The following is a 144179-nucleotide window of genomic DNA, read 5'->3' on the forward strand; positions in this document are numbered from 1 at the left end:
GGAAATACTAGAGATAAACATAGTGCCTATCTTCTCTATACACACACATTCCCAAGTTTAAAAAGGGCACAAGTGAGGAGGGACAGAGATAGAGAGACAGAGAGACAGAGAAAGAGAGGGAGGGATGGGATTAATTATGCTCAAATTAATAGTAAAAATAATAACTACAATTTATTAAGGCTCTATGTATCAGGTATTTTATATATAATGTTTTGTTTAAAACTTACAAAAATCTTCTAAGGCAGCCATTATTATCTAGATGAAAAAAACTGAGATTTAGATCAGTTAAATGGCAAACTTATTGAGGTCATTGACTGAAATAGGATTCTGTGTGAGATCTTTCTGGCTTCAAACCCATGCGTTTCCTAATATGCCATACTACTTCACAGGGACAGGAATTACAAACAAACAAATAACAAAAACTCCCGGCTAAAATGTTAGCAATTAGAAAATAACTTATTTTAGGCATTATCTAACACAGCCACATGGTGAAAACAAGGTTAAAATACCAAAGGAATGCACTAGCCAATGGAATGTTAACTGAAAACACCACAAGAATCAAATAAGAACTTCAATGTACCCCGAAAAGTCATCTAGTAAACGTTATCCTTTATTCTTGATGAAAACGTGTTTAAAAGTTGGTTTGGAAAGTTAATTACAAAGGTTATGCAATCACTATGACGAACAACTCCCAAATGCAGTGGCTTTACATAGCTTTATCTCTTGTTCACATTACACTTGGCATAGTATGCATGCGGTGTGGTGGGAAGGGGAGAGGGCAGGGCCCTGTTCTACTTAGGCACTGGGCGGAGAGGGAAAACTTCCATCCAGTGGTACACTTTCTTTAGGGCCTCAGATTACTCCGCTGGATCTTTTGTATTTAGCCAGCTGCCAAGCCAAGGGAGAGAACGTGGAGGATCACTCTATAACTGCCCACATCCCATTGGCTGGAGTGAGTCACATGGGTCCATCCACAAGCAAGGGTGCTGGGAAATGTAGTTTAGTCATGCACCAAGGAAAAGGAAACTGATTTAGAATGTCTGTGCCATTGAGCTTCTTATTATAGTTAATAAAATATATGATACATATATTTAAAACTGAGGTCAACATTTATAGTTAATGGAGACCTGACAGAATTATTTCCTCAGGAATGGCTGCAAGAACAAATTCTATTGCTAGTCCTATTCAACCTACTATGAGACACTGATAATAGTTATTTGAGAAGAAAAAGAAATGAAAACAGAAACAAACATTTACATCTAGAGATAACATTTTTAAAATCCTTGGATAGCAAACAAAAGTATGGTAAATTGGAAATAATTCACAAATAATCTCATCATAATTCACAAATAATCTCATCATAATTTAGAGTATAAACCACATCTGTGTCACATCAAGTCTTGTGTACCTCCTCAGATGTCCTGGATGGTTTTGTTCTGATGATTATGCCACCTGCTTCCCAGCCTGTGCCGACTTTGCTGAACTCCCTAAGCTTACTAGAACCAAGTTGTAGCTCTGACTTGCCTGTGCCATACATCCATACGATGTGTCACTGCCTTTAGTCACCACGTCCACACTTGGAGGTAACACTGTATAGTGTGCATTTTAACTTGCTGGGCTCCCATCACAGGGCTGGATGACACAGCTCAGAAGTATAGGAGAATTACTTTCCTGTGGCGTAAACTTCGACCAGTTGGGAATGGGAGACTGAAGAGATCTGTGCGAGTAACTTTCTCTTTTTATCCTGCTGGGGACCATCCAGAGGTATAGTTCCTCCTTGCCTTTCTGGGAAGATCCTGAGTACTAAGCTATACCCTTTGTAGCCCATTGTGAAGTGGCTCATTGCATTGCATTGCCTCTTTCTTTGCTTTGCTTACCCTTTTTTTCTCCTCCTCCTCCTCCTCCCCTTCCTCCCCCTCCTCCTCCCCCTCCTCCTCCTCCTTCTTCTTTTTTTTTGATTTTTGCCACCCCAAATTTCAACATTTTATCCTTATTTAAGGCTCTACTTCCTAGAGGACCCTGTCAAAGTTTATATATGCTCATAAATAAATTACATTACTACATGCTAGTGACCTAACTGAAAAATAGAATGAAAAATCAATTTCTTTCAAAATAATAATTAAATACTTATTTAAAAGAAATTATGAAAACATTCTGAGAGAAATAAGTGAAGAAACAATAAATAGATATACAAGCTATGGATCTTATTTGGGACCTATTATTAAGAATTCTTTCTAAGGTAATATACATTTAATGAAACACCACTTCACAGCTTCCCATGAGATACGTTATATAGCAAGATTAACTGAGTATGAAAATCCCATTGGAAAAATGAAAAGTCAAGAATAAGTATTTATTTAAATACTGATAAAATCTATTAGATTAAAAACCACCATATCAGCATAATGATAAAATAATGTCTCATCCATTTCAGTTTCTAATGTATTTTCACATACATTTTCTCATTCATTCATCATCATAGCACTATTAGATTTATCAGAGATGAATTAGTGTTATCTGTACTTTAAAGATTATTTATTTACTTTTTGGATTTAGTTATAGATGGCCTCTTTTCAAAAAAAGACTTGAGGTGCTTTATCTTGCAGTTGAAAAGTTTGAAGTTTGGAGAGCTCCCAATTAAAGGGCTAGTAAAAGGATACTGGGACTCCCATTCTAACATTTTGCCTCCAGAGCCCATGTTTTTTCCCACTGTACTTTACTGTCTTCTGTTATGAAATGACAATGAAACAAAATACATGGATTTAAAGACAGAAGATTTCTAATGGAATAGAGTAGATTCCAGAAACAAATTAAACTGTTATAAGAATTCAGCATAGTTATTTTCATGGTCTTATGTGTTCATGTATTATAAAATTACTTCAAATTATTTTAAGGAGTGGGGAGGATATAAATGAAGAATTTTTAAAATGAATGAATGAAGTAAATGAATTAATACATTCCAAATTTGAAACAATATACTAATTAGGGGAGAATACTTGGATACATTTTGTTGGGATAATCAACCACAGTACAGTATTGAAAGTTAACTCAGTCACCCACATTTCACACTCAATATTGCAAAATTTTTCCAGGGAAGTTAAAGTATTATCTTGGTACATAGTAGGCTGTCAAGGAATATTTGTTAATTGAATGAAATCTAAAAAATAATTTAGAGGCCCAGATGGGTTCACAGGTGAATTCTACCAAACATTTAAGGAATAAATTAAACCAACTCTCTAAAATCTTTTTCAGAAGACAAAAGCAGAGGAAATAATTCCTAATGCATTCTCTGAGGCCAGCATTACCTTAATACTAAAACCAGACAAAGACATTATAATAAAAGAAAGCCAGAAACCAATATCTATCATGAATATAGATGCAAAAATTCTCAAAAAAATATTAGCAAATCGAATCCAACAATATATAAAAAGAATTATATACCATGACCAAGTGAGATTTATCCCAGGTATACAAGGCCAGTTCAATATTCAAAAATCAACTATGCAGATGTAGAGAATGGACTTGAGGACATGGGGTTGTGGGGGGGGTGGGGCAAAGGGGAAGCCGGGACGAAGTCAGAGAGTAGCATAGACATAGATACACTACCAAATGTAAAATAGATAGCTAGTGGGAAGTTGCTGTATAACAAAGGGAGATCAACTCCATTATGGGAGATGCTTTAGAGGGCCAGGACAGGGAGGGTGGGAGGGAGTTGCAGGAGGGAGAGGATATGGGGATATATGTATAAATACAGCTGATTCACTTTGGTGTACCTCAAAAACTGGTACAAGAGTGTAATGCAATTATATTCCAATAAAGAGCTTAAAAAATAAAATAACAGTAGAAAAAATCAATTAACGTAATCTATCATATCTACAGGCTAAAGGCGAAAAACCATGTGATTATATTAATAGACACAGAAAAGGCATTTGACAAAATCCAACACCCATTCATGGTTAAAAACTCTCAGTAAACTAGGGATAGAGGAGAATTTCCTCAATTTTATAAAGAATAGCTACAAAAAACCTACAGCTAATATACTCAATGGTGAGAAACTTGAAGCTTTCCCACTAAGATCAGGAACAAGGAAAGGAAATTCCTTCTTACTATTACTTTTCAACATTGTACTGGAAGTCCTACCTAATGCAATAGGACAAGAAAAGAAGAGATATACTTATTGGGAAGGAAGACATAGAACGGTCTTTGCTCTCAAATAATATGACCATCTATGTAGAAAATCTAAAGGAATTGACAAAAACACCTCCTGGAACTAATAAGCAGTTATAGCAAAGTTGCAGGATACAATGTTAACATATAAAAGTCAATTATTTTCCTATATATCAGCAATAAACTGGGGGAATTTGAAATTAAAAACACAATACTACTTACATTAGCAAAAACGAAATACTTACGTACAATTCTAACAAAGTATGTACAAGACAAATATGAGGAAAACTACAAAACTGTGATGAGAGATATCAAGGAAGAACTAAATAAATGGAGAGACAGTCCATGGTTATGGATAGGAAGAAGATTTTTAAGGCAATGAAACTACTCTAAGATTCTGTAATGGTGGATAACGTCATTATAAATTTGTTCAAACCCATAGAATGTGCAATACCAAGAGTGAATCCTTGGAATTTCCCTGGTGGTGCAGTGATTAAGAATCTGCCTGCCAATGCAGCGGACATGGGTTCAAGCCCTAGGTCCAGGGAGAATCCCATATGCCGTGGAGCAACTAAGCCAGTGTGCCACAGCTACTGAGCCTGCACTCTAGAGCCCGCAAGCCACAACTACTGAGCCCATGTGCCACAACTACTGAAGCTCATGCACCTAGAATCCCATGCTCCATAGCAAGAGAAGCCACTGCAACGAGAAGCCTGAGCACTTCAGTGAAGAGTAGCCCCTGCTCTCTGCAACTAGAGAAAGCCCGCACAGCAATGAAGACCCAACACAGCCAATAAATAAATAAATAAACAAATTTAAATTAAAAAAAAGTAAAGAGTGAATCCTAATATACACTATGGGCTTTGGGTGATAATAATGTATTGATGTAGGTTCATTAGCTATAAAAAATGTACCACGCTTTTTGGGGATGTTTGTAAAGGGGGAGGTTGTGGGTTTGGAGGCAGGGGGTATATGGGAAATCTGTGTACCTTCTGCTCAATTTTGCTGTAAACCTAAAAGTACTCTAAAACATTCAAATTAAAATTTAAAAGATAATAGTTTTAAAAATTATTAGAAGGAAAGGAAGCTATACATAAATCTCAAATGTGGAAGAGAGATTCATGGAAACTATCAGAGACAAGATAGATTTGAACATATGTGCATTTTAAACATTTGCCCAACAAAATGTCCTCAGCAGTTACTGCCCCCACCACCCCCACCTTTTACTAAATCCTCTCCAGTGGTGGAAGAGTTGCTACTCTGGTTAAATTCCAGGACAGGCACTGAGCCATGTTTACCATTAGATGACGTTACCGTGTATACCTGCAGTCATACATCTATTACTTGCTTACAGCCCTCTTTTCCTCATTTTCCTTTATATGTCACTTATGTTATAGGAAGGCCTATCTTTGCTGGACACATGAGGTACTTCTCCTCCAGCTTGCTTTATTCATATACTAAGCTTTCATTCTCATACTGCTCCCTGTTTTAAACAGACCATGGCAGAGCCTGGTCCTTAGTGACAAGACTAGCCATTTCTTTCCATCACTTCCTGCTTTTAAGATTGTATAAGGGGCATGGGCTATTTTTCCTTTTGTTGAGGAGCTGTGGCTACATGTCTTCTGCCCTTTCTTCTCCCAGGTAGAAACTAAGGCTCTGCTCTGATTGTTACGCAGCTGTGCAGACACTTATTCACACACGGATGTAGGAAGATGGGTTCTCCTTGTAGAGACTGCCTCAGCAGCCACATCTGCTCTACACAGGCCCTCTGACAACAGACCTTCTCCCTGGCCAATGGGGTGGGCACACGACTCATGCTTGAACAATTATATGCACTGGGAACTGCTCTACATGCTTTATACAAATTAACTCATTCAATCTTCACAATAACCCTATGAGATAACTACTCCTTTAAAGATAAGTATACTTTGATATACAGAGATTAAGTATCATCCCCCATGTGACACAACTAGTTAGTGAATGATTGTTTTAGGTTCAAACCCAGGCGGTTTGGTTCTCAACTCCTCCTGACCTCAGTGTTTCAAGCTGAACCATTCAGAGTCCTTTCCTAGGATTTTTCCAAGTTGTGCTGGGGCAGGTAATACTGTTACATCCCCAAGATGTTACAATGTGAATCTAAGGACATCAGCAACCATGTTCCTCACCATGTGTCTGCCATAGGAAAGAGTGAATTTGACAATTGGAGACGATCAGAATTACTTGATTTGTTGCTAGAAACATCAAAACACAACTTAAGTTGCCTTCAGCCTTTCTCAGTTTCATGAATACATGAAGTACAATTCACTTTTTTGCATATGCTTTTTCAAACTGTGTTTCTGTCCGTTGCAACCAAAAGAGTTCTGATTATGAGAGAAATTGGATCCCAGACTAACCAAGCTCATATGGCAAAGTAAGTATTCCTTAAAATAGGGAATAATGTGGGCTCAGTAGTCCCTGTTAGAGAAATCACTAAAGGAATAGCTTAGATAAGGTTAATTAATCGCACGTTTACAGAATAATTTTAACAGGTGACCCACCAAATTCTTGATTTGCATAGCCCAAAATATATCAGGTTTGGTAAACAGAGGGTTAACGTGAGCCACTGCACTATAGGGTCACATAGTGTCATCCATTTGCAGACCTGAGTAGTCTTCGAGACCTAGAAGCCTTGAATGAAGAGGAGACAGAATAAGGTAAAGTAAAAGGAAACAGGTAAGGATTCTACTATAAAACATCACGTGCCTACTATGCATCTCCTTTCCCCAAAGGGACTTGCAGTCTATGTGACTATTCGCTCAGGAAAGAAATATGCAAATTGAGGGGTGAGAGGGAGCATTATCGGATTTGGGCTTCAAACCCACAGTGGTTCATGGCTACCTACAAATACCACTGTGGGTTTTATGGGAACAGATGGTTTCACGCTGAGTTGCAATCTGAATTCACCTCATAGAAGGTCCAATGGAATCTGAACCCATTACTATGGTCATTTTCTTAGCCCCTGATCTCAAATGAATATCTCTGGCAATTCACCCCCACATTGGATCTCTGCCCCATGATATGACAGCAATCACTGGAGGAAGAGCCAAGTGGAAGATATTGGAGGTCCTCCTCTATATTAAAGTAGTAAATCAAAGCAATGTGCTTCTCATGGAGAGGTGCAGAGGATAGTGAGTGACACATTAAAAGAAAAAGCCCTTTGTCACTGGGCTGAAAGATGATTCCATGTTTTAGTTTCTCTACAATCATTCACTCATTTTCTTACTTAGATCCTGGATTTTGAAAACCACACTAATTTCTCTTCACTTATTTATGTTGTTTTAGTGTGTTACTTATGTCTGGTATTTGTTTATGTGTTAATGGTTTTAAGATTTATTCTTCTTTAAAACTATATTTAAAAGACTAAAAGCACATGATAAAATCTTCTTACTCCAACATATAAACAGAAGCTGACCAAAGAGAAAATGTTACCATCTCTAAGGGAAAATGATTGTGGTAAATATTTACTAACACAAGTCTATGGAGATAATGAGAATTGGCTCATGGGACTGAAGCAGCACAGATTTCTCATTTCTTTAGCTGTATACCAGTGAACTCTTCCTGCTAGTTATTTCCATTTTGGGGACTGTTTATAAATGAAGTCTAGAAATAGTGTTTAATAGAGAATTTGAGGAAGGAGTAAACATTGTGTCAAATGTTTCAGGTTTTGGAAAATCTTACTCATTTACTTAGATTTCTCTGCTTGACAGATAAACTAAGCATTTCAGAGATGTCATTTCCAAATAATCTTGTGGATTTTATAAAATTTTAACCAAAATTGTACTTTTAAAAAACTTATCCAAATAATTCTAGAAAAATGTCTGGGAAAACAAAGAGAAAAGAATAACTAAGCAGTTACTGAGAAAGATCACTACTGGTGGAAAATTATCCACTAACAATTAAAGTGAAATAAGTAAAAGCAGTATAGTACTGATTCAAAATAGATAGAAAATCAGTTAAACAGCTTTGGAGCCCAGAAGCCGACACAGATATATATAAAAACTTAATACGTAAAGAGTAAGGAAGTAAAGGGTTTTATAGAAATTGGATACTCTGAAAAAAACTAACATTCTTATCACATGCTACTTATTAAAATTAAATTAAACTTAAACTTAGTTTAGGTTTATTTAAAAAATCACAGAGATGGAGAGAGGTCAGGGTGGTGGCTTAGGTTGATCCATCTTCCTTCCTCCCACAGACACAACAAATCTACAGCTACATATAGAATAAGTCCCTCAGAAAGTGACCTGAAAGCTGGATGAACAGAGCCTCCACAGCAAAGGGTAAAAGGCCAGCATCCAGACAGGCAGAAGAGGCAGAAACACAGTCTCAACAAAGGAAAAACCACACTCTAGCCACAGCAATCTGCAAAAAGGAAGGATCACAAAGATATAGATTTCTTCCCTAATGGGCAATGGATTTAAGCTCCTCATTAGGCATCTCAACCCCTCGATCCTGCACAGGAGAGATGAGCCCTCAAAACACTTGGCTTTGAAAACCAAAGAGGGGAGTACGTCCAGTAATGGGGAATACATCCAGTAATCTATAGGACAGCAGGAAATTAAAAAAAAAAAAACCCTTCTTAAAGGGCTTGTGCAGATTTGTTTGACTTGAAAACCAGTGCGAAGATACCAGATTGAAAATTGTATGGACCATAGGTGAAGGGGACTCACTTACTAATTTTGAAGCATCTGCCAGAGAGGCAGAAACCAAGTGGGATGCTCCCTGGGGACTGGCAGAAGACATTTTTGAGATCTCAGGCTACCATAATACTGGTTTGGTGGGTGCCGTTTTGGAATTCTCCTGCTAACCTATTAGTGCCTGTAGGCATGCCTTATTGAGAACTCCACCCACTCCTGATCCTTGACCAAGTCTCACAGCCTGGAGCAATAGGCCAGCCACAAGTGCACGGCAGTAGTCATGGCAGGCCTCAAAGTTTGGCTGGGAGTCAGCTCCACCCACCAACACCACACAATAGCCACAGCCAAGACCTGCGGCTGATTTAGGGAATAGCCCCACCCACCGCTGCACCACAGCAGCTGTGGCCATGTTCCATAACGAGTCCAGGGGCCAGCCCTGTCTGCCAGTGCACTGCAGTAGCAGCTGCAGCCACCACAAAGGAAGGGTGAATCCAGACCACATAGGGGACACCTGTTGAGTGCCTGGCTCTAATGGTGAGGCATAATTGCACTTTTGAGTCCCATAGGGTATTTCCTAAAGAAAGCCACTCCTTTAAGACTGGGAGAGATGGCTGATTTACTCGATACATAGAAATAAACACAGAGAATTAGGTAAAATGAGGAAACAGAATATGTTCCAATCAAAAGAACAAAACAGGGGCTTCCTAGGTGGTGCAGTGGTTAAGAATCTGCCTGCCAATGCAGGGGACACGGGTTCGATCCCTGCTCCAGGAAGATCCCACATGCCGCGGAGCAACTAAGTCCGTGAGCCCCCCCCCCAAAAAAAAAAAAAGCAAATATAAAAAAAAAGAACAAAACAAAACCTCAGAAAAAGAACTAAACAAAATGGAAATAAAAAATTAACACGATAAAGAGTTTAAAGTAATTGTCATAAACATGTTCACAGAACTCAGAAGGATGGATGAACACAGTGAGAATTTCAACAAAGAGATAGAAAATATAAGAAAATATAAGAAAGTACCAAACAGAAAAATACACTAGAGGAATTTAACAGCAGACTGGATGAGGTAGAAGAATGAGTCAGTGAGCTGAAAGACAAAATAATGAAATTCTCCTGGATAGAACAGCAAAATGAAAAAAGAATTAAAAAAAAAAGAAGATACCTTATGAGACATTCGGGGCAACATCAATCAAAATAATATTCACATTATAGGTGTCCCAGAAGAAGAGAGAGAGAAAAGGCCAAAAAAATCATTTGGCCAAATAGTGGCTGAAAACTTTCCCATTCCAGGGAAGAAAACAGGCATCCAGGGCCAGGAAGCCCAGAGAGTTCCATATAAGATGAACCCAAAAGGACACATCAAGACACATTTTAATTAGAATGATAAATTTAAGGAAAAAGAGAGAATCCTAAAAGCAGTAAGAGAAAAACAACTTGTTATATACAAGGGAAACCCCATAAGGCTATCAACAGATTTTTCAGCAGAAACTTTACAGGCCAGAAGGGAGTAGCATGACACATTCAAAGCGCTGAAAGGAAAAAATTTCCGACAAAGAATTCTCTACCCAGCAAGGTTATCATTCAGACTTAAAGAAGAGATCAAGACCTTCCCAGGTAAGCAAGAGATAAAGGAGTTCATCACCACTAACCTATCCCTACAAGAAATATCAAAGGCACTTCTTTAGAGCTGAAAAGAAATGGCACTAATTAATAATATGAAAACATACAAAAGTAAAAATTCCACTGGAAAAGGTAAATATATAATAAAGGTAGTGTATTAATCATTTATAAACCAAGCATAAAGGTTAAAAGACAAAAGTAGTAAAACTTAAATTACAATAATTAGCTAAGATATGCATAAAATAAAAAGATGTGAAAAGTATTATCAAAGGATAATGGGGGGTGGGTAAGAAAAAGATAAAACTTTGGAATGTGGTCAAATTTAAGTTGCTACCAACTTAAAACAGGCTACTATTTGTATAAAATGTTATATGTGAACTTCACAGTAGTCACAAGGAAAAAACTTATAGTAAATACATAAAAGAAAATAAGAAATATAAACATAACACTAAGAAAACCATCAAAACTCAGGAAAGAGGGAAAGAGAAGAAGAAAGGAACAGAAAACTTCCAGAAAATTATTAACAGAATAGCAATAAGTACATACCTGTCAATAATTATTTTAAATGTAAATGGACTAAATTTGCCAATCAAAAGACATAGAATGGTGGACTGTTTTTTTTTTTTTTTTTTTTTCTTAAAAAGACCTATCTATATGCTGCTTACAAGAGACTGACTACAGAAGAAGGGAAACACACAGACTAAAAATTAAGGGTTGGAGATAGGTATTCTATCCAATGGAAATGGAAAGAAGGCTGGAGTAGCTATATTCATATCAGACAGAATACACTTTAAAGCAAAAAACTGTAATACATGACAAAGATGGGCATCACATAATGAAAAGGGGTCAATCCAACAAGAAGATATAACTTTCATAAATGTATATGCACCCAACAAAAGAACACCAGGATATATAAAGTGTATATTAACAGTTAAAGCAGTACAACATAGTAGAGGGCTTTAACACCCCCTCTTACACCAATGGAAAAAATTATCCAGACAAAAAATCAACTAGAAAATGTTGAAGTTAAATGACATGTTAGACCAAATGGATTAAAAGATAAATATAGAACATTCCACCTAAAAACTGCAGATTACACATTCTTCTCAAGTGCATATGGAACATTCTCCAGGAAAGACAAGATATTAGGTTGCAAAACAAGTCCTAATACATTCAAGAAGGTTGAAATATATCAAGCATTTTCTTGGACCACAGTGATATGAAACCAGCAATCAATCATGAGAAATAAATAGGGAAAACCACAAACACATGGTGATTAAACAACAGGCTACTGAACAATCAATGGGTCATCAAAGAAATTAAAGGAAAAACAAAAAATACCCAGGGACAAATGAAAACAGAAATACAACATACTAAAGTCTATGGCATGCAGCAAAAGCAGTTCTAAGAAGGAAGTTCAGAGCAATATAGGTGTACCTCAAGAAATAAGACAAATCCCAAATAAACAATAACTTTTGACTTTACACCTAAAGGAACTAGAAAAAGAAGCACAAATGAGGTCCAAAATTAGTAGAAGGAAGGAAATAATAAAGATCAGAGTGGAAATAAATGAAATAGAGACTAAAAAATGATAGAAAATACCAACAAAACTAAGAGCTGATTCTTTAAAAAGTTAAACAAAATTGATAAACTTTAAACTAGACAGGCCTGAAGAATAAAGAGAGAGGACTCAAATAAATGAAATTAGAAATGAAAGAAAAATTACAACTGATACCACAGAAATACAAAGAATCATAAGAGACTATTACAAACATATACCAACAAATTGGACAACCTAAAAAGAAAGGGTAAATTCCTTGGAACATACAATTTTCCAAAACTGAATTTTGAAAAATAAAAAAGTTGGAACAGACTGAAACAGTATTCAAAAATCTCCCAACAAAGAAAAGCCCAGTACTAGATGATTTTGCTGGTAAATTCTACAAAATATTTAAGGAAGGTTTAATACCTACCCTCACAAAACTCTTTCAAAAAATTGAAGAGGATGTAAACCTTAAAAACATACTGTATGAAGATAGCATTATCCGTACACAAAAGCCAGACAAGGACACCACAAATAAAAATTACAGGCCAATATCCTTACTGAACACAGATGCAAAAATCTTCAACAAAATATTAGCAAACTAAATTCAACAATACATTAAAAGGATCATACATCATGATCAAGTAGGATTTATCCCAGGGATGGAAGGATAGTTCATATGCAAATCTATCAACATGATATATTAACCAAATGAAGAATAAATATCATATGATAATCTCAACAGATGTAGAAAAAGCATTTGACAAAATTCAATACCTATTTATGATAAAAAAAAAAAAACTCTCAACAAAGTGGCTGCAGAGGGAATGTAACTCAACATCAGAAATATATGGGAAGTCCTAGCTGCAGCAATTAGGCAAGAAAAAAATTAAACACATCCAAATCAAAAAGGAAGAAATAAAAGTGCCATGATTTGCAAATATGATACTGTATATAGAGAATCCTAAAGACTCTATCAAGAAAGTGTTAGGACTAATAAATGAGCTCAGTAATCTTGCAGCATACAAAATCAATACACAAAAACCTGTGGCATTTCTATACACTAATAACCAACTATCTAAATGAGAAATTAAGAAAACAATCTCATTTACAGTTGCATCATAAAGAATATAATACCTAGGCATAAATTTAACCAAGGAATTTAAAGACCTGTACACTGAAAACTACAAGAAATGATGAAAGAAATTGGAGGACACAAATAAATAAAAAGATATTCCATGTTCATGGATTGGAAGAATTAATATTGTTAGAATGTCCATACTGCCTAAAGCAAATGACAGATTTAATGCAATCCCTATAAGAATTCCAATGGCATATTTTACAAAAGTAAAAGAATTCTAAAATTTGTATGGGACCACAAAATATACTGAATAACCAAAACAATCCTGAGGAAAAAGGACAAAGCTGGAGGAATCATACTCCCTGATTTCAAACCATACTACAAAACAGTAGTAATCAAACAGTATGGTACTGACACAAAAACAGGCACATAGATTAATGAAACAGAATTAAGAGCCCAGAAATATACCCACACATATATGAACAATTAATTTACCACAAGCAAGTAAAGAACATACAATAGAGAAAAAACAGTCTCCTCAATAAATGTTGGGAAAACTAGAGATCCATATGAGAAAAAAAAATTAAACTGTACCACTATCTTATACCATACACAAAAATTAACTCTAAATGGATTAAAGACTTGAATGTATGACTTGAAATAAAATTCTTAGAAGACAACACCAGTGATAACCTCATTGATATTGGTTTTAGTGGTATTTTTGTGGATCTGAATCCAAAGGAAAGGGAAACAAAGCAAAATTAAACCAATGGGACTACATCGAACTGAAAAGCCTCTGCAAAGCCGAGGAAGCCACCAACAAAATTAAAGGCGCACCTACTGAATGAGGGAAGATATTTGCAAATTGTATCTCCAATAAAGAGTTAATATCCAAACTATATAAAGAACTCATGTAACTCAACAGCAACAAAAACAAACAACCTGATTAAAAAATAGTCAGAAGTTCTGAACAGACATTTTTTAAAGAAAGCATACAGTTGGCCAACAAGCATATGAAAAGATGTTCAACATCACTAATTACTAGGAAATGCAAATTAAAACCATGAGATATCCCTCAAACCTGTTAGAATGGCTATTATTGAAAAGACAAGAAAAACATTGGAGAGGATGTGAAGAAAAGGAATGCTTGTACACTGTTGGTGGGACTGTAAATTGGTGCAGTCACTATGAAAAATACTATGGAGAGTCCTCAAAATATTAAGAATAGAACTATCATATGACACAGGTATTCTACTTCTAGGTTTTTATCCAAAGAACATGAAAACACTAATTCAAAAAGTTATATGCACCCCTGTATTCACTCCAGCATTATTTACGATAGCCAAGATATGGAAGCAAACTAAGTGTCCATTGATGGATGAATGGATAAAAAAAATGTAATATATACACAATGGAATATTACTCAGCCATAAAAAGGAACAAAATCCTGTCATCATGACAACATGGATGTATCTAGAAGGTATATGCTAAGTGAAATAAGTCAGATGGAGAAATACAAATACAGTATGATTTCACTCATATGCAGAATCATATGTCAATTATAATGATGTACACCAGAAAGTTATAAAAACCCATAAATAAAAATCCATAGGCAAATTTTAATGTATAGCTTTTTGATCTCTGAGAAAAAATAGAATATACTCAACTTAAAAACAAGGAAGAATAAAGACTGCAAAATGAAAAATTTGATATACTATTTATACTATAAAACAAAAGCAATCATAAATTTAATTAAGAAACTAATAATAAACTGGGGAGCAAATTTTCAAAGACATAATAGGTAAAAAATCAATATACATTGTTATAGAGAGCTCATAGATGCTAATGAGAAAATGCATGAGCTCCCATTTGAAAGATGGGCCAAGAACATCAATGGTAAGTTCACATACCTATATGTATACACAAGGAAAAGAAAAAAGAAAATACAATGGTTTACAGTATTAACATATTTAGTGTCATGAACTATGGCAGAAATGTCTGACTTCCAATATTTATGGTTCTTCTTTGTAGCAGATTTTTAGTTAGAAACTGCCTTTCTTAGCCACACTTTTCTCTAGGTGATCCATATGACTGATCTCTGTCAATAGAATGTGAGTGAAAAGTGATGTCTATCTCTCTTAGAGCAAGGCTTTTAAGAATTGGGTTGTGTCTTCTTCACATTCTCTATTCTTCCACCTTCTGGATGCAATTAACTATGATGTACCAGTGAATGTTTATGACAGCTGCAGTTATCTGGTATTTTCAGCTGTTATAAAATGAAGTGGTCTCTTTTCTCCTTTAAAGATTAATAAAGTAAGAAATTCTCTAAACATAGAAAGGTTTAAAAAGTGGCTATAAAACAAATAATCAATGCTACTACAAGATAGTGAAGGACTATACTCAGAAAAGCAAGGAAGAAGACACAGGATATTGGAAACTGAATCCATATGAGATAGAATTAGGTTTGCTGCATGTAACGGACCAAAAAATAAAAGTAATTTAAACAGTATAGAGTTGTATTATTTTCTCACATAAAAGAAAGGCAATGTAGAACTAATGGATATCCACACATTATCATTTTAGATCTAGGGACTTATCTTGCTGTTCCACCACCTAAGACTTTTGCTCCCACAGTCAAGGTCATATAATGATGCAAGATGGATAGTGGAATGCCAGCTGTCATAGCTATAGGCTTGAGCAAAGAGAAAATGCAGAAGGCAAAGTCAAATGCAGAGTCAGTTTCCTTAAAAAGGTTTGTGAGGAGTCCTGCACTGCACTTCTGGTTCCATCTCATTGGTCAGAACTGCCATACAGTCATACCAAACTGAGGAAGGCTGGGAAATGTGTTTTACATCAGGTGGCATATGCCCAGTTAAAACTTGGGGTTTTCTTCCAAACAGAAATGATGACAATGATAGGCAACTGGACCGTAGGACCCCTCCTACATAGTGGTGAAGAGAAGTTCTAGGATGAGCATTGCCAGAAGCTATAGGAAAAGCCAGGCCACAATAGAAGGAAGGAATTCTTAGGGACAAAGTTCTCTGGGGGAAAAACCGAGACTCCATGCTTTAGGTGATGTGATTGAGAGGGAAGGACAACTTGAGAATCTGATAAAGACTTTTTTTTTTAATGAAAGAGAAAACAATAACAATTAAAACTCCAGGAAAAACAAAGGCTGTACAATTAAATCATGTTTGCAATATGTAACAAAATAAAATAATGGTGTAAGAAAATCAAGTTCATTAAATATTTTTAATAAGTATATTCTCTTTTAAGTGGCCAGAGATCAGATAGTGACCATGTAAAGAAACATGTAATCCTAGCACACTTCTTGAACCAATGGGAGAAAAATATTTACATAAGTATAAATATGAAAATAGTATGTATTAGTGTTTAATGTTTAGAGTCAGCATCCAGACAAGATATGGATTTGTTGTTGCTGAAAATCAGTTAATGTGAAAGTGTAACTGACAGAAGATGGAAAGTGGGAGGCAGGGGAGGAACATAAAGAAAAATGTAGAACTCACTTTTCATCTTACAGAGTTGAGTCAAGATACCGACTAATATTGATAGAAAGAGAATTTTAAACATTATTCAAAGTTATAAAGATAATCAATAAAAGAAGTAAAAATAATATGTTAGAGGCTCGGCCAAGATGGTGTAGTAGGAAGATCCTGAGCTTCCCTCTTCTCTTGGCCATACCAAAATTACAACAATTTACAGAGCAACTATTAATGAGAAAGACTGGGATCTACCAGAATAGGTAGTCTACAACTAAAGATATAAAGAAGGAACCTCAACAAGCCAGGTAGGAGGGGTGGAATTGTGGTATAGTCAAGACTCATACCCCCAGTTGGGCAACCTATAATCAGGAGAATAATTACAATTGCAGAGGTTCTCCCTTAGGCACGAGGGGTCTAAGCTTCACATTGGGTTCCCCAGCATAGGGGTCTTGCACTAGGAAGACAAGCCTCCAGAATGTTTAGCTTTGAAGTCCAGTGGGGCTTACTTTTGGGAGACCCAGAGGACTGTCGGAAATAGTCCACTCTTAAAGAGCACACACACAATCTCACATGCTCTGGGACTCAGGGCAGAAGCAATAATTTGAAAAGAGCCTGGGTCAGAGCCACCTGCTGATTTTGGATAGTCTCCCAGAGAGGCAAGAGGCAACTAGAGCTCATCCTGGGGACACAGACACTGGTAGCAGCCATTTTGGAGCACTCATTCTACCATGTGGATGCTGGTGCCGGCAAGCACCACTGTGGAATCCTTCCTCTAGCTCATTAGCCTTGGGACCCAGCCCAGACCCTGCCCACCAGCCCATAGGTCCCAGGACTCAGGTGCCTCAGGCCAAGCAACTAGCTGGAAAGGGACACAGCCCCACCCATCAGCAGGCAGCCTGCCTTAAGACCCTGTGAGCCTAGACCTGTCCCTGGACATGGCCCTGTCCACCAGAAGGCTCAGGACAGGGCCTCATACACCAGTGCACAGGCATTAGAACTGGGACCCACCAGGGCCCTGCAGCCAGAGACCCTGGGACCCAGCTCCACTCCCAATGGGCAGGTACCAGCACCAGGACCACCTGGGCCATGCCCTTCCCACAAGCAGGCAGACACCAGCCGCAGGACCACTGCAGCCCCTTAGCCTGCTGTGGCAGGAAATAGCTCACCCACCAGTAGGCTGGTACCAGCTCTGCGACATGACGGGCCCCAGTCCTGCCCACCAGCAGGCCAACACCAGCTCTGAAAATCCTTGGGCCCCTCCAACCACCACGGGGTCAGGCCCCACTCACCAGGGGGACAACATAAGCTTCTTGACACCCTGGACCCCACAGCCAGCTGTGTCAGCAACTGACCCCACATACCAGTGGTCTGATAATGGCTCTGGGAACCATGGGCCCTGTAGCCAGAGATGTCAGGAATTGGCTCTGTCTGCCAGTGGGCTGGCGCTAGCCCCAGGATATGGACACAACTAGAAACATGAAAATTATGAAAGGAAAAATCACGTCAGTAAAGGCAAACATACAGTCAAGGTAGTAAATCATCTAATCTACAATAAGCAGTTAAGGGATACACAAAACAATTACATGTAAAATATGATGTCAAGACAGTAATTCTGAGGGATGGAGAGTAAAAATACAGTGTTGTTAAAATGTATTTGAAATTAAAAAGATTGAAATTTTGCTATTTGCAGCAACGTGGATGAATCTGGAGGGTATTATGCTTAGTGAAATAAGTCAGAGAGAGAAAGACAAATACTATGTGTTATCACTTGTATATGAAATCTACAAAAATGAAACAAACGAATATAATAAAACAGAAACAGATTCACAGATATAGAGAACAATCTAGTGGTTACCAGTGGGGGCAAGACAGAGGTAGGAGATTAAGAGGTACAAGCTACTATGTATAAAATAAATAAGCTACGAGGATATATTGTACATTAGAAGAAACATAGCCAACATTTTATAATAACTTTAAATGGAGTATAATCTATAAAATTGTAAATCACTATGTTGTACACCTGAAATTAGTATAATATTGTGAATCAATTATACTTCAATAAAAAATAATGATATATTGGGAGAAGGAGGGGACAGACAAAAGTATCGTGTGTTAGAAATTGCACCTTTTAAAGTAATGATTATAATGAAGTTTACATTTTTCCACAAAAATGTTTTAATTGGGAGTTAAGCATCAAATAAATCCATGATAAATATGTCAGGGAAGCAAAGAGAGAACTTTGATAAATCTATATATATTGATTCAAAAGAGTTTACTTGTAGTACAAATGGATACATTTTCATTGATGGTATTTATTATTCAATGGTTCTAATGTAATGAATGTTATTATTAGTTAAAAGTTGAACCTATATATGTCTTTTAAAAGAAACATGAATTGGACATTTTTAGCTATTAGTTTGCTTGCAGCATCTGAATTTTGAAGATATTTTAGTAGCTTTGGAAGGTTCACTCTTATTCAGAAGCTATTTCCAAAAAGATTAAGATAATGATTTTTTTTCCCTATATGAATTTTCCAACAGCAAAAGAGGATTCCAAAATAATTTTGCCAACCTTACGTCAACTCTCAATTCAAGATGATTGTTTACATTAAGAGGCTTTTCAGTCTCTAAATATTTGAGAACCCCAATATGGACTTTGTAAGATCCTGGGGCCCACAGTTCCCCTGAGGCAGACCCTATCATTTTCCTTCTCTTCATTTGTTTTTCTTCCCAGGCCCACCAATGAACATAAAAGGCAGAATTGAAGAGAAAAATAAGGCATTAAAAGATAGGGTTAGGAGCTGGTGGAAGAGGTAAGCATTGACATGGATGGACAGAGTTCGGTCCTTTTTGGGTTACAGATGAGTGGTAAGTGGAGGAGGCTGAGTTACCCTCCGGCTGATGATAAGACTCCGGATATTTTATATATCCTCCCCTAAGAGAAATTCTGTACTTTTCTGAACCAGTGTCAGGCGCTCTACTCAGCGCTGTTAAAAAGTAGAGAGAGTAATATAGACACTAATGAAATAAAATACAAGAATCCATGATTTTCCTGTACTCCAAATTTTATTTCTTTAGAAGCTATATATCCAAGTGTTAATGGTTTTTAAGTAATATGATAAAGGGTGATTTTCTTTTCTTTTTGCTTATTTGCATTTTCTGTTTTTTTTACAATAAATATGTAAGACACCTATGTAAGTGGAAAGGGGGAAAAGAATGCTGAATATAAAAATGAAAATCATTTGAACGTATTTCCTTCTTTTCTTGATCTTATTTTCTTAATCTGTTGTCATCCTTTTGATATCCTTGCCACAAGACAACCGATAAACCAATTGAGCCACAAGTCAGGATTCCAGGCTTTGTGCTAATGCTTGCTTGGCTATTTACAACTCTGAAATGAATGTAAGTAATTCAGGTTATTCTTCTTTCTCATACTGAAAAGTAAAAACCAGCTTAAATGGTCCATCAAAGAGGAGTTTATAAATAAGCTATGCCACTTGATGTTGTCACTATAAGCTGTTATATGAAGATTCTGATGAAGATTCTGTCATCAGGAAAAATGTTTAAGGTATCCACGTTACATTTTTAAAAAGCAGGATACAAATTATATGGACAGTAAACCTATGTTTAAAAGAAAAGTCACTAGAAAGAAATATACTAATGTGTAAATAATTCTTATTTTTAAGATAATGCAACTAAAAGCACTAAAGAAAGGCCAGTTAGTAGATGGTCAATCAATGTTAGTTAAATTTCAATTTGTAATCTCACTTTTAAGGAATCTCTCATATGGAGATAATCCAAAATAGGGGAGGGGGCAACTTAATATAAAATGTATTCAGCAGACGTCTGAATGAATGAGAAATTCGAAATGGACAAAATATTGAAAAATAGGCATGTGGTAATTAAACAAATTTGATTACACATATGAGTCAATCTCTGTGTGTATTCAGATTAAGGCTAATCAATAATTTACAAGAGATGAAAATAGAATTTTAATATTAAGTGGATTCTTTATGTCCCTTGCAATCTGTGAAAGCATCTACATGTATACTAATCATTTTAAAATCTTGTCATCGAAGGAACATTTATTGAAGCCATTCTAAATAAACTGAAAAATGGGTCTGTCTCGCTGTTGAGCAGTTTGTAACTACTAGATAAGTAAGGACACTTGAAAGAAATTAGTCTTCTTTTGCTCTCCAGGCTTAGAGAGATTTTCAGAGTTCCCAGGATTTCTTAGATCTTCACAAACTTCTGGAATAACCACTGAAAAATTTTAACTAGGTTTTAGTAAATTTTTTTTTAAGTTCCATTATAAGGGGTTTAATTATGAGATTTGGGCTAACTCAGGGTCTCAGTTATTGGTTCTGGATGTGGTGGCCTGTGGCAAAGACTTAGATAAAGTTTTTCCTTAAATGCATCATACTTTAAATATGTTTATCCTGTAAATTCAGAAAATATGTTGTGTATGGTGATTTCCACTTGAAAAAAAACCCAGACATTTCTATGTCTTGAGACCAAAATGGACTTAGCATTTTTTATAAGGAGCCAAAAGAAACTTATAAATAAATTTTTCTTAGTAACTGATTTAAAGATTATCTCAAGTTGGAAATATTTTTTCCACAAACATTTATATTAACTTGTTGGCAAAAAAATGCCATAAATTTTTAAAAATCCAATCATTAACATCCCTATTTTTTCTGATCCTCATAAAAAGACTTTTGTATATTTTGTAATGTAATCAGTGAATGCATTTGATTTGTGTTGTTTCATCTATTTACTCGTTTCAAATACACATTTCCATATTTGAAATTTTCTCATTTTTTAAAAATTCACATTTTTAACCATATAAAGTATTAATTCTTTTTGAGGAGTAAATGAATTGTACATTTAATTGAAAATTCACCTCTTACATCTCAAAAAATGCAGCGATAAGGCATTTATTTATATCTATTAGAAATATTTTTATAGAAAAGTCTACTTGACCAGGAGAACGTTCTCTCCCCAGGCAATCTCCTACTAATCTTGCTGCTTCAACTATAAATTCAGTAGAGATATTCACTAATCTTTCTCTGCAGCTCTGATCTCTCTTTGGAATTCTAATCATGGATCTGAAGCTGTCTCCTAGACTTGTCCATTGAGATATTCCAATACAAATTATTTTTTTTATTAATAGACAAAATAGGCTCTGTTAACAAATAAACACCTGCTTGCTCTTCAACATTTGTATTTTATATGTAACAGAAAGGGATTCTCGATTACCTTCATACCAATACATTCTCATCCCTAGAGGGGAGAAAAGAAGTCTTTTGAAGAGAGACTCTGAGCAAAACATGCCTGAAAGTAACAAGAGGAAAGGCAGTAGTATTAGGAAGAGAGAGGTTTGTTGCCTTGTGGGTACTCCCACTGGAGAATGTCAAGATCATCATCTTTCAGTTCAGAGTCAAGAATATGGTCCTTGCGATGGTGACAGGAGGTGGCAGCAAGAATAATTTGAACTTGGAATTTGAAGGGAGGATAGAAGGATAGATAAGGAAGAATAAGGAAAAGGACTTCCAGATCTTCTCTTTTTCTTACCAAATGTGATCCAATTTCTTGACATGGCATAAAAGACCCTATCTTTCCAGTCTCCTAGGACAAATCAAGGACACTGAAATAATATAGCATGTGCACTTAGGTCAGATAGACCTGAATTTGAAACCTACAAATGACACTTGCTAGCTGTGTGACCATGGGCAAATCGCTGTAGTTCGCTGAGCCTGTTTCTTCATCTGTAAAAGCAGGGATAAAAATAACCACCAGTGAGGTTTAGAGGAGAATCAAGTGAAATAATTCTTTGAGGCACAAACCTCAGTGCCTGACACACATCAGATGTTCAATAAATAAATAGCTGTTTTCTATTCTCTTCCTCTCAACAACTAAGCAACCCAAGAGGAAAATTTCTATTGATATTGACATTTGGCAGAAAAATTGTCAAATGAAGTACTAGGTCAATAATAAGAGAGCATCCAGTCTCTGTAAGTGCGGGAGAACAGAGAGGTACATGAAGGATGTCCCACTGTGACAAATATGGCTTGAGAGATTACCTGCTATGTTTGAAAATATGGAGAGAAGAAAACTTAACTCTGTCAGATAATTTAGGGTTAATTAAGAGAAATTTGGGTGCTTTTATTGAGACTCTGTACGGCCTAACTAAAAATACATTTTCATAGTCTTTATAATGAAAATATTGTCATCATTTAACCACAAATAGTGATATAACTATTTTAAAAGATGAAGGAAAAGGAAATGTATCTTCCATTCAGGTGAGAGATCTGAGGGTCTTCCATAGTAGGAAGTTAATAGGCAATATTTAAAATGGAAAAAAAAAAAAGACCAAGAAATAATAGCTCTTAAGATGTAATTTAGAAATATGGAGGTGAATACTGGAAGAAATGGCTGAAAAATTTGGAAATGGTTGCTTCTGGGGAGGGAAAATTAGGGATGAAGTGGCAGGACAGACAACCATTCTAAAATACCTGTAATATTACTTGACTTGTTAAACTATGCACTTGAATTGCTTTAATTACAAAGGAAAGAAAGAAAGAAAAAGAGGGAGAGAAATGCAGCTCTCCTTGAATCCCTTCCCTCACAGATGATATAGTATTTTTTTTTAATCATTCAGGCCTCATGATGAGTGGCAAAGTTACAAGTTCTTGAACAATCGAAGTTCAGAAAGAAAGGGGGTAAATTGCAGGGAGAATTTAACAGAGTTCCTAGAAACTAGAGATGGAAAAGTTCTAGTTTGATTTGATTACTAGAAGGTAAGTCTGGGTTGGAGGGTGTTGTTTAGATATCACTCACGTGATAGGATTTTAAAGTAACACCAGCAGAGTGATAAAGGGAAGCTGGTTTAGAACACTCAGGCTGACATCTTCTAAGCCAGCTCTCACTGGGAGCACCACTCTCACTCTGTCGTTTAAATTCACACCCTATGTTGTTTGAGGACTTTCCACTTTTTCCTTCTAGAACTAGCTGCCTTGAACTCAGGTACCAGGTTTTCCAAATATATGCATCCCCCCAAAACCTGACATAGTGTTTGGCACATGGATTGTAGCAAGAGGACATTCGGAAAACGTAGTACTACACCGATTCCTTATAAAATTTTGTAAAATCTGTTTACAAATTCTTTGTAAAATTTACTTCTTCTGTTTTCATTATATTAGCATTTTCCTTAGAAAAAGTGTGCATATTGATTACTTCACCTTCTTTTCCCATTTCGCTCTCCTTTTTCAACATGTTGAGACTTGTATTTGTTCCTTACATATTATTTGCTATGTCAGATAACTACTTTCAATACTTTTATGTAATCTCTTTAGAAATTGTTCTTTTGCTTATTCCACAAATGTTGGTTCACAATCTATACTGTGCCAGGCCCTGTGCCAGAGGCTGACAGCAGTGAACAGAAAAGAGATAGGTTCTAGCTATCTAGGAAAAGAGAGACTTTAAATAAAAAGTCATACAACTAATGTATAATTATGAAACGTGCTTAGAGAGTTTTAAGCGAGAATTAAAGGGAGTTCCTCTCTCATGTCCCCAGGTTTGGAATTCTGGATCTAATCTTTCTAGTTTAGAAAATTCAATTTCAAAAAAGCAGGTACACAGATTGGCTTTTAAAAATAAAAGCATAATAGTATCCCAGGAGGTAACAGATACCCATTATCCACATAGCTTTTTAATCTTTCCTATATTAATTCTTCTATTTATAGCCACTCAACATGGAAAATGCAGCTGCCCGTGTATTCCTCCTAGTTGTAAACAACACAGCAAAGTCTTAGCTTAATTAAAAGACTATGGGGGGGTGGGGGGGAGAAGGAAAATCCTAGCTCCTTTCCCTTTTCTTCTGCTATCAATAGGATTAGGATATTTCTCCATCCAACTTTGCCTTCAGATGCCTATCACAGACATTCTCAGAACTACCAGATAATGAGAAGTATTACTGAGTCAGGGGGAGGGAGAAAAAGGCTTATTTTCCAATTATGAATGTACTGATTCATTAACACTGACTTGAGCTTTCATTTTAGATTCAGGTTGTCATGGACTTGCATTTAAACAATAGTGGCATGTGGATCTCTGCCATCTTTCATCAATCTTGCACAGGATGCCATTTAAGAAACAGCAGAAAGGGGAGCTGAAAAGGAATAAACTATTCATGGCCAAAGTCAAAATTATATAAGCTTGCTGAGGAACCCTAATTCTTTTTACTCATCTTTGGCAAATCTCAAAATGTATTATAATAATGGTTTATTGTACATACTTTAAACTAGACATTAAGAAATCCAAAGTAGAGAGGTCATTACCTCATTCAAAACCTACCTAAAGTCATGGAAAAGTTAGCAGTAGTATTAGTTAAAGCATCAAGTTACAGGAGTTTAAATATTTACTGTTATATTTATTTTTCAATATTTATGAATGTACCCAATACTTCTATGAGACTATACCTCCTTGGTGATGCAGCACCAAAAATATAGTCAATTTTCATAGAAAGCATCATATTATTTAGTAGCTATTGTTCAAGTAACCATCTCAAACTATTTTCCTTAACCTAAATTTGCTTTGGATTTAGGAGAATATTTCATACCTTTATTTGTCATACATCAGTGGCTTAGATACTGCTTTCAAAATTTTTGTCCATTTTCAGACACCAACTTTATTTTCTTCATATTTTTGTTTAAATTGACAAATTTTATTTTAATTAACTTGATTTAAGTAATAATATGATTAAAATCAAGGGATTGGTATGATAGTTGTATTATTTCAAATAATCATTCAAATAAAGCCCAGAGTGTAGAGTCCATAATTGTTATTAGCTGGAGTGTTAGTTCAAGGCAAGCTGTAACTCTTGCTGCTTTAAAGGTACTCAAAACTGAGATTTTCTATTTTTTATCACAGAATAACTTAGCCTACCCTGAGTGATGAGGCACATAACTTTTATATTAATAGTTGTGTACCACTCTCAAATTTTGTATTCAAGCTTTCCCAATATCCTTTAGTGGCCGCAAAAGTAAAAACGCACAGTGAGAACACAAGAAGCCCAGCAAAAAGTGGCTAAGAGGAAGAAATTTGAGTAGCTGCATGGAGCTGGGGAGAGAGAGTTCAAAGTTCAAATTCTGCCAAGTTAGAAAGGTTTGGTAAACATCTCAGACTTTTCACTAAAACCTCAGAAAAGCCATGCCTTATAAGTAAGTCCAGGACTAAGGGCTCCAATCTGGAATTAAATGCAAAATGAAAATAAATCCACTATCAGAGAACTTAAAACAAGCTTCCACTTGTGATTAATGTGATTCATATGTGTGGTTACCAGAGACGGAGAGTGGGGGGAGGAGGAACTGGAGCAAGGTCATCTAAAGGTACAAATTTCCAGTAATAAGACAAATAAATACTAGAGGTGTAATGTAGAACACGATGACTATATTTAATACTGCTGTATGATACACAGGAAAGTTGTTAAGAGAAAATCCTAAGAGTTTTCATCACAAGAATTTCCCCTCCCCCCTTTCGCTGTTCTTCTTTTCTTTATATCTATATGAGATAATGGATATTAGTTTAACCTATTGTGATAATTGTTTCATAATATATGTAAATCAAACTATCATGCTGTATGCCTTAAACTTATGCAGTGATGTATGCCAATTGTTTCTCAATAAAACCAAAAAAACAAAAAAAAATTATTAATGTGATCCACCAATAGCTTCACTCTCTGTTAGCAGAAACTCAACTTTCTTTCAAAAATGCAGTATCTCTATAACATATCATCCATAGTGTCCAGGATAAAATAAAATATTACTAGAAAATTGGAGAAGCAGGAACATATAAACAAACAATCAAAGAGAAAACATAGTCAAGAGAAGAAAATCCATAGATGACTTTTACGTTAGCATTGAGACAGGGATTTTAAAACAGCTTTTATAAACATGTTAATGGATTAAAAAGAAAGATGAGGAAAATGGGTGAACAGACAGGGAATTCCAAAAAAGAAATGGAAACTATAAAATAACCAACCTGAAATTCTAGAGCTGAAAAAGTACAGTATCAAAAGAGAAAACATTACTGGATAGAATTTAAGAGATTGGCTATTGCAGAAAAAGAACCAACTTAAAGACAAGTGAGCAGAAATTATTCAAACTGAAGAATAGAGAAAAAAAAAATTGAAAAAATTAGCCACACTGCAGTGAATTGTGGGACAACAAATTGACTGACATTTGGGTAACTGGAGTAACAGAAAAAAAGGAGAGTATGGGGTACAATTTTTCTTCTTGCTTAACTTACTGGAAATACATCAACCCACAAATCCAAGTAGCTCAGAGAACTCCTAAAAAGATGAATACAAAGAACACCACTTCTAAGCAAATGATAGTCCACTGATAAGACCTGAAGATAAGAGGAAAAAGTTCAATACAGAGAAAATGCATATTATAAGAAAATATTATTTTTTATGAGAAAATAATGGAGCTAAAACAAAATAGAATGACATCTTTACAGTGTTGAAGTGAAAAACTATCTATTTAGCATTCTATATTCAGTAAAAATATCCTTCAGCAATGAAGAGGAATAGAGATTTTTCAGATAAAAGAATGATGAGATGATTTATTTTCTGCAGAAATTCATGCAAAGAAATGTTAAAAGAAATTCTTGTGTCTGAAAGAAAATGATACCAGGTGGAAATCTGGATCTATAGGAAGGACTTTGAAACAGCACAAATGGTAAATATGCAGATACATATAGATTACTATTTTTTTCTTAATTTCTCTAAGGATGATCGAATTTTTAAAGCAAAAATAATAATAGTGTATTATGAAAGTTTATAATATATGAAAGCAAAATATATAACAATAAGTGCACAAGCAATAATTGCATAGGAGGGGAAGTGAATGAGTTCATGTTGTTGTAAGGTACATTATACATAAAAAAGTCATATGAAGAGTTATAGCTAAAAAACTAATCAATAAGATAAAATAATAAGATAAAGATATTCAACCCAAAAGAAGATAGAAAAAGAGGAAAAATAAAAACAGACAGGATGAATAGAAAACAAAAAGCAAGACTGAAGTCCAACTATATCATTAATTTCATTAAATGTAAATGGATTAACATTCAAGTTATAAGATATCCTCAGTTTAGATAAAAACACAAAACTCAATACTGTTTACAAGAGAGACAGTTTAAACATAAAGACATGGATAATTTGAAAGTAAAATGGTGAAAAAATATACCATGAAAATGCTAAGCCCAAGAAAGTGGTGTGGCTATGTTAATACATGAAAAAGTAGACTTCTAAATAAGAACTACTGGCAGAGATAAAGAGAAATATATTATATAAAGATCAATTCGATTGTAAGTATGTATAACCTTGTAATGGAGATTGAAGCTATATGAAGCAAAATATGTCAGAATATAAAGAAAAGCAGATAAAAAATCATAATCATAGCTGAAGATTTTAATACCCTCCTTCTCAGTAATTGATAAAACAAGTAATAGAAAAAATCAATAAGGTTATGGTAATACAACCAACATGACTTAACTGACCAGTATATATAGCATCTGCAGTGTGTACATTCTTTTCAAGTGCACATTTACCAAGATAGACCATTTTTTCACCTGTAGAAAAAAACCTCAATAGATTTCAAAAGTTAGATATCATAGAGTATGTTGTTTGACTACAATAGAATTAAATTAGAAATTAATAATGAAAAATATCTAGACTATTCTAAGTATTTAGAAACTGGGTAAAACATTTCTAAATAAATTATGTCAAGAAAAAGTCACAGAAAATAGAAATTATTTGGAGCTAAATGATAATGAGAACACAACTTAAAAAAACTTGTGGGATACAGCTAAAGAAGTGATTAGAGAAAAAATATATAGCTTTAAATGAATATATTGAAAATGAAGACAGGTTTAAAAGCAATGATCTAAGATTTTCACACAAATATTAGGAAAAGAACAGCAAATTAAACACAAAGTATGTAGAAGAAGGAAATAAAAAAGAGTGCAAATAAGAGAGAAAATAGACAAGCAATAAAAAAATTAACAGAGCTGATAGTATTTTGAAAAGATTAACAAAATAAATAAATGCTACCAATACTAGTCAAAAAAAAAAAGAAAAAAGAACAAAAACGCAGATTGTTAATATCAAGAATGAAAAAGAAGGAATCACTTGAAATCCTATAGACATTAAAAAGAAATAAGAATACTATGAAGAGTTTTATGCTAATAAATTCAACAACTGTTAAGAAATGGACAAATTTCTTGAAAATAACCACTTACCAAAACTTACAAAAAAAAAGAAATAGAAAATCTGAAGGGTCCTATATATACTTAGAAAATGAATATGTAATAAAAACTTTCCTACAGAGAAAACTTTGGCCCAAATGGCTGTACTCCTGAACTCAATTGTGCATTTAAGGAATAAATAATATAAGTTTTACACAATTATTTCTGAGAATAGAGAGTGGTAGAACTTTTTCCAACTTATTTTATGGGGCCAGTAAATCCTAATACCAAAATCTGACAAAGAGAGTACTAAAATAGAAAATAAAGATTAATATTCTTCATGCACAGTAGATGCAAAAATCCTTTGCAAGATATTAACGAATGAACCCTTGCAATATATAAAAAGGATAATACATGATGACCAAGGGGGTTGATCCCAAGGAATGCAAGGTTGGTTTCACACTTAAAAACCAGTTATTGTGGGACTTCTCTGGTGGTGCAATGGTTAAGAATCTGCCTGCCAATGCCTGGGACATGGGTTCTATCCCTGGTCCAGGAAGATTCCACATGTTGCAGAGCAACTAAGCCTGTGCGCCACAGCTACTGAGCCTGTGCTTTAAAACCTGTGAGCCACAACTACTAATCCTGTGCACCAGAGCCCATGCTCTGCAACAAGAGAAGCCACCACAATGAGTAGCCCCCACTCACCACAACTGAAGAAAGCCCATGCACAGCAATGAAGACCCAATACAGTCTAACTAAATAAATAAAATTTAAAAAACCCAGTTATTGTGATTCACCACATTACTTAAATAAAAGATGAAAATAATATAATCATCTTTCTAGATGCAGAAAAAACATTTGAAAAAATTCACCATCTTTTCTTATGAGTCTCAGCAAAGTAGGACTATAAGGGAACTTCCTCAATCTAATACAGTACATCTCTAAAAGAGTTCAGAATTTCTAAGGAATTGTTGAAAAATAATTATACCAGATATCACTATCTATTAGAAAACCATAGTAAGTAATTAAAGCAGTATGATAGTGATGCAAGGAGAGATAACTGACCAATAGAACAGAACAGAGTCCATAAACAGACCCACACATATGTGGTATGTAGTACCTAGTTATATAACAAATGCAGCACTGCAGGGGAAAAGTATTTTTCTGCATAAACAGTATTGAGTGAATTGGAGATTTACATGAAAACATTTTTTTAACTTATCTGTACCCAACACTATACATTGGGCTATGTTAAAATTAATAACACCTGTTCATCAAAATATCTTAAGAGAGTAAAAATGCAACCCAGATTGAGAGAAGACATTCACAATACATCTATCTGACAAAGGACTCATACCAAACCTACATTATGAACTCCTACAAAGTAATAAAAAAAAGAGAAGAAATCCATTTAGGAAAAAAAGGGCAAAAACTTCAATAGTCACCTCATAAAGGAGGGTAGAGAAATGGGCAATAAACATATGAAAGAGTGCTCAATTTTCTGAGACTATAGGAAAAGGCAAATTAAAACCACCATGAAACAACACTGTTCCTACCTGAATGGCTGAAATAAAAAAGGTAGGAAAATTCTAAGTGTTGACATGATTGTGGAGTAACAGAGCTCATATACACTGGAGGTGCAAGTGAAGACTGATACAATCATTTTTGCATTATCTACTCTAGCTAAATGTATGCGTAGTCTATGCACCAGCAATTCCACTTCTGGGTGTATAATCAGAAATAAAGACATATTAGAACATTTATAACAAGACTATTTAAATGCCCATCTGCACAAATATGGATAAAGTGTGGTATCGTCACACAAAGGGATACTATACAGTAATGAAAATAAAAGATCTGTGACAACACAGAACAACGTGGATGAATCCCACAGACAAAACGTTGACCAAAAGAAGCCACAAAAGAGCACACAGCATCTTACAGTGCATGATTCCATTTACCTAAAGTACAAAAAGCCAAAACTCATCTAGGTGGTTAGAAATCAGGACAGTGGTTACCTTGGGGGAGGGGTAGTGAATGAAAGGGAGCCCAAGGGGGTTTTCTGGGGTGTTAGATCTTGATCTGGGTTCTGGGTACGTGGATATGCTCAACTTATGAAAATGTATCAAGCTATACACTTATGACAGGTGCACATTCTGAAGCATATTTTAATAAAAAGTTCAAAAATAACATTTTTCTTCCCTTATGTCCTCAGCTAGACGAACTATAACTGCTTTATTGAAAGAACTGTCACTAGATAGATGCAACCAGACAGCAATGTTTTTCTTTTTCTCCTGTTGCTTGGTTTAAACCCTCCCTAGGTGAAATATTGGGCAGGTCCCATGGCTCTTCCAGTCATGCTTAGATAATGAGTAAATAGTCCCTTTGTTTTGGCATTAAAAAGTCCACTCGAGCCTCGTAATCACATAACTTCAGGCTGGTCCAGGGTAACCATCAAAACTTCAAACTTTTATCCAATATAAAGCTTTTCCCTTCCTGCAGCGGGGTCCTGACCTGAGCCTGGAAGCCCACAGAGGAGGCGGAATGTTCCTGTTTGGCTTCTTCATTGGTTCCCAGCCCATCCTTCTGTTCACTCACTGCCAGCTTATCTAAGCCCTTAGAGCTGGGCCAAGGCAGAGGGGATTAGGGGAAATGGCACTGGTTCATATGGCCGGAGCAGCGGCGGCCATCTATTGGTTCCCCCTGGATGCTGGCTCTCATGCAGTGCTTTTGTGGGTTTTCTGGAGAGTGTCCCAGTGAGACCTCGGATGGCAGTCTCCCCAGTGTACACAGTGCTTGTCCTCTGGCAGCTGTTGAGGAGCTGATTCCAGGCCTGGGCTTTCAGACACCCTGCACAGACCCTTTCCGTTAGGATCCTTTCACCCTGATGGGGAAACATCCTGAGTATGCTCTGTTTTGAGAAGACTCCAGATCTGCTCCTTCTCATGGAATCTACATCTTTCCTTTCAGGAACACACGAACCTTTGTCCTGCTGTTTGTGGAACTGCAGCTTGTTCCCAATACATTCTCCTCTCTTCAGTCAGCTGATGGTAGCTGTTCGCCTTTAAATGACCAGATTAGGTTAAGATACAAGTCCTCACGTTCCCTGAACTTCTGATGTGCCCTTAGAACACCCTCACTTGGCTTGAGATGAAGGACAGCAACTCCTTTGTTCCCCAACTCCTTCTCTTCCACCTGGAGGGCCAGTGAGAGGGGAATGCATAGAACACTGATCATTCTCTCCAAAGAAATCCCCTGGTCTGGCCTCTGGTACATCACCCCTTCCATGCCTTGAGGTGGGTCTCCCAGCATCCCGTGTGTAAATGGTCCAGCAGCTTGTTCTAGGGCAGTGGAGGCACTGTGAGGGACCTGGCACCTATCGGCTTCTCAGAGTGAGACAGCAAAGTCTCACTGTAACATCCTCTTACATAATTAATCTCCTTCCTCTTCTCATGTATCATAGTTTTTCTCTGTGGGCTTTTGTCACTTTCAACCTTGTGTGCCCGTTATTGACGTGCATATCAAATTCCCCCTTCCAGACTACAGGTTTCTGGAGAATAGGGGTCAAGTCTGATATAACTTTGTATCTCCCACAAAACCTAGTGGAGTGCTGGTACAGAGTTGGGATTTAACCCATTTCAAGGGAATGAACAGGTGAACAATTGGAGCCTCCCTCTGCAGGACTGGTCACTCAGGGCAGGCATCAACCGGACCTTTTGTTAAATACTCCAGGATTTCCTGATTCTGTAGCCCATGCTTAAAACTCAACCATTTGCAATTCACTCAAATAATATTTTTTGAGAATTTATTATATGCCAGGCACTGGGTAAATGATTGGAAAGAAAGCAGACATAGCCTCTATGCTTTTGGAGTTTAGAATTGAACTGATGTGAGTTTGACATTGAGAGATGAGTAAACTTTGGCTAGGTAGATAGGAAGAAGAAGAGCCAATCCCTGCAGGGAAATGACTGCCAAGTACTCTTGACTCAGAAGTGAGAATGTGTGGATGTTTCGAGAGAGAGAGAGAGAGAAGATGAGCCAAGCTGTAGCAGAGCAGCCTGGAACAAGCACATGGTCCAGGCTTGAAGATTAGTGTTCTTTTGGAGGGTGAAGTGATTCTAAGGAATAGATACTGACAGGCTTGGGCGGACAAGAAGAAGTGTCCTTGAGGGCAGCTCTGGAATCTGGTTTACTTCAGCATCTGAAATCATATTCCTTAAAAATATGATTAACAACATCCTCTAAATCTTTTGTAAAGATACTCATCCCAGTTAATGAAAATAAGCACTGATGTATCTTTTTGAAGTTTGTGATGGTACCTGCCTCTCAATTGGTAATCTTGTCAATTTTCTAAGACATTTAAATGTTCTTGTCCCATGATGTCACTGAAAGAGGGACTTGTTATCTCCTCTCGGCTCTCCCTACCACATTCTCTCTCCCTCTCTCTCTCTCCCCCTCTCTCTTTCTCTCTCTCGCGTGCACACACACACACACTCATGTGCACACTCATAATACACTTGCCCCAAGAAACTGACACTATTTAGCTACTCTGCAGTCAGGTGCTTATTTACCTTTCCTTAAACTGATTGATAAGGAATTTGAAAAGTGACCTTGAGAAAAGAATATGGGTTATCCCAGCTGAACCTTTAACAAAACCATGCCAAGTTTGCCTGAGGGAACAAAAGAGTTCTGCAAAATAGGCTGAGCTGCGCACATTTTCTCACCATGAGAATATCACACACAGTCATCTCAGCAGCAAAACTCAAAGCCACATGAAGAACCAAGCATGTGTGGTCTGGATTAACAATGCATTTTAATTTGAAGACATTTCTGCCTGTAGGGCTTTGGGCACTTAAACAGAAAAAATAACTAAAAACAAAAGAAGATCAAGTAAAATGACAGGCCGATCATAATCTCTGGTCTATAAGCAGAGAGTCGCCACGACTCCTAACAATGTGAATAAGCAAGGTTTAAGGAGTGTTGTATGACAGATAAATGATATTTAAAAATATAGAAGGAACAATTCACCATAATGCCATTGGTACAAAATGACTCCACGATACCCACTGACTAATGCTATAAAACCTGCGAATCACAGCAGACTCAAAAGGACTCACACACTAATATTGCGCCTTAGCACTCAAGGTGTACCCCTTCTGCGGTGGGGTTGACCTTTTATGTGGCAAGAGAAATCCTTCCAATATTTTGTGGTCCTGGCAAGCATCAGTAGTCAATGTTACCTCCTAGCTGTGGGCAATGCTATAGGTGAGGGTCAAGGACACAGCTAGAATAAGCTTCTGTGGGGAATCTGGAAGGGACATACAGGTAAGTAGAAGCAAGAGGCCACTAGCAGCTGAGTGTAGGTGGATAGGAACAGGAGCATATTCTTAGGGGCAGGAAGTGGAGTTCTCCCAAAACACAGTGCAGGATCCAAGTCTAACGGCCAGAAAGAGAATGGATTTTTGGAAATAACAGCAGCACCAAAGACCAAAGCACAGAATCCAATGGAGATAGCAAGTCATCAAGGTTGAAAGCCAAAGGAGGCAAGTGAAGACATGAAGGGTAGAGGCCAGGAACAGGGCTGGGTTGGAGTTGTCTTGGGAAACCAAGTGGGGAAGCAGGCAGGGAGGTCTGTGATTACTCAGAGTGGTCAGACAAAAAACTTTGTAGCGAGGAACATCTCACTCAGATGGCTGTGACAGAGCTATTCCAGCTGACACATGAAAAATCAACACCAGAGGGCTCCAAAAGAGATGCTTCTCTTGTATTTGCTGTTCTTTCTACCTCAGGAGGAAGAAAGTTGAGCAATAAAGCAATGTGTATCCTCCAACAAGATTTTCAAGTCTGTTTCATGGAACACATCTTGTAAGATGCTCAACAACAAAGTGCCCTGTGGTCAAATACATTTGAAAAAATGCTACATATTATCTCCTTCTTTATGATTTACAATGTATATTAGTATATTAAAGGTTCTGAAAAGTCCTACAGTAAAGAGTCCTGTTTCACTTTATTATCCTCATTTAATGCAGTGTTTCTCAAAATTGCTTGACTGTGGAACACTTTTCTTATATTACACCTCTTAATTTCCCGAGGTACTTTCGTTCTGAGCAGCGTGCTTTGAGAAATGCTTTTCTAGAACTTTTGTTACATTTGTCCTGTGGACTCAGTTATAAAGACAAAATCTACCTCGACACAATGCCAAGGAGATCATAGAAAACACTTGCTTTCATAGAATACATGAATTATCACCAGGTGTGGACACAATATTATCCAGAGAAAGCCTTTGTTATTTATTAATTTTAAATATGTCTTTCCAAAAAAGGACTTGAAATGGTGTGTGTGTGCGCAAGCGTGTGTGTGTGCACACTGTTGTTGTTTATTGTCATCTGAGTCTGGAGAGAGATGGCTAGGACAATCATTCAGTTACACTCACTTCTGTTTTTGAAGTGGGAATGAGAAGAGCAGTCATGATAAACCAGGCAATGGGTACCAAGTACTTTAAGGATAAGCTGTGTCATTCTTCAAGTCTGGCCATTAGAAGTAGGGAAATGAAGAAACATGGTGGCTGCTCAGACAAATGTGGATAGAATTTCTAATGGTAAATCCATCAAATTCAGCATCTGAAAATAGAAATCATACTTCTGGTGTCTAGCCATCTCTGTGTTGCAAACAACTTGTGCAGAGCTTGACTGTTGTGACAGAGGCTAGGTGTGGAACCAGCAGTTCTCAAAGCCTTTTGGAGATGGAATTGACCTCAACACACAATGTTTAAGTAAATCAAAGGAGTCAGTACCGGATCTTGGCTAGGCTTTGGGTAGCCTGGCATGTATTGCATTCTGCTACAACTTTTCAATAAAAACGTTCTCTGATTGAGCAGATAACTCAGGACCACATGCCCCCTCCATCTCCTGCCTCTGCAGGGAGAAGCTCTTATTGGTGAACAAAGAATAATTTGCAATTTTGCCTGACCTACCTCTTCTTCAAAATCAACGTCATAGCCTTTGTGTGGAGGAGTAAGGGACTTTGTGTGGGTGTGCATTTTCCAGAGAGGTGCCAAGGTGGCCCTGAAGGCAAGACAACTAATGAGCTTGCTCAGGTATGACTGAAGATTGAGCTTTTGCACTGTGATAGAACAAGGTTTGGTTACTTCCTACTCCCTTTCTGGAGCTTTGTATTTCCAATTATATTTATCTAGAAGTGAATTTTTTTTTAATGCTACTGCAGGTTATAAAGAATACATTCTTTAGCATAAAAATAAGAGGAGAAGGGGATTAAGATATATGGAGGAGAGAAGTTCTAACAGTTAGAAGTTTTAACTTCTCTAACATATAGAGAAGTTCTCTAATTGGAGTTTCAGGAGGATATAATAAAGAGAATGTAGATGAAGCAATCATTTAGGACATAATGGCCAAAAAGTTCCAGAACTTAAAAAAAAACAACCAAAAAAAAAAAAAACACAAAACTGATCCTTGATTTGGAAATCCAAAAAATCCTAGGCAAAGATAAATAAAAAGAAATTCTCATTTATATGTAAATCATAATGAAACTAGAAAGCATCAAAGGCAAGAAGAAGACCTGGAAAACAGCTAGAGAATCAAGACTTTCTACAAGGCATCACAAATAGCCGGATGGAGTAATTTTTGTACAATAATGAAAACTAAAAGACAATGAGTGGTATCTTTAAAGCGCTGAGTGAAAATAATTGTCAACCAACAATGAAATACATGGTGAAATGATCTTTCAAGAGAGGAAGGAAAGAATAACATGTTCACACTAGAAGAAAACAAGATTAACAGAATTTACCTCCCACAGATTCAGGTAAAAGTAAAACCAAATGAAAAGTCTCACATGCAGAAAGGAATTACCAGCAAAGATTTCTATAAATATATAGGTAAATCTAAACAAATATTGACCATATAAAATAATAATACTTATTCATAAAATTAAAAAAAATCACGAACCAAACACTGGACAACAATAGCATATAATTTGAGAAGTTTGATTAGATATGAAGTATTAGTGTCTTTGTTTTGGGGAAGAAATAGAAAGATACTGATTAACATGTGACTTTTTAAAGTATGCATGTTAAAATATTTGGGGTAACTACTGAAAGAATGGATATGGAAAATATAACCTTAAAACTCATAGAAGACAAAAGAAAAGAGCAAAAAACTTGGGGCAGGGAAATAAGCTAGCAAGAGGTTAATCTCAGTATAAGAGGTATTTACATTTTTTAAAAAGACATTTCAAATAGAGCCCAGATCATTCTGAGGAATTCTCTGCTGTCATTTCTTTAGATCTCCTCAGGTTCCTACCTTCATCTTCCTATGTTCATCAGGAACATCCACAAGAGAAGATAACTCAGAGGCAGGACAGCAGAGGAGGCAGGATTCTGGTGCAAAGGAGCAGGCATTAAAAGGACCAACCATAAAAAAGAATGAGATAATGCCATTTGCAGCACCAGGGATGGGCTTAGAGACTGTCATACTAAGTGAAGTAAGTCAGGCAGTGAAAGACAAATATTGTATGATATAGCTTGTATGTGGAATCTAATAAAAGGGTATAGGGTTGGCCAAAAAGTTTGGTTTTTTCCCGTAAGATGGCTCTAGTAGTGCTTAGTTGTTTTTAACTTCATTGAAAACAATTTTGTTAGATTATATGTGGCAGCTCTCATATCAGCATGCATTTTTAAAAACATCAAAATTGGTGAATTTTTGTGTAGCCATTTTAATATTGAAGATGGAAGAAAAAAAGCAACATTTTTGGCATATTATGCTTTTTATTTCAAGAATGGTAAAAACATAACTGAAACACAAAAAAATGATTTGTACAGTGTATGGAGAAGGTGCTGTGACTGATTGAATGTGTCAAAAGGTTTGCAAAGTTTTCTGGTGGAAATTTCTCACTGAACAATACTCCACAGTCAGATAGTCCAGTTGAAGTTGATAGAGATCAAATTGAGACATTAATTGAGAACAAGCAACGTTATACCATGCAGGATGTAGCCAACAAACTCAAAATATCCAAATCAAGCATTGAAAATCATTTGCACCAGCTTGGTTATGTTAATCGCTTTGATGTTTGGGTTCCACATAAGTTAAGCGAAAAAAACTCTCTTGACTGTATTTCCACATGTGATTCTCTACTGAAACACAATGAAAATGTTCGTTTTTTTGAGATAAATTGTGACTGGCGATGAAAAGTGGATAACATACAATAATGTGGAATGCAAGAGATTGTGGGGCAAATGAAATGAACCACCACCAACTACACCAAAGGCTGGCCTTCATCCAAAGAAGGCGATGTTGTGTATATGGTGGGATTGGAAGGGAGTCCTCTATTATGAGCTCCTTCCAGAAAACCAAATGATTAATTCCAACAAGTACGGCTCCCAATTAGGCCAACTGAAAGCAGCACTCGACAAAAAACGTCTGGAATTAGTCAACAGAAAACTCATAAGCTTCCATCGGGGTAACGCAAGGCCTCATGTTTCTTTGATGACCAGGAAAAAACTGTTACAGCTTGGCTGGGAAGTTCTGATTCATCCACCATTTTCACCAGACACTGCACCTTCAGATTTCCATTTATTTTGCTCTTTACAAAATTCTGTTAATGGAAAAAATTTCAATTCCTTGGAAGACTTAAAAGGCACCTGGAACAGTTCTTTGCTCAAAATGATAAAAAGTTTTGGGAAGACGGAATTATGAAGTTGCCTGAAAAATGGCAAAATGTAGTGGAACAAAATGGTGAGTAAGTTGTTGAATAAAGTTCTTGGTGAAAATGAAATGTGTCTTTTATTTTTACTTAAAAACTGAAGGAAATTTATGGCCAACCCAATACAGGTCAACTTATTTATAAAACAGAAGTAGAGTCACAGATGTAGAAAACAAACTTATGGCTACCAGGCGGGAAAAGGAGGGAGGGATAAATTGGGAGATTGGGATTGACATAGATACACTACTATATATAAAATAGATAACTAATAAGGACCTACTGTATAGCATAGGGAACTCTACTCAATACTCTATAATGACCTATATGGGAATAGAATCTAAAAATGAGTGGATATATGTATGTGTATAACTGATTCACTTTGCTGTAAAACAGAAACTAACACAACTTTGTAAATCAACTATACTCTAATAAAAATCAATAACAAAACAAAGGACCAAGGAAATATGGAAAGTCTAAGGGAGGGAGGCTGAGGGAAGAGATGCAGGGAGAAGGTCTATTCTGACTAAGGGGTTGGCCATGTACTGTGATCTAAGAATACACCAGTGTGGTCAGTAGTTCAAAGCCATGGGACAAAGAGGTTTCCTAATATTGAAACTGCCTGAGAAAGTGTTTTAAGGGAAACTGGGATCTACGGCAGTGAAAGAATCAAGTCAATTCCAAAAATAGCTACCTGAGCCATTGAACAAAATAAACCCTAAGCACCAAGGAGAATCCAGGTCTGCAGAGAGGTGGCATGGAGTAGGTAGTTTTCCTTTTTATGTTTCCATTTAACACTTTGCTGTGAGAGAGCCTATTCTGTGTACAACCCCACACTAAGCATGACATCCCCGTGATCATTTGACATAGCCTCTGCTCTCTTGAGGTGAGAAGATTTAAGTACATAAAAGATAGAAGACAAGAGAGTGAAAAAAAAGGTGTTTATAGAAAAGGAAGTGGAGGTGGAAGAACCTGTGGGACAGGTATTTGGGATGGACACAACCATTGAGTGTGAGTTGCAGGTGGAGTTGATCAGCTGCAAATGTGCAAAGCTGACCACTGATGTTAGCATCTTAATGGATATTTTTTTAGTTGTGCTCTAGAAAGTTTAGTGTCAAAGATTGTAAAGATGAATTAAATACACAAACACACATTACAAAGACACAGTTGCTTGTAGGGTCATGGAACTTCTTACTTCTGTGATCACAATGCAGTAGACATTTGTCATTCTTTTTGGCCTCCTAGTGCCTGAGCCTCCTTCGTAAGTTTGGGAATTTCTCACATTGTAAGGAATCGCCCGTATGCTCCACAGACATTAAGATAGCAGACACTGGGGACTTCCTTGGTAGCCCTGGGGTTAAGAATTGAGTATCCGACTTCCAGTGCAGGGGACGTGGGTTCAGTCCCTGGTCGGGGAACTAAGATCCCACATGTCTTGGGGCAACTAAGCCCGTGTGCTGCAACTACTGAGCACATGAGCCACAACTAGAGAGAAGCCTGCACACCACAATGAAAGATTCCACATGCTGCAACTGAGACCTGATGCAGCCAAAAATAAAATTAAATAAATAAATACTTTTTAAAAAGTGCTTAAAAAAAAAAAGAAAAGACACTTTCTCCCCCAGCATCCTTCGTAGTTAGGGCCTTGATCACACGGCCTAGGCTCTGCCAAGCAGATTATTAAATTGAAGGCTGGTGATGTGAAGAAGTGGTGTCTGCCCAGAATCCATTCGGGCAGCAGCAGTGGCCTTGGTGCAGTGGGAGTGGCCATGGCAGGGTTCAGGGATGGTAACTGGGCAGTGAAGGCTCTGGAGGCAGTAGCGATGACATGGTGGAGGCAGTCATGCAGCAGGGACAGCTTTCCAGAGGCAACAGGGACAGTGGCTCTAGTGGCCCTAGCCACTAGTGTCTAGTGATGCTGGCAGTGCCAGCTGTGGCATTGGGTGCCCAGAAGTAGCAGCAGTTTTGCATTGTGATTTCAGCATTGTACCTCGCACTGTAACCTCCAAACCTGGCTCTCTGGTTTTCTGGAAGACAATGAAAGCTATTCAACATCTTTTTCTGCTTAAATTAGCTTAAATAATCCTGCCTGATATATAGAGCAAGTTCTGTGTTTTACAAAAAACGTGAGTGTATTCCCATAAGATACCACTCCTATGTACCAAGCGAATAATGCCTCAAAGTTAGTTTTTTACTCATTCACTGAATATTTATCGGCCTCTACTTTGTGCCAGACATTGTGGCAGACACTGTGGATTCAGCAGTGACCAACACAGATACTGTCCTTGTCTATGGAGCTTACAGCCTAACAGAAAATACAGATATTACATAATGATGAAAAGTGTAGTGACCGAGTTCTATAAAATGGTAACTTACAGTCATGTGCTATGGGAGGCCTGATAAATAAGGAAGCTTAACCTAGTTTCACGTTCCAGGAAAAGCAGACAGTGAGACAAGAATGATTCTTAGAAGTTAGCAGGGTAAAGGGAAGTAGAATGAGAGAAGGCATTTCAGATCTGGGAACAATGTGCTTGAAGACCCAGAGGTGAGAGATGCAGTGGGGATTTGGAGAATCTAAAAGAACTCTTGTATAGCTAGAGGAGAGAAAGTGAAGTATGGGGAAAACTGACAGAAGACATTGAAGAAATCAGTGAAAGTTTATGAATGGCTTTGTAAGCCATGCAAATTAGATTTCTGAGACCCCCATTGCAATAAATGCCATAATCCATATTCATTTGCCCCAGAGAAAAAGAGGACACAAAAGAGCCCAAAGAAAACTTAGAAGACAATTGAGTTTCTAAATAGACTATTTTGTATTGTGGCTTGAATTGTGTTCCCTCCCTCAGCACGGCACATTCATATATTAACATCTTAACCCCCAGTACATCAGAATGTGACTGTATTTGGAGACAGCACCTTTAGAGAGAATTTGGGTAAAATGAGGTCACATGGGTGGGCCCTAATCCAATATGACTGGTGTCTTTATAAGGAGAGGAGATTGGGACATAGATAACACACAGATAAGAGGAGCCCATGTGAGGACACAGCAGGAAGGTGGCTGTCCGCAAACCAAGGAGAGAGGCCTCAGGAGAAGCCAACCCTACCAACACCTTGGTCTTGGACTGCTAGCATCCAGAACTGTGAGAAAATAAACTTTTGTTATTTAAGTCACCCAGTGTGTGGTATTTTGTTAGGGCAGCCCTCACTAAAATTAACACATTTTGAAACCTAAACAGAGAATCAGTCTTAGAAATCAGAGCTTTTGATTTGTAATATCTGGGATTCTTGAAAGAGAAAAGATTTTCTACATGCTCAGAGCCTGGTTTTGAAAATCCAAAAACAAACGGTGTAAGAGTTGGAACGTAAATTTAATACTATAAATAAAGAAGTTGGATTTTTAAAGATAATAATTATCTCTAAGACAAAATAAATATGTAGGGGGCAGTATAGAATAAACAGGAGATAAACATCAGAAACTGTCTCACAGAAGGGATCCTGTGCTCCTATCCTGCTCTGGGCCAGTGGAAACCCCAGAGATATTTGAGAGTAGCTCAAAAAACAGGGGACCTAATCTTCACCTTCTAGCATGTGGTCTGAAAGAGTCAGACTAAGCACTAGAGCAGCAGTGGCTGAGTAAAGCAACTCTGCAGATGGGTCTAAGGGTCGTTTCCTAAGCACACAAGGTGAAACGTGGAATCAGCTCTGTGCCAATGAAAGGCGCGTGGATCTGTCTAAAAGGGGCCGATAGACTCAAAGGAACCTTGAGATTGGGACAAGGAGTACAAGGACCTGTCAGTTGGAGGCCATGGTAAGACAAGGGTAGTCTTACCAGATGTAGGTGGACATAAAGGAGCAAAAAATGCTGGGGAAGAGATGCACCTTATCAGACACCAGCAGAAGACAAAGGATGACTATGGACCAGATGCCTCCCCATATTAGAGCAACCATACAAATGTAAGGCCTTCCAAACAGGCAGAAAAAAGAGGGACAAAACAGAAAACCAACACTGAATTTGACTAAGAAAAAAATAATTTGATTCATAGTCATAATTTACATTGAAATATATAAAATAAAGGAAGTTTGCACAGACTCAAAAGACTATAACCACTTATTCTAAGGATGTCTTAATGGGGGTGACTTCAACTCCACATAGTTCTTCTCTCATAGAGCCAATTAATGACTCAGCAATAGCTCTTTTCCATGCAAGAAGAACATGATGTGTATTGAGTAGCCCTAGGAAAGTTTGAGAAACCGATTTGGTTGGATTAAACCATTATGTGTGACAAATACCTTGTGTTTGGAAGGACAAATACCAAAAATATTGATGCAGTAGGCTTGAAAGGTCTTGGTAGCCCTGAATTCACATTTCCAGTTTTTTCCTCACGAATATCTCATTACAAAACGATGTAGGAAGTTTTTTTTTCTGTGAGTGTCTCTCTTATTGATTCCTAGAGCACAATATTCCAGAAACAGAACTACACTGGGGAGTCTAGAAACAAAAATCCCCTCGAAACATCGGAAAATCCGAGTGTGATACATACTAAGAACTAAAAGGCGAGAAGGTAATTTAGACATTGTGATGAGTTGTTAAGTTTGGAATCGGTCAAAGTTTGCAAAGCAAGTTCAGTAAGTTGCTGATTTATAGCAAATACTAGAGGTAAATTCCATATTAATAGTTCTCCAGTGATTTCTCCAAAGTCTCTTCTCATTTTGGGGTTGTAGAATTGACATGATTTTGTTTAAAATATTACGAATGTCTAAGCTTTACTTCTGCTGTTTTCAGGCTTTCAAATAAATCTGCATCCAGAAAAAGACATCCCTTTCTTTGGACAGACATAGCCCTGCATTAGGGTGCAGGGCTCAGATCTCTCTACTGGGTTCATCGGTATGGCCAATATCCTGTACAAATTTCCATTATGACTCTGGGGAGTTTTGTTGATATATTTTGTGATTTGGTAAACTAATGAGATGAAGACCTCAGACTGATTCCTAATGGTGTGAATCACTTTCATCCTAGGAGGTTTATGAGAGACAGTCTCCAACAATCCTCAATTCCTGGTATTCATGTGCTTATGTAGTCCCTTGTTGCAGTGAATAGGGCTGACTTTGTAACCAATAGACTATCAAAGGAATAACAGACTTCTAAGTATAGGACATAAAAGACATTGCAACTTCTCTCTTGCTCTCATGGACTACTTGCTCACTCTGAGGGAGGTGAGTTGCTGTGTCACGAGGCCTCTTAAGAAGTTCTAAAAAGGGCTCCTACCAAGAGCTGTGTGAGTGAGTCATCTGAAAGCAGATCCTCTAGCTTCAGTCAAGCCTCCAGATGATTTCAGCCATGATCAACATTTTGATACATGCTCATGAGAGTTCCTAAGCCAGACCACCCAGTTAAGCCACTTCCCAAAGGCCTGACCCACGGAAACTATATGATTGATATACGTTTATTGTAAGCTGCTAAGTTTCAGAGTAATTTATTGCACAGTGATAGATAAATAATACAGTGTTTGTATTACCTTTTACCTTTAGTAAAAGTCTGAGACATACATAAGTTTGTGCTTATGGTACTTTGGGGCAACTGAGGAACTTCAGTCATTTACGTATGGGTTGAAGGAGTCTTGTGAGAGAATGACAGTGGCAGTAATGGAGGATGTTAGGAGTGGTTAATAGCGGAAAGAGGGCTGTAGTACATATTGACAGGGAGATCATGAACCCCTTGAAAAATTCAAGTAAAGGAGAACATCCCCTTTATATAGAATGGGAACTTTTGCATCTTATTTAGATTTTTAAGAGTACTGAATTACTCTTTTTATAAAAGAGCATATAAATCAGTTATTTTTGGTATGTAAGAATTAACTCCAAAACTAAGTAGCTGAAAACAAAAACAACTTATTGTGTCTCATAGGTCTGTGATTGACAAGGATGCTCTACTGTTCCTGCCTGGGCTCACTCATGCAGCTGTAGTCATCTGGCAATTCAGTTGGGTTGAGTTAGTCTAACATGGCCTCACTCACATGCCACGGGCCGCATCTAGGATGGCTGGAACAGCTAGGATTGCTGGGGCTGTGTCTTCATGTGATCTTACATCTTGGGCTTCTTCTCAGCATGCTTGTCTCAGGGTTCCAAGAGGGTAAGCATGGAAATCTCAATATATTGCTTCTGTTGAGTTCCATTGGTCAATGCCACCCAGAAGTCAAGCTCAAGTACCAGGAGGTAGAGATAGTCTCCATTTCCTCAGAAGACCAGCAAAGAATTTTAACCCACTCCAGTGATGATCACTTCTTGAGAATTCAAGCAATACAGAGGAGTAAAAGAAGAAAGCCATACATCACCTAAAATGTCATCATCTACAAATAAGTAATGTTAACATTTGATGAACACCAGTAAAAATATGTCTATATGCAAGATGATGGATGGATGGAATGATGGATGGATGAATGGTGGATAGCCAGAAAGAAATAATCTCTAAGAGGTGAGAATCATTTATTTTTATACCTACATGTTAATTTTAGACAAGATAGATTGACTACTTGTTAAGAAAGATGAGGAAATAAGCTTTCTTATAATTCATCCCCCCTCTCCTCCTTCACTTATAGACTTATTTTGATTTGGTCAACATCTATAAATTATTTATTTGCAGTCATAATCCTTTTGGTCATTTAAACATAGTTCTACATTTAAATAGATGCAATGATCACAGGTGCTCCTTTTACTGTGGCTCCTTAATTTTGGTAGGCTGTTGAATGTGTGCTATATCCAAGTTGCTAAACAAAACAACTCAAATGCTGACTAGTTAGATCAAGGTAAAGCTCTAAGGTAAGATTAAAATTGACTTTGATTTTACTTTCATCACAAGTAAAAAAGATTCACCACTGATTTTCTTGATATTCAATATAAAGTGATAAAGACTTTTTGTTGACAAGTCATTTTTCCACTGATCTTCTCATTATTCATCTGACATGTAACCCTTTAGTCCCAATGTTTGAATTGACTTCAATATTTTAAGAATGGTTTAATAATTGCATGAAGTCATAAAATATGGCTGGTGAAAAAGGTAATGATGGTTCATAAAATATTCATATTGTTAATAACTTCAGACGTAAATAAACTTGTAATGAATTCACTGTACTTTGCTCTACTTTCTCTTTTTTCAGTAGCTCTCTGGGTCTTTGTTTTCAAACACTATAATAATCATAGAATATTTTCTTGTGTTGACATAATTTAATCAGCTGATTCTCCTGGAGTAGTGGTTTATAACAAGCTTGTTAAAAGTGTTTTTGACAGTTTCTAAACCTAACCCCAGCATGATGCCCAGCTGAATCAAAACAGATGTAGTGTTTGAAGAGAGACAGAAACGTCACATAAAAGATAACTTTGATTCTTCTACAATTAAATGGTGCTATGGGTTGGATTAAACACACACTATGCTACCACCAGTTAAACTCTAGGCTGAAACTGATCTGATCTCCTGTGCTGCAAAATCAGTCAGAATCTATTATTTAAAAGAAAAGAAATACATAGATGGTATCAGTCAAGGAAGAGTTAATTTTGTGTCAACAAATAAGCTCACTGGTGCTTGAGATAACTGAGCCATGTGAAATTTGTTCTCTCACAAAATGTGTGGGTATTCTCAGAGAAATGGATTTTTAATCAGATTAAATTGTGTCTGAACAGGTACAGTCAGTGTGAATTCCCTACCCCCACCCCTTTTTCTTCCAGTAATGAAGATTTGGTGTCAGTTACCCAGGGTTTGTGTTCTTGCTAGGCAGTTGTGAGTAGTAAGATCTTGGACAAGCTACTTACCTCTTTTGAATGTTGGTGTTCTCTGTTGTGAAATGGGATGCAGTGTGAAATAAAAGGGAAATATATATATAAAATTAAAAAGCTAGAAAAAATTTGTAATATATGATTACTAATACTAGCAAGTTTTTTTTATTTCAAGTATATTTTGAAGATATAGGTAACAATTAGAATTTGTCAAGGCTGGGGCCTGCACAAATAAATAAGACACGGACCCTGCTTCAGTAAGTGTACCATCTGATAGGAGAGGGAACAGTGATGACTAACAGTTAAGAGAACATGTGACTGTCAACTATAAATACGTCAAACTTGTCTACCTGAATCAATGGCCTTCTACTCTGACTAAAAATTTCGCCTAATGGGAGGGAAGTCTGGAGGAGAATGGATACATGTACGTGGATGGCTGAGTTGCTTTGCTGTGCACCTGAAACTATCACAACATTGTTAATTGGCTATACTCCAATACAAAATAAAAAGTTAAAAAAAAGGTCTGCTGGGCTTCCTAGGTGGTGCAGTGGTTGAGAATCCACCTGCCAATGCAGGGGACACAGGTTCGATCCCTGCTCCAGGAAGATCCCACATGCCGCGGAGCAAATAAGCCCGTGTGCCACAAACTACTGAGCCTGAGCTTTAGAGCCCGTGAGCCACAAGTATTGAGCCCATGTGCTGCAACTACTGAAGCCCACATGCCTAGAGCCCGTGCTCCGCAACAAGAGAAGCCACAGCAATGAGGAGCCCGCACACCACAACGAAGAGTAGCCCCCGCTCACCGCAACTAAAAAGAAAGCCTGCGCACAGCAAAAAAGACCCAACACAGCCAATAAAATAAATAAATAAATAAATTTATATAAAAAAAAAGTCTGCCTAAATGATAAGGATTCTCTTTTCTATGAATAATTTACATGATGATAAAAGATTGCTAGAGGTGACAGAATGGTAACAGAAGAAGGTGAGTACAAAGAACAAATATGGAAGGCCTAGTGTGGTAGAAAAAGCTAAATTGTTGACATCAACTGAATGGCTCTTGACTTCACTCTTTGCAGAGTATATCTGTGAGAATTTGGGCAAATGAAATTTCTTTGGACCTCAGCTTTCTAACACAAAAAGCACTCAAGTTTTTATTGGTGCTTAGTATGTGCCACACACAGCGATAAGGGTTTTCCATACGTTAAAAAAACAAATCCTCAGAGCTGCTCTGTTTGGAAAGCATTATTATTTTCTTTATTTTACAATTGAGAAAAATGAGGCTCAGGAAGGTTAAGTAACCTGCCTGAGATCACACAGCCAGTACATAGTTTCTCTGTTATTTTCATGGAAGCAGCATGACTCCAGAATCTGTGCTCCTAATCCAAATAATATAAACTTAAAATTTTATTTCCCTCTAAATTTCATGTTTCTGAATAAGGCAATTGGCTCAAGGATTTTAAAAGCAAAGCTACTGGGAAATTTTTGTTGATTAAATTTGGGTCAACAACAGTTGGATCTAAACAGTAGAATGTTCAAATCAGAGCTCCTTCTCCTGGTTTCTGTCCTCTCTGAACTTGAAACCACATTATCATTATTATTTTTGAGTATTTATTTTTCCAGCCAGATACCACATTAACAGTTTTATAGGTATGTTTTCTCATCTAATTCTAACAAAAGTTTTATAAAGGAGATCTTATCCCTCCCACCCCCAACAGTATGGCAGGAAAACAGGACGTCTAAAGTCATGGTGGTAAGAAGTGAATACAACTCACCCTCATTTCTGTGTGCCTGCACAGCGTTTGCTCTTAACCACAATTGCATTTTATTCAGCTCTGTTACCAATGTGGTCCATACACTATACACTGGTTACATTTATCCATAAACACAGGTAGGGCATATTAAAAGAAAGATTTGTGTAACTTTTGAAATCATTCCCATTATTTTATAGTGGCACCTCATATATTAGTGATAGATACATACTGAATCCCTGAATTTCTTTCCATTATTGGAGATACTTTCAAAGAATTCAGGGAAGTATTACGAGATACATGCAATATGGAACAAAAATTTAGATATTTGATGATTGGGAAATAACTCAAATCTCCCAAGAATATTCCATCTCTTGTCTTAAAGCAACAATCCACAGTGTAGCAAAATTATGCAAAAAGTGCTCATAATGTTTAAGGAGATTTCTAGGGTAACAAGGCATGTATTTGGAATATCTATTCTAAAACATAATTAAGTTTTGTTTTGTTCTGTCTTGTTTATGTTGCTCTTTTTGGGAAAAAGAAAATTGAAGCCATAGAGGATCACAAGGAAGGGAGAACGATGGATGGGTGAGAGAAGCTTATGCGTGAGCAGGGGGAAAGTGGAAAAATATATTCTACAGTTCAAAGTCTCTGTTGAAACCACATTATTGTCAGGATGGGATCTCAGCATGGGGAACTTTGCCCTCAGGCACTTTAAACAATGCTATGTGGTAACTATTCTCATCTGTATTCTCCTGGGCACTAAATTACTCCCATAAGAAACATGTACTTTCTTTTTAAGATTATTGAATTACTCACTAGTTCCCTGGCACAAAAATGAACTGACTGGTACCCAGGTGAGTTTCCAGTCACATCTTATTATTTGGCTCACCATCAATAAAATACTTCTTCCTAGACAGCATTTCGATAATCTTCAGAAGAGTCCCATTGAGGAAGTATTAATATTGTCCTTATTCTCAAATGAGGAGACTGAGGGCCAGGGAAGCTGAGTAGCAAAGATGACTAAAGACAGCTCCTCCCCAAGGAAATATACACTTCCTGAAAATATTTGTGTTGTCACTAGACTTTCAGTCAAGGTAATTGCTTTACTGCACTCCTTCTACCATGACCCCTCACCACTGTTGCCTGTGTTCAATGGTATTAAAAGGATAGTTATATCTGTAACATCCTATTTGATATTTTTTCCGTAAAAGTGAATGAAGTATGTAAGTGATGCAAACTCCCTGATACATCTACACACAAAACAACAACAACAAAAAGGACATTTAGGTGAGGAAGTAGGGAAACTGAATTAAGAATTTAATGAGGTGGACCTTCCCTGGTGGCGCAGTGGTTAAGAATCTGCCTGCCACTGCAGGGGACAGGGGTTCAATCCCTGGGCTGGGAAGATCTCACATGGCTTGAAGCAGCTAAGCCTGTGCGCCACAACTACTGAGCCTGCGCTCTAGAGCCCTCAAACCACAACTACTGAAGCCCGTGTGCCTAGGGCCCATGCTCTGCAACAAGATAAGTCACTGCGATGAGAAACCCACACACCACAATGAAGAGTAGCCCCTGCTCGCCACAACTAGAGAAAGCGCGTGTGTAGCAACGAAGATCCAACACAGCCAAAAATAAAATAAATAAATAAATAATAAAATTTTTTTAAAAAAGAATTTAATGCGGAAAAAAAAAATAACTCAAACCATTCAACTCCCTGTAGGCCAAATAGAATAGGCAATGGGTTAAACTATTTCATTTTCGATTGGTTGTTCTGGACTTTTCATAGACAGCTAAAGTCTCATGAAAACATTAAATGAGTTTATTGCACTTTTTTTTTTTTCATTCTATCAGACTTCCTTCAGGCTCTAGGCACATGCTAATGATTGGGATAAAACTGATTTTGAATGGAGTTCCTGCTAAACGAATGGTAGAGACTGGAAAGTTACATGAAAGACAGCCAACTCTTCTGCAAAACCGCATAGCTATACACAAAGCCACAGTGGTAAAAATTGCATGCATCTGGGAGGAAGGTATAAACTAACATGTTATAGGGAAATCAAGGGGGCTGGAGAAAGGGAGGCGGGTCAGAGATTAAAAGAACTCAAAGGATGGAGACAGAACCCTTAAAGAAACCAAAGAAAAAAATAAAAGTAAATTCTAAACAGTTCCTCTTACAAATGACTTTCATATGCATGGTAAGAAGTGAACTGAAAGAAAACAAATACCAAGAGATATAATAGACACATTATGTAACAAGGATTACTAAGGAGAGGCTAAAACCAGAAACAGATTCGGAATAATTTGGAGATGGAAAGTTTATATAAGAGATAGACACAACAGGCTAGGGGGAATTATGCCAACATGGGTCAAGGAGGATATTGTGTCTGAAGGGAGAAAGAATGTCACATCATAAATAAGTTGGCAGTGGGACAAAATATATTTGGATGGAAATAAAAGATAAAAGGAATACAGAACTAATCATAGAAAATTATGACAGACCATCTGGGTCAGATAAAAAGGCAGATAAGGATGCCCAAGAAAAACAGAGTATGGTCTGGGATGTCTGTACTAGGATTGTATTACAGCAGAGTGATGTACTGGTTACATTCCTGGAGAAGACAATGGATTTGATTAGAGCCCAGTTTTTGCATGTCATTTGGAAGCCAGAAACCTAGAAAATAGCTAACAGACAAGGATCCAGAGCAATCTGGGGCAAGCTATCACCTGACAGACACCCATCCTTTCATTTGTCATGTACATGGTACCTGTGAAGACTTGGTGATCTCACCCTTCCTGTCACCCCACCACCCCAGTGACCTGCTATAATTTGACCCCTACCCCCACAAGTCTTCTCACAGTCTTCTTTTTGTGATTACACTTGCCCCTAAGCCATTCAAGTCCAGGTTCTAAATTCATGCAGCTGGGTGCCCTCATAAAAATGTAACTGGCCTATCCCAGTAGCCTCTGACCATTTGCCTGGTCAGAGGGCTTTGGCCTGGGGGCAGAAAACAGGCATCCTTGGAGAACAGAAACACAAAAAGAGCCAACAGCTGGGATTTCGGTCCACTTACCCTTGGACCCTCTAACTGCAGTTACAACAGCATCAAAGAAACTGTGTTGCTTTGTGTGCAGTGACAACCCTGTTGACTTCCTGATGACATGGCCAGAATTTTGAGGACTGAGAGATTTCCACTTCTTCCTTTAACCTTCTTTTCTGGGCTCCAAAGCCTCTTCTCTGACAGCACATATCATGCTGTATTATAGGTGAATAGGGCAGCTTCTGATAATAGACTTGAATTCCCTAAGGTCAGAGACTGAATCTCTCATCTCCCACTTGCCAGAGATTAGCACCCTGTCTAGTCATTCTGGGATGCTCAGTTATCATGCAGAATGAGTGGAATGATAAGGAGTGACTCAAAGGAATTAATTTGTAAGTAAAAGATTTTAGGCAGTTATACTGGCAGTAGGGAGGTAATTTGCCAAAGGGCTGGTTGGGTGGGAGAGGCTAAGAAAGGATGTACCTACCAGGTGTCCTTAAGTTTGTTCCTCAATCTGGAATTCTCTCCTCTACTCACATGAAGACCAGCCTTGGGCATCCCTTTCTGATCTAAGAATTAAAAGTTCAGTTTTGAACAGCTCAGTGATCCCAACACAGATGCTCCTTACATACTTTTCTCATCACTTCCACACAGATGTCAAGTTACTTACAAATCACCTCCTTTGGGTCCCCAGCAACACTCAACGGTTTTGCCTAGAATTCTGTAGACTATTTACATCATGTAGAAAATGAGTGTATATTTGTGATGATCTCAGCCTTGTTAACAACATGTTTTAGCCTAGTAGCTCCCAAAAGGTTGTATCAGGAGCACCAAGGGAATTTAAAAACTGAAAAAGAAAAAAACCCAGATTCCTGGTTCTAGGCCTGGCCTTACAGAGTCAAACTCCCTGTATAAGGGTATAAAAGAATCTGCATCTTCAATCTGCAAGCGTTTACAAAGCATAGCTTGATTTAGGAATTGCTGCTTTGACCAAATGCATTTATTAAACAAATGAAAAGCCACTTATTTGGTTTAAAAATACCCCTAGTTAACTTCAATACCATTTTCAGAGACCAAAAAATCACCAGTGATAGGTAGAGTTACTTTCAGTTTAGATCAAGATGTAATAACCTCTGCTCACTGGAACCTTCACCCTTGAAGGAATAATGAGCCTGATTAGTGACTACATTTCTTTTAAATGATAATTTTGTCTCTTATGTGAGCAATTACTGAAAAAAATTCATTAATATTTAGCTGTATCTTCATTCATCCTGTATAATGATAATGACCTATTAGTTCATTTTTCAATAGTGCCTATGGGTAGGGAGGACGTGCATAGGACAGTACGCCGAACAAATTACTCTCAATAGTAATTGTCAATTCTTTATGCTGTCTGCTTAAGGGATTTCTGGATGTGACTGGGCTGTGACTGAAGAAAGAGAGCACTAGAGACAGAGGCTTTGCATCAAGGTTCTAGGACATTCAGAAAGGAGAAGAATATGGCCAGTTTTCGAGATGGTTCTGACTGAGAACAATTGCTTGCCATTGAGTGACCTTCACTTTATTTTATGAGTAAATAATTGTAGTACAGAAAGGGGGTGGGACTCCCCTGGTGGTCCAGGGGTAAAGAATCCATCCTGCAATGCTGGGGACTCGGGTTTAATCCTCAGAACTAAGATCCCACATGCCCCCGGGCAACTAAGCCTGCATGCCACAAACTACAGAGCCCATGAGCCCTGGAGCCCACCCACCACAACTAGAGAGAGAAGCCTGCACCCTGCAGCAAAGAGCCCACGTGCTGCAACAAAGATTTCATGTGCTGCAACTAAGACCCAACACAGCCCAAAATAGAAATAAAGTTATAAGAAAGGGGAGCATAAAAAAAAAGAAGTTTTAAAAATATCCAATTTTAAGGAGGTTTCTGTTTCTTCAGGGTGATAGTTATGTAGCCATAATTTAAGGTAAAATATGATTGGTGCTATAGCAGAGGTTAAAATCAAAAGTATTCCAAAAAAGGTAAAATTAGTTTAGAACCATACAAAAAAGACTAATGACATAGACTTGCTATACCTGATATTAAAACATATTATGAAATTATACCAAGTCAGTATGTGTGGTAGAGGTGCAAAAATTAGACAGATGGAACAGAAAGAGAAAGCCCAGAAAAAGACTCTATCATCATTTAACAATGAGGGAGCTAAAGTAAATCATTGGTGAAGGGAAAGTTTATTCAACAAATAGTTCTTAAAACATTGCAAAGCAGATCTGAATCAAAAGGCATTAGATCCTTCTCTCACATCACCACTAAGATCAAATTATTAAAAATGCTAACAAGGCTGTGGTGAGATGGATACAGTTTTCACAGCTAGTAGGGGTACAAACTAGACCAACCTTTTTGGAAAGCATTTTGTAATATGAACTAACAGATTTTTAAATGTTCATAACATTCTGATTTAGTAATTCCAATTCTAGATAAACACACACACACACACACACACACACAGACGTATTATATATACACACTCATCTTTAAGAATAAAACTTTAGTTAAAACTTATTTATAAAATGTTCATGACTGTTATTTGTAATAATGAAACTGGAAAAATAGTGGATAGCTATGAGATTATTAAGTAAATTATGTTATGAATTATGTTACTTTAACATAATGAAATGCATTTTTTAAAATACATCTGTTGGAAGGTTTTTAAATTGGTATGGGAACTTGCCTTTCATATGTTAGAGGAAAAAGTAAGATGATATTCATTTCAACTATATTTAAAACACAGAAAAAGGACTGGAAATATATATTCTGAAATGTTAATTTTGTTATTTGGGGCTAATAAAAATATGGGTCTGCTCCTCCCCTTTTGTGTATTTCCTTTCCAAATTTTCTACATTTTAGAGTAGATTCTTGACATGCACAGGGGACACATCCTAAAACAGTTGCTAATCTTGAAAATGCAAAGATCTTCACTTTCTTAGACTTCTTTAGTTTCTCTTTATGGCCATCATTAGCACTATCAGTTGCCTTTCTTCTCACAAACAACGTTTCTGTTATGTCCCCAGAGTTACTATATACTTGATAATGAGAAGAGAACCAAAAAGCCACATTGAGCTCTGGATTCTGGGTGGTCTGCTTGCAGTAACAGCAGCAAGGAGTAAACTCTCTCCTCTGCTTTCTAAAAATCCCCCTTCCAAGACACCTAATTAATAACAGTAATAATAATAGGGTTCTTTGAAATGGACAATTGACATTCTCTGATTCTCACGTAAAGAGTGAATAAAAGCATCTTTAGAAAGTGTTGCTATTTTTCTTGATCAAAGGTAAGGTCATGTTGGCCAAGCAAGCTCTCCAAATAGACTGCAGCCCCTAAGCTCTTCCTAGAGTAAAATTTGGGAGCTACCACTTTGCTAGGCTTACTCACTAAGCCATTTTGATCTCATACCATCTTCAAAGCACTCATGATTAAAATTCACATCAGAGCAAAATGACCAACTACCGGGTTACAGAACTTGGGTATTTTTCTTGAGTGAATAAACCCAGGAACAATGAAGTATCAAATGCCTAGACTATATTAAAAATGGAGGGTGGGGAAAAGCCACAGAAACAAAGAGAAGGAAGAAATTAATTTGATAAGGAGTGGGGGAAGTATGATTTTCATTGAGTATTCACAGGTGCCAAATGTAATTGTCTATTTTCCTGTGACTGAAAGTAACTACGTCCTCAGTCTCCCTCATCTCCAGCCCTACAAATTCCTTCATCTGATGATAAAACTCTCAATATTACCAACACAAGGTGTGTGTTTTCTATAGCTATGTAAAAATCACCACAAATTTAGCAGCTTAAAACACCACACCTTTATTAGCTCATAGTCTCTGTGGGTCAAGAGCCTGGGCACAGTTCAGCTGAGCCCTGAGCCAGGCTGCAGTCCAGGTGTTAGGCAGGGCTTTGTTCTCATCTGCAGGCTCAATTGGTGGTGCTTCTACTTCCTAGTTTTCTGGTTGTTGGTAGAATTAATTTTCCTGTAGTTGTGAGGCTGAGAATCTCAGCTTCCTGCTAGCTCTCACTCTCAGCTTGTAGAGGTCATCCAGAGTTTCTTGCCATGTGGCCCTCTCCATAAGCTTTCTTACAACTTAGCAGCTTACTTCTTCTACTAGCAAGGCAGAGTCTTATACAAATAACATAGCCAAAGGAATGACATGCCATTGCCTTTGCCATATTCTATTGGTTATAAGAAAGTTACAGATCATTCCCAAACTCAAGGGACAAACGTTATACAAAGCCATGAATACCAGGACGTAGGGACCATAGGAGCCATGGTAAAGCTTTTTTGACACATAAGGTAACTCAATTGTGCCATTTTTAACTCAGTCTCTTGGTTAACTTTTCAGTCAAATTCAGATTCCTTCTTCTGTTCACCCAAGGGTTTTATATACACGGCACTATGGCTTGAATTGTGTCCTCCTCTTCCAGATCATATGTTGAAGTCCTACCATCCAATACCTCAAAATGTGATTTGGTTCTTTACAGAGGTAATCAAGTTAAACTGGTCATTAGGGTGGGCCCTAATCCAATGTGAACGGTGTCCTTATGAACAGCAGAAATTTGGAGATAGACATGTATGCAGAGAGAATATCATGTGAAGGTGAATGCAGAGATGAGGGTGATGCTTCCAAAAGCCAAGGAATGCCAAAGATTGCTAGCAAATCATCAGAAGGCAGGGAGGGACATGGAACAGACTCTCCTTCACAGCTCTTGGAAGGAATCAACCCTGCCAACATCGCCATCTAAGACATCTAGCTTCCCAAACTGTGAGACAACAAATTTCTCTTGTTTAAGCCATTCAATTTGTGATACTTTGCAGCCCTACCAAACTAAAACACAGAGCATAGGGGGAGGGGCATTTGGGATCATATGACATTGCTGGACTCCTTCAAGATCTGGGTTTCTTGTCTGGTCTTTGGATGTCGTCCTCTCTGCTGCATGTCCACTGTTGCTAGACTATGAGGTCCTGCCAGGTTCCCTCGATCTGGATGATCCACATATTATCTGTTGACTGGGCCTCCATGTGGTGTCTAGGAAGCCTCTTTCCTTCTCTAGTCCTCTCTGCCGCCTAGAACATGGAACAATGTGGCTGCCCACTGTACCACTCAGGAGTACCCTGGAATCTCTGAGAATGCCCAGATCTACCCTACAGCCCTTGCATGCTGGCTCAGGAACTTCTCCAAGAGGCTTGAGGCCTCTTCAGGGAGGCGAGGTACAAGCCCCCTACTCTGATATCTCCCCAGACTTATCTGTGGTTGGTGACACAGACACTGCAAGATTGATTGTCAAAAGGATGAGGGACCAGAGCCCTCTCTCACCACTAAGGTCACTTCTTTCCCCCTCTTTCTGTCTTCCATTTGCACTCCCAATCCCTAGCCCAGAAAGCATTCTTATATCCTGTCTATAATCTTAAGTCACCATACAATCTACCCATCTCTTGATTTATAAAATAAACTACATCATATGAATCCTTCAGGTTTACTTTGATATTTTGGAACTCAAAGCCAAGGTTTTAACTTTTTGTTCTTGCTCAGACAATAAATTTAGTCTAAAGGTAGAGTTTTAATAGTGAAAGTTCTGGAGAATAAAGAGGAATTACTGAGAGGACAAAAACATAAGTCAATATATCAAAATATCACCTCAATATATGTAGGGGTTGACAATGACTTACTGAAGAGTTTGTAATTTTGTTGGTGTTAAGAAGACGGGTATAATTTCAACACATTACTTAAAACCCATCACAGTCACATTTTCTCTGCTTATTCTAACTTTTTCTTCATAGGATTTATTACTGCCTGAAACTGTATTATTTCTTGATTGTCTCTCTCTCCTAATAAGGTATAATGTAGTATAGGCACCTTCTTCCAGTGCCTATAATAATGCCTGCCATATAAGTTCTCAATAAATGGACACTTAATGAATGAATAAGTGCAATGAAAGATAAAATATATTCAAAGGACAAGAAACATTATAAAGACAGATAAGTAAAACCATAGGAAGACTGGTTTAGTAAGAACTGAAATCAATGTAATTTCTTTCTCTATGTTAAACAAAACATGAATCATGTACACTTTCTAGTCCCTATGTTAGACAATCCTAAGATCAGTCAAAATAACTTAGCTACCTACTCTGGAAAATACTTGTCTCTGGAAGATAATACTGTGAACTAACTAACGTAGTCACTTTAAGGCCCTCATCTCACTGTGGACTGGTATTCAAAATTTTATATTAAAAACTCTGCCCAATCCCAACTAGTTTTCTATCTTAAAATACTTTTAAAAATCACCTCGTCCAACCCTAAAGATATATTGCTCTTTCTCTGATTTCCCCTCTGAGATATTACTAGGACTCTAGCAAGTGTTTTCTCTTCTTGTGGTAAGTCTAATAAATTTAGATTTGCTTCGTCAAAGTTGCCCAGTGATGGTCTTTTCCGAGAAGTAGCATATGACTCAGATAAGGAGGGACCAAATAGAGGGTGACTAAACCATATGACGTGAGTCAGTGTGGGAGGTAGTGTCTGATTCTAGTGGTAAGAAGGAGATAATACTGGAAAGCTTTGTTGGGGTCTGTATTAATTAGAGTCCAGGTCAAGGAAACAGAAATCTCTGTAGCTATTCCAAATACAAAGAATTTAACACAGGGAATTGGTTACGTGGGTAATGGAATGGCAGAGAAAGAGAGACAATGCAAAGGGGGTGGCTACAGTTTAAATACATACATGAAGCAACTATAATCACTATGGCTGGTGACAAAGGATGAAGATGATGTTACCAGAGCCCAGATGTGTAGAGTAGAAGGGCTCTGTGGCTGTGCTGGAACCATGGAGAAAAGGCCTCCTGGCTGATGCTGCTACTATGGAGAAGGTAGGGTTTAACAGAGGGATGCAGCCACTTCCAGAGAAGGGGCTAGAAGCAGAAAGGGAGGAGGAAGAATAACTTCTCCATTTTCTTACTTTCTATGTCCTGTCAGTGACCCTTACAAGAAGAAAAATAACAGGAAGCCCGTTGCCAAGGAATCCTGGGAAAAGTAGTATACAGACCCTCAAGTTCAGAATTTTGGAGCCGAATGGAGAAAAACAGGTGTGGGCTGAAAGATGACAGGTAAACTGAGCACAGGACCAAACCGAGAAATGTAGACAAGGAACTTGGAGTTTTAGAGAGGTTATAAGGACCTGTAATAAGTGGAATTATATGAACAAAGTCTTGGGAAGGAAGTAGGCTAGCTTTCTCCATTCTACATGAAACTACTCCATCCCATCCCACCCAACCCACAAAGCTATGAGCTTTTCTCTTTCTCTATGCACTTGTTTTGAGGAGAACTTACCTTTCTCCTACCTACCCCTATAATTCTTTCCATGGTTAGAGAAGAAATCTAGGGACTAGGAATAAGAAATTTCATCATGGCACTATTTATTGTCACTGAATGTTGGAAAGATGTGTAATGGAGTCCAGGACAGGGGTGGGAGTGGGGGAAATTGAATCATTTTTAGCTTAATAATGGCTAGGATTATTATTTCACAAGAAATAAGATCAGTATCCTTACTATTAGTAATATGAATTTCTCATGTTGGTTAGATTGTGTCATCCAAAATAAAGGAATATTTGTGGTTGGGTATTGCGTTGGTTTTAGTTTTTGGTTTTTTGGGTTTTTTTTTTTTTTTTTTTTTTGAGAAAATCAGTTGCAGCCTAGTGAAAACCCCATAATTTTGTCATTCTTCCTATGGGTTGCATTTGGGATGTACTTCTTAACTCTGCCTTGAGTGTTATTACCAAAGTTCTGGGATTGGTTGAATCTTTTCCCTTTGTCCCTGGAAGGGCAGGAAAGTATTACAATGAATCACCTTGTTGACCCTTCTGGTCTCTACCTACACTTTTTTTTTCAGAGAAATTATTTATTGTTTCTTAAGTATGTATACATATTCCAGGTGTATAGCATTATAATTTGACGTTTGCATACACTACAAAGTGATCATTACCACTAGTCTAGTTACTAGGTATCACCATACATACAGTTGACCCCTTCACTCATTTTGCCCATCCCTTATTAGATATATGACTTACAAATACCTTCTTCTATTCATTAGGCTGCCTTTTATTTTGATAATGGTTCCCTTCACTGTGCAAAACTTTTTGGTTTGATGTAGTCCCATTTGTTTATTTTTGCTTTTGTTTCCCTTGCCTTTCAATTAATATCCAAAAAATATCACTAAGACCAATGTCAATGAGGTTACTGCCTATGCTTCTAGGAATTTAATGGTTTCAGGTCTCACATTCAACTCTTTAATCCATTTTGAGTTAATTTTTTTGTGTGGTATAAGATAGTGGTCTAGTTTCATTCTTTTGTAAGAGGCTGTCCAGTTTTCCCAACACCATCTATTGAAGAGACTATCCTTTCTCACAAACAAGATTGACAAACCTCTGGCCATGCTCACCAACAAGAAAAGAGAAAGAACCCAAATAAATAAATAAATAAGAAATGAAAAAGGAGACATTTCAACTGATACCATATAAATACAAAAAACCATGAAGGAATACTATGATCAGTTATATACCAACAAATTTGACAACCTAGTAGAAATGGACAAGTTTCTAGAAACACACAACCCACCAAAATTGAATAAAGAAGAAACAGGTAATTTGAACAGACCAATCACTAGAAGTGAAATAGAATCTGTAATTTAAAAACTATAAACAAAAGTTCAGGACTAGATGGCTTCATAGGTGAAATCTACCAAACATACAAAGAAGAACTTATACCAATTCTTCTCAGACTCTTCAAAAAATTGAAGAGGAGGGAACATTCCCAAAGACATTCTATGAAGCCACTATCACCCTGATCCCAAAACAATACAAAGACACCACCAAAAAAGAAAATTACAGGCCAATATCATTGATGAATATAGGTGCAAAAATTCTCAACAAAATATTAGCAAACTGAATCCAACAACATATAAAAAAGATCATACACCATGATCAAGTGAGATTCATCCCAATTCACAAGTATGGTTCAACATATGCAAAACAATCAATGTGACACATCACATCAACATCAACAAAAGGAAAGACAAAAACCATATGATCATCTCAATAGATGCAAAAAAAGCACTGACAAATTTCAACATCCATTCATGACAAAAACTCTTACGAAAGTGGGCATAGAGGGAATATATCTCAAGACAATAAAAGCTACTTATGACAAACCCATAGTTAATATAATACTCAATGGTAAAAAGCTGAAAGACTTCCCACTAAAATATGGAACAAGACAAGGACCCTCACTCTCATATATTCTATTCAACACAGTATTGGAAGTCCTAGCCACAGCAATCAGATAAGAAAAAGAAATAAAAGCTATCTAAATTAGAAGGGAAGAGGTAAGATTGTCATTATATGCAGATGGTATGATACTACATATAGAAAACCCTAAAGTCTCCACCAAAACTACTAGAACTGATAAATGAATTCAGCAAAATAGAAGGATACAAGATTAACATACAGAAATCAGTTGCATTTCTTTATACCAACAATGAAATATCAGAAAGGGAATGTAAAAAAACAATCCCTTTTAAAATTGCACCCCAAAAGTAAAATACTCAGGAATAAACCTGACCAAGGAGGTAAAAGACATATGCTGAGAACTGTAAAACATTAATAAAGGAAATTGAAGATGATTCAAAGAACTGGAAAGATATCCCATGCTCTTGGGTTCAAATAATTAATATTGTTAAAATGGTCATACTACTCAAAGCAACCTACAGATTTAATGTGATCCCTATCAAATTACCCAGGACATTTTTCACAGAAAGAGAACAAATAATCCTAAAATACATATGGTACCATAAAAGGCCCAGAATTGCCAAAGCAATCCTGAAGAAAAAGAACAAAGCAGGAGGTATAACTATCCCAGACTTCAGACTACACTACAAAGCTATAGTAATCAAAACAGCATGGTATTGGCACAAAAACAGACATCTCAATGGAACAGAATAGAGAACCCAGAAACAAACCTCCACACCTATGTCAATTAATCTTTGACAACAGAGGCAAGAATATTCATTGAGAAAAATACAGTCATTTCATCAAGTGGTGTTGGGAAAGCTGGACAGCTGTACGTAAATCAATGAAGTTAGAACACACCCTCTCACCACATACAAAAATAAACTCAAAAAGGCTTAAAGACTTAGACATAAGAAATGACACCATATGGGCTTCCTAGGTGGCGCAGTGGTTAAGAATCCGCCTGCCAATGCAGAGGTCACGGGTTCGATCCCAGCTCCAGGAAGATCCCACATGCCGCGGTGCAACTAAGCCCGTGTGCCAAAAAAAAAAAAAAAAGAAATGACATCATAAAATTCCTAGAAGAGAACATAGGCAAAACATTCTCTGACATAAATCATACCAATGTTTTCTTAGATTGGTCTCCCAAGGCAACAGAAGTAAAAACAAAAATAAACAAACTGGACCTAATCAAACCTACAAGCTTTTGCATAGCAAAGGAAACCATAAACAAAATGAAAAGACAACCTACAGAATGGGAGAAAACATTTGCAAATGATGTGACCAACAAGGGCTTAATTTCCAAAATATACAAACAGCTCATACAACTCAATAACAAAAAAACAAACAACCCAATTCAAAAATGGGCAAAAGACCTAAATACACATTTCTCCAAAGAAGAAATATAGATGGTCAATAAGCACATGAAAAGATGCCCAACATTGCTAATTATTAGAAAAATGCAAATCAAAACTACAATGAGGTACCACCTCACACCAGTCAGAATGGACATCATTAAAAAGTACACAAATAACAAATGCTGGAGAGGGTGTGGAGAAGAGTGATCCCTCCTACACTGTTGGTGGGAATGTAAGCTGGAGCAGCCACTATGGAAAACAGTATGGAGCATCCTCAGAAAACTAAAAGTAGAATTACCATATGATCCAGCATTACCACTCCTGGGCATATATCCAGACAAAACTGTAATTCAAAAAGATACATGCACTCCAATGTTCCTAGCAGCACTATACACAATAGCCAAGACATGGAAATAACCTAAATGTTCATCAACAGATGAATGAATAAAGAAGATGTAGTATGTATGCATGTGTGTATATGTGTGCATATATATATATATATATATATATATATACACACACACACACACACATATATATATATACACCTCCACACACAATGGAATACTACTTAGCCATAAAAAAGGAGAAAATAATGCCATTTGCAGCAACATGGATGCAACTAGAGATTAGCATACTAAATGAAGTAAGTCAGAAAGAGAAAGAGAAATACCACATAATATCACTTACATGTGGAAACTAAAATATGACACAAATGAACCTATTTATGAAACAGAAAAATAATCATGGACATAGAGAACAGACTGGTGGTTGCTAAGGGGGAGGGGGTTGGGGGAGTGATGAAGTGGCAGCTTGGGTTTAGCAGATGTAAGCTTTCATATATAGAATGGATAAACAACAAGGTCCTACTGTATATCACAGAGAACTATATTCAATACCCTATGATAAACTATAATGGAAAACAATATATTTTAAAAAGAATGTATATATATGTGTAACCGAACCACTTTGCTGTACAGCTGAAATTAACACAACATTGTAAATCAACTATACTTCAATAAAAACAGTGAAGGGACTATCTTTTCTCCACTGTAAGTTCTTAGCTCTTTTTTCATAAATTAACTGTCCATATATGCATGGGATTATTTTGCGGCTCTCAGTTCTATTTCACTGATCTGTGTGTCTATTTTTGTACAGTACCTACTATTTCAATTAGGTTTGATGTTTGAAATTAGGGAGCATAATACCTCCAGTTTGTCTTATTTCCTGTGATTGTTTTAGTTGTTCCAGGTCTCTGTGTTTCCATACAAATTTTAGAATTATTTCTTCTAGTTCTGTGAAATATGCCATTGGAATTTTGATAGGGATTGCATTAAATCTGTCAATTGTCTTGGTAGTATGGACATTTTAACAATATTAATTCTTCCAATCCATGAACACAGAATATCTTTCCATTTATTTAAATCTTCATTTTCTTTCAACAGAGTCATAATTTTGAGTGTACAGGTCTTTATCTCCTCAGTTAAATTCATTCTGAGGTATTTTAATTCTGTTTGATTCTAAATGGCATCATTAATTTCTTTTCCTGATAGTTCATTATTAGTGTATAGAAAAGATAGAGGTTTCTGTGTGTTGATTTTGTAACCTCCAAATTTACCTAATTTACCTATTAGTTTCAACAGTTTTTCATGGAGTCTTTAAGTTTCTCTCCTTATAGTATCATGCCACCTACAAATAGTGGTGGCTTTACTTTTTTTAATTTCTGATTTGGATGCTTTATTTTTCTTGTCTGATTGCTGTGGCTAGGACTTCTGAGAACATGTTGGAAAAAGGGGGCTAGAGTGGGCATCCTTGTCTTGTTCCTGGTTTTAGAAGAAAAGCTTTCAGCTTTTCACCATTGACTATGATGTAAACAATGAGTTTATTATACATAACCTTTATTATGTTAAGTTACATTCCTTCTATAGCCACTTTGTTGAGCTTTTTTCTTTTCCTGGGGGGGGGGGGGCTGGTGGTGGTGCTGTGCTGTGCTGAATATGGGATCTAGTTCCCCAACCAGGGATCAAACCCACATCCCCTAAAGTGGAAGCACAGAATCTTAACCACTGGACTGCCAGGGAGGTCCCCATTGAGTATTTTTTTTTATCATAAATGGATGTTGAATTTTGTCAGATGCTTTTTCTGCATCTATTGAGATGATAATATGATTTTTATCCATCATTTGGTTAATGTGATATATCACATTGACTGATTTGCAGATGAACCATTCTTTTATCCTTGGAAGAAATCCCACTTGATCATGATGTATGATCATTTAATGTATTGTTGGATTTGGTTTGCTAACATTTTGTTGAGGATTTTTGCATCTATGTTCATTGAAGATAATTAACCTTTAATTTTCTTTCTTTGTTGTGTCCTTGTCTGGTTTTGGTATCAAGATAATGTTGGTTTTGTAAAATGTGTTTGGAAGGTTTCCCTCCTCTTCAATTTTTTTGAAAAAATTTGAAAAGAATAGGTATTAAGTCCTCTTTGAATGTTTTGTAGAATTTGGTAGTGAAGCAATCTGGTCTTCAGCTTTTGTTTGTAGGTAGATTTTGGATTACCATTTCAATCTCCTTACTAGTAATCAGTCTAGAAAGATTTACTCTTTCTTCATGATTCAGTTTTGGAAGATTTATGTTCCTAGGAATTTGTCCATTTCTTTTAGGTAGTTCAATTTGTTGACATATATTGTTCCCAGTAGTCTCTTATGATCTTTTGTATTTCTATGGTTTCAATTGCAACTTATCCTCTTTCATTTCTGGTTTTATGTATTTCAACCTTATCTTTTTTCTTGGCTAGTCTAGCTAAAGGTTTGTCAATTTTTTTCTATCTTTGTAAAGAATCAGCTCTTAGTTTCATTGATTTTTCTTTTTCTTTTTTCTCCTTTTTTGTCTCTATTTCATTTATTTCAACTCTGATGTTCATTACTTCCTTCCACCTACTAATTTGGGGCTTCATTTGTTCTTCTTTTTCTAGTTCCTTTAGATGTAAAGTCACATTGTTTATTTGGGATTTTTCTTCTTTCTCGAGACAGGCCTCTGTTGCTATGCACTTTCCTCTTAGAACTGCTTTTGCAGTATCCCATAAATTTTGGTATGTTGTATTTGTTTTCATTTGCCTCTTGATACTTTTGGATTTCTCCTTTAATTTCTTTGATGACCCACTGGTTGTTCAGCAGCATATTATTTAATCTCTACATTTCTGCATTTTTTTCTTGTGATTGATTTCTAGTTTCATATCACTGTGATCAGAGATGCTTAATATGATTTCAATCTTCTTAAATTTATTGAGGCTTGTTTTGTCACCTAACACATGATCTATCCTGGAGAATGGTCCATGTGCACTTGAGACGAATGTGTATTCTGCTGCCGTCATTGAAATGTTCTGCATATGCCTATTAAGTCGATATGGCTTAACGTGTCATTTAAGTGAAATGTTTCCTTTGATTTTCTGTCCAGATGATCTATCCATTGATGTAAGTAGGGTGTTAAAGTCCCCTACTATTATTGTATTGTTTTCACTTTCTCCCTTTAAATCCATTAATATTTGCTTTATCTTGGTGCTCCTTTGTTGGATGCATATACATTTATAAATGTTATATTTTCTTCCTGGATTGATCCCTTTATCATTATGTAATGCCCTTCTTTGTCTCTTATTACAGCCTTTGATTAAAATATATTTTAAAAGTTATTTTTATTGAAATATAGTTGATGTACAATATTATGCTAGCTGCAACTTTACAACATAGTGATTCAAAATTTATATACATTATGAAATGTTCACCATGCTAAGTCTAGTAATCACTTGTCCCCATAGAATGCTATTAGAGTACCATTGACACTATTTCCCACACTATACCACATCTCTGTAACTTTTAAATTTTATATTTGGAAGTTTTAACCTCTTAACACCCTTCACCTATTTTGCCCATCCCCCCATTGCTCCCCTATGGCAAGTACCCATTTGTTCTCTGAGTGTGTTTTTGTTTTGTTTTGTTTTGTTTCATTTTTTAGATCCCACATATAAGTGAGATTATACAATACTTGTCTTTCTTTGTCTGATATTTCAATAAGCATAGGTCCATCTGTGTTGTTGTAAATGGCAAGATTTCATTCTTTCTTATGGCTGAATAATATTCTTTTTTATATACATTTACACACACACACACACACACACACACACACAATTCCTAAAAGAAAACACAGGGGAAAAGCTTAACAATATTGGGCTTAGCAATGATTTCTTGAATATTATATCAAAAGCACAGATAATAAAAGCAAAAATAGACATATGAGACCTCATCAAACTTAAAAACTTTTGTGCATCAAAAGACACAATCAACGGAATGAAAAGGCAATCTATAGCATGGGAGAAAATATTTACAAATCATACATCTGATAAGGGGTTAATACCCAGAAAATATAAAGAGTCCCTACAACTCAACAACAACAAAAATCAAATAACCTCCAATTAAAACCTGGCAAAGGGCTTGAATAGACATTTTACCAAAGATGATACACAAATGACCAATAAACATGTGAAAAGATGCTTAACATCATTAATCATCAGAGCAATACAAATCAAAACCACAATGAGATATCACCTCACACTCCTTAGGATGGCTACTATTAAAAACAAAACAACAACAACAACAACAACAAAACCAGAAAATAACAAGTGTTGCTGAGGATGCAGAGAAATTGGAACCCTTATACACTGTTGGTGGGATTGCAAAGTGGTGCAACTGCTATGGAAACAGTATGGCAGTTTCTCAAAAAAAAAAAAAAAAAAAAAAATAGAACTATCATATGATCCAGCAAGCCTACTCCTGTATATGCCCAAAATAATTGAAAGAAGGATCTTGAAGAAATATTTTCACCTCCATGTTCATGGCAGCACTATTCACAATAGCCAAGAAGTGTAAGCAACTGAAATGTCCTTCAATGGATGAATGGATAAAGAAAATATGGTATATACACAGAGTGGAATATTTTTCAGCCTTAAAAAAGAAAGAGGTCCTCTCACAAACTGCAACATGGAGGAATCTTTGGAACATTATGTTAAGTGAAATAGACCTGACACAAAAGGACAAATACTACATGATTCCACTTACATGAGGTATTTAAAGTAGTCACATTCATGGTAACAAAGTACAGTGGTGGTTACCAGATAGGGGGAGGGGAAAAGGGGAACTGTTTAATGGATATAGAGTTTCAGATTTGCAAGATGAAAGAATTCTAGAGATCTGTTTCACAGCACTGTGAATATACTTAACACTACTGAACTGTGTACTCAAAAATGATTGACAGTAATTTTATGTATGTATTTTTTACCAAAATAATAATTTTTTTAAAAAGTGCTTTTGACTCCTCCAACACACTTAGAATAGACTGTTTTTCAAATCAGATTATAGCAAGAGGTAGTCTCAACTGTGGGACTTTATACTAAGATCTTCCTTCTCCACCTCAGAGGCCATCTAACCCAGCCTACAAGAAAATCCCTTTTTATTACTGTGGGTTAAATTGGGACTACACACATACAAAGTCTACTGCTCTGGGGCTGGCAGCTGTGGCTCCCATTTAAAAGCTCAGACTTCCAAACACATTTATGTTAACTTTACTTCAGGAGATAGAGAGGGTTATATAAAAACTGAACCTGAAAAAACTTTAGATCTCATCTGGCCCATTCCCATCATTTTACAGTCAATGACATTTAAGAGCATGAATTATTGAATTAAGGCCACATAACTAGAGACAAAGCTGGTTTGGTGTTTAGGCATCCTGAGATAATACACTAGTCTGTGAAGAAAGACAATTGAATTCTAGTCCTTGGTTTGATATGTAGGGAAGTTTACTTCTCTCTCTCAGCTTTGGTTTCCTCATCTGTTAACTGGGCAGTGAGGTGTTTGGATGGGTAGACTAGATGATTACTGTTCTTTCCAGGACTAAAAGTGGCTGGCACATAGTAAGTGCTTGAGTATTTGTTGAATGAATGAAACATAGACTTTATGGTTCTATGGCATCTAACAATTTATTATGCATTAAAATAAGCACTCTGTTCAAGTGCTCATTCTACCTCATTGTGAGATTTGTCCTGTCTGAATACTCATTTATCTGTTAACAATTAAACTTGGATGCAGTTAATTATGAAATTAGTTATTTGATTTGCTAACCAAGTAACACCAACTATGCCTTTTAGCCACCTGAAGCTTTAGGAAAGAGAATGCAAACAAATTCAACTTGATATTGATGACCATTGAGGATCACATGACCTGACACACATTTGTCCTCAACAATGTAACTTCCTTCATCAACTCCCTATTAAGGAGTAGTTTTGATTACCCAGAGATTTAAAGGAAATTTCCTTCTAAGTCCAATCAATCTGTCAGCAAGTATTTATCAAACATCTGCTCCAAGTCTCTCTAGGTGGTCTAGGAGTGACAGAAATGTTAAGACAAAGTCCCTACTCTCTTTCTGGTAAGTCAGCTTGGACTGCTGGGCTTATGAAACCAGGGACTGATCTAAGTGGTGTTTCTTCCTCAAGGAGGCTAGATTCAGTTTCTTCATATGGTGGTGGCAGAATTTCAAGAGGGCAAGTCCCAGTGTTTTCTCAATCTCTGCTAATGTCCCATTGGTCACAGCAATTCTCATGGTCAAGCCCAGAGCCTATGTCCATCCAATCCAAGGGCATGCATACTGGAGGCTTGATTCCTTGGGAGAAGGGGAGTCATTCACATAAGGGTCTAAGCTATTTGGAGAGACAGAAGAATCTGACAACATTGATTAAGCTCTTGAATTTAGTTATAACTAAGGCTAAATCTACCCCTGGGCTTCCTAGTTATGTAAATCAATAAATTCTCCATCCCTCAGTCTGCTTTTCAAAATAAGGTAGTTACAGTCTTAACTCACATGAAAGTCTTACCTACTACAAAAAGTTATAGAGAAACTAAATTAGGACCTAGGGGTCCTAATATCTGTGTATATAAAATATTAGGTTGACTCCAACATTTCATGCCTCTACTTTGGAACTAATTTAATGCCTGACAAAAGGAATCATTGCTTATTAGTGTATACCCTCTGCCAGCGGCCACCTAAGGATAGATTTATCAGTATCGCCTGGTTACAATATAAAGAAAATGGTTTCCTAAGCTGAATCATATACCCCCAAGTTTTCTCGCACATAGAACTGTTTCATTGCAGTCTAGGTACACTTCTGCATATCCACGAATAATGTGACAAATGTAAGATGCTGCCATGCAGGGAAGTGGAAGGTGGCTGTCTTTATTTGAGTTCTGCATAAGCAGATTGAGACTTAAAGATTTGTGTTTATTTGGGAGGTAATCTGAGGAAGTGCCATTAGAGGCACAAGAAAGTGAGACAGGGAAAGAAAGGAGGCTAATACAGGGTACATTATAAAACCATTAACCACTGCAGACAAATACCTTTGGAGAACCCTGGGAGACAATGCAGAACATGCTTCAGAGTTACCCATCTATTAATTTGTTACTGCAGGCAACCTAGTGTACTCTGACTAATACAGATACAAAGAACGATATTTGCTGCTTTTAAAATGCAAGTAAATGTGGCAAGAGTTCCACGTGGGCTATGAAATATTTCTGAGATTCTAATTTTAAATGGCACCGGGCCTCCATAGGCCTGCTTTAGATCAGCTGTTCCAAAATACATTCTGCTTTCAAAGTTAAGTTGGGAACTATGGGGACAGGAGGTGGACAGCTATCTTCTACAAGCTCAAGGTCATCTCCTGCCATGTGATTTCAAGTAGCTTTGCACTGGTGAATTAGTTTGAAGGAAAATCTTGCCCTGTAGGTAGTTTTTTGGGCCCCTCTAAACCTATATGGTGGGCAATAGGCTCTTAGCCACAAATCACAGAACATTCCCAAAAGACTTTTTCCCCTGAGGCTATTTCCATTTCTATAACTTTTATTCTTTTGTTACTAATCTCAAACTTTCAAATGAGGGAGATATACTAGACCAGAGATAAAAAGAAAAAAATATATATATTGGCCTATGGATCCCATCTGGATTAGTTGCCAACGTTTTTTAAAAAAATATTTATTTATTTATTTGGTTACATCAGGTCTCAGTTGTGGCAAGAAGCCTCCTTAGTTGTGGAGCACCAACTCCTTAGTTGCAGCACATAGGCTCCTTAGTCACAGCTTCAGGGCTCCTTAGTTGTGGTAGTGGGCTCCTTAGTTGCAGCTTTCCAGCTCCTTAACTGTGGCATGTGAACTCTTAGTTGCAGCAATGCATGTGGGATCTAGTTCCCCGACCAGGGATTGAACCCAGGCCCCCTGCTTTGGGAGTGTGGGGTCCTAGCCACTGCGCCACCAGGGAAGTCCCAATTGCCAACACTTAATTAGTTATCAATATTTGATTAGCTGTCCATGACTCTGCCCTGAATTAGTTGTCAACATTTGAAAGTATTTTCATCACCAAAAAAGAAAGAAAGAAATTCAAAGTCTGGATTTTCTGCTTTTCTTGAACCTTAGATCTTGTAGGGCAAAGACTGATAAGAAATGAAGAGCAACCACCTCCTTTTGACAATTCACACACTCCCTCAGTAGGCAACACTTCCCATCTGACTGTTACACTTATTTCTGTGACCAGAAAAGTCTCTGAAAAAACAAGAACACATTTCTGGGAGCATCAACACTGTGGAGTCTACGTAAGGAGAAGTTTACACATAGTCTAGCTGTGGTGGATTTAGAGCCAAAGTTTCAGGACAGACGTGGAACAGATATAAACTTATTTTTCTGTGCCAGGATTTGAATTGACAAGCAATATACCAGCAATTCAGTGGGAATAGACTGTGAAGATCGAGGCTAGCTATAACTTTGGGGGAAGAAAATTATGCCAGTCACTCTGAGATTTGTTATTAAAAAACAAACAAATGCACAAAAACTTACAGCCTGAAAAGTCAGCAGGGACAAGGAAATAGCTTCAACAAGATCAAGGAAGATTTTGTTAGGTAAACAGCAATACCGTAAAACATTTATTGAACATTTACTATGTACTAGGCAGCGTTCTAAGTGATTCATGTGAATTTGCATATTTAACACACTTAATGAGGGAGACACAATTATTGTTCCCAGTTTACATACGAAGAAACTGAAGCTCAGAGAGGTTAAGTAGCTTGCTCCACCAAGGTCACCCAAACACTACGTGCAGAGTCAAGGTTTGAATCTAGACTAGTTGGAATGCAGAGGCCACTACCTCCCTGTAAACACTCTATAGTCTTCTAACCTATTTAGCAGCTCTACCCAGCTTGGTATAATTTCTGAACTTACTTGGTGCTCTTACATTCCCCAAGACACTGATGAGATTAGCTCTTAGAATAAAGACGAGTAGAATGTGGATAAAATGTGACTGATGTTCGATGCCCCAGCTCATCGAACATTAAGATGTAATGATCAGAGCCAACCCCTGACACAAAACACGTTGCATGAGGCGCTGCAGGTGGGAGGCCAGCTCTGCTCTCACTAGCCGCACGTCCTCAGGCAAGTCAGGATCAGTTCCCTCCTCCGCAAAACAGGCATAATAATGCTTGTCTCCTGCAGTCATTTTGAGGAATAAATGAGTTAAGATATGTGGGCACCTGGTAGGCAAAGGACAGTCCAAAAATATTAACCCCTTGCACTGCCCCGACCTATTAAAAATTGTAATTTTGTTACTAAAACATGTGTTTGGTCGTATGTATGCATTTTGCTCTTGGACAAACTGCCTGATGGGTTCTGGAAGCAGTTGTCACCAAGTCTCAACCTGTCTGACCTGAATGTTTAAGGATGCCTTCTTTGGCTCCTACTAACCTCCTCTGGTACATTTCCAGTGGGTGGTGAAGATGGCAAATAATACTCCTTAATGCCTCTATTTGAGGGGCAATGCCTTGTCATGACACATTGGACTTGCCATGTGGGTACATGGAGACAGATCAGAGTGACTGAACTCTCTCTAAAACTGTAGCATCACTTCACTCCCTAAGGAATAGGGTCACGTCTGATTTGGGGCTGAATTCTGTTTTGTTCATCTGTGTTGAGAGGACAGAGTGATACACATCCCTCAGTCTTCTCAGGCCCTAGGCTGCCTAAAGATTAAACATGGGGTTTTTCTCAATGATACCAATTTTCCTGTAATTGTTTTTGTTTGTTTTTTTCTACAGGCCCAGCTCTGTAATTTCCTATGCTTTTTTCCTCTTGCAAGCAATGATCAAGCTTAAAATGGAGAGTCACCTAACTGTTCATTTGTCCTAAATCCACCTTCCACGGACAGTCTCATTAAATTGTAATTTCAGACTTAGGGAGGACTAAGTCTGAGACGCAGAGGTTAACTGCTTTGCCTCTTATCTCTCCACTAACCCGGTCTCCTGGCTTCGGTCTAGCGCTCTTTGCACTTTACCCACTACAAACAAAAAGTGTTTTGAGGAAGCTCTGCTGATGAAGAGACTGATGCACCAGCGTTCTGCTTCTGAAAGTCAAAGTAAGAGGCTGACTTCTCATTACCGCCATTGGCAACCACTGCCACCCTCAACCCTGTCATCTTGTAACTGGCCTTCCTGCATCCAGTCTTGCCTTTCCTACTAATCTTTTCTTCACACAGAAGCCAGAGGAACATATTAAAATGTCAGTCACATCATGGCACTGCTGAGTTCAAAACCCTGCTCTGACGCTCGGCTTTATTCAGGGGGAAAGCCCAAGTTCCTGAAATGACTGATGAACCCTACATGTTCTCCTCCCCATCCTCCACATACATTTTGCCCCACACATGATGGTGTCCTTGCTGTTCCTTGGACAGCGTGCTCCCAGTGCACTGAAACTCTTTCCCATATTTGCCAGCTCACTCCTGTACCTCCTATAAGCTTTACTCAGCTGTTGCCTCTGTGAGGCCTACACTGACCACCCAGTTTAAAACTGGAACCCCATCCCCAGCACTGCCCTGCTTTCTTTCTCTCTGTGGCACTTACCACCATATCTAAGTCATCTCAGGCCTGCCATAACAAAACACCATAGACTGGGGGCTTAAACAACAGAAATGTATTTTCTCACAATTCTGGAGGCTGGAAGTCATGATCAAGGTGCCAAAAAATTCTGTTTCTTTCTAGCGAGGTCCCTCTTCCTGGCTGTAGACAGATACCTCTCCCCTTTCCTGGGTGCTTGTGCAAGGAGGGGGAGGGAGGACAGAGAGCATAGAACTAATCCTATTGGATCAGGGCCCCACACTTTTAACCATGTTTAACCTTTCACTTCTTAGAGGCCCCATCTCCAAATTCAGCCACAGTGGTGATTAGGGATTCAGCATATGAATTTGCAGGGGGGCAAAACACCAAAATGAGGGCAGGGATTTTTGTCTATTCTGTTTGCTGCCTGCAATAGCTCTTGGCATATAGTAGGTGCTCAGTAAATAACTGTTCAATGAACGAATGAAATACCTAGCCCATAGGTGGTATGCAAATTCTAAACTGATTCCTGGCGCCTGGTGTTCACACCCTTGTGTAACTCCCGCCCCTTGAGTATGGGTTATGCCCAGCAATGTCCTTCTAGGGAATAACAATAGTGCAAAAAGAGGGACGGGATGTCACTTCCAAGATCAGGTTACAAAAGGACCCCGGCTCCTGGCTCTGCCCTCTCTTGCTCGTTCCCTTGCGGACTCAGGTGGAAGACAGCTGCCATGCTGTGAGCTGCCCCTTGGAGAGGTCCACACGGCTAGGAACTCAGGGAGGCCTGTAAAAAACTCAGTCCTGCTGACAACCGTGTGGTGAGCTTGTAAGCAGATCTTCCCTCGGTCAAACTTTCAGATGAGACTACAGCTCCAGGTGATACTTAGACTGCAGCCTTGTGAGAGCCCTTGAAGCAGAGGCACCCAAAGCCAGGCCCAGATTCCAGACCCACAGAACCTATGAAATAGCATTTGCCATTTTAAGCTACAAGTTACGTGGTAAATTTTTTGGTGCAGCACTGCATAACGCATACAGCTAATAACATAGGAATAATGATCATGTCTTCAGAAACAGAAATCTGAACACTTTATCTGGGAACGATCATTTAAAAGTGGGGCTGTCCTTATAATTTGGGACCATTCATTTGCTATAGACCCAGACTATGGCAATTCAGGTGCTTTCTTTATTCAAGGCTCTAAAGCAGGAGTCAGCAAACTACCTCCCACAGGCCAGCTCTCTGTTTCTGTAAATAAAAGTTCATGGAGCACAGACACACTCATTTACTTACTACATCGTCTATGGCTACTTTTGCAGAACTGACTAGTGGCAACAGGGACCATGTGGCCAGGAAGCCTCAAGTTTTTACTATCTAGCCCTTTAAGAAAAAGTTTGTTGGCTCAAGAGGCAAAAACTATTAAAGAGTTCTTGATATCTCTATCTTTAGTGCTTTCTAAGAAGTCCACCCTTTGCTGTCTCTCCACAAATCTTTAAAAGCCCAGTAAGAAGGTTGAGTACCTCCCACCTACACATGGAGGCAGGATTACTGAGTGGTTTAGAGCACTGGCCTTTAAACTTTCTTGATGCTAATCCACAGTAAGAAATCAATTTTAGGACCTTCCCTGGTGGTCCAGTGGCTACGAATCTGCCTTCCAGTGCAGGGGATGCAGGTTCGATCCCTGGTTGGGGAACTAAGATCCCACATGCTATAGGGCAACTAAGTCTAGGTACTGCAACTACGGAGCCCACATTCCACAACTACTGAGCCCACGCACTCTAGAGCCTGCTCACCATAACTAGAGAGAAGCCCGTGGACCGCAACAAAAGATCCTGCATGCTGCAACTAAGATCTGACGCAGCCAAAAACAAATAATAAAATAATTTAAAAAAAGAAATCAATTTTATATTACTACCAAGGACACCATGTAGATATATATAGAATTAAAACAAACCAATACGTACCCTTTATATAAGATGTCCTCTGCCGTTTTCTATTTTATTTCATGTTACTACAATGTCTGGCTTCTCCCACTACATCTCTCTTCCTAATGGGACTGCTGAATGGATGTGACCTGCTGGGTGACCACCCCTGGTCAGGGGCGGGTGTGGCATCAGGCTGACCTGCCTTCTAATCTCGACCCTGACTCTCACCAGCTGTGGACTCTTGGGCTTGGGGCCTGATTCTCTGAGCCTCACTCTTCTTACTGGCTAATGGGAGGATTACCTATTTTGGGGGTTGCTGTGAGGGTGAACATGAGAAAGTCCATGTAAAGCACTATGCACTTGGCTCATGGTAATACTTTCATAAAAATAACAACAAATCAACAATTGCCCTTGTCCAGTTGCATATGAAATTAGTTTCTGGTCCTTCCAACTTTGTTGAGCGGAAGAGACAACCCCCAAAGGGACTCCTAACAGAGGACTGACGAAGTCTATGGAATCATTGTTCCTTCTCTGAGATTCAGATGAGTTATGTGGGCAAACCAAAAGGATGTGTGTCAACTGGCATGAAATGCCCACAGGCCTGTAAACAACCGTCTTTTGCCAATTGGATTTAAGGAAACTCCCTTGCTTTTATGCCATCTCACAAGCCGTTATATTTGCCAATCATTGAATTCCGAGGGAAGGTGGAGCAAACCACACATATACTCTCCCAGGTAGAAGCAGTTTCTCTTTACCCACCCTCTTTTAGGAAGGAAGATCGGGTCTTACTGTTCAAAGTCTTTCCCATCTTTCTCCCCAGCTGCTTCTAACTCTCTCTGGGCGCCCCCGACGGCCGCTTGGTTTACGTCTTAAAGCCTATTTCTGTCAAGAGAGGTTTACAGGCACTTTTTCAGGAGGCAGGTAAGCCTGAATAAAAAAGAATCACATTCCAAAGTCTGCCTTTGCCCCATTGCTGCCTCCCCCCCCATTCCTTTAAATGCACCCAAGGCCTTGGTTTCAAGTCCCCGGGGGCTCCCTGAGAAAGCTTTGACACATTAATTTCCATTCATGAAATTTTCATGAATTATAGGGACCGCAAACCCCACTCGGAATTCAAAGGGCAAGGCCAGAGAAACTCAATCAGCTGTCGCTCATTTGCTGCCAAACTCACTTCACACCCTCTCTTTACCATCAGCCCTCCTGCTGTAGGGTTCCTGGAGCTGGTGCAACAGCAGCCTGGCACCTCTGCTTGCTCAGAAACAACCTAAGAGCCAGCCAGCGCCCTCATCTTGGTGACTTCCTATCCAACTCCCCAAGTCCAATCCAAGTCCCTTCCCGACAAATCATTGCATTATCACCCACTCGAGTCTCGAGAGGGAGAAGGGTTTTCTAGAAAGTGAATCCTTTCTGAAGAACTTCTAAACACTGGCTGTGGGAACCCGCGTGAGTAGGGAGGACAATGGGTACCCCTCTGGGACTGCTGCTGGTACTGGGACACTTTCTTTCTCTCCCTGCTACCTAGCGGGACAATTTCAAGAATCCCACAATTGGAAGGCTTGTGGAAGGATCTTAGTTTTCTTCTTTATGCTTTACCCTCTCACTGGAATAGGGGGAGAAACAGTGATATTTTGCTGTCTGTCCCTAGCTGTTCCCTTGGGTGCCTGTTTTCCCAGGTAGAAGTGATTCATCCTATATAGATTCTTCTGTGTCCTTGCTGGGTTCCAGGACATTGTTATTGATTCAAAGCTTACATGATACAGAATAGGGCTTCTCTGTCAGCCACTGAGTGACCTTGGGCCAGTCACCTTACCATTGTGAGCCTCAATATTCACGTAACGTGAGATGCTTGGGTTAGCTTAGGTAGGAGCTTATCGGCAACTCCCGTTACTTGGTAATGGCTGCGAGGGCACTTGTGTAGAAAACATCTGTTGGGCCACATTTAGGATCAACAATTGATTAGTGATGTTTGCTACAGATGGGAGGTGAGGGGCAGCTGTGTCACCTTTCACAGCTGCCATCTTTAAGCTAAATGGTCTAATTATTCCCAATTTTAGATTTCTTTGATTCTAGAATCTTACATAACTGCTATTGAGATCTATCTCAATTTAGTCCACATGTTTCAAGTATTTGCCTTTGTGCCGATGGGAATGAAGAGAAAGAACAGAAAAAAATTAGTCCTCCAAAAAATTGGTCCTCCTGCCCTTTGAGTAATGCAGACCCAGAAATCCGGACTACTGCTTCTCTTTGAACCAAAACATTTTGAATTAGCTGCAGAAACTGGAGAAGATGGATTCTTTTCTTAGACATAGCTCTTGTTTACCTTGTTCTAAAATGGAGAAAATAATGCTTAGCTCCATTTCATGCACCAGGCCATTATGGACAAAATTCTGACTTAAAGAATGACCTTCACATGTTAATTTAATAAAAATGAAATTAAAAAACAATGTAAAGATTCTCATTTTGAAATGAATACAATGGAAAAACTAAAGTAAGTTAAAATATATTTCTGTCCCTTTTTGAAAGAATAAAGAATAATAGTAAGACAGACCATGGAAACTTTTCAGCTCCTGTGCCTGAGGAGAGTGGTTGAGAGGGAACACCTACATAAAAATAAAATGAACACTTGCCTACCAAAAATGGTAGAAAAAAGAGTAAATAGTTTAACTGATAGTCAACATACATGTCATGCATGAATTACCAGTTTTTGAAAATTTGAAATATGAGCATATAATTGACGTGAAAACTCTTCAGAATAAAATTTAATCTGGTTCTGGTGGCTTGAATACACTCCAAGATTTTACAATGCCGCTGGACCATGGAGTCAAACACCAGTGATCCCTCCCCTCTCACAGAAGGTGGAGGTGGTCGGCCTGAATCTTTCCTGACTCCATATCTCGATATACCTCGGAGCAATAAGGGACATCTTATTCATTCTTTTTCAAAAAAGTAGCATGCAGGAAATAGAGGAAAAATTGTTACTGATTTGAAGTTTTTTAGATTCCTTATAATAAATTTACTGTACCTTTTATTAATAGAATGCCCACATTTTCAACCCATGTTTTTCAGGGACTGACCTTTAAGAAAATCTCCTATCACAGCAATTTAGAGGGGCATCACATCCAAACAAGGAGTGCACAGTACACTGCCATCATGCGAACGAGGTGTTTACCCCATTTCGCCGCACTGAAAAATGACCCACAGAGGCACGAATGTTCTTTAGCTGTGTAATACAGCCTCAGAGACTGGAGCCAAGTTAACTTTACGGGACCTGGAAGACGGGAACTCTCCCTGAGGGGCTTTTTGTCACATAATTCATTGCCTGCGTGTATTGACACCTTTAGTCGGGACCCTTCTCTGAGCTCTAGAACTTCCCATCTACTACCTGAGGATTGCACATAGTTTTATATTATTCACATTTATGAGCCTGGCACATGTCAGAAATTAGGGGTGCCAAAATAAATAAGAGAGTGGATGAGATGGACATATAATTACACAATTAAACCCGTTGTTAAGAGAGAGGTAAACACACAGTATTGGAGGGAGCACAGAGGAGGGGCAGCCAATCTATGCAGACTCCAAGGACTGTAAGTAGGTCTCAACCTGAACTCATTAACTCTGTCGCCATCCAAAGTCATACTTCAAGAAACTAAAAGCCATTGACGTGCAAACAATGGGAACTGACAAGATCTGTGAGAACCTAAGTTCCTTCAAATCCACCCTATACCATATGGTCCCTGCAGATCCCTCAGAAGGCCAGGTGACGTGGGAAAGCTATGCAATAAGTTCAGAAAAACTGTAATTTTAGTTTTGACTCTGCCTCTCATCGTACAACCTTAGCCAAGTGACTTCACCTGTTTTTCTGTAAAATGAGAACTTGGAAGGAAAAAAACGTGGAGTGGTCACCTAGGAAATAAAAGATGAGTCTCTGAGGCAGACACTGGCAGTACTCAACCACTTTTCAGAGGGGACCTTCACCAAAGGGCATCTAGGAGATAGTCCCTAGACTTGTGATACATCAGCTGACTCTAACCCCCCGTGGTTCACGGCCTGGATTGTACACTAAAATCACCTGGGCAGTTTTTGAAGCTACACCTATGTCCAGGGTGAAACCAGAACCATTAAACTCTCCCAGGCTCGAGAAACACTGCCTGATAGCAGTGAATACTGAATGCCTGACTTCTGATTTCATGTTCACCAAGCAATCTTTGGTTAATATCTGGCTACCTACAAATATTTAACAGGGAGCAAAATGTGCTGGTCAAAATGACTTTGGGTATTTTTGGTCCTGTGGCATTTATAAATCTCACTGTGAATTCATGAATTGGCCTTCTCTTTTCCTTATATCCATCTTGTGAATGGAGTTAATGTGAGTCAGCTCCTGAGAGCTGGCCTGCTGTCAGTGTGAGGACACATCACATGTCTAAGCTCGTAAGGCTGGGGCCAGAGGCTGGCTCTTGGAGATCACACGAAGCTGGTGAATGCCAAACAGTCAGGCCCCTAGGTAGGTGGGGGGCTGCTACCTGTTCCCAGGAGAAAAGTGTGTGCATCCATGAATTGCTTCATGCGTGGGCAAAGCTGGTGAATGTGCGCTGCCCTTCCCATAGCTTCAGGCAGGATTTCTCTTCTTATTCTTTTTCTTTCTTATATAAATAAACTTTTCTGTTAAAAAAGGAAGACTTGGAACATTTAATCTATAAGAGTCCCCTCTGGCAATCATCATCTATGATTGGTTTTTTAGTATTTCTAAAGCGTATTCTCACCCACTGCTATAAAGAATCTGATTTTCTGCAGAATTTCCCTGTTACTTTACGATCTTCTTCGGTAAACATGATCTTTTTAAAAAAGAAAAGAAATACGCTACCTTGTTCTCAACCTAGGCACACACTATCTTACCTAGTCACAATAAAACTCATTAAATGCAGCTGTATTTTACAAAGGCATAATTTACATAATTCTCAGGCACAGATATATCTGGGGAAATTGTGTCCAAAGATAAAATTCAAATTTCTCATTATTATCCGAATTTGTCCTGGTCCAAGAATGGCGAAAGCCTGAGCAGGTTTTCCTTCCCAAAAAACTGTGGTAAAATGGACATACCATAAATTTTAACATTTAAGTCATTTTGAAGTGTTCTGTTCCGTGGTATCAAGCACATTCACATTGTTGTGCAACTGTCACCACCATCCATCTCCAAATTTTCTCACCTTCCTAAGCTGAAACTTTGTACCCAATAAGCAATAACTTCCCCTTGCTCCTAAAGTCCCTGGCAATCACCATTCTACTTTCTGTCTTTATGAATTTTACTACTCTAGGTACCTCATATTGGTAGAATCATACTCTATTTGTCCCTTTGTGACTGGCCTATTTCACTTCACATAATGCCTTCAAAGTTCATCCCTGTTGTAACATTTGTCAGAATTTCCTTCCTTGTTAGAGCCAATTAATATTCCATTTTGTGTCCGCGTGTGCAGGTATGTGTGTAAACACGCCCCCCACATTCTGTTTATCAATTCTTTCACTGACGGACATTTGGGTTGTTCCCACCCAATTTGGTTACTGTGAGTAATGCTGTACGAACATGGGTGTACAAATACCTGTTCAAGTTCCTGCTTTCAATAATTTTGGATATATATCCAGAAGAGGAATTGCTGGACCATACAGTAATTAGATGTTCAGTTTTTTCAGGAACTCTCATAATGTTTTCCACAGTGGCTGCACCATTTTACATTCCCATCAGCAATGCATAAGGTTCAAATTTCTCCATATGCTTGCCAACAATTACTTCCTGTTTTCTGGTCATAGCCATTCTAATAGGTGTGAAGTACTACCTATTATGGTTTTGATTTGCATTTTCCCTCCTGGTTAATGACGTTGAGCATCTTTTCATATGCTTATTGGCCATTTGTATATCTTCTTTGGAGAAATGTCTATTCAAGTCCTTTGTCTCTTTTTAAATCAAGTTATTTGGTTTTTTGCTGTTAAGTTGTAGAAGTTCTTCGTATACTCTGGATATTAATCCCTTATCAGATATATGATTTGCAAATGTGTTTTCCCATTCTTATGAGTAGACTTTTCACTCTGTTGATAGTGTTCTTTGATGCATAATAGTTTCTAATTTTGATGAAATCCAATTTATCTGGTTTTTTTTCTTTTGTTGCCTATGCTTGGTTTAATATTTAACAAATCATTGCCAAATCCAATGTCATGAAGATCTTCACTTATGTTTTCTTCTTAGAATTTTATAGTTTTAGCTTTAATGTTTAGGTCTTTAATCTATTTTGAGCTAATTTTTGTATATGGCATAGGTATGGGTCCAATTTCATTTTTCACATGTGGATATTCAATTTTCCCAACACAATTTGTTGAAAAGATTGTCCTTTCCCCACTAAATGATCTTGGCATCCTTGTTAAAAATCATTGGATCATTTATGCAAGATTGTATTTCTGGATGCTCTATTCTATTCAGTTGATCTATACGTCAATCTTTATGCCTTGTCTGTCTTAACTGTTTTGATTACTGTAGCTCTGCAGTTAGTTTTGATACCAGTGGTGTGAGACCACTAATATTCTTTTTCAAGAGTATTTTGGCTCTTTGGAGCCACTTGAGAATTCATATGGATTCTTCTTTTTCTGTAAAAAAAATGTCATTGGGATTTTGATAGGGCTTGTATTAAATCTTTATATCACTTTGGGTAGTATGGACGTCTTAAGAATATTAAGTCTTCCAATCCATGAACACAGATGTCTTCATTTATTGGTGTCTTCTTTAATTTCTTTTGGTAACATTTTGTAGTTTTCAGTGTATAAGTATTTCTCCTTAATACTTAAGTTTATCCCTAAGTATTTTATTCTTAAAATATCTGCCTGGGTTAGGCCAAGAGAGCAGTCAGAGTTGGAATGGAAGAGGGCAACTACCATGACACAAACCAGGGAAACTGGGAAGAGTACTACTGTAAGCAGTAAAGAGGTAGAGGTCTTATATCAAATGGAAAGTGCTTGTTCCTAGAAAAGTCACTGGCTTCTGACTAGAATGCTCTTGACACAAAACATGACAACAGGCTGTAGGCAAACGTGTTACTGTTTGGTGCCCCTAGTGATGAAGGATGAGATAGATAATTGATCTTGGCCAGGTTTCTAGATGGTTCTTTAACTCAAAGCTTTTATTTGATATTCGTAACAATTGGTGTCCATGACTATTAGGTGGGGCCCATCCTGGAATCCAGACTTTACTCCTGCTAGATAGGAGATTACACAAGCTCTTCATGTCTGGATACCTTAGTGGGTTTTTTTTTTTTTTAGTTTTGGAGGTGTTGGATTTTTTGCTATTATGGTGCACAGGTGGTGTTGGATATTTTTGCTCTTATGATGCCAGGCCTTTCAAAGATGCCTGATTAGCTTTGCAGAGGGAAGCAGCCACTGTTATTACCTTCTCGTGTCCTGTATTTAACATGCCCCCTGTAGCACAAGCTTTCCTGCCACATATCACAGATCATAATGTGAGTTATGAGTCCCCAGTTGAAAATTGGAATGTGTAACTGCATCACGGTCCATTTCCAACCTGTAGACCCAATCTCCAAGGAGGCAACTAAAAAGTGTCCTCATGGGTTTCAATATAATATAATATTGATATTTTTTTCTTCCTATTGCTGACAGCAACTAACGATTACATTGAAACCTTAAAGGAAATGAGCAGTAAGAAACAGGCAGACAGTTCCCCAGCAGGCTTCTGACAGCACTTGGAACTTCTGATTTATTTTCATAGTGATGGTGATGTAATGGGAGGAGGGGAGAGAGAAATCATTAAGTACAGATTCAAAGAAGACCTGGGGAATGATACTGCACGTAGGTAGCTTTAAACCTGGCTTATGTCTAACACTCCATTCCTCAGTAACATTGTTACCCAGATTATAAATGATACCAATGAAATGTTAATAAATACTGGAGTGCCAGCTCACCTGGCAAAAAGGTGTCAGTTTAGTTTGGACTCATCTGCATAATGAAAACTGTAAAATGATTAACTCACATGACGTCTTTTCTGTTCCTGCTGATAAAAAATGGTTTTATTATAGCACTGACTATATTTTAAGGAGTAAGGAATGATGGATGGACTGATTAATACTGAATACTGGATTCTGTGACATAGCATCTACTGTTACAAAATGACAGCTACTTGTGTGTGTATATGTGTCTTCCCTGGTAGATTGGACTTTGAGTTTTGAACCCTTTTTTCATTCATCTTTATAAGGCAGGGCCTTGCATATAGGAAGCACAAAATAAACTTATTTATTCAGCAAGCTTTTTTTTTGAGGCCCGCTATATACCAGATGCTAATACAGAGATCTTTATCCTGGAGAAGCTCTGAGTTAGTAGGGGAGTCAAGCATCTATTACAAACCAACAATAGAGTTTTAGTCATAAATGCTAAAATAGAGAGCAGGTGGTGCTGAATATAAGTGGACTGCACAGTGGCTAACGCAGCTTAGTTTACAGTTCTTTGCGTTTGGAGGTGAGGGTGCTGGGGAGAGGTCAGATCTGTGTCCTCCCGCTGGCAAACCAAGGTAGAAACCTCACCGCAGCCTCACTCTCCCTGAAACCTCACCGCAGCCTCACTCTCTCTTCCAGGAGGAAAGGCCCAGGAAACAGTTTGGTTTTGCAGTCTGTGTGAAAGCCCTACAAGCTGTGGGAAACACTCAGGGAAGTCTAATCTTGACCTCTCAGATCTCCCCACACTTAGCTGGAAGACTGTCCCTGGCTCTAGGAGCTTGCTTTGAAAAGTTTTGCTCTCAGCTCTCCTGCCAGCTTGCAAGGCAGAGATGTCTCCTGCTAAAAATTGAAGCAGGAGAAAGAGGTTGGAAAGCAGGAGGCAGAGAGGGGGCTGAAGGGGGTGTTACTCCTAATGGAGGCAAGGGAGAAAGGAAGGGAGGGAGGAAAGCAACTCCCTTCTGTTTATGGTGTCCTTTCTTTGCGAGGAATTTCCACGTGGTGTGCTGTTACTTTGCTTAATCGCCTTGACAACATTGCGCGCTCGCCACTGTTATTTCCTATTTTACATAGCCAATAATTCATTCATTCAATAAACATTCATCCTTCTCTCTGTGAGGCCCTGTGGGAGGCCAGGAGACTGTTGAAGTTCTGATGGGGAAACGGAGGCCTGGGGAGGCAGGTGCTGTGCTCAAGGCTGCAGCTTCCCAGTGGGCTTTCCCGTGGGGCTGGTGCTGGCGCACAGGTGGTGTTGGACCCCATTCTCCCCCGGCTCTGGCTAGGGGGCCTCCAGGATGCGGAGAGTGTCAGTGCAATGAGGAAAACGCATTCACTCACACCTCCCCGGAGGCTCGCCAGGGGGAGGGCCAGGTTCCCTGGAGAGAAGAATTTCTCTCTGGCTTGTGAAATTGCTCTGATTGCAGCCACAGAGATTTACAACCTACTGAGGTCTGGCACTTGAATATCCACGGAGAGGCATATGAAAAGGAACTGAAGTCGAACAGATTCTCTGAGATTTTATGATTTCATTATCATTTCAAAGCTTTGTGAAGGGTTGGGTGGGGGAGAGGGCAGCAGTCCCCAGGAATCCCTGCCCCTCCCCCCCCAGTCCCACAGCAGGAAGTGACTGCCTCAGTGGGGGAGGGGGGGGAGGGGGAGGGGCTAGACCCAGAGAGAGCTAAGGGGGTGACTTCAAGGTTTTCTTTTAGAAACTGAATTGGAAAGACAAAACTAAACTCAACCCGACATATCTCTCCACTGCATTAGGTATTAAAAATGAGTAGGCACAGGCATAGGAAGGGTGGTAAAAAGGAATGGATAAGGGTTTATAGCTGTCGGTGAATATGCCAGTGGTTGAGTTTGATTTCAAACATGAGCCAGATCTGGCTCTGAGTCCCAGGTAGGACACTTCTAGAAAAGTTTGGGTGACTCAATTCACTTTTCTGAATCTGTTTCCCACGGCAACAAGAATAATAATACTTATCACAGAGGATGTTATATATATTTACATGTCTCTCCTTTGCTTGCCATTCTCTAAAACAAGTTAGATCGTGACACCCATGCTTCAAGCTCTCAAACATTCCTTCAACATACTCGGGATAAAAAAAAATGTTAGAAAGTTTAACAAGTCCCTGACCCTTCCAACACCAACACAGACCACACCCATTCTCAATAGTCCGCACAGCACACTCTGCCCTGTTTCTTCATAGAATCATCATTACTTGTGATTACACAGCTGTTTATTTGTTCTCTTAGTTACTGTTTTCCTCTCCTATAAACGTGCAGTCTCACAGAGAGCAGGGATTGCTACTAATTTTGTTCTTAATCCACTGTATACTCACATAATGCCTGGAAGTTAGGCTCAAGAAATATTTTTGGACAAATTAATGAATAAACGATGAATGAATAAAACGTTCCTGGTCCACAGTAAGCCGGCAATAAATGGCAGCTTTTCTTATTCCTACCATTAGTGGTAATGAGAAGTGTTTATAATTTGGGGGGAGGTGGACCCCCTACACATGAAACACTTGGAGTGCTGAGCAGCTCTACTGTCAAAAAGTGCTTTTGCAAGTGGTGTGTCACTGTCATCCTCACACCAGTCTTAAGAGAGAGGCAGCCTGGATGTCCTAACTCACATTTTACCAGCGAGGAAACTGAACTAGAATAAAGGAAAACACTCAGCTTCCAAGCCCCACAGCCCGCTAAGCAAGATCAGAGTGCAGGTGCTTGAACATTCCTGTTTGTGTGGCAGGAAGGAGCAGCAGAGCTGCCTTCAGCACAGTGCCAGGCAGAAGAATCTCCCAGCCTTCCTTCTGAAAGGATAGGGGTGGCCTTCAAGGTGACAAGGGATACTTATGACTTAAGGAAGTATCCCACTAACCACCTTCTCTGTAAAACTGTAAAAAAAAAAAATTCAAAACCACTAAAGCAGGAACTGCCGAATGCTGCCCCACATTGTTCCAACTCCAGAGCCCCTGCCTAGAGACAGCCCAGAAGGACACGTAGACACTAATGTTGTCAGTGGAGGCAGCAGGTCAGCAGAGGTAGGTGAAGACTTCCTAAGGTGCAATCGGAGTCATGAAGCAAAGCCCTCTGCCCTGCGCCTCCAAATCCTCTCAGCCCACCGGCTCTGAGCCTTTAGGGTCCCCCTCCTTCTGAAAGCAGCATCATTTGGTGGTTGTATTACTATCCTATGGCTGCTATAACAAATTAACACAAACTTGGTGACTTAAAACAACACATTTGTTCTTACACAGTTCTGGAGGGGAAAAGTCAAAATCAGTTGACATCAATGTGTCGGCAGGGCCATGCTTCCTCTGGAGGATGTAAGAGAAAATCTCTTCTTTGCCTCTTCCAGTTTCTGGAGGCTGCCTGCATTCCTTGGCTTTTGACAACATCACTTCAATCTCTGCCTCTGTGATCACATTACCTTTTCCTTTTCTGCAGTCAAATCTCCCTTTGACTCTCTCTTATAAAGACACTTGACTCCATGTAGAGCCCACCTAGATAAGCCAGGATAATCTTCACATCTCAAGATCCTTAAGTTAATTACAGCTGCAAAGTCTCTTTTGCCATAGAAGGTTGCATTCACAGATTCTAGGAATTATGGTTTTTTGATCTTTGGGGGGCATTATTCAGCCTTCCATAGTGATTAAGAACCTGGAGTCTGACGATCTGAGTCAAATCTTGGCTTTGCTCTTATCAGCCAGGGACAAGTCAGTTAACAGTCTATGACTCAGTTTCCTCATCTGTGAAATGGGTGTATGGATGATAAAGTCACAATCTCATGGGATTGTTGAGTGGGTTAAAAATTAATGCATATAGAATACTTGGCACACCTTAATACTCAATAAATGTTAACTATTATTACTTACTATTATTGAACTGAATAAATATCTAGCTTCCTTCCTGTTTTCTTATTTTCCCTTCCCTTTGTTGTCCTTCCTCGACAACCTTTGACACAGAATCCAATATATAAAACAGATCAAGGTTGAGCTGCCCTGGTTGAAGAAGTGAGAAGAGAGGGGCTGGTCTTGTCACCCCAGGGCCTTGGCCACTGCTGAGGCACCACTGAGAATCATGGGGTTCTTAGGACATAGATGCAGTTTCACAATCTGTCCAAATCAATTCATTCCGTTGAAATCTGTTTACTGCTCTGCATCAAGCCTGGGGTATAGACATTAAGAGCATGAACACCATCGGATTGCCTGAGAAGAAGCCTGCCTCTGCTCCGGCTTGTGTGGCTTTACACAGGTTATTCCATGCCTGGGACTTTCTCCTCTGTAAAATGGTAATGAAAATAAGACTTGACTCCTGAAATTGTTGCAAGGAGTAAATGATTTTCTGCCTGCAAAGTCCTTAGGATAAGGCCTGGCACGTGGCACATGGTAGCTATTTTGTTATATGCTGGGGACACTGAGAGCACTAGGTCCAACTGAGTCCTAGGGGACATAATAGGGTGCCAGGGATGGTGGGGGAGGGGCCCGGATCCAAGGCAAGGCTTCTGTGTGAACACAGGGGTGGGGGCAGTGGGCAAGGGAAGGGAAGCCTTCTGCAACGTTGAAGAGGACTGACGCTGCAGAAGCCAGGTGGCTTTGAAGGGGTGGGTGACTCTACGGTGAGGGAAGTGCTCTCGGTAGCTGGAATCAAATCAGGGAAAGGCTTGTAGATGAGAACGGCCAGTGGGCAGCTGTGGCTGAATGTAGGATTCAAGGGGGGCCATGGCATGAGATGAAGCCAGAGGAGGCAGGGACTGAGGGTCTTAGGTGATGTGGGGAAGAGTTTCCACGTCATATTGGAGGTCATACAGGGTTGAGAAGGAGGAGTTGCAAGTGAAGGGAAGACCACTTCCTTCTCCCATCTGCCTTTTTCTTGAAGACCAGGGTTCCTGGGGTTCCCTGGAGGGCTAAGAGCTCTCACTGCCTCTGGGGTGGTTTCCACTGAAAAGGCTCAGTGGGGGCCATTGGGAGAGATGGAGTCTTGTCCTCTTTCCTTTTTTCCTCCTTTTGTTAAATTATGGTCGCTTTATTGATCTTTCACTGCTCAAATCTGGGGCAATATGAGCATGAAAACAGACAATGACTGTGTCGACTGAAAAAAAATACAGCATAAGATCTGTGAGTTCAGTTTTATTTGTGGACTCACTGAGGACTACAGCCCAGGAGACAGCCTCTCAGCTCTGAGGAACGGCTCCAAAGAGATGGGGAACGGGGGCGGGGGGGCGTCAGTATGTCTATGATTTTGGCGAAGGGGTGCAGGCCATCAGGCATACATCTCAGTAGAAGGTTGCTCCTAGTCATGAGGAGGAGATGTCTCCCTTAGTGATTTTAGTGTTTTTCTAGGTATAAGATGCAAGAAATTGGGTTCATAAAATTTTCTTCTAAAAATATCTAACTATCTGAAGACCTGTTCTGCCAGTTTTTCCTAGAGCACAGAGGGCCTCGTTCCTGATCTTCACTCTGAACTCCTTTCAGTGTGTGTTAAAGGTCAGCCACTGCAGTGGCTAATGACCTAATTTTTGTAGAGCCGGATGGCAAGTGACATTCTTTAGTTGGCAATTGTGTCAGAATGTGCCCTATTGAACCATATAGGAATTTAGAAGAATATCTGTTTTCTTTTTTGAGTCCTATCCTCTTGAGGCCTACCTCTTGGGAGGTAAGACACAGGGATTCTGGGGCTGATCTCCCAGTTTCCGGGCCACCCCATGCAGGCCAAACTGACCTCAAGGTGCTCACGAGCTATGGGGACAAAGGTGGTAGCATTCTGGCTCAGGAGAACCAGTCTCCCATATGCAACTGTTGGATGAAAAGTGTGACCCTAACACAAAGAAATGTAATCATCTTTGGTTTATCAAACATAACCCAGCAGCCCATAGCTTATATGAGACCTAGAACCCTAGCGCTGGAAGAGCCCAGAGTCAGGTCGTTTTCAGACTCATTCCCCAGGGTTTTAAGGTTCCACACAGACAGCTTTGGGACTGTTTTCGGCCTAAGAGGGAGGCTAGGCAAGGAGGGCCTATGTCCATCATCACAGAACTTTTATTTACTGAAGTTCTGTATGAGATTTAGGAATAAGTGTTCTAGATTAAAGCAAAACATTGGAAATCACTTCCTTCGCCAGCCTTCTTGTTTAACAGATGAAAAAAACAGGACCAGAGAGGAGAAAGTCCAAATTCATAGCACAGGTGCAGAAAATGCTGCATTTAAGAAGCAGGGCTTTGGTATCTATCTATCTATCTATCTATCTATCTACCTACCTACCTACCTACCTACCTAGCTATTATCTATCCATCCATCCATCCATCCATCCATCTATCCATCCAATGGAATATTACTCAGCCATAAAAAAGAATGAAATATTGCCATTTGCAGCAACATGGATGAAATTAGATAAGATCATACTAAATGAAGTAAGTCAAACAGAGAAAGACAAATATTATATGATATCACTTTTACATGGAATCTAAAAAACAATACAAATGAATCTATATACAAAACAGAAACAGACTCATAGGCATAGAAAACAAACTTATGGTTATCAAAGGGGAAAGGCGGTGGGGGAGGGTTAAATTAGAAGTACGGGATTAACAGATACAAACTACTATACATAAAATAGACAAACAACAAGGATTTTCTGGATAACACAGGAAACAATATTCAATATTTTATAATAACCTATAATAGAAAATAATCAGAAGAAATATATATATACATAACTGAGTCACTTTGTTGTATACCCTGAAACTAACACAATATTGTAAATCAGCTATAATTTTTTTAAAAATTAAATAAAAAAGAAGCTGGGCTTTTCACTACATCATAAAACTGTGATTCCAGAAAAGTCACTTAAAAGGGGAGAGCTGGGAGTAGGCTGATATATACACCACATTATACATTCATTTTGGAAATCTGTTTTGTTTCTGAAGAGAGGTTGGCAATCACCACTTCCCCAGAATATTCTCTGGAACTTTCCAAAGATGAGAATATGTGTTAACCTATTTTTTTTTTCCCATGGTGGGTAATTAGTCTGGGCTCTTGAAATCCTATACAGTGCCCTACTTTGGAGAAGCTGCTGAAAGCAGCTCTACCTCAAACCTATTCTCTGACATTCACACATGTGCTTGCACACACACACATATACACACTCACACACATATATATATACATACCACCAGCATGGCCGGGGGCTGTCCTATGTTCCCTATAGTTTCCCTTCCTGTGGGCATGAAGGTGAGGGCCTCACACCTGTCGGTCTGGGAGCTGCTGCAGAGCAGAGACGAGCCCGGGCCATGGACTATTTCAACTGTCTCTCATCTCAGGACCCAAGTGCTTTGGTTTGGAGCCAGGACCTTCCCATTTCATGTTTCTCTCCCTGTCACTGTGACCCCACATCTTCCCCTTTCCCTTTTAATTTATTTACTTGTTTGATTTTTAAAATTTATTTTTAATTAATTTTTATTGGATATGGTTGATTTACAATGTTGTGTTAGTTTCTGCTGTATAGCAAAATGCATCAGTTATCCATGTACACATATCCTCTCTTTTTTAGATTCTTTTCCCATATAGGTCATTCCCTTTTTATTTATTAAAGGTTTTCCTGACAAGTAGACAGAGCACTGCACGCTTCAAAGTCCCTATCCATCTCCAGGGCCTCATTTTCTTGCTTCCAGAGAAAATGATTGAGTCATATAGAAAGTCACTGCTGTGTGTGCAAACAGAGCCCACCGGTTGGGAGGCAGCCAGGAGGGAGGGAAAGTAGACCACCTGCACACACACCCCCTCCCAATACAACCACAGCCACACATATATGCACAGCCCATAAACCATACCAGAAACACACTTCATACACACAGGCTTGGTGGGAACTCCTAATTCTAGAATTCAGTGGAAGAAAACGCCCTGCAGTGTCTGTCCTGTCTCTAGCATTGTCCATGTCACTGCCTTCCCCTCCCTGCCCCAAGCTGCAGAGCCAGCCAGAGGAGCAGCCCCTGTCTCAGGCATTTTGCCCAAGACCACTTCATGCTTTATTTACCCAGCCTGTCATCCTCATTTTCCTGATGTTGTATTTGGCCTCTTGATACCTGATTTTGGTCTTTCCCTGGCTTATGTCTCAGTTTGAGTTTTTCCAGAAGCAGAAGCTGAGCCAGTAGTTTATGTGGGAGATGCAGGTACCTTGGTAGGAAGGGAAGACAGACAACAAAGTGTGCCTTATAAAGTTACCCTAGAAGGCAGCTGGATCATTGTCCTGTGGGGACACTCTGGGAAAGAGTGCAAACCACATGCCTCAGAATTATCCTCCCCAAGGAGCGAGGGAGCTGGAGTATTTATACACCAGTTCCAGATAGTCTTTGGTTGAGTGCTATTTCTGGGGGCTGAGAATTCCCCAGAGCTTCTGGTCTGCCACTTACTGGCACAGGGCAGCTTTGCATAGTACTGGGAAACGAAGCTCTCAGGCACAGGGATGCAGATGCTGGCAGTTGGAAGGTGAAGGCGTTGAGAGATTTCGATGAGCGCTGACGGTGTCTGCCATAGGTTGCCACGTCTGGCTCCTTCCTCAGCTTTCTACATCTGATTCAAGGCAGGCCAGTCACACACCTTCGTTGATATTTTGGAACTTGGAAATGAAGAGGCAGAGCGAGTATCAGTTCTTTTCTGCTTATGAGGGGAACTATCCCCTACTGTTTGAATAACCCCAAGCCGCTGTGGGAGAAAACGAGGCTGACACACCAAGAGAAGTGAACATGAGTGGAGGAGAGCATTCTGTTGGGTTCTAATCATGGATTAGAACCTCAATTCCAGTAGCCTTGAGATCCAGCTAAGCCCCTCTGTCTGAGTCTTTAAGGAATTCTCCCCTTCTGCTTAAGCTATTTGAGTTGGGTTTTATTCACTTGAACTCAAATGAGTTCTGAGTAGTGAACTCCTGCATGGTTTTGGGTTGCCTCTCCCCTGCCATAATCCATAAATAATAATAAAGATAGTGATAATAATAAGTATTGCACTGCTACTATGTGTCAGATATTTTCTAGACACTTGGGTGTGAAGGGGGAAGTGATTATCTTATGAACAGAATCTTGCCTGCCCATGACCCTAGATATTCCTCCTTGGTTTTTTCTACCTTCTCTAACGGCCCTTATTTGAGCTCCAGTACTCCCCATTGGACTGTGTGTTTCATAGGCCCAGTACCGACTCAGTCCTTGGGTCTTGCTTAATGCTATCTCTTTAAGATGGATTTCTTCTCTCAGCCAGTGTGAAATAATTGGTGCCCTCCCAGTATATATCCCCATTAAAAAAATAACTTCTATAGTCTGCCTGAAATTTAAATTTCTTTTAGCAAAGAAAATAGAACTCCATTCAAAAAAAGTTGAAAAAATTGTCATGTACAGTAGTCAGGAGCCTTTCAGTTGCAAAAGGAGGATTTATTGGCTCATATAGTGAAAATTTCAAGAATAATCAGCTTCAGGTATAGTTGGACCTAGGAACTCAAGCAATGCCATTATTACTTAGTGCTGATATATCTCTCAGATCTGTTCTCCTTGGTGCTGGCTTCATTCTTCAAGTGAGCTTCAGCCACAGGGTAACCTCTCTCTTCATGCCCGGCAGCTTTAGAATGACATCCTATGAGCAAAAGTCCTAATGCTAATATTCATTAGTTCTCATTGGCCAGGTTGGGTCTTGTACCAGCCCCTTGACTTATCACTGTAGCCAAAGGCATGTGGTACTCTTATTGGCCATGTCTGCGTAATGTGTTCACATTTGAATTCAGGGGAAAGAGTGAGGTTTTGCTAACCCATGTGGCCTGGGGTTGAGGAGAAGTGGGTCTCTAATGGAATACAGAGAAACTATTTCCTAGAGAAGTTGAATTGGACACAAGGCCCACAGAAATGCTAAGCCCCTATACTATCCAAACACCTAGCTGAGAGAACACCTTTCACACGTGTGAGTTTCAGGCACATTTTCTGCCAGCCAATAACATACTGTAATATATAATCACAAATCCTTCTCTGTTCTCTGGAGAAAGAGGATGCAGAGAGCAAGAAGATAGAAGGACTTGAAGTGTGGTGAGGGTTTCCTGGTGTCAGGGAGAAAGAAGGATTTTTAAAAAGGAGCCAAATGATGCTCAGATGTGTTTCAAAGACACAAGAATTCCATCTAAACTGGTTATATTTTCCTTCAACTGGATGGGTGATATGAGTGGTATTCAAGATATTGTGTGTGTGTGTGTGTGTGTGTCTGCTGACTTTGTATAAAGGAGCTTTTCCTCTGGGGCTTTTGTGACGGGAGAGTTGGGGAGCTTAGAGAGGCACTGCATTAACCCGCTCTGACCATCAAAAAACTTGAGTGGCACTGGACAGCCACTATCATCCTGCATTTTTCAGCATTTGAAACTTTCTACATAGATTCTTGTTACTTGCCCAGAAGCACTGATACTATTGTGTTAGCTTTTTCTTTAATAATTCAATGTAATCAAAGTATGGATTATTTGTGGGAGAGAGACTAGCTGAGACTTCAAGCAAGTCATGACCCATTGAATCCTGGAGCAGATCACTATGCAGATGTCAGGTGACATTGTCTACCTGAGACCAGAAGAGTTGCTGTCCACAAAATGATGACTGGCATTTACTGAGGACTTACTAAGAGCTTACTAAATGAGTATTACCTCATTTAATCCTTATGACAGTTCTGCATGCTGCGTTCTATTAGTATCACTATTTTACAAATAAGGAAACTAAGGCTCCACAAATAAACAACTTTCCTAGGATTACAGAGCTACTAAAGTGACAGAGTTGGGATTAGAACCCAACCCGTCTGCCTCCAAAGCTCATGCCCTAATTGTTAATCTATCCTCCAGAATCAACCTTGGCTGACTTTACCTTTGGAAGGCATATGAAGCATACCTAGTTCCACCTCTCATGAGTAGAGGAATTTCTGATGGAGAAACTGCCATCCAACGTTATTACTTGATTCCCTCCAGTGATGGGGGGCTCACTACCTATCAAGGGAGTCATTTAGATTGTCAGTGAGCTATAATGATTAAGTTGCTTTTTTTTCCCCATTTACTGAGCTCCAACTATCCTCACTGTAGCTCCCATTCTTGATATGAGTGATGGTGGCCCAGTCCTGAACAAGTATTATGTGCCTGGCTCTGTGCTAAGCATTCTCTTGTTACCTTGTTTTATCTTCAAACTTTTATCTACAAATACAGGGGAAGAGACTCAGAGAGATTGGGTGATTTGTCCAACATCATGCAGAAGACAGCCGGATGAGAATCCTAGTCTGACTCCAAAATTATCCCAATTGGCAACAAATGTCTCCCAGGAGCAGAATCTTTGCCTTTGAAGTATTTCATTTCATTACAATTCAGCTTTACTTACTGAGCCACTGCCATGGCTTTGGGGGTGGGGGGATACCAGGCTTTGGGAACTCATGCAAAGATGTATATAAGACAGAGCGAGTACTTCCCAGGAGTTCTCCGCCTAAAAACACACATAGAAGAATACGTCTGCGGTCTGAGGCCCCGCCAGGATCTAACTTCACCGAGAGGAAGCCTTCGGCTGGGGGTCAGATGGAGCGGCTGGGAGAACAGTCTACTGACCACCGCCTCCGCGGGTCTCACAGGCTGATCACGGATATCTCCAGCATGTTTCCTTCTGCTTCCTGCAAAGCCCTTTTATCAGAATGCTAGCACTTTGGGAGAAGGAGCTCTCCACCTAGACCTCCTTCTGGCCTCCATGCTGAACAGAAGAAAGCACGGAGTGCACAAGCTGAAGCAAGACCTGGGAGGGGCTGGTAGCAACTGCCTGGGGCTCTGGGGAAAGCGGCCAGGAGCCAACATTTGAAGATCCTTATCGCTACTTTTCTATAATACAATCCTGTGTTCTCCACACAGAAAGCCAGGGAAATCTTCCCCGATGCCCTTGAGCAGGGGGAGTCACTTAGCATTCTGCACACACCCTCCTCTCTGACTCACTTAGGCACATTGTATTATAATTGTGTTTACATTCCGTTCTCCTTCGCTAGAATGCCAGCTCCCAGGACTACCTGCGTCCTACCTTACAAATCTCTTCACTCACCCCTTGGAGCACCACCTAGAAAGTGCTTTGCCAGGCGCTTACCACAAGCTACTATACCGTACATTTCACTTATTTATTTTGTCCATTGTCTCTCTCTCCTCCAACTGAAATGCAAGCTCCTGAGTGCAGGTATCAATGTTTTATCCGTTTTGTACAGAAACGTGTCCTCAGCACCTAGGACAGTACCCAGCATGGTGTGGGCTCTTGGTAAGTGTTTGTTAGATGATTGCCTGTCCCTGAGACTAGGGGTGGAGTGGGAGAGAGAACCAGAAAGGGGCTTGGTGCCAGGTGCTGGCTAGGAACTAGCAAGTGTCCTCTATCACTCTGGGTTAGAATGTGAGTCATCTTCATTCTTATCATCGTTTTTACAGTATCTGTTTAACAGTGACCTCTCTTTGAAACAATAACCTGCTATTCCGATGAAGCAATGAATTAGAAAATAGAACATAAATACAATGTTGAAAATTTTAAATACCACTTATTTAGAAAAAAAAATCACTTCATTGTATATGTTAACAGGATATTAAAGGAGACTGCTCCTGCTTTCTTAGAAGTTAGAGAGCCAAAAGGCCAAGAACACACACACACCCTACAGAAGCGCTAGAAAGCTGTGCCTGACTTGCTAAGAGGTTCTCCTAGCACTAGCTTATAACCCAGGTCATAGGAAGAACCATTTTAGAGAAAACTGTAGATATGTTTATTTCCTTATTTCCCTTTACCTTGAGCCATGCGGAGAGAGGTTTTGAGAGAATCATTCAGAGAGATTGGCATGTGTTCCCTGGAATTTTGAGGACCCAGTGACTCTCAAGAGAGAAATCTAAAGGCTGCTGCATGTGGCAGAGCCAAATGCAGAAAGGGCTGTCCCAACGGCTGTACCACCACCTACAGCAAGCCAAGCAGGGTGTTTCTTGTGGACCTGATAAAGGCCTCCTGGAAGGGCCAGCCTGGGGTCATCTTAAAAGGGAGTCTTTTAAGAACACTACGTTTTTTCCTCCCTGCTAGTGGGAGTACAGACATGCTGTCATCCAGCTTCAAGTGGTGGTGATATGACTTGACAGAGGGACAGACCACCCTATGGCCAATTGGAAGAGGTGATGCCTGTCCCAGGAGAACTTTAGAAAAGAGGTCTAGCAAGGAATCTCCAAGGGACCCAGTAAAGTGCCCACAGGAGAAAAAGCCAGCAATCATGCCTCTGCTGTATAAAGAAAGCCCAAAGCCAGAGCACAACTACATTAGTAATGTAAGACTGTTCTTATCCTTAACTTCTTTCTTCTTTCTTCCTGAGCCTCGAGGGGCTTGAAGCAGCCCCCAACTAGCAGGGGAGGAAGCAGAGAGAGGAGAGAGGGCAGCAGCAGATACGACCTCCAGGTCTAGGGCAGGGGACACGTTTGCAGCGGATGTGTCTGGGGTTTTGATTATACACTGCACTCGATCGGGCCGGACTTTGTATCACCTCAGAAAGAGCTGAAAAGCCATCAGATGGATGACGGTGGTTCATCCATTCCCCTTGAATCACAGCCGCACCGGACTAGTCGTCTTTCGTTGCACATGCTGTTCCTGCAGCCTGGAGCACTCTGCTCCCCATCTGAGTGACTGTGTCCTACTCATCCTTCAAGACACAGCTGGGGAGACACTTCTTCGGAGACCCCTTCCCTGGCACCCTCACACTGTAGAAGGCACCTTTCGTTTGCGTTATAGTTACATCCTCTCTTATCTGGTGGAGACGTTCGTTGCCCACAGCATCTCTTCTCTCCTTCTTCTATGACAATAAAGTGGTATCTAGACATGTGGTACCCGACATGCGGACACAAGAAACCATATGGCCGAGGCGCAGCAGTTAGGTGTGTTTATATGGCTAAGTATATGTTAAGGTGATGTCACTGATGTGTCCATTTCATTCTTGGGCCTTAAAATGTGCCACTCGTGCTCCTTCCTAATCTTTTCCTCCCTGCTAGTGGGAGTACAGACATGTTGCCGCCCAGCTTCAAGCATTCAAATGAGGACAATACCACAGGAGAGCTGTAGAATAAGAGAACGGAAGGAACCTGGATCCCTGAGTGACAGTGTGAGGCAGAAAATGCTTTCCTTCCTGGGGTCATTACATAAGAGAGAAATACACTTCTTTGTTCCTTAAGCCACTATTTTGTTGGCTTTTTGTTTGAGATATTTAGACTTTTGTCATAACTAATTCAATATATGGTTCTAAACTGTACTGTAACTGTCTGCTTACCTGTCCATCTTTCTCAGAAGACTCAGAGTTCCCTTGGGGAGTGGAACCAGGACCTATCAAATTTTGTTTCCCCAGAATCCAGGACAGTGTCTGTGCCTGGTGGATGTATAATACATACCACAAAATGAAAGCGAGCTGGTGAACTAAAAAAAAAAAAAAAAATCACAGTGTCCTATGAAATACCCAAAGGAGGCTTGGAACAACTCTCAAATGGATTGCTTTTAGACCACTGAAAGAAAATATTCTCCTATCATCTCTGCTACCATTTCACCTTGATAGAGTCCTGATGGATGGGCATGTTTCAGTCACTGAGTGATTTTTAACAGCCATGTGTAGGTAGGAAGGCTGAGGCTTCCGTTTCTCTATTTTCAGCGGTACAGACATAGAGTGTTGAGTAGTCTGCAGATTGGTGATAAATGGTTTTCGCTTGCCAAATTATTCCTAGTTCTTCTTTCACAAAAGCAAGTGCTTTGGATCTCTGGGTGGCAGGGCTGAGGAGGAGGGAGATCGTCCAACAATAAAGTTCACAGTTAATTCTGCCTGCCTGGTAGAAACTCCCCACTTAGGAACATAAAAATTCTTACTTCCTACTGGAATTACCCATTTCTTTTCACCCAAAGTTGAAAAGCATTAAGAGCACCTGCTGGGTGCTTGTATAACCCTAAACCATTACAGGCAAATAACTAACAACATGCAAGTATTCTGCATAGGCCAAACAAAGTTCATTTGTAGATCATAAAAAGTTCTGGTAGAATACAATGTTTCTCTCTTCCATTCATTCATTCAGTTATTCATTGACGAGTACTTATTGAGCAGCTACTATGTTTCCGGTGCTCTATTGAGCGTTAGCGATTCAGTACTGAGGAATGTTTTTCACATGTCCAAATTATTCCCTATTTTTCTCAGTTGCTTGGAGTCTAACGGGGAAGATCAGCAGACAACCAGTACTAACCTGAGTGCGAGGAGGGTGTTATGGACTAAATGTTTGTGTTCCCCCAAAATTCATACATTAAAGCCCTAATCCCTAATATTAATATCAATGTGATGGTTTTGGAGGTGGGGCCTTTGGGAGGTGATTAGGTTGAGATGAGGTCATGAAGGGCGGCCCCCATGATGGGATTAGGGTCCTGTAAGAAGCAAAAGAGAGACCAGAGCTTGCTTCTTTCTCTCTCTCCCTCTCCCTCTCTCTCTCTCCTTCCTCTCTCTCTCTCTTACTCTCCCTCCCTCTCTGTCTCCCCTCCTACTCCCCACCATGTGAGGACATAATGAGAAAGTGGCTGTCTGCAAGCCAAGAAGAGGACTTTCACCAGGAACTGAATGAGGCAGGACCTTGATTTTGGACTTCTCAGCTTCCAGAACTGTGAGAAATAATATCTGTTACTTAAGGCACCAGTGTATGGCATTTTTGTTACAGCAGCCCAAGCAGACTAATATAGTTTGTTAAGAAAGGGACATCAGGGGGCTTCCCTGGTGGTGCAGTAGTTAAGAATCTGCCTGCCAATGCAGGGGTTCAAGCCCTGGGCTGGGAATATCCCACATGCCTCGGAACAACTAAGCCTGTGTGCCACAACTACCGAGCCTGGGTGCTACAACTACTGAAGACTGCGTGCCTAGAGCCCACGCTCTGCAACCAGAGAAGCCACTGCAGTGAGAAGCCCTTGCACCACAACAAATAGTAGCTCCTACTCGCCACAACTAGAGGAAGCCCGCATGCAGCAACGAAGACCCAATGCAGCCAAAAATAAAAATAAATAAGTAAATTAAAAAGAAAAGTGATGTCAGGAGCTCTGGGGACATATAAAAGGGAGGCTGAATCTAACCTTAGTCATGAATGCCCTCCCTGAGAAAATGACACTTCAGTTGACACAAGTGGCTTTGGTTAGGAAAGGAGCCCCTTTAAGCATTACGGGAATAAGGGGTTTAATGTAGGAATTATAGTTCTGTGAATGTGGGAGAAGCTGGGGGAGTGAAGGTCTGGAACAGGAGGCCTCTGACTGAAGGAGCAGGTACTAATTGCTTTAGCCTGAAGCAATGGTGTGGGTGGAGAAGCTGTAGTTTGCAAGGAAATCTGAGCTGTGTCCATCTGGCTGCCAAAGTCAGACCATGAGGTGAGGAGGTCTGAGAAGACTGCCCATCCACTGCCCCTGACTAAGCTCTCTGTCTGACCATCATTAAACGGCCACCACATTTGGTTGCCATGACTTGGGGTGAATAAAGGACTGCTTCATCTCCACTTTCCTAATCTCACATGAATTCCCCTCATGCCAGCGGGAAAGGGAGCTCTATGAATGTAGTTCCTAATCTTAGCCAGACACGGCTATGCCGTTCAACAGGTGATGGGGGAGAAAGTTCTAGGCTGATGAAGCAGCATGAGCAGAGATGTGGAGGTAAGAACGGGCATGGTGTGACTGAGGAAGTGAAAGGTAGCTAGGAAACTCAGGGTGAGGTAGGAGTCCAGGTTGCAGAAAGCCTTGGGAGCTTTTTATAGATTCTTAACATTTTTACAGAGGAATGGGAAGCCAGGATAGGCTTTCAAGCAGGCCAGGACTTGAACTTATTTCCATCGTGGAGAGGTCACTTCTTTCTTCTCATGGAGAGTGGATTGGAGGGGACAGGAGTGGCGACAGGGGATGATTTAGGAGCTTATAGACACCATGCAGGTAGGAGATGGCATTGAAATAGGCTAGGATGATGGTAAAGAGGATGAAGAAAAGTGGGAGGAAACATTTTGGAGGTAGAGCCAAGGTCTTTAGCTGTAGCTTTTAAAAAACAGCTGCTTGGCTCATGCAGCTTAATACCAAAAAAGCAAATAACCCAATCCACAAATGGGCGGAAGACCTAAATAGACATTTCTTCAAAGACATACAGATGGCCAACAAATACATGAAAAGATGCTTAACATCACTAATCATCAGAGAAATGCAAGTCAAAGCCACAATGAGGTATCACCTCACACCAATCAGAATGGCCATCATCACAAAGTCTGGAAACAACAAATGTTGGAGAGGGTGTGGAGAAAAGGGAACTCTCCTGCACTGTTGGTGGGACTGCAAGTTGGTACAGCCACTATGGAAAACAATTTGGAGGTTCCTTCAAAAACTACAAATAGAACTACCATATGATCCAGTCATCCCACTCCTGGGCATATACTCAGAGAAAACCATAATCCCAAAAGAAACATGTACCATAATGTTTATTGCAGCACTATTTACAATAGCCAGGACATGGAAGCAACCTAAATGCCCATCAACAAATGAATGGATAAAGAAGATATGGCATATATATACAATGGAATATTACTCAGCTATAAAAAGGAATGAGATGGAGCTATATGTAATGAGGTGGATAGACCTAGAGTCTGTCAGAGTGAAGTAAGTCAGAAAGAGAAAGACAAATATTGTATGCTAACTCATATATACGGAATCTAAAAATGGTACTGATGAACTTAGTGACAAGACAAGAACAAGGACACAGATGCAGAGAATGGACTGGAGAACTCGAGGATTGGGGGGGTGGGGGGTGAAGGGGAAGCTGAGACGAAGTGAGAGAGTAGCATAGACATATATATACTCCCAACTGTAAAATAGATAGCCAGTGGGAAGTTGCTGTATAAGAAAAGGAGTTCAACTCGAGGATGGATGATGCCTTAGAGGACTGGGATGGGGAGAGTGGGGGGGAGTCGAGGGAGGGAGGGAATACGGTGATATGTGTATAAAAACAGATGATTGAACTTGGTGTACCCCCCAAAAATATAATAAATAAATAAATAAAATGAAAGAAAAAAAACAAAAAACAAACAAAAAACAGCTGCTTGTTGCTAATTGGCTGAACCACATGAAATTGCCATTTCATAGGTCAAATATGAGCAAATATTGGCAATTTCATACGATACAAGCTAATACTTTCTCTAAAGTTCTGTGCCAATTATGCTGCTGTGACTTCCCTTAATGGCCAGAATTGGGAGCCAGAAGGAATCTTCTACCTATGTAAATGCTTGCAAAGCAATACTCAACCTAGGAGGCCTTCAGTTGAAAGCAAGAGGAACTCTAATTCAAACCAGTTTAACCTTAAATGGTACTTAGAGGTACCGCAATCAAAAGATGTGGTATGGAAGACTTTAGGTATGGTTTGCTCAGGACTTTGGTTTCATTTCACTGCATCACTTCTCAACTCTGGACTGCTCTTCATCTTCAAGCTTCCCTCAAGGTATGAAGACGGATGGCCACATCTCCTGGAGCCACACGTTTCTTTGTCCACAGTTGGGGGGAGAGATATACTCTTACAAATATTCAAAGAAAAACCCAAGCTTCTCTGTTTGGGCCACATCTACTCCTGAATCACAGTAGCAAGGGCCATGAGATGACTGGTGCCTTGGACCCCCAGAGCTGGATGGGGTTAAGTCCATCCAAATAGCATGGCTGCCACACCATGGAGGTGTGTTTGTGTGGAATGGATACTGTGGAGGCAAACACCTGTTCGATACAGGAGGGGATTGAATCCAATCCTTCCCAGAGGCAGGTCCCTTCTGATCCAGCAATATCAAGGGAAAGTCCCCAGTGTCACGTTTTGAAATCCCTTGTCAAGCTGGAGGTACCTGTTGAGAAAGACCAAGTATACTTCCCAGTGATGTGCCCCTAAGGACATACAACCTCACAGGTTCATAAGAAAGACTATTTCCTCCCAGACTACACAAGCAGTTGGGCAGCTTTTCCCCTAAAGCTTGAAGGGTTAAAAAAAGAAGAGCCTCACTGAGGTCTAAAGAATCTCATATGGTTATTACGTCATCTAAAGGATTTCTTATGGCTAATGCTAGCCTGGTACTGCTGACACAGGGCATGTGCTCTTGGGTCCTGGGACTCTGTCACTCTAATGCTGAGGTGGCAGCAGGGAAGATTCCAGCTTGAACTCATTTCCTGAAATTTTCTTTGGCACAGAGTAAAGAAAAGAGAGTCACCTTTTCAACTTGGGGCAATAATCCATCTCATGTTAATTACATTAAGATGGTTCCTCAAATGCTGCATTCCCACCGTCTTTTTGAGATGCATTACAGATATGGGACTAGAAGAAAGTTGAGTGCTGTCTGCAAAGAGCTTGTAAAAGGTTTCTGTGGTTATAAATGTAGAAAGGAAATATGCTAGACATTAGCTTTCTGTGGCAGTCCAGCTCTTTTAAGAATGGTCTCCTTGTGAAGAGCTCTCATTCATCAGGGACCACACTTTTATACTTTCTGATTCTCTGAGAAGTTGCTACTGAACTCAATAATTGTATCTTAGGTTGATGGCTTTCCCTGGAAAATACGGCTGTCCAGGATCCATTCTTGATATTATTGAGGTGACCATACCTCCATGCATCCAGGTTTCCCCAGGACAGGTTATCCATGTTCTCATTTAGCATTTATCTCAGACAAAAACATCCTGATTTCGATAAGAAATTATATGGTCATCCTAATGGTTATCCACTTGGTTTGTGCTATAAAGCATATTGGGAGATGGAGAAAAAGAAAGAGATGGGGCCAACCTTAATATAGCACTGCAATTTCTAGTATTTACCATATGTCAGGCCCTGTACTAAGTGCTTCATGGGCTGTATCTCATTTAATCCTCATAACAATCCTTCAAGGGCAACAGCACCACTATGTTTATTTCACAGATGAGAAAACAGAAATAAAATTAAGCAAATCTCTCAAGCAACGTTGCCTAGCTATTAAATGGAAGAGATGGAACTCAAATTCAACTCAGACCCCAGAACTAGAGATTTTAACTACTATATTATATCAATGCTGAGGTTACCAACCAGAAAGCATAGTGGCCCTTCCGCTAGACACAGTCTAGGGGCCAAATGACAGTGCATAACAATACTGGTATTAGTATCTATATCACTAAACATGCTTTTATCTTTGGGCAGCAGAAAATCCAACTCAAAATGGCTTAAGCAGTATTAGCTGACAGAGGAGGAGCCCTGAGGCAGGGAGGCTTCGGGTTGGGTGGGCAAGAGGTTCAATGGCCCTGGTGAAGACCCCGTGCCTGCTCTTAGGTTCACAGTGTTGGCTTCATCCCAAGCATGGGGTCCCTCTTCCTTGTAGTGTTGTTGTCACTAGCAGTCAAGGGTACATCTTCCTTATTTTCACCCAATATGAAGGAGAGAGGTTGGCTTCCTGTGATTTTCTTGTAAGACTGAAGACATTTTTCCCAAAAACTCCCAGTAAATTTCTCCTCCTGTCTCATTGGCTCAAAATGGCTTAGACCTGTCCCTCCCTAGACCAGTCGCTGGCAAAAGGGTTACTCTTGCACACTTGGAATGTAGTAGTATGGCCTCTGGGCCTCAACTGCAGTGTCCACTCACAACCAAGTCAGAACCGGGAATCCAGTGACAGGAGATTCTGGGCAGTATTAACATTTGGAGCCTTGGTTCTGGAGTTAGAGTGATAGAGTGACATGGCCTTAACATTCCATTTTGTGACTTCCCAGCAAGGGACTTGGGCAAGTTTCTGAACCTGTCTAAACCTGTATTTTCTCCACTGTACAAATAGGATTAATAATAGTATTTGCTACATTGGATTGCTCTGAGGATTGCTTTGAACTATTTAAAATAGGTGAGAGCAGGGAACTCAATGCCTGATCCATGCAGGCTTCTGAGAAACATAAATTCCATCCCTCTTGAAGTCAGACTAGTATAAAAGACCATCTCAACTCCCACCACAATCCAAACTGTATAGTGTATACGTCTAGTATAGCTTATGTATAACGCTGATATTTCTGCATTTTATTTAGATGTGGTTTTTCTGTTGAGGACCTAGGTGACACCACCCTCTGTGGGTGCATGAGGAGGCATAGCCTATATAATTTGGGGGTAGAGACAGAGCACGGCACAGGAAATCAGGACCAAGAGGGTATGACTTTAAGCAGTTAGGGAGATAAGAAATGAGATGAGCTGATTCTCTTTAGTTCTTATTCTCCGAGATCTGGATGTCGAAGAGTTTGTTAGTTTGTTTGTTTCTTTTTCAGAGACATCAATGGTTTATTGATCTTACACGTCTGAAGCAAAGTTCTAGAGCGTGGATGTCAAAGAATTTAAAAATGGTGAGGGAGAGGTGGTTTCTGCTCCAAGAAGCATGCTGAGAGCCAGGCAGAGGTGTGCTGTATGGGTTCTTAACTGTGATGGATGGACCACGTGTTGTAAGCCAGGTTATAAGGCTATATGCCAGTTTCTGCTTTGATTCCTCCTTTGTCCTCACCAGTCATAAGGAAAAGTGTGCTTGAATGTGCCAGTCTTTGCTAGTGAGACTTAAGGGACAGCTCCTGCCTGCGCCCACATTTGAGCTGCAGTATCAAAGGGGCAGCAATACCAAGTGTGGTCAATGTGTTTATGGCCGTGGTATTTAACAGAAAAATCCCCAAAGGGGAGAAGATCAGCCAACAGTGGTTAGCCTCCTCTACCTTTATGGAGAGTCTTCTTATGTTACCAAACTTGGAGACCCCAAGATTTTATTAAGGAATCAGAGGGGTCGCCTTATTTGTGGTTAACAGTCTCTTAGTTGGAGCAGGCCCACGGCCCAAGGTTGAAGAGCTCAGTATCCAACAGGAGATGGGCTAGAGAGCAGAGCTTGAACAAATGGCCTAAAGGTCAGCATAGGACTCCAGTTCTAGGAGGCAGATGGCGAACAAACTACAAATCAGAGGGGAGAGGCACAGATCATTGGGAATGGTAGACAGGATGGGGGGCAAAGTTTCAACTCAACAGCTTCATGCAGAACATTCTAGAAAATAATTTGCCAATTCCAGACTCTACCTTCTAGTGGGAACAAGGCTGACAGCTCCCCTCCACTGTCAGTGGAAACTGCATGAGTTTCCTCCCTCCAACTCTTAATGTTCTGAGAAGCTACGTTCCAAGGGTGAAATGGGATAGTAGTTTTCTGAGACATCGAGCCCCTGGGAGCTGTGAAGATGTCTCAGAGATCAAGAATAGGTGGGGATGAAGATGGGAAGACAAATAAATAGGCAGGTTTCAGGGATTCATCACCTTGACCCCAGGAAGTTCCACTGCTTTGATCAGTGCCTTGAAGAGAGTCTGGCACAAAACAGGCAGTCAGTAAATAAATGAATCCATGATATTGCAGTTCTCCATAAGTTTTCATTTGATTAAAGGACTCCACCAATAAAATTGTCAGTATGAAAGTTACTGCTTTAGAATATTCTTGGAAGAAGACATCTATCCCATATAAGAAGGGCTAGAGCTAAGACTTATTTGGGGGAGTGGTTTCCTCCACTTAGGCTCAAAAGCCAACTTCGTTTCAAAGTTTAAAAAAAGTAATCAGAGATACAGATGGCCAATAGGCACATGGAAAGATGCTCAACATCACCAATTATTAGAGAAATGCAAATCAAAACTACAATGAGGTACCACTTCACACTGATCAGACTATCCATCATTGAAAAGTCTACAGACAACAAATGCTAGAGAGGATGTGGAGAAAAGGGAACCCTCCTACACTGTTGGTGGGAATGTAAATTGGTGCCATCACTGTGAAAAACAATATGGAGTTTCCACAGAAAACTAAAAATAGAGTTGCCATATGATCCAGCAATCTCACTCCTGGGCATATATACAGAGAAAACTCTAATTCAAAAGATACATGCACCCCAATGTTCATAGCAGCACTATTTACAATAGCCAAGACATGGAAGCAACCTAAATGTCCATCAACAGATGAATGGATAAAAAAGATGCAGTATATATACATATATATACAATGAAATACTACTCAGCCATAAAAAAGAATAAAATAATGCCATTTGCAATAACATGGATGGATTAGAGATTATCATACTAAGTGAAGTCAGAAAGAGAAAGACAAATACTATATGATATCATTTATATGTGGAATATAAAATATGACACAAATGAACATGTCTACAAAACAGAAATAGACCCACAGACATAGAGAACAGACTTGTGTTTGCCAAGGGGGAGGGAGTGGGGGAGGGATGGATTGGGAGTTTGAGATTAGCAGATGCAAACTATTACATATAGATTGGGTAAGCAATAAGGTCCTACTGCATAGCACAGGGAATTATATTCAATATCCTATAATAAGCCATAATGAAAAAAAATATGAAAAAGAACATACATATAAGAACTGAATCTCTTTGCTATATGCCCAAAACTAACAAAACATTGTAAATGTTTTGTAAACCGTCTTTAAAAAAAAATTTTTTTTTTAAGTCATCAGACACAGCTACATATTTTAACTCCTCTGTTGCCCTTTCCAGACTATGATGACAGCCAGAGAAGAGAATGTTGTCAGAGAGTGATTGGCATTCTTGGTGTATTTTTTTACTTTTCGGAGAAACACAAGCCTCTGATTCCTCCATGGTAGTGTTCTTTATTTCCACAATGGACAAGAATAAAAATAACAACTTCCATGACTACACTTGAAGTGGCTTCTATGAGCTAGGTACTTTCACACATTCTGCCATGCAATTGTACTAGAACCTTCAGAGGTGGCTCTTATTATTCTCTTTGTTTTTTAAATGAGGCACAGAAAGATAAAGTACCTTACCAATGATCACATAAGGAGGTAAACACAGGACTTGCACTCTCATCTGCCTGACTCTAGCAGGCATGCTCTTTTATAGTGGCTTTCATTGCAGCCAGAGTGATTTTGTATATATACAAGAGTAAAATCATTTTGAAGGGCTACAGAGAACTGAGATTACTAAAGCAGATTACATAATCCCCTCTCCTAATAATCTTTCATTAAATTAGTTGGACACTTAACTGCTTAAGGTGCTTAAAGGTGAAGCAGGCCTGGAGGTACAAGTAGGGATTGCTCATCTTTTGTCCCACCTATTCATTGCTAATTTTGTGGCAACGCACCTGGGTCCACACCCATGAGAAAACATCAGGAATGGGTGACAAGCAAGATTCCAATGGCATTTTTTGGAGAGGCTGAAAAAACATTCCTAAAATTTATATGGAACCACAAAAGACCCTGAATCGCCAAAGAAATCCTGAGAAAGGAAAACAAAGCAGGAGGCATCACACTTCGTAATTTCAAGCTATACTATAAAGCTGTAGTCATCAACACAGTATGATACTGGCAGAAAAGCAAATAGACCAATGGAACAGAAACAAGAGCCCAGAAATAAATCCAAGCACAGATGGTCAATTAATATTTTACAGGGGAGCCAAGAATACTCAATGAAGAAATGACAACTCTTCAATAAATAGTGCTGGGATAATTGGATATTCACATTTAAAGGAATGAAACTGGACCCCTATCTTACACCACTCACAAAAATTAAGTTGAAATTGACTAAAGACTTAAACGTAAGATCTGAAGCCATGAAACTCCTAGAAGAAAACGTAGGAATAAAGCTCTTTGACGTGGGTCTTCAAAAGGAATTTTTTGAAAATCACAACTAAAGCTCAAGCAACAAAGTAAAAAACAAACAAGTGGAACATCAAACTTTTGTACAGCCAAAGAAACCATTAACAAGGCTGGATACTATAAAATTCTTAGAGGAAAGCATAGGCAGAACACTCTTTGACATAAATTGCAGCAAGATCTTTGATCCATCACCCAGAGTAATGAAAATAAAAGCAAAAATGAAAAAATGTGACCTAATTAAACTTGAAGCATTTGCACAGCAAAGGAAACCATAAACAAAATGAAAAGACAACCCTCAGAATGGGATAAAATATTTGCAAATGAAGCAACTGACAAGGGATTAATCTTCAAAATATACAAACAGCTCAGGCAGCTCAATATCAAAAAAGAAAACAACCCAATCAAAACATGGACAGAAGATTTAAATAGACATTTCTCCAAAGAAAACATACAGATGGCCAAAACACACATGAAAAGCTGCTCAACATCACTAATTATTAGAGAAATGCAAATTAAAACTACAATGAGGTATCACCTCACACCAGCCAGAATGGCCATTATCAAAAAATCTACAAACAATAAATGCTGGAGAGGGTGTGGAGAAAAGGGAACCCTCCTACACTATTGGTGGGAACATAAATTGGTACAGTCACTGTGGAGAACAGTATGGAGGTTCCTTAAAAAACTAAAAATAGAGCTACCATGTGATCCAGCAACCCCACTCCTGGGTATATATATACAGAGAAAATCATTAATTTGAAAGGATGCATGCACCCCAATGTTCACTGCAGCACTATTTACAATAGCCAGGACATGGAAGCAACCTAAATGCCCATCGAAAGAGGAATGGATAAAGAAGACGTGGTATATATATACAATGGAATATTACTCAACCATAAAAAGGAACAAAATAAGACAATTTGCAGTGACATGGGTGGACCTAGAGATTGTCATACAGAGTGAAATAAGTCAGAAAGAGAAAGACAAATATTGTATAATATCATTTATATGTGGAATCTAGAAAAAATGGTGCAGATGAACTTATTTGCAAAGTAGAAATAGAGTCACAGATGTAGAAAAGAAACTTATGGTTACCAAGGGGGGGTGGGGGGAGGGAGGAACTGAGAGACTGGGATTGACATGTATATATACTACCTTATATAAAATGGATAACTAATGAGAACCTACCATATAGCACAGGGAACTCTACTCAGTGGTCTGTGGTGACCTAAATGGAAAGGGAATCTTAAAAAAGAGTGGATATATGTATACGTGTATATGATTCACTTTGCTATACAGCAGAAACTAACACAACATTGTAAAGCAACTATACTCCAATAAAAATTAATAAAAAAAAGAAACCATTTAACAAAGTGAAGATATTTGTAAGCCATACGTCTGATTAGGGGTTAATATACAAATATACAAAGAACTCATATAACACAATAGCAAAAAACCAAATAACCCAATTAAAAAATTGCAAGGAACAGAATAGACATTTTTCCAAAGAAGCTATACAAAAGGCTAACAGGTACATGAAAAGATGCTCAGCATCACTAGTCATCAGGAAAATGCAAACTAAAACCACAGTAAGATATCACTCCAGGCCTGTTAGAGTGGCCATCAACAAAAGGACAAGAGATAACAAACGTTGCCATAGATGTAGAGAAAAGGGAACCCTCGTGCGCTGTTGGTGAGATTGTAAATTGGTGCAGCCACTATGGAAAACAGTACAGAGGTTTCTCAAAAAATTAAAAGTAGAGCTACCATATGATCCAGCGATTGATTTCACTTCTGGGAATATATCTGAAGGAAATAAAAACACTATGTTGAAGAGATACAGAACCCCATGTTCATAGCAGCATTATTTATAATAGCCAAGACATGGAAACAACCTGTGTCCATCAATGGATGAATGGATAAAGAATTTGTAATATATATACAATGGAATATTATTCAGTCATAAAAAGGCGAGGAAATCCTACCATTTGCACCAACGTGGATAGACCTTGAAGACATTATGCTAAGTAAAGTAAGTCAGACAGAGAAAGACAAATACTGTGTGAGCTTACTTACATGTGGAAACAGAAAAAAATTAAACTCATAAAAAAAAAGAGATGAGGGACTTCCCTGGTGGCTCAGTGGTTAAGAATCCACCTGCCAACGCAGGGAACACAGGTTCAATTCCTGGTCGGAGAAGATCCCACATGCTACAAAGCAACTAAGCCCATGTGCTGCAACTACTGAACCCACGTGCTGCAACTACTGAAGCCCACACACCTAGAGCCTGTGCTCCGCAATAAGAGAAGCCACCACACTGAGAAGCCCTCACATTGCAACGAAGAGTAGCCCCTGCTCACCACAATTAGAGGAAGCCAGTGCGCAGCAACGAAGACCCAACACAGACAAACAAACAAGAGATCAGACGTGTGGTTACCAAATGTGGAGGGTGGGGAAAGAAGGAATTAGAGGAAGGTGGTCAAAAGGTACAAACTTCCAGCTATAAGGTAAATAAGTACTAGGGATGTAATTTACAATGTGATGACTATAGTTAACACTGCTATATGGTATAGTATAGGAAAGTTGTTAAGAGAGTAAATCCTAAGAGTTCTCATCATAAGAACTTTTTTTTTCTTTTCTTTTTATTATATCTACATAAGATGATGGATGTTAGCTGAGCCTATTGTGATCATTATTTCACAACATATGTAAATCAGACCTCTATGCTGTACACCTTAAACTTATACAGTGATGTATGTCAACTATTTGTTAATAAAACTGGAACAAAAAATTTCCCAGTTAGAGGAAACAGGATATTCTTGGATACTTTGTTTAAAAAGTTTCAATGAGAATTCCAGAGCATGATGTTAAACAGATGTATTATTTTCCAGATTTAACATAAGAAAGAACAGTCATTGTACATATATACAGAATACTCTGTCTTAATATTGTTTTCCCCAGCAACATGGATGGACCTAGAGATTGTCATACTGAGTGAAGTAAGTCAGGCAGAGAAAGACAAATATCATACGATATCGCTTATATGTGGAATCTAGAAAAATGGTACAGATGAACTTATTGGCAAAACAGAAACAGAGTCACAAATGTAGAAAAGAAACTTATGGTTACAAGAGGGAATAGATGGGAAGAAGGATAAATTGGGAGATTACGATTGACATATACACACTACCATACATAAAATAGATAAGTAATAAGGACCTATTGTATAGCACAGGGAATTCTACTAATGACCTATATGGGAAAAGAATCTAAAAAAGAGTTGATATATATGTGTGTATAACTGATTCACTCTGCTGTACACCTGAAACTAACACAGCATTGTAAATCAACTATACTTCAACAAAATTTTAAAAAAAAGAATATATCACAAAATATTTATCCATTTTCATAATAATTGACATTTGGGTTAGTTCAAGTGTGGGGTATTATGAGTAAATATTATTGAATATTTAAAAAATATTGTTTTCCCAATAAAAATGTAGAGATTTAAAAAAAGAGTAGGGAGGTAGGGAAACACATGGGACAGAAGGGCGAGAGCAAAGACGATGGGGCACAGCCTCTTTTCCTTTGTCAGGCAGGGGACCAGCCAGCAGCGGAAACACTGGCTTGGAGGGGCAGGGAGAGGATCTTCTGGCTTCAGAGACTCTTGGTTTCCCACGGTGAACTCAACTCCAGGGCAGGTAGAGTGGAGAGGACTGAGTTAAAATCCTAGCTCCCTTCAACCACAGATATCCTTAGGTAAATTACTTGATCTGTCCAAACATCAGTTTTATCTTTTATAAAATGGGAGCAACTTCTCTTATAATTATTATGATTATTGTGAGGTTTACATAACATAATAAATTAACATATATGGCATAAAATAGGTATTCTGTGAGTAGTTTTCTTTCTCTTTCCTTCCTTACTTTGTTCCCCTGAATGCCCCTCTCCGCCACAATCCCCACCTCAAATACTGGTTATAAGACTTCTTCTAAGCTCTGTAATTTCAGGGTTTTAATTTCTAGAAAGCTATCTACGAGGGACCTTTCTGCTTGCCCTCAGGAGTGTTCCACCATATACACAGGATGCGGTGATGGAAATTTGAGTCAACACAAACCCAGCAAAAGTGGCAGAGACTCAAACATAGAACTCCTTTAGATCAAAAAAGGAATTGTGATAGGGATGGGGCTGGGGAAGGTCTATCATAAATGATTGGTGGAAGCACTGAACAACTGACAGTAAGCACCGAGATTCATCTGGATCTCAATCAAATGCGGTCAGGACTCTTGTCCTCCATGTTTTATTTCCATTTTTCTGCATACTGAGTCATTACTTTTCCCTACAGATGGGTTTGCTTTGCTTTGCTTGGTGGAGATCCTGGCTATAGTTTCCAACTTTCATAGCTTGTGGCTTCTTTTCACCACCCAGGAAAGACTGATCCACCCTTTCTCATTGCTGTTAAGAATAAGAAACAGGGGACTCAGCTTGAGTGATTTGTTTATCCTTGGTCTATTCAACTGTGACTTGAAATGGGGTTTGCAAGAACATGGTGACATCCACTCAAAATAAGTGGATGGAGTTGGGATAAGAGGATTTCCCAGAAAAAAAGGGAATTCTGTTTCTACAATAAAACAGAAGGGTGCCTGACAGGTAAAGCAATAGATGGCTTCAATAAGAAGTATAAATTCCACCAACAGTATGCTAGACTGATCACACTCAAGCTAGAATTTCTCAAACCAGGAAATGGCTACATTCTGCAGGTAAGGTGCCTTATCTAAATATTCGTGGGCTATCCTATAGGTAAATCTAAATTCCTGGGATGCAATGTTCTAGGGATGTGTGTTATTTCCATGGAGAGTGCTAGTCTAATCCAAACGATGACTGAAGTAGATATATGTGACACAGCCTGCCTTGTGAGCCACACGGTTTTTTCTCACCAAAGCTGAATGGACCAGGGATGGTGAGCCGACCTGAGGCTGGGCAACCTGCTATCTCATCAATGATCTGTGGATTCATTCATTCATCTATCCATCAGTTCAACAAATACTTATCAAGTGACAGGCACTGTTCTAGGCACCAGGTACACAAGTATCCCTGCCTTCAGGGACCTGACATTCAAATGGGAAGACAGATAATAAATAAATAGATGCTATATCATAAGGAATGTAAAACAAGGTAAGAGACGAAAGAGTGATTTGTGTAGCCAGACTCTGGAAGAAAAGATGAGTGATCAGATTTCTGGAATTGTGCGCTGGGATGCTGACTCACTAAGCTGTGAAACCTATGGTGGCCTTAAGATCTGAAGCCCCCCAGCTTGGGCCACGTGTGGCAGAAGTAAACAGAAGAACTCTCCAGGGAAAGGATGTGGAGAAAAGCAGAAGTGAGAGGGACAAGCAGCTACCCTAGATGTGGAAGGAGAAGCCTCAGTTCCTGATTTCTCCTCCTCCAGCTCATTTCCTGGGAGGCCCGCTGGATGTCCACCAGAAGCAGCGCTGTGCTGGCACTGGCTGGTGACAGCTCTCATGTGCCTCTCTTCCCAACTCCGCATTCAGGGACGTGAGAGTGTAGCTTGGAATTTGCCACAATGGGAGTATTTACACCATGGAAATTGGCAAATGCTACAGAAGTGACCTTTGTAGCTGCATTCCCATCACCAGAGTCTGGCACACGATAGCCCTGGCAAGTATTCATATTTAGAATGTGTATATTTCATTATTGAATGATTCAGTTGTGGATTCCTCAGAGCCAACACCACAGGCTGTATGCTTATGTGCCAGGCATTGTGCTAAGCACAATGAAAATACATCAGTTAATCCTATAACAACCCTGTGAGGGACAGCTACTATCCTCATTATATAGATAAGGAAGCAGAGGCACAGAGAGTCAAATAAGTTCCTGAAGGCCATGAGCTAGTAGGTGGCAGGACAGGGATGAATGAGACAGTGAACAGTACCTTGTAGGCAATCAACAATCCGGCCCGGTGGTGAACGGTGAGGAAGGGGGTCACGGGACAGTGTGTGGCTCCAGTTCTGTGAGTGTGTATGACTCTAGCTGGGGCTGAGTTTTCCTAAATTGGCAGCCCCAGGGTGAGCCCGGTTGCCGGCACCTTGGGCTGGACCTCGGGTTGCTGGGTTTCCGAGGGGTCTGGAGCTCCTCCCACCTCCTGGAGCCCCGTCAGGTGGATGCTGTGCACTGAAAGTTGTTTTTATTTGGATGCATCTGCCGGGGCTGGCCCAAGGCCTGCCAAGGGCTTCTGTGTGGCCAGACTTGAAAGCTGAGCAAACCTCAAAAACCCAGTGGTTGGTAACCCCCTGCAACTGGCAGCCACCAAGGACCTGACAGCCAGGAAACCATCAGGCCTGGTCTGGCGCGGGGCTCTAGGCCAGCAGAAGTCAGGAGCAGAAGCTTTCACCTCCTTAACACAGTGAGTTCTCTCTCAGCAACCTGAGGCGAGAGAGAGTGCACACACCTGACCAACGCCCACACACCTGTCTTGCTTTCCCAGCTCAGTGAGAAGGCAGGCTGAGCCCGACAAGACTGCAACGCCCCCTCAGGCCCAGGCCTCTATGTGTGGACCCAGCCCATGCAGGGCCGCGCGACGGGTGGTGCTGGTGGGCAGGATGGAACTGTTCTGAGCCAGGCCAAGGGCTATGGCATCAGTCAGGCCTGAGTACAGATCTTGCTAGCTGTGGGGTTGCAGGGCCAGAATGTAAGTCTCTACGTCTCAGTCCCACTCCCCACCTTCCCGCCCTCGCAAAATGGGGAGAATCATACTTATCTCCCAGAGTGACTCTGAGAATATGTGAGATAATACTCGCGTCAGGACCACACAAGTGTTGTTACCGTAACAGATCAGTTTCCATTACAGATTAAGGCGTGGGCTCTAATTTAGGAAATCACAGTCTCCTCGAGATTTAGTATATGGTGGCATCTTAGAAATTGCCCAGCTCAGCTTTCACATTTTACGGAGAAGGAAATTGAGACCCAGAAATGTTATACAGCTTATTAGACCAGCACTGCAGCTGGAATCTAGCATCCCTGGGCTTTCTCACCGACCCGGGCATCATCCTCAACTGGTGATGCAGCCTTAGCCGGGACTGAGCATTTGCAGGCTTTGGAGAGGGTTCTGTGTTGGGGCAAAGGGTGGGGGTGTCTAGTGACCAGAACATCACCAGAGATGGAGCTCCCCACCCCTCCACATTCCTGGTGACAGTGGGGGCTCAGTTATATGTGGGTTTAATTGAATCAATAACTTTGCATGTCCCTAAGAAGATGCTCGGGTTTCAGCACTAAACACAGCAACGCTTCAAGGTCAGCCTTCCCTCTTTCTTTTTCTTGGGCATGCCCCGTGACTGAAGAAGCTATGCTCAGGCACTTAGGGTGCAAAAGCACTTCTGCTGAAGGCAGCATGGAAAAGCAGAAATGGCACTGGGCTGGGCCCAGATGATCCATGTTCAAACAGTGGCTTTGCTACTGCCTAGCTGTTGAAATTAACCAAGTCACTGACTTTCTCTGAGCACAGTTTTCTAGTCTGCAAAGTGAACAAAAATCCCTTTCTTGCCTACTTTACAGGGTAGGTCTCAAGATCCCATGAGATTCCCTCCTTCCCTCCAACATAACCAGCATGATTGGCAACCAGTATGTAGTGGAGACAAGCCTGGACAGGAGCCAGACCCCCTGGGTTCAAATCTAGTTCAAATGCTTACCTACCAGCTGCGTGATCTTGGGCGTTACTTAGTCTCTCTTGCCTCACTTTCCTCATCCATAAAATGGAATGGGGATGATATTATTACCCCATAAGATGAGGTAATAATATCAAGAATTCATGTGATACGTTTAGAACAGTGCCCAAGAGTAAGTGCTCAAATGCCAGCATTCTACGACTAGCTTAGAGAGTAAGTTTCTCCCAACTTAAATTCGCCCATGCCATTATATGCAGGAGTCTGTTGTTTCCCTCATGGGTGCTTCCTAACCTGTGCTCTCCCAGCTGACTCTCAGTCCATTGCCCAGTGAGCTCAGAATGCCCCCAGACCAGCTGTTTCCAAGTGCCCAGCAGAGACAGTAACAAGAGAGTCTGAGCCAGCCTCAGTTGCCCATGCTTCTCCCCCTCACCTCGGTGCCTGGTCTTGCACTGTCACTCAGATGCTAGTCTGCCCCAGTGATACCTTTGCTACTGGGACCCTTGCCAACACACCAGTAGTGCCCCTTCTTTTTGGCTCCAAACCTATACTCTCTTAGTTCACACTCCCATTTCTCAGATCAGAACCCACTGTTGGGAGGCTGTGTCCAGAGTCCTCCAGCCTCAAGTCCAGGGCTGCAAGGTTGAGCCCTCCTGGTGAGAACCCTCGCTGTGCACTCCTGCTGTGCTAACCTTGGTTGGGCTCTAACTTCCAACCTCCACACACGAACTGTGACTCTCAGGGATACAGATTTGGGTTTATAGCAGCTTCCTTCCTCTCAGCCCAGTAGCCAAAACCTGGCAGGGAGGGATGGCTTTGCTGTGCATTTCCCCACGGCAAGGAATGCCTGCTCCCCTTACTTCTGTGAGTTCACAAGGACCCAGTGGCTCCTGCCAGAGCAGAGGCAGCCTACTCTGAGGTCATGCCTGGCGTGGTAGGTGGAATGGTAGCCCACCCAACAAATATGCCCACCCAACATATATGTCTACCTGGGACCTGTGAATGTGTCCTCATTTAGAAAAAAAGGGTTTTTTTGTAGCTGTAATTAATTTAAGAATCTTGAAATGACATCGCCCTGGATAACCCAAGTCGACCCTAAATCAATGCCAAGTGTTTTATAGGAGACAGACAAGAAGACGACGCAGACACACGGAGGTGGTGGTCACGTGATGATGGAGGCAGAGACTGGAGTGGTGCTGCCGCAGCCAAGAAACACCTGGACCACCCAAAAGGTGGAAGACGTGAGGAGGATTCTCCTTTAGAGCTTCTGGAGAAATGGTGGCCATGTGGACACCTTAATTTCAGACTTCTGGCCTCCAGAACTGTGAGAGAATAATTTTTGTTGTTTTAAGCTACTGAGGTTGCAGTAATTTATTACAGCCACCCTGGGACGCTAATACCTGGTATCCAGCCTTACTAAGAAGAGGCCAGTGGCTTCCTGCATCCTGTCGTGTGGACATTTATTAAAAGTCTGCTCCCCGTGTGCTGCTGCTGGGCTAGGGACGCTGGAAAAGGACAAAGCATGCCTGTGAAACCCAAGGTGCTCTACATACAAATGTACAGCGTTAGCTGGTCTGATGATTGATTTTACAGAATCCAACTCTTAAAGTTGGGCTGGGATTTTAAAAGTTGTTGGAGCTTAACCTTGAATTTGCCTAGTTCAGGCCGTGATAATACTTAGCTTTAACTTAAGCCTTTGTGCCAGGCACTGGTCTCTCTGCTTTACAAGTGTTGTTTCACAGAACCCTCATAACAACCAGAGGTACCTACCACTAAGATCCTTATGTATATGATGAGGGATTCAAGTGCAGAAATCAGATAATTTGCCCCGAATTCCACAGTGAGTAAGTGCAGGAACCAGGCATCAAATTTGGGCCCCCTTAGCCTAACCATTGGGCCATCTGACCACAATGCTTCACCAATCATTTAGCAAGAGCTTAGATACCAGTAGTGGGATACGAGGTGGTGGGGCCACAGGGATGAATACAGTATAGTCCCTGCCCAGAAAATGGTGGGAGAGATAAGAGTGTAAACAAAGTTTAATGATAGGATTGTCCAAGTTCTACGTGGATTAAAGGTAAGAAATGAGTCTAGAAATTGGGAGAGACTGATGTGAGCAAGCATTAAGGAACTGAGGCAGGCAGGGCAGGGCCAGGGAAGGCTTTAGGTAGGGCTATAAGGTGCCAGAGGGAGACGCCTTCAAGGAGAGCTGGGAGGAAGGGGTGCAGAGAGAATCTTCTTTGACTCCACCTGACTTGGTTCATCAGGACGGTCAGGGGTTAATAGCTCTTGGCTCAGGACACGGAAGCAAACTAAATATCCATCAACAGAGGAATAAAGAAGATGTGGTACCTATATACAATAGAATATTACTCAGCCATAAAAAAAGGATGAAATAATGCCATTTGTAGCAACATGGATGGATGTAGAGATTGTCATACTGAGTGAAGTCAGAGACAAATATCATATGCTATCACTTATATGTGGGATCTAAAAAAGGGCTACAAATGAACTTATCTACAAAGCAGAAATAAAGTCACAGATGTAGAAAACAAACTTATGGTTACCATAGGGGAGAAGGGGGAGGGGAGGATAAATTGGGAGATTGGTATATATAGACACTACTGTATATAAAATAGATAACTAATAAGGACCTACTGTATAGCACAGGGAACTCTACTCAATACCCTGTAATGGCCTATATGGGAAAAGAACCTAAAAAAGAGTGGATATATGTATAACTGATTCACTTTGCTGTACACCTGAAACCAACACAGGGCTGTAAATCAACTACACTCAAATAAAAATTAAAAAAAGATTCGTTCCTGGTTCTTCTTCCCTGACCTGGTTGCTCACACTCCTTCACTCTGGGCCTAGGGACCCCACTGGGCTTTCTCTCTGGGGTTCTCCCAGTCTCCCAGCAAGTTCATAACTGGTCAGCTTTTCTTTTGGCCAGGCCCTGAATTCAAGTCTTTTCTCATTGACCTGGTCTCTCAAATGGCATTCTCTTTTATGATTCCCTTTATAGTTCCTTCAACCTGGACCAAATTAGCATTCTTCCCAGTCTCCCACTTCCTGTTCTCTTCTTTCTCTTGGTAACCAACTCTCCGCTGCTGTGCAGCTGCACTTAAGAAGTCGTGACACAGTTCATCGATTTTTATTGCCCACCCTTGATGTGCAGGGCTCTGAGCTAAACACCACAGAGGAAGAACAGATGCGGCTGTGTCCTCCATCGGACAAGGACCTTATCTTTTTCTTGTGTTAACGCAGTGCCTGACTTTTGGAAGATGCTCAATATTTGTCAAATGAGTGAGTGAATGAAGAACTACTTTCTGCCTTTAATGAGCTTGTCATCTAGTCAGGAAGAGAGGGACAGCAGTGTCTTTCTCATCTGATATCACTGGGGAATAAAAAATCCTGGATAAATGAATTTTCCAGATAAAGAAAGCACATGCCTTTGAATATCAAATTATATTTATCCTAAACATTTTAGATGAGAAAATTTAACTTCTTCCGTTCTTTTCTTCTTGTAGCAGGTAGGACTCCTTATGTTGTTGGTATTCTTTTTCTTTTTTTGAGCTCTTTATTGGAGTATAATTGCTTTACACTGTTGTGCCAGTTTTTGCTGTACAACAAAGTGAATCAGCTGTATTTATACATATATCCCCATATCCCCTCCCCCCCCACACAACTCCTTCCCACCCTCCCTACCCCACCCCTCTAAATCACCCATCAGGTTGATCTCCCTCTGTTATGCAGCAGCTAATTAAAATTAGCTTTAATAATAAAAAGTATCTTTTTTTAAATTTTTTTCCTCCCATTGAGTTTTCTTTTTCTTTCTTCTTTTTTATTTACTTTCTGGCTGCATTGGGTCTTTGTTTCCTCACATGGGCTTTCTCTAGTTGCTGCGAGCGGCAGCTACTCTCGATTGCGGTGTGCAGGCTTCTCACTGCAGTGGCTTCTGTTGTTGTGGAGCACAGGCTCTAGGCACTCAGGCTTCAGTAGTTGTGGCTCGCGAGCTGTAGAGTGCAGGCTCAGTAGTGGTGGCACATGGGCTTAGTTGCTCCGAGGCATGTGCGATCTTCCCAGGCCAGGGATCGAAACCGTGTCCCCTGCGTTGGCAGGTGGATTCTTAACCACTGAGCCACCAGGGAAGTCCCAAAAAGTATTTTCGTTTCTGAAAACCAGGGGTACACTTTTAGGTGTGGCTTGATCCAGGGTGCAGACAATGTGATCAGGATGTAGATTTTTGGTTTTGGTTTTGGTTTTTCCTCTCTCCATTTCTGGCCTCTGTCTCCTTAATGTTTGCTTCATTTCCAGACAGATTTTCCCTTTGAAGTACAAGAGGGTGCCAGCAGCTCCCAGGGCTATACTCTTCCTTATTCATTCATTCCTTATTCCTTACTCACATCAATCAGGAAAAGAAAAGTATCTCTGGTACCTCTCACAGAAGAAGAAGGCTTGTCTTTCCCTGAAGATTCAGAAAATGTCTCTGACTGGGTTACATTACCCACATCTGAGCCCACCTGTAGGCAGGGACTAGGGATACTGTGATTTCTTTGGGTCATCATCACACCTGACACCAGGACTGAGCACAGGGGAAGGTTATTCCCTCACAGGAAGTCAGAGAAGTGGGAAATGGGTGCTGAGGATCAACCAATCAGCATCTACTACCTTCTGCCATTCCTTCCCTTGTCTTTCTCTCTCACCTCTTTCCTTCTCTCTCCTATGGCTACAAACATGAGAACATATTCCCTGCCCTTGAGGCCCTTCAGGGCAGGGCAGGGCAGGGCGTGACACATGAGAGCAGTAATTGTAACAAGGGATGGATGCTAATAAGAGGTTGATGGGCACAAAGAGGAAGAAGGTGGACAGCATGGTTGGTCTCTGCTTCTCAGTTTCTCATCTGTAGGACGGGGATCATAGACTCTCCCTTGCAGGCTTGTTGTGGCGATTAAATGAAGTTAAACACATAACATACTCAGCACAAGGCAGGGAACTTAAAATACTTATGAAGTAGAAATTATTTGTATCCAATATTGTGTGTGTGTGTGTGTGTGTGTGTACTTGTGTATTTTATTCATCACCTGGGCAATTTGAAATTGCCATTTCCCTTGCTACCCTCACTGTTCATTTCAAAGTGACGTAAAAACTGGTGATACGTCTAAAATGTTTTACCTCTTAATTGCCACATTATAGACCACATTCGCCAAGTAGAAAATACCAAACCATCTGTGCAGGAAAATGGTGGTCCCACGATTTAAAGTCTTTCGAATCACTTCTTCACCAGGTAGTTGGTTTGCTGTCGTCATCGTGGCAGGGGGACCACATGGCAGGTGATTAAGTCATCCCATTTTAGACTCTTTTCTCGGGAACGCTCAGCATGGTCTGCATTTTGTTGGGCGCCCCTTCTAGGTGCTCATGCCATTACCAGCTGCCAGATACTTTGAACATCGACCTCCAATTCCTTCAAACCATGGCAGTACCAACCCAGTGCCCATAACAATACAGTCCCCTCTGGTGATGGCTCATGGTAGCATTTCTTTAAAAACTGCTCTTCCAGAGATGATTGCCTTAAACAAGGGGGTTCTTAAATGTACAGCACTCTTGCATAGCAAGGCTGCAATCAGCATCCTTCCTATCCTTATAGGTGCTGGCGACGATCCTTGACCAGCCTCATGTGCTCCACAGTTCACCCTGTGAATTCCGGACAATCCAGTACTCAGTCTCATCGCTGACACCCCAGCCAGCCATGGAAATAATGTGGTTTACACAGGCCTTGTCATAATACTGCCATTTACCAAACACCTCAGCACACATGACCTCCTATGACTCACCCGGTTAGGAAGGGACATGGGATAGAGAAGAGGGAAGAGCAAGAGACTGAATTCAGGAGATGGTCCAGAAGGCAATAGGGAAGCCCTAGAGACAGGAACCAGAATCAAGGGCCAGAGTGGGAGGTGGCTGGCTGGCCCCAGGGGGACTGCCTGACTGCAGCTGGTACATCCACGGTCTCGTCAACAGTCTCCCTTCAGTGGCTGTTTAAACCAGAGGATAGGGACTTCCCTGGTGGTTGCAGTGGTTAAGAATCCACCTGCCAGTGCAGCGGAAATGGATTCAATCCCTGGTCTGGGAAGATCCCACATGCCGTGGAGCAACTAAGCCCATGTGCCACAGCTATATAGCCTGCGCTCTAGAGCCCGTGAGTCACAACTACTGAGCCCACGTGCTGCAACTGCTGAAGCCCGCGCGCCTAGAGCCCGTGCTCCGCAACAAGAGAAGCCACCACACTGAGAAGCCTGTGCACCCACTCATCTCAACTGGAGAAAAGCCTGTGAACAGCAACAAAGACCCAATGCAGCCAGTAAATAAATAAAATTAATTAAAAATAAATAAATAAAAACAAAAACAAAGCAAAAAACACAAAACACCAGAGGATAGGAAATACAAGCTCTAAGCATCTATAAAGGCTCTGAATGCTGACATCTGAATGATGACCGTGGATTTAGATACTCTTTTTTGCCAAATATTAAAACAGAAAATGTAAACACTGAAACTCCTTCGGTGCCAGCTCCAGCCATGGAGGGCTCTGTGGCTCCATTTATAACTAATAGATGAAGAGCAGGGACTGCGGGCTTTGCTGGACCCATAAACTCACTCTAATTACTTGGAGAATTTTTTTAAGATTCCCAGATATTAATCATAGCTTAACTATTTCCACTGACTTTATGATGCTTCCCTTTGCTTATTCCACCAGAAACAGGTTGAGACCTTCACGGTTCGTGTCTTTCCCTTTGGGGACAGTAGCTCCATTAGGAACGTGTCAGGTAGGCTTGGAAAAGCACTGTGCTGCCCCAAGGAGAGCAGGGACTCATAGCCACACCCCTGAAAGGGCTACCTCTAGGTCATCCGCACCCCAAAGTCACCCCGTAGCATGTCCTTAATTTTTGACATGGGCCCTTGATCTTTTCTCAATCTTCTATAAAAACATTTGTAGATTTTATTTTGTTATTTCTATTAATACGTAAAACATTCGAACTCAAAGCAAAGTGTTTGTTATGCAAACAAATTTAAATCAAGTTCACAAGCACCCTTTCATAGTCAGGCTGCAACCCCTAATCCTTAATAGAAGTTGCGGAGCTGGTGCTGTTAATCACAGCTCTGCCTCTTGTTAACTCTGTACTTGAGTTCTCTTCAACTCTCTGCAAGCTCAGTTTCTTCTTCTGTAAGCATAGAACAACCACCCCTATTTCCTGGAGTTATTGTGAATATTAAATAGATCACACATAAAGTGCACAACATGGTATTGGGTGCATCACGAGTGCTCAGTAAGTAATCATAATTATCATTAACTGGTACTAGTCCCAAGGTCATAGTTAGTGAAAGGCTGTCAAGATTTGACTCCAGATAAGACTTAAAAAGCCCTCTGCCCTTTCCACTCTAGAACTCTCCCTCCCAGCTGAGTAAAAGATTCAAGATGTAGTTATTCCCTAACAGGACAGGTCGGGAGATAAATGAACCATCAAAGAGCAATGAGAGGAAGTATGTGCTAAGTGGCCAAGTAAGAGAAGAAGAAATAAGTACTAGAGGCGCATAGAGATGAAGGCAGGCGTCAACTGGGCTTAAACTGAGATTGAAAAGCAGAGGACGGAGAAGGGGTCCTCTTGTTTGCACTTATCTTCCTGGTTGACTGACAGCCCGGAGTCAGGTCTTCCTCTCAAATGAGGAGTTCAGACTTAGGTTGAAGTCCTGGCTCTACACCTATCAGCTACGTGAACTTGGGGACATCACTGTGACCTGGGTTTGGGCTCCAGTTCTGTGAAACAAGGACATGAGTCTGTAAAGCTTATCTCAAGGCCACCTTGTCCTGAGAGAACGCTCTGTTCTCAGGTGCCCAGGGCACTACGTGCAGTGACCTTGCTTTACTTTGGCTTGTTGGTTTCAAGTAAGAAAAACACAATCAAAATCAATTTAGAGGGGAGAAGGTGGGGGTGGAATTCAAGAATATTGTATTTTACCCAAGAGGACTTCACTTTTACCCAAGAGTAGGAATGCATTCAGGCCTCATATCCGGAGAGACCCAAGGGGAATTCTCTCAATCTCTCTCTCTCACCCACTCTTTTGTCTCTTTTTCTTGCTTCGCATCTGCTCCTGTCTTTTATTTCTCTGTGCAGACAAGTTCTCTGCTTGCTCTTCAGCATACAAAGCCTCCCCCTATGCAGCCCCCATCAAAACGCCTACCTTGGTTCCCAAGTTTACGGACTTCACAGGCGTAGCTCCTACAGACCAGTAACTCAATTTGTGCCCAATTCCAAAATCTTGGGAAGGAAATCTGATTGGCCCAGCTATGGTCACGTGTCCTCCTTGATCTTAGCAGCTGTGAGTAATGATCCTACAGTGGAAGCCAGTCCTTTCCTAGGAAGGGACGTGTTAAGGGCAGGATGGGAAACCCACTCATCCTTTTTGGCATTTTGTCAAATTAGTTACATCTCTTCCGCAAGACTGGGAGTTCCTTGTCCCTCTTTGCATCTCCTGTGCTGAACAAAGGATCTTAAGGATTCACAGTATTTGTTGAACTGAGATGATACACAATAAAAGCAACATCTAATGCCCATATAGATCTTTATAGTTTACACTGTAGTTTTCCCACATGTGATCTCACTTGACCCTCAGGACAACTGTGAGCAGTAAGTATTACTATTACCTCCATTTTATGGTTGAGAAAAATGAGGCTAGCCCAAGGTCACACTGCTATTAAGTGGTGGAATAGGGATTCAAATTTAAATACCCTGGCTTGAAATTGCAGCATCCAACTGACTGATTGCTAAGGATCCTTCTGGTCCTAACATTAACTAGTCCAAGGAGATTGATATCTCTATGTTTTCAAAAACTCCCATATCCCTGTGCTTCTTGGTAATTATTTCCATCCCCTTCCCAGTTTTAGCTTTGTATCATGATATGGCAAATAAGATGCTGCACTTTTAAAAAACCACAACACATAGAGTCTCATTTTATTCACTGAAAATACTTTTCATTTGAAAGCAGGAAAGGTGCAGAGGAACTAGGAATTTCACAATAAAAAGAGGAAGGCTCATAAAGTGCCGTCTGGCTGTGTTTTTAATGAGAAGCATTAGACCCTGCTCTTGAGGCCATCTGGGATGGGGTCTGAGAATCTGGCTAAGGTTTCCAGCATAACTCTAGTCACGGGCTGCCGCAGGCACCTGTATGAGCCGCCCTCTGTTGTTGAAATGTCAGGAATGCCTTTCATTTCTTTTATTGGCATAGGATATGCTTTTGGTGGACTTGCTAGTATTTGTGTACATCCTGACCTAGGCGTTCAGCTTTCATCCCTGGGGAGCCATCTCCTGGGGAACAGACATCTTTAGAGATGCCTTCTTGGAAGAACAATAATACACATACTATCACTTATAGATTACCCTACCATGCATCAGGCAGGTAGTGAACAATTTACATAATAAGATTCACTCAGTTCTCCCAGCAATCGTATGAGATAGTTAATATAATCTCCATTTTATAGCTAGGGGCACTGAAGCTCAGAAGAATAAAGCAATATCTCACAGCTGATAAATAGCAGAACTGGCATTTTCCCCAAAGTTGGGTTGCTGCAAAGTGCCTGCTCTTAATCATTGGGTTCAGGGTCTCCTAAGCCTGGGTTGGATGCTGAGTGCAGATGCTAGATATGAACCCAATTTTGCCTTATTCCAAAGCCTGTGCTTCAGGGAGAATACTCTGATTTTATATACTTTGTATATTTGAGTCGTAAGTCATACATATATTTTTTAATCTTCGATACTAAAAATATAATAACAATCATGATAACTTTGATACTCTCTCAAGTCCACTGCCATTCAGAACTTCCTCCAATTGCCTCTCACCTCCACACCCGCCCATTTCCGCTTCCTCCCGGGCATCCCGCTCGTCCACCTCCCCAGGCCCTCCTTGTGTGGCCACATGACTGAGTTCTGGCCAACATATACATTTTCTATTATTTCACATTTGGCATCACCTTAAATTAAATATTTTGGAAGTCTTAGCAAAGTCATATAGCCATATCCTTGATTTGTTCTTCTCTCTGAGCCATTTCTTACTTTGAAACTCTTTGGCCCTCTGGAGAGACTAAAACTGTGAAACTTTTATTTTCAAATCTAGCAAGTCCTGGTTTTTCTAAATTTCTTTTAAATTCTGCTTGCAAACAGAACAGGTCTTTCTTTAGCTCATCTCTTTGTTACAGCTGAAAGCACCCAACTTACACTTTCAACATCTATTTGGAGATCTCTTTAGCCAGATCCACTAATTAGTCATTTTCTATCTTTCAGGTTACTGTGGCAACTCGTGGTGAATGGTTTTGCTACGACATAACGTGGGTCATCATTTTTCCAGCCTGCTATTCTAGCTCCCGCGATGGTTTTCCAGTCTCCATTAATGATGTGCCCATCATTTTCCCAGTTTTTGCTAACAGCTTCCTCACCACATTTCCAGCTTCTCACTAGCCAGTCCCATTGCCAATGCCTTTGTTTTAGGTTTCTGTTATAGCTACATCCCACTTCCTGTACCTATTAGGCATCAGTTATGTATTATTTTGTAACAAACCCAGAAAACTTACTGACTTAAAAAAAATAATGCTTTTCAAATTTTTTCTTAAGATTTTATGGCTGGGCAGAGTGATTTTTCTAATCCGGGCTGGCAGGACTGGGGCTGGAGGATCACTAATGCCCAGTCACATATCTGTCATGAGCTAAAACAACAGGGCATCTGCCACATCCAGATGCTAGCCCAGGCCTCTTCTCATGGAAGAAGGCTTCCAAAAGCAGCAATGTCAACATCACGAACCATCAGAAAAATGCAAATCAAAACTACAGTGAGGTTTCACCTCACACCAGTCAAAATGGCCACCATCAAAAAGTCTACAAACAATTAATGCTGGAGAGGGTGTGGAGAAAAGGGAACTGTTGGTAGAAATGTAAATCGGTACAGCCATTATGGAGGACAGTATGGAGGTTCCTTAAAAAACTAAATATAGAACTACCATGTGTTCCAACAATCCCACTCCTGGGCATATATCCAGAGAAAACCATAATTAGAAAAGATACATGCACCCCAGTGTTCACTGCAGCACTATTTGCAATAGCAAAGTCATGGAAGCAATTTAAATGTCCATCGACAGGGGAATGGATAAAGAAGACATGGTACATATATACAATGGAATATTACTCAGCCATAAAAAAGAATGAATTAATGCCATTTGTAGCAACATGGATAGACCTAGAGATTATCATACTAAGTACAGTAAGTCAGACAGAGAAAGACAAATATCATATATCACTCATACATGGAATCTAATTTTAAAAAAAATGATATAAATGAACTTATTTAGAAAACAGGAACAGACTTACAGATATCAAAAACAAACTTGTGGTTACCAAAAGGGAACTGTTGGGGGGGAGGGATAAATCAGGAGCTTGGGATGAACATACACACACTACTATATATAAGACAGATAACCAAAAAGGACCTACTGTATAACACAGGGAACTTTACTCAATATTCTGTGATAACCTATATGAGAAAAAAAATCTGAAAAAGAATGAATATACGCATATGTATAACTGAGTCACTTTGCTGTACACCTGACAAAGAACATTACAAATCAACTATACTCCAATAAAGTTAAACAAAACAAAAATAAACAAGCAGCAACAGAGGGCAAGTACGTTTCCCTCATCTGTTTATAATTCATTTGTTAATTTCCAAATGGCCAAAGTAAGTCATGTGCTCAAAGCCAGATTCAAGCAGTGGAGAAATGAACTTGATGGTAAGGTCTGCAAAATATGTGGCCATTCTAAAAAATGTATAATGGAAGATAAGGATCATTTTGTGGAACTTTTATTTCTTGCATGTTTGAGGGAATGCTTGTTGTCTAGTGTGACAGATAATTTTATATGTCAGCTTGACTGGACCACAGAGTGGCCAGGTATTTGGTCAAACACTATTCTGGACATGTCTGTGAGGTTGTATCTAGAAGGGATTACCATTTGAGTGGTAAACTGAGTAAAGCAGATTGCCTTCCCTACTGTGGGTGGGCCTCGTCCAATCAGTTGAAGATTTGAATAGGAACAAAAGGCTGAAGGGCCTTCTGCCTGATTGCCCTCAGACTGGAACTTACACCACTGGCTTTGCCGGTTCTCAGGCCTTTGGATTCAGACTGGAACTACACTACCAGCTCTTCTCAGTCTCAGGCATGGCTTGGTCTCAAACTGCAGATTTGGGGACTCCTTAGCCTTCATAATTGCATAAGCCAATTCCTTATAATGAATATATCGCCTCATAAATATGAATCTATGTATGTATGCTATCGGTTCTGTTTCTCTGGAGAACCCTGATTAATGCATCCAGCGTTCCTGGAGTAGTGGGCTGGGCATAGGGAATCATCGCAAACACCGACCAAATGATTGCTATACCCCAGGCACTGTTCTAAGTGCGTCGCTTCTATTAATTCACTTCATTATCATACCAGTCCTATGAAGTACGCATTTTTAATTGTACCCATTTATAAAAAATGAATTGGAGATACAGGGAAGGTAAGTAACTTACCCAAGGACACATAGCCACCAATGACAGGACTGGATTTGCACCCAGGGCGTCTGGCTATAGAACTCGTGATCTAACGACTACACTTTATTGACTTTCTAAGAAGAAAAGGAAGTGGTAGAGGAAGAAGCAAGAGACAGAGAAGTGGCAAGAGGAAAGGCGCTAAGGGATGATGTGAGAGATGTCTGCAAGGCCCAGATCATAACGAATCTTGTGTGCTGAAGTGGGCACTTTTGGGGGTGTCTGTGCAGGTCACATAACCTCTTTAAGTGTTTCCTCCAAGCAGACATTCTGAGGAGCTCTGTGTACACGCTTCACCCCTTTTCACTGACCCCCTTGGTTGAACTAGATTCAATCTGGGCCACTCATGATCTTCCAGGAATTTGGAATTGGGAGAGAGCGATTCCAGATTGGTCTGGACTGGAAGAAGTAAACTCGAGAGCTGTGAGGCGCGAAGTCCTGCCCACCGTGTGGCCTTGAGAGACTGAGGAAAAGGATGTACAGATGCAAAGGAGAGCAGAGAAGGGGGGTGGCAGGTCTCTGTTCTCAGCCGCAGCAGCTCCCTGGACTCGAGCTCTCTGGGTCTATGAGGTTCCCCTAGTTCTACCACCTCCTGCTTATGTTGGGGCCCGTCAACGTGTGAGCCTTAGAACCCAAAGTCTGAGGAATTCCGTACACCCAGAAAAAAAGTTTAAACTTGATTTGAAGGTGATGGAAGCCCTCAGAACAACTGAAAAACAAGGAAGGTGATTGGGGGTGGGCTGGGGGGGGGGGGGCAGGGGGAGGGAGTTAAAATTGTTTCATCTGGACCAAAGTGTGGAGGTCAGAGGGAGGCCAATGTGAGCTTGGAAGAGTGGAGACTTTCCAAACATGAACACGATATAAAAACAGGACCATTTGGACCCTATATTGGGGGCTACATGGGGGGCACGAGCCCAGAGTAATCGACCACGACAGACAGACTTCAAGCTTCAGGAGGGGCAGGAGTTAGAGGAGGCGATGACTTTCTGGGGATGCTTCCACCCTGCCGTGGTGTGATTCTGGAAATCCACAGTGGGACTCTGGGCATTTATCGGGCAGGACGTTGTTTCTGGTGAGGAAGGAAAGCACCGTTGTCCCATCCGCCTGAGGGACTATTGGTTTCGGCGGGAGAGCCCCTGTGAGGAGGCAGCTGGCCTCCTAGGCCCCTGCCCTGTGAGGGCGGAGGCAGGAGCCAGGCCTTTCTTGTCTCAATAAGCAACACTTCCTCCCCCCACCTGCCACGATGGGCCGCCAGTTCCTTGGACATGTTAATAAGCTTCTCCCCAGGCATGAACCCCTCAAGGGCAGCGAAGACTCAGGCAGTGTCTGAAAGTCTGGTGACTGGCTTCTGCCGATCCACAGACCTTCGTCTGCACCTCCTTCCTCTCCCCACCCCCTCCAGGAACAGAACTGGTGTTTCAGGTTCTGAAAATAGTAATTACTTATTAATAGTAAAGAAATCCAGAAAGCCGAAAGAACATAGGAATTATTTAAAACCCTACCACTCAGAAATATCCCCCACTCACTTTTTTGGGTGAACGTCTCTCGACTCGCTCACACACATGCTATAATTTAATGATCTCACCCTTGGAGCTGTTCCGTAAGCTGCTTTTTCACTTAATCACCTCTCCTGGACATGTTTTCATGTCGATCAACACGGACAGACCTGACTAGGCCCCCTCTTCTCCCTTCCTGATGGTTTTCCTGCTTCACTTGGATTGTGTCAGCCATCCTGGCCCAGCCAGCCCGCCGGCTTCCTTCCCCAGACATCAATAATTGAACAAAAGCCTCTGCAGACTCAGGGCTGGGCACCACAGCGGTCGCCCTGACCCAGAGGCTGCTCTGCCCTCCTCGGCCACAATCTCCCTGCTGAGGCTTTGGAAGGAGCAGCTGCTGGGAAAATCACAGTGAAGGAACAGTGACAACAGAAATGTCTTTTGGTTCCTCGGCTGGCTTGTCTCTTTCCTTCTTTATCGAATTCTTGGTTTGCCCCTAATTATCTAGCACTCAGAGCTTCAGAGCAAAGCTGCGGCTGAGAGGAGGCGATGCTTCACACAATTTGTCGAGGGAGTTTCAGATCTTTGGCAAAAAAGACGCTATAGAAAAAGGAATGAATGCAGCTTAGGACACACAGACTACTGCCAGATGAGAGTTGTGGCTTCTCAGGCAACAGGGATAATGCCTGATGGGTGGACCTGCCATCAGCATCCCCACCGGAATGTTTGTTCTGATGGGGGCCTGACCCCCTCCTCAGTGGGTTATCCTAAAACAAGAATCAAAGCTTCCAAACCTAGGCTTCACGTGGGGGTTTTTGTTTCTCATCTAGTTGGAGACAATACAGAACATGGTTTCTCAACCTCTGCACTATTGACATTTGGGCTGGATAATGCTTTGCCATGAGAGGCGATTGTGTTCATGGCAGGATACTTAAAAGCATCCCTGCTGGCTACCCACTAGATGCTGGTAGCATCCCCCTGAGTTGTGACAACCAAAAATATTTCCAGATATTACCAGATGCTCCTGGAGGCAAAATTGCCCCAGATTGAGAACCACTGGTGCCGAGGTTAAAAGGGTGAGCATTGCAGCCTGGCCAAGCTGGATTCAAGTCCTGGCATTGACCTTCCTTGTCACTTTATGAAAGTTATTTTTAACATTTTTGGTCCTTGGTTTTCTCATCTTTAGCATGCAGAAAATGCATTTCTCATCTTTAGGATGTAGTATCTACTACTCGGGGTTAGTGAGATGATTACATAATATGAAAGAAATATACTTGATAGCAAAGGGCTCAGTGAATTTTTTTTCCCCACAGTTATTATTTGAGGTAGTTAATAACAATAAATCCATTCTTCAGAAAAAATTGAGACTGAGGGACGTTGGGCAACTTCCTTGATTAGTAAGTGTCCTATGCTATTAATTCCTAGAGCAAAGGAACTTCTCAGCCATGCCTGGAATAGGTTACTGATTCGCTGAGATCCCAGGTCCCTTAAACCAGGGGCAGCAAGCAGAATCTGGAGTGTTCCAACTCATGAACTAATTGCTTTGGTTTAGTACTTCATAGATGCCATTATTTTCCCTGTGTGCCAGGTTGTACGTGAAAGCCCTTTTGTAACTGCAAACCATTATACAAAGGAAAGCTGTTATTATTATACAGAACGTATCCCTGTGAGGATGTAAATGTCCAAGTGAGAAGTTTATTTACTCTGTAGGAGTTGGACCTTGTTGACCTGTTAAATCCCTTTCACTGCTGAAGATTTTAGGGAGCCCACATCTTATGAATAAAGATGCTGAGAACTAGTGTTGATGGTGATAAAAATAAGGAAGAAAGTCTGAGAGCAGCTAGAACTGAGGAGCTGGGGAGGGAATAAGACCCCAGACAAACAAGTAATCGGGGCAGATTGCACTGCATATTCAGACTAGAGGCTGATTCCTCTCTGAGGGTAGCCCTCTCCTCTGCTCCATTCTGAACTTCCAGAGTCAAGACTCAATGGTGAGTGACTAGAAGGATGAATAAATAACTGATAAACAAGTATATCAAAATGTTAATGATAGAATCTAGGTGGTGGGTGTATTGGTGTTCACTGTAAAATTATTTCACTTTGCTACATGTTTGAAATTCTTCTATAATAAAAAGTATTTCATCTCTGAAAGAATGAAAGATGGAGTAAACAAGAGATACATCCAGGCCAGAGATTCTGGCTGCAAGTATGGACAGGCTCAAGGCTTCCTTTTCTCATTCTGACCCATTGGAAGTCTCTGTTGAGCAGATGCTCCTGGGCTGTGGCCACCCCCACTTTAGCATAGCGTCTGTGGTCCTGGGGCATGGGGGTGCTCTGGATAGCGGTGCAGGAAGGATAGAGGCAAGAGTCACTGGGTCCCCCTCCCAAAGGCTGCTGTGCCATCTCATTTCTCCTTCCCTGTCTGTCTCATAGATGCAGAAATCCCCTGGAAGAAGCAGCCGCCTTTGACGTGCTCCCCTGCTCTGGGCTCTTTCTTTATCTCCTGTTTCAGCTGTGTCCTTACTGGGCTCCAGACCCTCAGAGGCCAGATTCTGGCTTCTGATGCCAACAGTGACTTACCAGAATAGCCAGATGCTAGTAGTCTATTACACCGCTGAGTGTACCTATTACTCACTTCCCAAATGTATTCACAGTTTTACCAGGAACCCAGTAGAATAGATTTCTTTCCTTTTGAATTTTAAACTTAAAAGTATCTTTAAAATTTTTTTTAAGTTTTTCTAAAAATGAAAACATTTCCCATAACTCCTTAATTGTACCTCATTATTTTCCTGTCAGAAGTGGTCACTGGTTGAGATCACAGTCTTAGAATAGGCATGGGTTTAAATCCCAGCTCTGCCAGCTATATGACCGTGGCCAGTCCCACAGCCTCTCTAAGCCTCATTCTCCTTATCTAAAATGTAACAATTCTGCTTAACAGTGTTTTGAAAGTGAGAATATAATATGTGTAAAGGTCTTTGTGTGATGCCTGGCACAGAAGATGCTCTCAATGGTAGCTATTAATATTCTTGTTATTATTACATTTCCCTATTATCTTTTAGCTCTTGTTTATAGGCATCCAAATTTTTACATAGTTGAAGGAATAGTTTACTTACATATAGAATTTTTGACCAAATTTTCGATACCAGGAGGCACTGGCTGTCTGGCTGCCAAGTATCAGGTTGGCATTATCAATCTCTCAGGAATTTATTTATATTAATCAAATTCATAGAAGGCTGAAATATAAATCCAAATGTCAATCTGTTGATTTACTGAGAGAAAAGTAACTGCCTCAATTGTTAAAAAGAAAAAAGGAGAAAATGTAGACGAAGGATCTAAGGTCTTGTTGATGAATGAAAAAGCTTACCTGATTTATATAGTGATGGGTTGGTTTAAAAAAAGACTGGATGGTGGATTTGCAATTTAAGAGAACAAATTCTCTTTCCTACAACAAACACGCTAGAGGTTAAATGAACAATAAGATATTTATAAGTTTTTGTGGTCAATCCATGTTTTACAGTTGGAAGTTACATTCCTGTGAGATTAAACGAAAATCTGAATTGAATAGTCTTAGAAGAATGTTTTAAAACCTTGAATATCACAAGAAGCTTCTTGATATTTCTCAATAACATAAGATTTTTAAACACCTGTATTTATTTAAATGTATTATTTTCTTATCTCTATTATTTATAATGTAGGTAGCAAAGGCACATGATTAAAAACTCAAAAGCATAATGGTGTAATAGTGAAGAACCTTCCCACCCACATCCCACAATCTCCCGCTTCCCCTCCTTAGGGAAAACCACTATTGTTGGTTTCTTATCCTGTTCTTTCAGAGGTATTTTATGCATATGTGAGCAAATAGGATATGTTACAGTTAAATTGCCCTTTTCCCCACCTGTCTAGATTCTTTGGTCCTTGTGCTTCTGAGGGCACAGAAATGTAAATGTTTCCAGCTTCCTTTCCTTATCTCATGAGGAAGGTAATGACTAGCCCAGTGCTTTGAAATGTCAAAGGACTTATGTCAACAAGATTATTTCCTCTCAAAGACTTCTGATTAAATACCATTGTGCTTTAAGGTTTACATTTTAATTGAATTTTAATGAAGGCTGAAACAAAGATTTTTAAGCTTATAATTTCTGTTTCCACACACTGAACAATAACAACAAAAGCATATCAGTATGGTACCAGCCACGGGAAATAAAACACTGGAGAGTATGGGTGAGAATGCTTCCAACGCGCCTGATGAGGTAGTTTCTCTCTGTAGACAGACCACCTAGTAACTCAAACATATTCTAAAGGTCCTCAGTAAGAAAGAACAAAGAAATAATAAGTAACTGTGACTAAAGAAAGATGTAAATTTCTCTATGTAAAAAACTACCCCCCGCCCCCAATGAGTAAGATCAAAAGGGAAAAGATAAATTTAGGAAAAGTCTTTGAAAAATATATGGGAGAAAAATGATTAAGATCCTAACTCTATACAATGAACATTTGCATTCACAATCATGGGTGCTGTGAAAGCAGTAGGTATGGAATAATGCTGGGGGCATAAAATAGGGATGGAAAATTGTTATGTCACTCATGATTCCAGAGGGGTTGTTGCCTGCACTTTCTTCTAACCCTTTGCTTTTCACCTGGTAATGTTGACGAGAAATAGGAATAGCAGACATCCATGATTCATTCTTCATCTTAAAAGCCTTAAATATTGTAGGGAATAGTTTTTGCTTTGTTTTGAAAATACTATCAGATTAAGGCAATTACCTTCTATTCTTCAATATATGTATACTTAATCTTGAATGGATATGAAATTTTGTCAAATGTTTTTTCTTTATTTATGGATACAATGTGATTTTCCTCCTTTACTCTGTTAATATAGTGAATTAGATTGAATGATTTTCCATGTTAAACTACCTTGTGATCCTGGAATACATCCAATTTGGTAATATTATCTTTTAAATATATTGCTAGATTTGATTTGCTAATACTTTAAGATTTTTTGTATTTATGTTCATAGGACAGATTGGCCTGAATTTTCATATCTTATACTATAATATTCTTGTTAGTTTTTTATCTCAAGGCTTTGCTAGCATTAAAGATATATATATATATATATATCTCATATATATGTATAAATATATGAGAGTTTGTGCAAGATTGGTGTATTTCTTCCTTAAATGATTAGAGAATTTACCAGTGAAATCATGTGGGCCTGAAGATTTCCTGTGGGAAGGTTTCTAATTACAAAATTTACTTCCTTATTAGGAAAAAGACTATTTGGATTTTTTATTTCCTCTTGTATCACTGTGCTAAATTGTGTGTTTCAAAGACTTTGGTCATTTTATTTAAAATTTCAAATTAATTGGCATCACATTACTGACAATATTCTATTATTATCTTTTTAATGTCTGTTCCTCAAGTCCTAGCACCTGAGTTTGGGCTGTTTTTCTTTCCAGTAAAATTTTTACCATGTGCCATATGTCTCCTAAGGTCTTTTCTGCTTTTCTCACACTTTTTGCTCTCCGTACTTCTGTCTGAATATTTTCTTCTGACCTATATTCCAAGTCACATAATTTTCTTTAGCTCTGCTAATCTGCTGTTAAATCCATCCACTGAGTTTTTGATTTCACTTATTGTATTTACCTGAACTAGAAAAGCTATTTTATTTTTTAAATGGAACATAATTTAAAAATGAAATTCTCTATCTTGTCATCAAATTTTGGGACCAAAATAATTAGCAATTTAAAAGTCTATGCCTGTGAAAAAATTATGATTGAAAACTTCTCAAACCTAGAGAAGGAAACAGATACACAGGTACAGGAAACACAGAGGGTTCCAAACAAGATGAATCTAAACAGACCTACACCAAAACATTTTAATTAAAGTGGCAAAAGTTAAAGAGAGGATTCTAAAGGCAGCAAGAGAAAAACATAGGGATTTTTTTGTTTGTTTTGTTTTTTTAGCTTTAAGGGAAACCCCATAAAGCTATCAGCTGATTTCTTTACAGAAATGTTGCAGACCAGAAGGGAGTGGCAAGATATATTCAAAGTCCTGAAAGGGAAAAACCTGCAACTTAGAGTACTCTACCCAGCAAGATTATCATTTAGAATAGAATGAGAGATAAAGTATTTCTCAGACAAGCAAAAACTAAAAGAATATAGCAATACTAAACCTATCTTAAAAGAAATATTGAAAGGCCTTCTCTAAAAGAAGCAACACTCTATAGGAAAGAGAAAATCACAATTGGAAAGTAAATCACTTAAATAAGCCATACAAAGATTCTAAAAAAAATTAAAAAATTTTATGTCAGGGCAATGATGACTACAATAAACAGCAAAAGGATAAACATAAAGATATAAAAGAGGACATCAAAATCATAAACTGTTGGGGAAATGTAAATTTTTTTTTCAGAATGTATTTGAGCCTATATGACTATCAGCCTAAAGAAAACAGATATGGTAATGGGTTAACATACTTGAAAAACAGGGTAACCATAAATCAAAAACATACAATAGATTCACAAAAACCAAAAAGAAAACACAAACATAATACAAAAGAAAACCATCAAACCACAAAAGGAAAAACAAAAAGAAAAAGAAAGGAACAAAAAAGAAATACAAAATCAAATGCAAAACAAGGTTTAAAATGGCAATAAATTCATATCTATCAATAATTACCTTAAGTGTCAATGGACTAAATGCTCCACTCAAAAGACAAAGAACAGCAGATTGGACCGAAAAACCCAAAAACCTACAATATGCTGCCTACAAGAGACTCACTTTAGGGTGAAGAACACACAGACTGAAAGTGAGGGGGAAGGAAAAAGATATTTTATCCAAACAGAAAGACAAGAAAGCGGGGGTTGCAATACTTGTATCAGACAAAATAGACTTTAAAACACAGGCCATAAAGAAAGATAAAGAAGAACACTACATAATGATAAAAAGATCAATACAACAAGAGGATATTACACTCAACATATATGCACCCAATATAGGAGCACCTAGATACATAAAACAAATACATAAAGGGAGAAATTGATGAGAATACAATAATAGTAGGAGACTAACATCTCACTCACATCAATGGACAGATCTTCCAGATGGAAAATCAATAAGGCAACAGAGATCCTAAATGATACAACAGAACAGTTACACTTCATTGATTTTTTTCAGGACAATACATCCAAAAAACCCAGAATACACATTCTTTTCAAGTTTTCATGGAACACTCTCTAGGATTGACCACATACTAGGACACAAAATAAACCTCAACAAATTCAAGAGGATAGAAATCATTTCAAGCATCTTTTCTGACCATATGGCATGAAACTGGAAATCAACCACAGAAAAAGAAATGAGGAAAAAACGATTACATTGAGACTAAACAATAGGCTACTAAAAAACCAATGGGTCAACAATGAAATCAAAGCAAAAATTTAAAAATACCTTGAGACAAATTACAATGAAAACACAACTACACAAAGTCAATGGGATATAGCAAAGCAGTTCTTAGAGGGAAGTTCATAGTGATACAAGCTTTCTTCAATGAACAAGAAATATCTCAAATAAACAATGTAACCTACCACCTAAAAGATAAAAACAAACAAACAAAACCGAAGAAGGAAGGAAATAATAAAGATCAGAGAGGAAATAAATAAAATTGAGATTAAACAAACAATAGAAAAAAAATCAATAAAACCAAGAGCTGGTTCTTTGAAAGGGTAAATAAAATCAACAAATCTCTGGCCAGGCTCACGGAGAAGAAAAGAGACAGTACCCAAATAAACAAAATAAGAAATGAAAGAGGAGAAATCACAACTGATACAGTAGAAATGCAAAGAACCATAAGAACAATTATAGGCCAACAAATTGGACAACTTAGAAGAAATGGACAAGTACCTAGAAACATACAGAAATCAGTTGCATTTCTTTACACTAACAATAAAATATCAGAAAGGGAAAGTTAAAAAAAAAATTCCTTTTAAAATTGTATCCCCCCCAAAAAACAAAAAACAACTTATGGATAAACTTGACCAAGGAAGTGAAAGACTTATATGCTGAGAAATATAAAACATTGATAAAGGAAATTGAAGATGGTTCAAAAGAACTGGAAAGATATCCCATGTTCTTGGATTGGAAGAATTAATATTGTTAAATGGCCATCTCACCCAAAGCAATCTACAGATTTAATGTGATCCCTATCAAATTACCTATGACATTTTTCACAGAACTAGAACAAATAATTCCAAAATTTACATGGGGTGATAAAAGACGAAGAATTGCCAAAGCAATCCTGAAGAAAAAGAACAAAGCTGGAGGCAAAATCCTCCCAGACTTCAGACAATACTACAAAGCTACAATAAACAAAACAGCATGGCACAAAAACAGACATATGGATCAATGGAATAGAATAGAGAGCCCAGAAATAAACCCACACACCTATGGTCAATTAATCTTTCACAACAGAGGCAAGAATATATAGTGGAGAAAAGATAGTCTCTTCAGCAAGTGGTGTTGGTAAAGATTACAGCTGCATATAAATCAATGAAATTATAATATACCCTTATATCACACACACACACACAAAACCCCAAAATGGCTTAAAGATTTAATATAAGGCATGACACCATAAAACTCCTCAAAGAGAATAGGCAAAACATTCTCTGACATAAATCATACCAATCTTTTCTTAGGTCCTAAGGTAACAGAAATAAAAGCAAAAATAAACACATGGGACCTAATCAAACTTAAAAACTTTTGCACAGCAAAGGAAACCATAAACAAAAATGAAAATGCAACTTACAGACTGGGAGGAAATATTTGCCAACAATATGACAGACAAGGAATTAATTTCCAAAATATACAAACAGCTTATACAACTCAATAACAAAAAAACAAACAACCCAATCAAAAAATGGGCAGAAGGCCTAAATAGACATTTCTCCAAAGAAGACATACGGATGGCCAACAGGCACATGAAGCAATGCTCAACATCGTTAATTATTAGAGAAATGCAAATCAAAACAGCAGTGAGATACCACTCACAATGGTCAGAATGGCCATCATTGAAAAGTCTATAAATAACAAATGCTAGAGAGGGTGTGGAGAAAAGGGAACCCTCTACATTGTTGGGGGGGATGGAAATTGGTGCAGTCACTATGGAAAACAGTATGGAGGTTCCTCACAAAACTAAAAATAGAGTTAGTCACCATATGTTCCAGCAATACTACTCCTGGGCATATATCCAGAGAAAGCTCTAATTTGAAAAGATCATGCACCCCAATGTTCATGGCAGCACTATTTACAATAGGCAAGACATGGAAGCAACCTAAATGCCCGTCGACAGACGAGTGGATAAAGAAGATTTTTACTCAGCCATAAAAAAGAATGAATTAATGCCATTTGCAGCAACATGAATGGACCTAGAGATTATTATATTAAGTGAAGTCAGAAAGAGAAAGACAAATATCATATGATACTACTTATATGTGGAATCCAGACTATGACACAAACGAACTTATTTATGAAACAAGAACAAATTCTTTCTAGGATATTGATCCCTCACATCCTAGCTGCCTCTGTATCTCTATGGCTTCCTGAAGATTATTATTATTATTTGCTTGTTTTTGTTCTTAATCTAGATTTCCAACTTATCTGGTTGTTCTTTTGTTTTTTCATCTAGCTTTTCTGTTTATTTGTTTGTTCTGGTACAAGTTACTCCATCATAGCCACAGTTAATTTAATTTTAAATGTAGAAAATTCCACATACAGGAATCATACATTTTCTCATAAAGTCATATGTTAGTTCTGTTTTACAATAAAACCTCAGTTATGCATATAAAAAGATCTTACATTCTCATGTTACTATAATGAACTGGACATAACCATAGAGGCTCAAAGAACTAAGCCCCATAAATGGAAACTAAGATGGGAAGTCGATGCTATATTTCCAAAAATGGCTCTGTTTTAGTAAAAACCTTTTAAAAATTCATAAGGAGTAAATTTTTACCCATGTAAATTATATTTCTCACTTGGCAGAGCAATAAGTGAAAGAAAGAGAATTAGCTCATTGCCTGACACATGTGCACCTGAAAATATTTATAAAATACATAAAGGAAAATAGGTTGAAGCTGACTAGGTTGTAAAGGAGATTTTGATACTGAAAAAACATAATGCTTGAGTTTGGCCAAAATAAAAAAGTAAATCGATAAAGACTGTGAAGATGATGATTCTCTTGACTGAAGGGACAAGTTACTTTGATCTTTCATGCAGTGAATGATCTTATAGAAAGATGGTCATATTACTTTATTTAGGAGGTCACACAACTGAAATTGTTTCTCTCCACTTTCATAAGAAAAAAAGAAAAATTTCTAGATAGCCATCATATGGTAAGGAAAACGGGTTTAACAAGTTTCAGGTTAGCACTTAAATAACTTAGAATATAGGTTCAGTTGTTTTGACAGACCTAAAATAGTATGCTTTCAATTGTATAAATCAGGAGTCAGAAAACCATGGCCCTGGGGTCAAATCTGGCCCACCAGCTGTTTTTGCAAATAAAGTTTTATTGAAACATATTCACGCGCATTTATCTGTGAATCACCTACGGCTACTTTTGTGCTATGACAGCAAAGCCAAAAATATTTACTGTGTAATCCTTTACAGAAAAAATTTACCAACCCCTGGTATAGTCATTTTTCTTTTGTGTAAACATATAAGCAGTTATGGTGCCTCTGCTCTGTGAAGACTTCTGGGGCTCAGGATCTTTCTGTCCTGTCACTTGACCTTCCTTAAGATGTCGATCCTGTCTATATAGGAAAAATGGCCCACCATGGGGTCCGCGTCACAGCCATGTACGTTCCAGTCAACCTACACCTACAGCATAATAAGTCAATTATTATATAATGGTCTTCTACTTCCAAAAAAGGATTGATCTATATTCAGAATATCCTGGTTTTTTAAGGTAGCAAAGCAACATATTCTAGAAATATTACCATGAAAAATTTTCTGTGCCTAAAGGGAAAACTTTAGTTATCTTGTATACCTCTCTTTCCATGCATGAAGGATAAATGCGGTATTTCAGTATAAAAGCTGTATGGTGAAGTGGAAAAAGGCCGTTCTTTGAAGTCAGGCTGAAATCAGACAGACTCCGTCCCTAACTAACTTGGGCAAGTTATTCACCCCTCTGAGCTTCAGTTTCTTCATCTCAAAAATAGGTTGCTGAGCAAGTAGTTGTGAAGAGTAAGTTAGATGTATATGCTGTGCTGACAACTAGTAGGTGTTCTGTAGCTGTTGGCTTGTTTTCCTTTCCATGGATGTTCCTATTGTGTCAATAGAAGCTTGGTTCTTGGAAGTGTTAAGCAGACTGGAACCTCATTGTTTCTCTTCCATAGAAATGTATCAGGCCATACACACATTATTTCTCTCTCATAACAACTTTGTGTAGTTAAGTACCATTTATTAACAAATAATTTGTGAAGAGCCTAGTAGGAACCATGTCTTCTTTCTGCAGATACTGACATTCAGGAGGCCTATGACCATTCTTGGGTAGTGGGGGCATTTGGATTGAAGAGCATCTTTGTGTATTCTGCTTCTGAAGACTGTAATTAATGCCTTAAACTACAGTCTATAACTTAGTGTGACAGACTTCTTTTGTGTTCATAAGAAATTACTCAATAATTCATTTCCTAGTTCTCTCACTGTAAATCATGATAAACTGATATGGTTTTAATGAGGTTGTAATATGCTTTTCCAAGGGAATTCTGCAATGCTGTAACAATGTACCATGATTTTAAGGCACTGTTGCCTCAAGAGTGAGTGCAGCTCAGTACCAAAGAGATGCCAGTTGCAAGGGCCAGTGACAGGAAGTTCACCAAAACACTTTCTACACAGTTGTGGTGGAATATGGGGATTAAATTGATCAACACTTGGAACAAAACAAATCTGAGGTGCTGGCATGTGCAACGAAACAATGGCTTTCTTCCCCTCCCTGAAAACTACTGTCTGCTATGGAAAAAATAAAACAAAGAAAAGATAAACATCAATGCTTTCAGCACCAATGGTCTTAAACACAGTAACTAACCCATTCCACATGCTTGATAATATTCCTCTACTCTTTGAATTCGTTTGTTCATCTTAACGGGATTAATTTTGTTTTTGATGTTCATTGCCCTTTAACATTTTGTTTAATCGTGCAAGATGCCTCATACACTTTTGAAAGGAGGGAGGGAATTAATTCTTAACAGAAAGCCAAATAAACAAATGCATTAGACTTGTTTTCCCTAGAAACATCTAAGAACTGTTGTATATACTACTTAGACTCACCCTTGTATGCGCTAGGTGTTACATTATAAAATTTAGCAAAAAGGAAACTAAGTGACCAACATCAATTCAATTCAATAAACATTGTTTAAGTACCTACACAGTCAATACAAAACAACATGCAACACTGTTATGAGGGCATAAAGATGAATAAATGTTTGTAGGCTCTTGTAGTATAATAAAGACACATGCATACACAAATAACATTGATATATGGGACTACATGAAAACTGCTATTATAGAGTACTGTGTATTAAGGAACTATAATAACTTTCATTTGAATTGTACTTTTACCGCTTACAAAAGACCTTTATGTGCATTATTGTTCATTTGGATCTCACAAAAATTCCATGAAATATATGTAGATTATTATCCCAGCTTTAAAAAGAGGAAATTGTGGTTCAGAGTTGTTGACTAGCCTAAGTTCGCATGGCAAATAGGAAAAGTCCTTCACTTGATATGCAGTATTATTCTGCTTTTCTTATATAATATGAAAGGGCAGGGCATTAGTGAGTTCTCTTTAAATAATGCGAAGTCCAGTAATATGTGCCTTTGCCCTGTTGGGGGAAGGCTGACCTGCCCACGTCACATGTAGATCCTTCACTGGCTTCCTAAGCCCTGGATGAAGTCCAAGTTCCGGGACCTGGTATAGGAGGCTGTTGGTTCTTGCTGGAGTCTTCAGCCTCATTGCTTTCCATACTTGGCCTTGAACTCCAGCAACACAGTTGCATGTATGCACTCTGTGTGGTTTCTCACCTCTGCCCAAATTGTCTCCTCTACCTGGAATGGCGCTTCTCCCCGTTTAACCCGACAACCTCCTATCATATTTAAGACTTGGCTATTCTACTTCCATTGGAAGCTTTCCAAACTCTATCAAGATCAGTCAGGTTTTCATTCCCTGTGTTCCTATAATATTTTTAATTGCATTTTCCTCATTTTATTATCATTATGTTTTTGAACCTGTCTCCTTTATTGAACTGTGAACCCAGGGAGGACAGGGAACTAGGTTTTATTTTTCTCTGGTGCCTGACACATAGAAAGTGCTTAATAAAGGAGGGTTGTATGAATACTGGACTCATCTAAAATGTAATTGCCCCTGACATGAGGTTCAGGACAATATACGGCAAACCCCTACAGGCATCTTATAGGAAGCAATTGGTGGATGAGTGAAGAAGACAATCCCTGGTCAGCATCAGCCTGCCCACTGTGCTTCTTAGCCCAGACTAGAGGCTGTATTAAAAGCAGAATATAGTAAATTTTTCCTAGTAAAGAGGAGACAACTAAGTAAAGACAGCCTGAAATGTTGAAAAAAGTGAATTATACTTTATTAAAAGAGAATAGTAATGTTGTAAAAAGTTTGACTCAAAGATGCTTTATTCCTAGAAGCAGGTAGAGGTAGATGGAACCCAAAAGATTGTCTAGACCAGTGTTAAGGTATGATGATCTCACTTACACACATGTGTACACACACACACACAGGGCTGAACTTCGCTACTAATGCAAATAATGCCTGTGATGAAGAGAGCAATGCCACTACTACGTTTCTCTTCTCCAGCTACTCTTCCACTCTCCCGCGTGGCCAACTGGTACCTTCTTTCCCTGCTCCCTGCTTCCTTAAGAAAGTGGTGTTGTACTGATGGCATCTGGCATTCTGCCTTCCTGATGGGGGCACTGGGAGCCACCCAGCCCAACTAGCTCATCACAGGCAACGCAGAGGGAGCCTCTGAGGGTCATTTGGCTGGCCGTCTTGTTTGTCTCTTCACAGACTGACCGTGACCAAAACGAAACTCTTAATTTCTCCCCCAATCCCACACCGGCTCCTCTGGCAATTGCCCCTATCTCAGGAAAAGGCAACTGTGTGTTTTAGTTGTTCAGGCCAAAAACCCTGGGGGCATTCTTGAGGTACCTATTGTTCTCACACCCTACATGCAAACAATCAGCAAATCCTGTAAACTCTACATTCAAAATATTCTGCCCTTCCTCCTTGCCTTCTCTGTTACTAGATGGGCTAGATGCATCATCGCCTCACTCATCGCATAGCCTCGCCCTGTGCCTGGATAGTCTACCCACCACCCAGGAGCCAGGGCAATCCTGTAAAACGTGCCTTGCCTTGGCTCAAAACACTCCAAAGGTTTCTTTTCATTTGAAGTTAAAACCAAAGGCTTTTACAGGACCACCCCCTCCGGCCCCCACCCCGGCCTGCTCACCTGACTCCAGCCATATTCCCTTTTCACGGTTCTCAAAGAAACCAAGTGGGCTCCTGCCCCAGGACCTTCGGGAGCACTCTGCTTTGAGCCAGGAAGGTTCTTCCCTTAGATAAAGACTTGGCTCAGTCCCTTATTGCATTCAGGTGTCTGCTAAAGTATCTCTGATGAGAGAGCACTTCCCCATGCACACCCTACTAAATTCTAACCCGCTCTCTCTCACTCCCTATCACCCTTACACAGTTGTATTTTTCTCCACAACACTTAACACCACCTGACCTATTGTGTACCTAGTGTATATTTGTTATTACATTTATTAGCCCTTTCACCTCTAAAACAGTGTTAATCTTTGTGTGGACACAGACTTTGTGTTTTACACTGAAGTATCTCCAGGAACTAGAATGGTGCCTGGCACATAGTAGGCACTCAGGACATTTGTGTTGATTGAATGAATGAATGGAAGAGTCAATGAATGAACACATCACTTATCACACTGGAAAAATTTAAAAGATTAGTAATACTTAGT

Source organism: Hippopotamus amphibius, chromosome 1, assembly GCF_030028045.1.
Source record: "Hippopotamus amphibius kiboko isolate mHipAmp2 chromosome 1, mHipAmp2.hap2, whole genome shotgun sequence".
Taxonomy (NCBI): Eukaryota; Metazoa; Chordata; class Mammalia; order Artiodactyla; family Hippopotamidae; genus Hippopotamus; species Hippopotamus amphibius.